The sequence below is a fragment of the Cetorhinus maximus genome, chromosome 21 (assembly GCF_964194155.1).
Source record: "Cetorhinus maximus chromosome 21, sCetMax3.hap1.1, whole genome shotgun sequence".
Taxonomy (NCBI): domain Eukaryota; kingdom Metazoa; phylum Chordata; class Chondrichthyes; order Lamniformes; family Cetorhinidae; genus Cetorhinus; species Cetorhinus maximus.
This window is the reverse complement of record NC_135899.1, coordinates 12,355,651-12,497,707: the sequence shown is the minus strand read 5'-3', so window position 1 is coordinate 12,497,707 and position 142,057 is coordinate 12,355,651. Positions and strand designations below refer to the sequence as shown.

General features: G+C 46.3%; 2 protein-coding genes across 2 annotated transcripts; both read right to left on the bottom strand.

Moving 5' to 3' along the window:
* Window positions 1-839: 839 nt before the first annotated feature.
* On the bottom strand, window positions 840-20,869 carry LOC144695517 (early estrogen-induced gene 1 protein-like). The gene is made up of 7 exons (XM_078566392.1): window positions 20,700-20,869; window positions 9,422-9,542; window positions 8,831-8,860; window positions 5,435-5,551; window positions 4,231-4,277; window positions 1,014-1,168; window positions 840-910 (listed from the first exon to the last, which is right to left on the bottom strand). Exons 1-7 carry the CDS (start codon window positions 20,843-20,845, stop codon window positions 840-842), a joined length of 687 nt encoding a protein of 228 aa, XP_078422518.1. The 5' UTR covers window positions 20,846-20,869.
* A 20,333-nt stretch (window positions 20,870-41,202) lies between these two features.
* LOC144695681 (large proline-rich protein BAG6-like) lies at window positions 41,203-133,578 on the bottom strand. The gene is made up of 27 exons (XM_078566618.1): window positions 133,430-133,578; window positions 121,923-122,011; window positions 116,650-116,767; window positions 114,337-114,548; window positions 112,811-112,882; window positions 89,211-89,264; window positions 85,767-85,841; window positions 81,313-81,584; window positions 78,990-79,119; window positions 77,136-77,330; window positions 75,407-75,659; window positions 75,001-75,063; window positions 67,713-67,817; window positions 62,706-62,818; window positions 61,980-62,106; window positions 58,275-58,591; window positions 57,218-57,518; window positions 56,593-56,762; window positions 54,641-54,694; window positions 54,058-54,160; window positions 53,369-53,493; window positions 50,532-50,696; window positions 48,064-48,132; window positions 46,804-46,944; window positions 45,593-45,700; window positions 42,702-42,848; window positions 41,203-41,597 (listed from the first exon to the last, which is right to left on the bottom strand). Exons 2-27 carry the CDS (start codon window positions 121,989-121,991, stop codon window positions 41,502-41,504), a joined length of 3,654 nt encoding a protein of 1,217 aa, XP_078422744.1. The 5' UTR covers window positions 121,992-122,011; window positions 133,430-133,578; the 3' UTR covers window positions 41,203-41,501.
* Between the last annotated feature and the right edge of the window lie 8,479 nt (window positions 133,579-142,057).

The window sequence follows — 142,057 nt, the reverse complement described above, 5'->3', positions numbered from 1 at the left end:
AGTCTGGAACACCTGGCTGTGTCTCGAACACCGGGGAGTCTAGAACCCAGCCAGAGCTGTGTAAGGGCCTGTATTGCGCGTGCACGAGATTTATAAATCCAGATTATGGGCCAATCCAGGACATTGGGCTCCATTGCGGGACAATCCTGTAAAATAAGGGCAGGTTGGTCACCCTGACACCCTCTCGGGATTGGGGGCGGATCATTTAAGGCTGAGAGGAGGAGGAATTTCTTCACTCAAGGAGTTGGGAGTGTATGGAATCCTCTACCCCAAAGAGCTGTGGATGCTCCATCACCGAGATGCAGATTTTTGATGTCTCAGGGAATAGAGGGATATTGGGAGCGGAGTTGAGGCAGAGGATAAGCCACGATCATGCCGAATGGGGAACAGCCTCGAGGGACCGTATGGTCTCCTCCTGCTCCGATTCCTCATCTTACGCGATGTGGGAAAGCCCAGCAGCTAAATTTACACACAGTAAACTCCCACATACGACAGTGTGAGCATGGCCAGATAATCTGACATTATAAAGTGATTTTTAATTGTGAAATGCCAGTTCACCGGGCTGAACCCTTACACCCACTGGAGAGGGCAGACAAGGCCTCCCTTGGGGTTAAGCTTCTCGACAGTGCAGCACTCCCTCAGCCTGCTCTCCACGTTCAAGCCAGCTGGAGCAGGACTCCAAACCACAGCCTTCCGAGTCGGAGGTGAGAGTGCTGCCCGCTGAGCCATAGCTGGTGCCCCGAGGCATCAGCTAACTTATCCCGAATCATAAGAACATGATAAATAGGGACAGGAGTAGACCATTCGGCCCCTCGAGCCTGCTCCCCCATTCGGCAAGGTCATGGCTGATCTGCTTGCGTTTCGATCTCCACGTTCCCATCTGACCCCGATAACTTGGATTCCCTTGCCTCTGTGGACGTTAAAAGGAGTTCCTCAGGTGTAGCAACTTTGAAGGGTTGGTGGGGAATAAAAATAAAAAGAGGTAACTAAGCGACTAGTCTTTAGAGTTTTACCTGTAGTCAGGAGGGACCTGCACCTCGATAGCTTGGAAAAGCTCGGCCTGCTGCACACGGAGGTGGGGCTTTCTTTCCCATCGTCCCCTTTGCAATCCGGCGCCAGGGAATTCTGCCGACTCAAGAACTCAATTGGCTTGGCTGTGGACGGTGGCCTGCAGCGAGCAAGAAGAACAGGTAGAAATGAGACCCCACCCCAGACTAGACAAAGGGAATCAAGCAGCCTCGCATCAACAGTAGGCCGAGACGACAAGATGGCCGCCACTCCAGGTCACACCAGCCTGTCCTGGAATCCCATTATAAACTTAAACGGTACAATTAAAAACAGAGAGAGCACAAGACCCAAGGGTTCACATTCAAGAATCTTTGGAGGTTGGCAGGACAAAGTGAGAACTGTTTGGGGAAAAAAAAAGCAGATGGAATCTCTATCAATAGGGCCGCACAGCAAGGAAGCGAACACTAAACCTACATAAAACACTGACCTGGCCTCAGTTGGAGTACAGACTTTAGGAAGGTTGTCAAGGCCTTGGAGAGGGTGCAGTGGAGATTTGCTGGCATGGGACCAGGGACTGGGGAAGCTGGGGTTGTTCTCCTGAAGAGCAGAGAAGCTAAAGAGGAGATTGAATCGAGGCGTTCAACATTATGAGGAGGTTTTGATCAGGAGACTGGAGCGGCGAATCTAGGCCCAGTGAGGACTGTGGGAGGGCTGCACTGCCGGAGGTGCCATCTTTCGGATGAGATACGGGAGGGCGAGCGGGCGGACGTGATGGGAAGGCAAACGGACCAGAGATAGTCGGGCTCTTGATTTCCAGTGGCATTTGATGGAAAGCGCGGCTCTATAGGGGACTCTTGTCTTATCTGTGATAGGCTAACAGACACGTACAAAAAGCTCAACTGGAACATTGGAACTGGGGGGTGGAGGAGGGGGAAGAGGCCATTCAGCCCATCAAACCTGGTATGTCCTTCCAGCAGATCGCGGCTGCTCGGAGGGGCCCCCTGGGGACGGGAGGAAGCTATATATACCAGCCGGAGGCCTCAGCTTCAGGGACAGAGAGAGAGGGGTGGTGTAACATTGCTGCTTTTAGGCAGTACCACCCACTGCCATGTTGTGCATCAGATTGTTCCTGAATGAGATCAGCGATATTAAAAAAAGGTGGAAAACATGCAAACACATGGCCGTCAGTTCATGACGGGGTCACTGCAGACGGGTTCGATCAAGGCCCAAGGCCAGTCCAGGACATTCTGAGGAGGAGCCTCGTATAGTGTGGCAGCCACACTGAACACTCCACTGGTCAGTAACTGGAGGGGCGGGCAGGATGGAGAAAAGACATTGCGCCCCCACCAAGGCTCAGTTGGTAAAAAAAGGTACCAGCCGCCGAGATACTGGGCCTCAAGGTGAGCAAGAATGGCACAGGATCGATCCAGGGCCTGTGTCAGAGGGAGGAGGGGGCGTTAGAAATGGGGTGAGCCTACAATTGGTCTCGGGACTCCTGGGTTTAAAAAAAGGGTGGGAAATCCCAGCCAGGGATCTGGCTCTGCAGCAGCGGCTATGGATCCCCATCCAGTGTCCGGTTCTGACTGCCTCATCTCCCAGCTCGAAGTCATTAATCATCACTGGGAGTTGGTGGAGGGGTGCGGAGGCAGGGTGGTGGTTGGGGTGGGGTCTCTGGGGGGTGCGGGGGCGGGGGCGGGGGTGGGGTCGATGTGGGGGTAGGGGGTGTGGAGGCAGGGTGGTGGTTGGGGTGAGGTCGGTGAGGGGGTGGGGGGTGCGGAGGCAGGGTGGTGGTTGGGGTGGGGGGTGGGGAGGCAGGGTGGTGGTTGGGGTGGGGTCGATGGGGGGGGGATGAGGAGGCAGGGTGGTGGTTGGGGTGGGGTCGATGGGGGGGGATGAGGAGGCAGGGTGGTGGTTGGGGTGGGGGGTGGGGAGGCAGGGTGGTGGTTGGGGTGGGGTCGATGGGGGGGGGATGAGGAGGCAGGGTGGTGGTTGGGGTGGGGGGTGGGGAGGCAGGGTGGTGGTTGGGGTGGGGGGTGGGGAGGCAGGGTGGTGGTTGGGGTGGGGTCGGTGAGGGGGTGGGGGGTGCGGAGGCAGGGTGGTGGTTGGGGTGGGGGGTGGGGAGGCAGGGTGGTGGTTGGGGTGAGGTCGGTGAGGGGGTGGGGGGTGCGGAGGCAGGGTGGTGGTTGGGGTGGGGGGTGGGGAGGCAGGGTGGTGGTTGGGGTGGGGGGTGGGGAGGCAGGGTGGTGGTTGGGGTGGGGGGTGGGGAGGCAGCGTGGTGGTTGGGGTGGGGGGTGGGGAGGCAGGGTGGTGGTTGGGGTGAGGTCGGTGAGGGGGTGGGGGGTGCGGAGGCAGGGTGGTGGTTGGGGTGGGGGGTGGGGAGGCAGGGTGGTGGTTGGGGTGAGGTCGGTGAGGGGGTGGGGGGTGCGGAGGCAGGGTGGTGGTTGGGGTGGGGGGTGGGGAGGCAGGGTGGTGGTTGGGGTGGGGTCGATGGGGGGGGATGAGGAGGCAGGGTGGTGGTTGGGGTGGGGGGTGGGGAGGCAGGGTGGTGGTTGGGGTGGGGGGTGGGGAGGCAGGGTGGTGGTTGGGGTGGGGGGTGGGGAGGCAGGGTGGTGGTTGGGGTGGGGTCTCTGGGGGTGCGGGGGCGGGGGTGGAGTCGATGTGGGAGTAGGGGGTGCGGAGGCAGGGTGGTGGTTGGGGTGGGGCCGATGGGGGGGTAGGGGTTGCAGAGGCAGGGTGGTGGTTGGTGTAGGGTCGATGGGGGGGGGGGGGGGGGGTGTGAGGAGGCAGGGTGGGGGTGGGGGTGTGGGGGGGGGGTGCGGAGGCACGGTGGTGGTTGGGGTGGGGGGGGCGGAGGCAGGGTGGTGGTGGTTGGGGTTGGGGGGTGGGGGGGTGCGGAGGCAGGGTGCTGGTTGGGGTGGGGGGGTGGAGGCAGGGTGGTGGTGGTTGGGGTGGGGGGGTGCGGAGGCAGGGTGGTGGTTGGGGTGGGGGGGTGGGGGGGCGGAGGCAGGGTGGTGGTGGTTGGGGTGGGGGGGGTAGGGGGGTGCGGAGGCAGAGTGCTGGTTGGGGTGGGGGGGTAGGGGGGTGCGGAGGCAGGGTGCTGGTTGGGGTGGGGTCGGTGGGGGGTGGGGTAGAAAAACAGCATCAGAACCCAACCAAATCCCAGAAACGCCTGTAAAGAGAGAAGAAGGAAAAATACCCGACATCCCCACAGCAACTACTCACCTCTTGAAGCAGGGGTCACCGGACAACAACTGCAGACTGATAGAGACCTGAGAGAGAGAGAGAGAGAGAATCGTCAGTGCCTAGGGCCAGGGAAGGTCAGGCTATCCCGAGGCAGCAAATCCCTGGCAGGAATCCCAGGGTTTCTACCCCTCAGGATTTTTGGGAAGGGGTCTCAGGAACATTAACGGAAGAGGATGCGCCTCCAGATGCATCTTGCCATCGTTCTGGACCTGCGGCCTCTGCCTTGGCCTCCCTCCTCCAGGCCCAGCCGGCTGGGATTCATTTGCTGTCTGGCGAGACACAAAAACCAGGGATTGCTCCAAGGAGCCAGAACCATTCCCGAGAGCCGGAGATTGAAATTACAGTTTTTTGGACAGAACCGCTGTGCTCAGACTGGTTTCCTCGTTGGGAGAGAGAGGGGGGGCCACACAGGCAGAGAGGCCGGGAGTTTCCTCTGGAGGGAATCCTGACCCAGAAGGGAAAAAACAAACAGTAAAAACTGGGAAAGATGAATTCTGGTCCGAACTGTTTTTCCTCCTGGGGAATAAGAGGAACATTACACCTCGGCCATTCAGGGTGATGTTGGGCAGCTCAGTGGGTTAATTTATATTTTTTTTCCCCCACAGCGAGTACCTGATCCCAGACACCGATTTTCCACTACCTATGCCTAAGAGCCAGGCTGTTTAAAGGAGGCCCAGGGCATGGATTCAATCCTGGGGCCTTTTATTTCACCAGACAACGGCAATAAGCACAAAGCGTATCAATAATACTGAAGTCCTCCGTGCCCCAGTGGGGTGTCACTCACGCCTCAGAGTCACTTGTTCCTGGGTGCAAGGCCCAGCCCAGGACTTCAGCACAGAGACTAGGCCAAGGCTCCTGGTTCCGAGCCGAGGGAGTGACATACGGGAAGAACTCCCTTGTACTTCTTCCTGAGAAGAATAGACGATGCAGAATGTCTAACATCTCATCTGAAAGACTGCCTTTCCAGAGCTGCAGCCCTCCCTCAGCCCTGCACTGGGGGCATCAGCTGAGACCACGTGCCTCTGGAGTGGGACTTGAACCCACTGACTGCGAGTTACTGGTCACCGAGCCATGGTTGATGTGGAATCAGCAATGGGGGAGGTGCAGCGAGATGTGGCAGCTCCCTTTCCTCGTCGCCTTCCCCCTCGCCACCCCACCCCCACCCCCACCCGGCCACACCTACCTTCAGGATGGAGTTATCCTGCCGTGTGTTCTTGGTGTCGTAACCCTCCAGGATGTAGCACCGAGCAGTGGAACCAGCCCCAGCAAACTCCGCCAGATTCAGGTCAACGAATCCCAACTGTGGGGAAAGATGACAGATCAGCAACCAGCAGTCGGAAAGGCGAGTGCAGGTGGTGGCGATGGGCTGAGCAGCCAGAGACACCCGGCATGTTACAGACTGGGACCGAACCAGAGAGTCTACGACCAGAGGGCATAATCTCAGAGTAAGGGGTCATCCGTTTAAAACCGAGATGAGGAGGAATTTCTTCTCTCAGAGGGTAGTGAATCTGAGGAATTCTTTACCGCAGGGGGCTGTAGAGGCTGGGTCGCTAAGTCTACTCAAGGCTGAGATAGACCGATTTTTAATCAGTAAGGGAATCAAGGGTTATGGGGAAAAGGCAGGAAAGCGGAGTTAAGGGTTATCAGGTCAGCCATGATCTACTGAATGGCGAAGCAGACTCGATGGGCTGAATGGCCTACTTCTGCTCCTACATCTTATGGTCTAACGGGGCACAAGGGCACTAGAAATTGGTCTACTCCTGTTCCTTTCACCCCCTCAAGCCTTGCTCTGCCATAAGTTTGTGGCTGACTGGCCATCTCAACTCCACCTCCTCACACTGTTCACATACCATCTAATTCCCTTATTGATCCCTGAACAAAACCCATCAAACTCAGTCTTGAATATACTCGAGCACTGAGCAGCCACACCTCCCTGGGTTAGAGATTTCGCAACCCTTTAAGTGAAGAAATATCTCCTCATCTCAGTCCAAAATGATCGTCCGCTTATCCTGAGACTGTGCCCCTTTGTTCTAGATTCCCCTGTAAAGTGAGTGGGGGGAGGAGGGGGAAACAACCTCCCTGTCCATCCTGTCAAGCCCCTTCAGAATCTCTTATGTTGCAATGAGATCGGCTCTTTCATCTAAACTCCAGAGAGTTTGGGCCCAATAGACTCAACCTCTCACAAGAGGGCAACCCCCTCATCTCAGGAACCAACCTTTGTTGCACTCCCGTGAGGTATGGCCTTCCTTAGGCCAGGAGGCCGCTACTGCACACACTGCTCCTCAAAGCGTTCACTCACCGATGCCCGGTATCATGGCTAGAACTTCCCAGCCCTTCGAAGCTGGGATTTTCCTCTCAGACAGTCAGAAACAAGTCCGGGGGGCGGGGAGATCAGATGGACTGTGACAGCCGCAAAAGTAGTGCAAGAGTTTGAACATGACTGCTGCACGTTGGCAAGAACAGAGCTGGTCAATTGACCAAAAATGGTACGGCGGTGCACTGGCCAAGACTGCTCTTATATATATTTTTTAAAAATCAAACCTCCAACATTCATCATCAATTGAATCAAATTTTAATCGAGTCCCTAGGTTAATCAAGAGCCCAAGATGTTGATTTAGGGATAAATACTAGTCAGGACACTGCGGGGTGGGGAGGGAACTCCCCCTGCTCTTAAAAATAGTGCCACAGGATATCTTACACCCACCCCAGAGGGCAGATTTAACACCTCAGCTGCACAGACAGTGAAGCTCTCCCTCAGTACCATACTCAACTGGCACATTTTTAAGGGTATTGCCAAGATTCTGGGCAGCACACAGCCCATTATTTTAATTTTTTTTTAATTCATTAGGCTAGGCCAGCATTTGTTGCCCATCCCTAATTACCCTTGTTCAGAGGGCATTTAAGAGCCAACCACATTGCTGAGGGTATGGAGTCACATGTAGACCAGGTAAGGATGGCAGATTTCCTTCCCTAAAGGGCATTAGTGAACCAGATGGGTTTTTACAACAATCGGCAATGGTTTCACCCTCATCGTTAGCCTTTTAATTCCAGATTTTTATTAATCTGCTGTGGTGGGATTCGAACCCGGGTCCCCAAAGCATTACCTGAGTTCTCTGGATTACTAGTCCAGCGACAATACCACTACACCATCGTCTCCCCATTAGCGGTCATGCCCACAGGACCCTGGCTTGGCACTCTAAGCTTGGCAGCTTAGAAATTTAAAGGGGATTTGGTAGGAGAGTGAGTGAGCGAGCGAGGGTGAGAGAACCTGTTCCCTCTGATGGAAGGAGTCCAGAACAAGGGGGCATAACCTTGAATTTAGAGCGATGATGTTCAGGGGCCTTGTCAAGGAACACTTCTGGAATCCTCAAAAAGCCTTCGAGGGCAGGGGGTTAAATTAAAAACTACCAAACTGAAGATTGATAGGCGGTGTGATAGGTTTGTGTTAGGCAAGGGTTATAAGGATTACAGAAACAAGGCGGGTCGAGATACAGATCAGCCAAAACCTCATTGAAAGATGCACTGATTGAATAAAAAGTGGCAGGGGTGTGTGCGTATGAATAAAAAAGGAGGAATCTGCTGGTGGACCAATGTTGCTATAGCAACAGGGACAACAACAACAACAAAAGAAGTTAGTCCACAGATAGTACACTGTACGGGTGCCTGCAGGGCTCAGTTTTCATGCACAGACTGATGCGCTTTGACCTGGAAAATTACTAATAGCTGCCACAGCCCCTCAAAAACACAGGAAGGCCATGATTAAATGTATAGGAATTAAGCTGGAGTCATCTTCAACAATCTTTTGCTTACATTAAAATTTTTTTAAAAAACACAAGTACATGAAAGGCTGAGGGGCAAATTCAAAGGATGAAAAAACGATTTGATGGCCTAATCCAAGGGGTAAGTGGAGGGCAATGCTGAATTTTTAATGAGTGATTTTACACATTAGGTTTTTAATCCTAAAATGCTATTTTGCTATCTTAATAGACTTGGACTATTTATTCTCCAAATATTGACCCAGTACTCACCATGGCACTTAAAGGAAATAACCTTGCAAGGCTATGGGAATAGAGTGGGGGGCTGGGATCAATTGGATTGCTGTACGGAGCTGGCATGGGCTCAATGGGCCAAATGGCCTCCTTCTGCTCTGTTATGACCATGCTGTCTCTGTTCACAGGGACATTGCATCCCAATCCAACACCCTGACCCTTCTGATAGAGACTCTCTACTCACATTGAAGCTCCTCTTCTAACCCATGCTCCCATTCAAACCAACACACCTGGCATCCTTCCGCTTGGCGTCCTTGTCCTGCTCCTCAGCACCTTTTCAGTTGCTGGTGTCCTCCAAACCCAATCAATCAATGTGGGAAATCACACTCCTCCCCACTGCCCCAAAAGCACCACCACCCTCTCTCTCTCTCCTCACTCGCACCAACCTCCTCTTCCCTCATTGCCAATCGTCCCCTCGTCCCTCAGTGCCACCGCTAGCTGTGCAAGGTCAGCAACTGGCCTCGATGCGACTGCCTGGAACCCCACACAAAACATCAGTAGACCTGACAACGAGGGAACGTCTCACTCACCTTGACAAATGTTTTCCCACCCTTCAGCTCCTGTGGAGAGAGCAGAAGATAACACATTAGTGAGGTTTTTGTTAAAATTTCATGGGACGTGGGCATCATTGGCAAGGCCAGCAGCATTCTTCGCCTCATCCCTAATTGCCCTTGAGGGAGTGGCCTTGAGCCATTACCGTCCAATCGGCTAGCTGGACCATTTCAGCTCAGGGACAACCGCTTTGCTGGGAGTCTAGAATCATATGTAGGCCAGACCAGGTAAGAATGGCAGAATTCCTTCCCTCACAAGGGGATCAGTGAACCAGATGGGTCTTTACGAACAATCTGATAGTTTCACGGTCAACCGTTAACCAAAACTAGCTTTCAATTCCAGATTAATTGATTGAATTAATTTAAGTGAATAAAAAATATTCTAATTCCACCAGCTGCCGGGGTGGAATTTGAACCCGTGCCCCCAGAACATTAACCTGGGAGGTAGGGCGGGGGTGAGGGGAAGAGAAGAGGGGCGGGGAAGGGTGTGCCGAGACACTGAATGAATCACCATTGCCCGGGGACTGAAGTCAAAAGAGAGAGAGAGAGAGAGAGAAAGAGCTCACAAACCTTGCGGACAGACACTCGGCAGATGCTGGGGTCGAGGATCCCCGTGACCGAGCTGGCGCTCATCTTGCACATGAAACGGGACTCCTTCTGCCATTGCACACAGTTTTCCTGCACCTCTTCCCTGGGAATGGCAAGGAGGAAAAAAATTTTATATATATATTTTTTCTTTTTTCAAATTAGCACCCACTTGGAGGAAGGCGCGGGGATGGAGGGACAGCGAGACCAGCCAGCCTCCCCTGCATTACCGCCGCGGCTACACTCCAAAGCTAACTCATCGCCCTCGAAAAGCTCTTTGGAACGTCAACGTTTGGAATGTTTCAATGGAAGAGAAAATAATTGATGAGCAAGGGCGGGTTCATCTCCCTGGAGGGCAGTTCAGAGAGAAAAAAGAAACACTAGCAAGTCAAATTCACCAGGCGGCTGATTGGCCCATTCTGCCTGGCCCAATGCCAACACATACACTTTCATCCCCAACACATCAACATGTGAAAATACACAGATACACCCCTCACCAGAGAGGTCGGAGCCATCGAATGAAAATTTCACACCGTTTGAAAAGAGGCCCTTGCAAAAATCATTTGGCTTTCCAAACGTACCATCCATGGGCTAAGTTTTGAATTCCAGTTAGTACATTGACCGCTCAGCTCGGGAGGGTGGGACTTAGGGCACGGATGACAGACCTGGCATGCTTGGTTGTGGGGGGCATTGCGGGGGGGGGTGGTTAATGAGGCAGATAATTGAAGAAGATGGTCAGCCGAAGAGTCAACTCTCGATCAGCTCTGAAGAAGAGTCATACGGACTCGAAACGTTAACTCTGTTTCTCTCTCCGCAGGTGCTGTCAGACCTGCTGAATTTTTCCAGCACTTTGTTTTTGTCTTGATCCCTGGTCCCAGTGAGTCCAGGATTCCCTACTTCCAGCCTGCTTCAGATGTAATACCTTCGTTCAAGCGAATGAGGGCTGCTCAACTCTCATTCACGGGAGAGCTTTCAACAGCCAAACAGAAATAAAAAGAAAAGCCTTTCACAGTCACCGGACTGGGCTGGATTTAGGGCTGATTGAAGTGGGCTCAGTTGGTAGCAGTCTTGCCCGAGTCACGAGGTCCCACTCCAGGACCCGAGCACGAAAACCCAGACCGACTCTCCAGTGCAGTGCTGAAGGAGCGCTGCACGGTCAGAGGTGCCGTCTTTCAGGCGAGGCATTAAAACGAGGCCCCATCTGCCTGGCTGGGTGGATGTAAAAGATTCCACGGCGCTGTTTCAATGAAGAGCAGGGGAGTTAAATCGCTGTCTCCTGGCCAATATTTATCCCTCAAATCAACATCATCACACAGACAAAAAAAAACAGATCATCTGGTCACTGTCACGTAGTTGTTTGTGAGAGTTTGCAGTGCACAAAATCGATTGCTGCATTTCCTGCCTTACAACAAAGGCTATGCTTCACTGGTTGTAAAGCACTTTGAGACTTCTGGTCACCAGGAGTGCAATACAAGTGCAAGTCTTTCTTTTTATCCCTCAAAAGGATGTTTTCCCTGGTCTCAGGTACCCTTGTCCTCATCTGCTACATAAACCATGTCTCGGGAGGGGGCAGGGGGAGGAGTTTGGCAATCTCCCACCAAAACATCAAGGCCTCCACGTTAGGCTCATGACAGGAGAGGGGGTGGGGGGTGGTGGACAGGAGTGAAAACACCCTCGGCCCCAGCTGGAGTAGTGCTCAATTCTGGGGTACCACACATCCCGAAAACTTTGAGGACGGTACCAAAAAGGGACTTATCAGAATAGCTTCGAGGATGAGGGGTTAGAGAGTTACATGGAGAGACTGGAGAATTTAGGGTTGCTCTCCCCAGAGCACAAAAGGCTAAAAAAAAGTGTTCAAGAGCATGAGAAGTAAATAAAGAGAAACAGTTTCCAGAGGCGTGGGTGGGGGGGGAAAACAGATTTGAGGCAACTGGCAAAACAAAAAACAGACAACACGAGGAAAAAACTTGTGTCATGACGTTTACATTCTGGAATGCACTGCCTCACGTGATATGATGCACACGCACCTTTAAAGGGATTGTATCTTAAACTGCTATCAGTAACTACCACCGAGACAGGATGCGATGTATCAGTCCCATGACTAGAACTCAGTCTACACACAGCAGTGGTCAAAGTCAGACATGTGCCTCACAGACTCCCAGTGAACATTATAGCCTTATCTTCTCAAAGAACCCATATTATTGTTTTACCAATCCTCGTCATACGATTGGTACATTTACGTCAAATGGAAGGACGTAACATCTCATAGCATGGCGGACAGATAGAATAATGGCCTGCAAAAGGGAACTGGGATAGATACTCGAGAGAGAAAATGATTTCAGGGATATGGGGAAAGAGAGCGGGGGTGGCGGTGGTGATGGGGTGGGGCTAGTGAAGATAATTGGATTGAGCCTTGAAAGAGTTGACACAGACACAATGACCTCCGGTTGTACTGAGCTCGTCATCGATTCTATGAGCCGAACTTCACCAGGGATGGCAGCAGGCCCCGAGTTGGATTTCAAACACCTACCGGTGCCCCATGACAGTGAATCACACATCAAACCACTAGCTTCACAGAACAAATATGCAACACCACCTAGAATCCCAAATGGCATCGGAATCCCGTTAATAGCTGCTTAAATTATATGCAATTAAAAGAGAATAGGAGACACCAGCACCAGGAATGCTTGGCTCGCAAGGAAGGGATTGACAAGGAAACAAGCCACAAACTCCCAGCACCATAAGCAGCGTGACAGCATTCATCCTTTCAGTTTGCAAGGAATTTGGTAACGAAGGGAATGTGAAATGGGAAGGGGGTGGAATTAAATCAATCACCCCCACCGGACCAGGCCTTCAGTCAGTCCATCAGAGACGGTCTGAGGGGGCAGGTTGGGAATACACTGGGTGACACAAAGAGGCTCATAGAGCCAGAAAATGCCATCTCCTCCCTCACGGGTCTCCAACGCGATTCCATGTCTTATTGGGAGGTTTCACCTGGGCGCTCCAGTCCGTCCAGGGAAGGGAAGAGGGGTGAAGGGGAGAGGTTGAAGGTCGAGTTGATTTTTTGGAGGTTCATGGACTGTGGGTGGCCAGTTCCAGTTCATCTGGTCACCTTGTAGTTCCATATCTTCAGTCACATTCCAGCCAGTTATGGTAGTGCTGTTGGGGGTGGTTGGTGTGGAGGGAAAAAGGAGGGTGCTCATGGAAGACAAAGAAAGATAATTCCCTGAAAACAAATTAAACCTAAAAACAGTCCCTCCAAGACTCCACACACCCTGAAGAGAAGCACAATGCTGGGGCAGTGACACAGCAGACAGCAACAGTTTTGGGATTACAATGCTACAGACAACGCTGAGGAACTATGCTCTTTCCATTTTGGACTTAGATATTTTTGTGGCAGGTACAGCACAGGGTTAGATACAGAGTAAACTTCCTCTACACTGTCCAATCAAACACTCCCTGGGCAGATATAGCACGGGTTAGATACAGAGTAAAGCTCCCTCTATGCTATACAATCAAACCAAAAAGCCCACTTCTTACTGCATCAGTTCCACCTGAATCTTCCTCATCCCAATCCTAACTTCCCAGTCACAATACTGGTGGTTTTAACCTTTACCCATTGGTAAGGAAACTTCAATACCATTACCCTGGATACATTACCACCCAGTTAGGACAGTGACCACGCCACCCAGTCATGGTGTAGGGGGGGGGGGGTGGTATAAAAGAAAAACTGGCCACCCCAGATAGTTCTGGCAGGAAAGGACAGTGTCTGCCCATTGCCCCACCCAGTCCCAGAGGGGGAAAGGACAGTATCTCACCCCCTGTCCCACCCAGTCCCAGAGGGGGAAAGGACAGTGTCTGACCCACTGTCCCACCCGGTCCCAGAGGGGGAAAGGACAGCGTCTGACCCACTGTCCCACCCGGTCCCAGAGGGGGAAAGGACAGTGTCTGACCCACTGTCCCACCCGGTCCCAGAGGGGGAAAGGACAGTGTCTGACCCACTGTCCCACCCGGTCCCAGAGGGGGAAAGGACAGTGTCTGACCCACTGACCCACCCGGTCCCAGAGGGGGAAAGGACAGTGTCTGACCCACTGACCCACCCGGTCCCAGAGGGGGAAAGGACAGTGTCTGACCCACTGACCCACACAGTCCCAGAGGGAGAAAGGACAGTGTCTGACCCACTGTCCCACCCAGTCCCAGAGGGGGAAATGACAGTGCCTGACCCACCCAGTCCCAGAGGGGGAAAGGACAGTATCTCACCCCCTGTCCCACCCAGTCCCAGAGGGGGAAAGGACAGTATCTCACCCCCTGTCCCACCCAGTCCCAGAGGGGGAAAGGACAGTGTCTGACCCACTGACCCACCCAGTCCCAGAGGGGGAAAGGACAGTGTCTGACCCCCTGTCCCACACATGCCTGTGCAGCATCAGGGGACCTTCCCTCACTGTTTAATTCTCTGATAATTAATGACCCTGGATCTGGAGTTCCTGTTTTAAACGGGCCGTTTGAGATCACAGATTGCCACGGTGACTTCCTACAGCAGCTTGTCTGTACCCGTCATAGGATGGGCCTGCTTCCTTCTCACCAGCACTCATTTGCGTGTGATGACTCTTACTTGTGGTGACATTGCCAAGGCAAACATTTGGAGATTATGGGCTGTAACCCAATGGGCTCTGGAGACTGCCCAACGGCAGCAAACCCATCATCAACAATCAGACCGAGAGGAGCCGGTGAGGGTGGTGGTGGGGGTAGGCAACTGGAGGTTTCATCACGTGACTTGCCCACACGCTCCAGCCATTAGGTCGGCCAATACGTCCATCCTTGTGACACGCTGCCTTCCCAAGCCAATTGGAAAGGGATAAGAATCGGATGATGATGCGCAACCATTAGCCAAACAGCCCTGGTTCCCGCCCCATTGCAAAGCAACAAAAAAAAAACTCAATGATTTTTCTCTGAGATTGCGCACAGCAGTGTCCTGGAGACTGAACCTCAATTCCTGGGAGGCTCCAGGATTGGCCTGGAGAGTTGGCAGCCCTAATGGGAGAGGGGGGGGGTGACGGATGAGGGAGAGTTTGTCTTGAACAGAGTAACTCGGCCTCATCAATTCCAGTCAGGACAAAAAACAAAAATCAGTTAGTCAATCAATCAAGGGCAGTCAACGTTACAATCCAACCACAGCCCACGGTAGAACAATAAGTGACACGCATGTTCAAAAGACAAAACACGGATACCAGGCCAATAAGCAGAGAAGGGATTAGTTGTCAACTCTCTAGGCCAATCCTGGAGCCTCCCAGGAATTGAAGTTCAGTCTCCAGGACACTGCTGTGCGCAATCCCAGAGAAAAATCATTGGGTTCTTTTTTTTTTGTTTTGCATCTTTGTCATTTTCTTTGAATTTGGTGAAGAGAAATGGGGGGGAACCAAGGCTGTTGGGCTGATGGTCACGCATCATCCGATTGGGCAATGGGTCACTTTTTCCGTTTCCGATTGGCTCAGGAAGGAAGCGTGTCGCAAGGATGGACGTGTTGGCCAACCTAATGGACAGAAACAAAATGAATTCCGATCTCATTGAGCTGTGGCCCCGGATGTTCATTCAACCTTCAGTCGCCAGGCCTGCTGTAAGCTCAGGAGACACCAAGAGATCGTCCAGAGACCAGAATGGGGAGTTGACAGAAATATCCATTGGGCTCGAACCCAGCAGCCAATCCTTTTGAGGGAAAGCATCCCCCAGCCCCAGAGCCGTACAGCAGAGGCGCAATCAGTTGGCCCGTCGTGCCTGGAGCCAGCTCAGAGCACCCTAATTCAGCCCCGCTCCCCAAAAAGGCACCCGAGCCTGAAAGTGGCTCTCACCGCACCCCCTGCACTGCCAATCCCCACATGGCCGCAAGGTCAGTCTGACACCTCCTGCCTTCCTCCTTGCGATGCTGCCTCTTCCAGGTCCGTCAAGGCCAATCCCAACACGTTCACTGCTAGCCCCCCCAGCTCAAACCAGCAACAGCCGGGGCACAGGAACCAGCGCAAGAGGCAGATCGGGACAAATCTGACAGGAGAAGTGCAGGGGTCTCGGAGGTTCTTAAATAATCATTCACAGAAATATAGAAATTACAACACAGACGAAGGTTCTTCAGCCCATCATGCCTGTGCTGGCACTTTGCATGAACGTTCGTGATTAGAGCCACATCACTGCTTTTTGTCTGTGACCCTGTAAGCTCCTCCTCAAGGACCTGTCCAACACCCTCCTACACTTATTAATGGAATCAGCTTCCACCACCCTTTCCAGGTTAGATCTGGAACACTCCAAATTGCAAAACCAATCCTTTGCGGCTCAGTGGTGGGTCAGAGTACCATGGCTACAAGAGCAGGTCAGAAACTGGGAATCCTGCGACAAGTAACTCACCTCCTGACTCCCCAAAGCCTGTCCACCATCTACAAGGCACAAGTCAGGAATATGATGGAATACTCCCCACTTGCCTGGATGAGTGCAGCTCCCACAACACTCAAGAAGCTTGACACCAACCAGGACAAAGCGGCCCGCTTGATTGACACCCCATCTACAAACATTCACTCCCTCCACCACCGATGCACAGTAGCAGCAGTGTGTACCATCTACAAGATGCACTGCAGGAATTCACCAAGGCTCCTTAAATAGCATCTTCCAAACCTGCGACCACTATCATCTAGAAGGACAAGGGCAGCAGATAGATGGGAACACCACCATCTGCAAGTTCTCCTATAAAGTCACTCACCATCCTGACTTGGAAACATATCGCTGTTCCTTCACTGTCGCTGGGTCAAAATCCTGGAACTCTCTTCCTAACAGCACTGTGGGTGTACCTACACCACATGGACTTCAGCAGGTTCAGGAAGACAGCTCACCACCACCTTCTAGGGCAATTTGGGCTGGGCAACAAATGCTGGCCTTGCCACTGACATTTACATCACAGGAATGAATAAAGGAAAACCCTAGATTTCCCTACCCAACACCATAGTGGGAGCACCAGCACATGGGCTGCAGTGGTTCAAAGCTCTGGGCCACTGCCTTCTCAGAGTTATAGTTTCATTACAGTGCAGAAGGTCTGCACTGGCTCAAAGAGCATTCCACCTAGTCCCACTCCCCTGCCTTATCCCCATAACCTCACACATTCTCTCTTTTCAGGTAGCAATCCAATTCCCTTTTGAATACCCCGATCGAACCTGTCTCCACCGCCCTTTCAGGAAGTTTGTTCCACACTCCAACCACCCTCTGGGTGAAAAATTTTCTTCACATCACATTTACTTCTTTGCCAACTACGTTGAATCTGTGCCCTCTAGTTCTTGATGTTCTCTTGAGTGAGAACAGTTTCTCACTAATTACCCTGTCCATACCCCTCAGGATCTTGAATATCTCCATCAAGTTTCCTCTCAGTCTTTTCTCCAAGGAAAAGAGTCCCAACCTCTCCAATCAGGAGAGGTTAGAGTTCTCATGGCTAGAGTTCTTTATCCCTGGAATCATTCTTGTGAATCTCCTCTGTACTCTCTCTAATGCCTTCACATCCTTCCTCAAGTATGGTGCCCAAAACTGGACGCAGTACTCCAGATGAGGCCTAACTAGTGTCTTATAAAAAAGGTCAACATGACCTCCTTATTCTTGTACTCAATGCCCCTATTAATAAAGCCTAAGATACTGTATGCTTTACTAACTGCTCACTCAACATGCCCTGCCATCTTCAATGACCCATATACGTATATACCGAGGTCCCTCTCTTCCTGCATCTCCTTTAGAGACTCTCCCTTTATTTTGTACAGTCTCACCATATCGTTCCTGCCAAAACGAATCACCTCACACTTCTCTGCATTGAATTTCATCTGCCACTTGTCTGCCCAATCCACCAACACATCTATGTCCTTTTGAAGTTCAAGACTATCCCCATCACAGTTGACAACAATCTTCGTATCATCTGCAAATTTTGAAATCATGCCCTGAACACCACAGTCTAGGTCATTAATATATAATCAGGAAGAGTAAGGGTCCCAACATTGACCCCTGAGGAAATCCACTACAAACCTCCCTCCAATCTGAAAAACAACCATTTATCACTACAAACAGCCACTGACTGGCAGTTTATCCCAGATGCATTGAACCAATTTTTAAATTAAACAAGAAACCAAAAAATATATATAACAGCAGCCACATGAACATCCATTGGGGGAAAGATAAATGGCACCTCTGCCCAGTAGTTGTCCAGTTGGGGGGGAGAACAGGAAGAGAGAGAGGGAGCGAGAGAGATGGATGGAGCAGTCAGGGTCAAGAGAGGAAAGCAGAGGGATGAACTGATTTGCATTGAAACACCACTGCTCACATCCTCAGCACATTTTAAAGTGCAATCATTGTGGGGGTAAAACACCGCAGCCAATTTACAACATAGCATAGGAGTTGCCAACTGTGACTAAATGTATTCCTGGGGGTTTCATCACGACTTGCCCCCACACTCCAGCCATTAGTCAGCCAACACATCCATCCTTGTGACGCGCTGCCTTTCTACACCAATGGGAAAGCAAAAAGACTCCGTATCCACTTGGATGATGCTTGACTGTGAACCAAACAGCCACCCACACCCCACCCATTGTCAATATTTTTATATCTGGTAGAGAGAAACGTTTGTAGTTTATTCGTGTCGGGATGATTTTTCTCCAGGGTTGCACACAGCAGTGTCCTGGGGATCGATCTTCAATTCCCGGAGACCCCAGGCCAATCCTGGAGGGCTGGCAAACCCTAAACACAGCAAGCTCCCACAAACAGCGCGACCAAGTAACGGCCGCTCTGGTGGCATCGATGGCCAATGATCTCACGCCCTCAAACTGATCGTTCATTCAGGGTCTCAATTTAAAACCCACCTCAGTGCTGCATTCAGTGCCAGCCCCAGGCCAGTCTCTCACACCCCAGGAGCGGTGGTGAGGGTGGGGGGGGGGGGATGTGAAACCTGCAGCCTTCTGTCCTCAGAGGCCAGTGTGCCATCCGCCTGGCAACTGTGAAAGGAGTGGAAAGGGTGGGAAGACCCCCCCCCCACCACAACTGCCAAAAAAGCACAAGGAGATCTGCAAAACCAATGTAGAGCACAGCACGGAATGGACTTTGGAGCGAGCACAGTATCAGAAGCAAACAGGAACCTTGGGGCTGGAATCACTCGTGGCTAAGTGTCCTGATATGACAGAAACTTATATTTACATACACCTTCAATGTACAGGAGCAATTCTAAAGCACAACGTGTTGCACAAGGAGCTAAGCAGAGTGGATGACTAGAGGTTTGGTGAACGAAGGAGGTTAAGAGGCAGGGAGGGAATTCTAGAGTGACAGGAGAAAGGCTGTGGCCACTTAACGCATGAGTGAGATTGACGACCCCCTCCCCCTCACAAGTGCCCAACCCGCGATTGTATCTTCCAGCTGTCGGCACTCTGAGTCACAAGGCTGAGGCTTTAGTTCCATTTCGGGACTGGAACACAGTAACCAAGGCTCACACTCCACCCAGTGCAGTACAGAGGGAGTGCTGCACTGTCGGGGGTGGAGACATTAAAACCAAGGCCCCCATCTCCCTGCTCAGGTGGATGTAAAAGAAATTGCCTGGCACTATTTAGGAGGACAGGGAGAGTTATTGCCGGTGTCCTGGCCAATATTTATCCCTCAATCAACATCACAAGCACTAATGATCTGGTCATTATCAGGTTGCTGTTTTAGTAAGTTAGCTGTGCATATTGCTGCTGTATTACCTACATTTTGAAGTATCGTCACTGTTGTAAAGTACTGCATTGGTTTTAAAGGATTTTGAGAAGTCCAGTGGTTGTGAAAAATGCTACATAAATGCCAGTCTCCATTTTTTTTTAAAAAAAAAGAAAATTAGCAACAAAGAAAAAGCAGATGTTGTGGAAGACGAGGAGAATTTTTTTTTATTCAGCAAGTTGCTCTCAGCACAGAAGGAGGCCATTCAGCCCATCAGGCTCTCTGTAGAGAAATCCAGTCAGACCCCACTCCCCCGCTCTAATCCCCGTAGCCCTGCAAGTTTATTTCCCTCAAGCGCCCACCCCAAGCTGCTTTTAAAAATCATTGATGGCCTCTGCTTCGGACACCCCCTCCGTGGGGAGCGAGTTCCGGGTCATTACTTTTAATTAAACACAACGAGTGGTAAAGATCTTCTACACAACCCAGCCCCCACACACTTCACCCCCCCCCCACCCCCACCAGCCCCCACACACTTCACCCCCCCCCACCCCCCACCAGCCCCCACACACTTCACCCCCCCCCACCCCCCACCAGCCCCCACACACTTCACCCCCCCCCACCCCCCACCAGCCCCCACACACTTCACCCCCCCCACCCCCCACCAGCCCCCACACACTTCACCCCCCCCCACCCCCCACCAGCCCCCACACACTTCACCCCCCCCACCCCCCACCAGCCCCCACACACTTCACCCCCCCCCCCCACCCCCCACCAGCCCCCACACACTTCACCCCCCCCCCCACCCCCCACCAGCCCCCACACACTTCACCCCCCCCCCCACCCCCCACCAGCCCCCACACACTTCACCCCCCCCCACCAGCCCCCACACACTTCACCTCCACACACTTCACTCCCGCCTGTGTCTCTTGCCCAAAAAGCTTACATCTGTTCCCAAGAAGGGCAGGGTTTAAAATTGAGGAGGGGGGTTCTCTCCCCTTCCCCTTTAAAGGGGGGTGGGGGGGGTAAGGAATGGGGGCTCCATTGCAAACTCAAATGCACTGCCTGAAAGGGTGGTGGAAGCAGATTCAACGGGAGCTTTCGAGAAGGAATTGGATAACTACCCGATAAAAAGGGGAGAAACAAGAGCTGCTGAGGGAATGAGAAGAATAAGAAGGATTTAGATGAGCACTTGAAACGCCATCGCACACAGGGCTAGGGGCCAAGTGCTGGAGGATGGGAGTAGAATAGATAGGTAGGTGCTTGATGGCCGGCACGGACACGATGGGCTGAGTGGCCAGTTTCTGTGCTGTGTGACTCTAATGGAGAAGAAGCAGGAGTAATTGATAGCTCTTCCCAGGAAAAAAAGAGGGGGAGTGGGCCAGCACAGACACGACGGGCGGAATGGCCTCCGTCTGCGCTGTAGCATTCTGTGAACTTGGCGAGTGGGGAGACGGGGAATAAAATGACCAGGAAAGGCACAAGGTGGGGTGGGAAGGAGGAGGAAAGAAGGGGAAAGACACGTTATTAAAGAGCAACATTAGGGTAGAAACCCCCTAGGGCTGGTGGAGCTCACCGGCTGGACAGGTCGGTGAAGGATCCCCCGTGGAGAAGGCGGATCTTGCAGAAGAGAATCCCGTTGACGAAGGGCACGGCTGAGAGGTCCACTACTTTCAGAGTGACCAGGAACTTAAACTTTTTCTTCTTCACTAAGAAAGCCATCGGGGAACCAGCACCTGAGGAGCCAAACCTGAGCAATATAATGACACATAAAACCCATTAGAAAAGAAACGTCAGAAAAGTTAGCAAGTGACCTTCCGCTTTTTAAAACAAAAAAAAATTTTACACGATATGAATTAAATGATTTATTTCCTCATTCCAGTCCCATTGAAATCTAACTTCTGTCGTTCTACAAATAAAAGGCACGTCCACATTACCTAGCGCAGGGGAGAACTCCTCTGTGAAACTATGAAATGAATAATGTTAAATCAGCTTTCCCGGAGATGTGGAGAGGAAAGTTATTCCACCCTCGAGTGAAAAGCCCCGGTTGGCCAACCTCTTGATATGGGGCGTGAAGAAGCCAACATTTCACAATCAGGAAAAGCCCAAATCAGCTCCCGAGCCGCTGACTTAGTCTACAGCGAGGGACCTGCCCTCCCTTCGCTCACTCAGCTGCCACCTCGCTTTTAAACAACCCTTTCTCCGGGAGAGATTGTTTCAAAAAAAAAACCCACCCTGACCTCTTCCTTGTGGGCTGACCCTGACTAGGTCACTGTTCAGACTCAGGCCTCACTTATCCAGGTGCCAGTCATGTGAGCTCTTTAATAGCCCAGCACAACACCATCAAGAAGGGGGCTCGGTCACTTGTGAGATTGTCCCCCTCTTTTAAAGGGGTCTTCGCCACCTAAATTTTTGGGGGCGGGGGGAGGGTCAGAGAGGGCATCTGCGGTATCTCTTTCCCCCTTTTTTTGGTCTTCCCGCCTTCACATGGCCATGGCCTCAAAGCACTTTACAGGGGATGAAGTACTTCCCCCAAGTGTTGTAGGGAACGCAACAGCCAATTTGCGCACAGCAAGCTCCCACAAACAACACTGAGGTGACGACCAGATAACCTGTTTTAGCAATGCTGATTGAGGGAGGAGAACACTCCCTTGCTCTTCTTTGAAACAGTGGATCTTTCACACATCCGCCCAAGATAGGGGGGGGGCCTCAGTTTAACATCTGATCCAGGAGACTCCTTCTGTACTGCACCAGGTTTGTCAAGCCTAGATTTTTTTATGCTCAAGTCCTGAGCGCAGGACTGGAACCCAGAACCTTGTGATTCAGGGGCGCGCGTGCTACCCACTGAGCTACGGCTAACGCCATCGTGAGCGTGGGGCAGCTTTCATGGTCCAGCTGGGCTTTTTCTACCTGGCTATTTCTTATGTGCGGTCATTCCTTTTCAACAATGGGTTAACCATTGGTGGTCCTAACCCTAAGTAGGAACGTGGCAAGGGGGAGAGGCTGGCATAGCGGTAAGGTCACTGGGCTGGTAATCTGGAGGCCCAGGCTATTTGCCCTGGGGAGGGGGGAGGTCATAGGTTCAAATCCCATCACAGCAGCTCGTGGAACTTAAATTCGATGAACAAATTAAAATGTGGATCTGAAAGTTCAGTGACTAGAAAATGACTACCAATTGTCATATGTCCCCTGTAAAAGGAAGCCTTCAGACCTACATGTGACTCCAAAAGCACTGCAAGCTGACTCTTAATTGCCCTCTTGCCTAGCAAGGCACACAATTCCAGGGGGATCAGCAACCAAATGCTGGGATTGCCAGTGACACCCACATACCCACGAAAGAATGGAGGAGAAGAAAATCAAGCTGAGGTGTTGCCTGACCTCCGAGGGCAGCGATTGGAAAGCCAAAGGGACCCTCAGCGATTTGTTCCGGGTTGTGGAAAGTATACGTGGGGACCGAGCCCGAGTCATTCTCTCCTCTTAGCAAATATCGGTGAGAGGTTGTGATATTATAAGGCACATGTTCAAACAGTTCCCCTTCCTATTTCAAAATTACAAAGTCATGCAACATACGGGCTTACGTCAACCTCAATCAACAATAACAGCTTGCGTTTGTCTAGCGCCTTCAACATGGTAAAAAATGCCCCAAGGGCATTCCAAGAATGTGCTGGCCAAACAAAGCTTGGCACTGAACCAATTTAAAGATATATTAGGGCAGCAGACCAAAATGCTCGGTCAAAGAGCTGGCTTTTAAGGAGCATCTTAAAGGAGGACAGGCAGGAGGAGAGGTTTAGGGGAAGGGATCCCAGAACATAGGGCCCGGGCCGCTGAAGGCACGGCCACCAACGGTGGGGCAAAAGAAAACCGGGATGTGCAGGAGCCCAGAACTTTGGCGGGGGGGGGGGTGCAGAAATAGCAAGGGTGAGGCCATTGAGGGATTTGAAAATAAGGTTGATCATTTTAAAACTAGACTTACACTATGGTGTAGTGCTTCAGATGAGATATTAAACACCGAACGGAGACAGAGTTGCAACGAGAGAACAAATAAATATGCATCAGAATGGATACTTCAGCACAGAAGTTAACAGATTATGGCTGAAAAAAGACATTTGGTCAAAGCTTTTCGTCTTTCACTCGTCAGGGCAATCGCAAGAAAACCAGTGTCAGGGGAAGCAACAACTTTATACTGATTGAGAAAAGAGTGCTGATTGGTGGGTGGACTCTGAATAGTAGAGGCGTTGCCATGGAGAATGCACCAGTTAATGGTAACTGACAGTTAACTGCCAAGTATTGTTTGAAATTTAAACCAGGCGGTTTGACTCTGATTGGTCAAGGCATTGCCCTGAGGAAAGAACCAGCGAATGGCTGTCACTTATTTTGTTTAGCTGAAATAGGCGCAATGTGTGTACATGTTCTTTCTGTCTGCAAAGAACAGGGCCCTGTGTATTAATATATGTAGCTTCCAGTGTATGCAAATGCATCACATTGGAAGCCCGACTGACAATCTTAAATTGGTTGTCAGTGTAATTCTGAGCACGTTGAGGATTATTTAGTAAATGTCGTCCAGTCACGGAATCACATCTAATGTTGGACACTATGTTTTGAGTTTTGCAAGCACGGGCTGGTCGGGAATGGCCTGTACCTTGCGCGTTGCGAACAGCAGCTGGGACAGGCTGTTTGAGATGATCCACCAGTCTTTGGGACATACAGCCGACATACCTAGCATCACACTGCCACTGAAATTCATATACCACATTAGTCACTTGTGTGATGGGCAGAACGTCTTTTTGGCTTGACGGCAGCATCCTGTAAGTGGCGAATACCACTCGTGTTGCTACTGTATAGTAGCAGCATGAAACATCTAGCTTCACCTGCTCAAATTTTTGAGATACCTTGCCCTTCCAGGGTAAGCTGAAGCAGACTGGGCCCTTTTCAGGGCCAAAAGTGACAGCCTTAGCCTGTTCATGGGTTTGGGCGATATACAGTGTGAAATGATCAGATCAGGGTAACCATTATCCCGCAGGATGTCTTTGATGTGCCCTATTCCAGCATCGCCCTTGTCAGTGTGTTTGAGGACGCTGTTAGGGTTGGACCTGAGAGAACGGAGTGCTGCCAGTTCAGAGGGAGACACATTAGAGTGAGAACAATTGAGGTGGCGATGTTATGCCAGCAGCTCTCAATAAAAAGACTCAGAGAGGGAAAGAGACCAGAAAGGGAGGGTCCAAGTGGCTCCTGGCCAAAGATGTGAGTACGGGAGTGGCGAGGACAGAAGAAGAGCTCGAAATTCATTGAGGTGGGGGCATAAGGGGATGAAGAGGAGGCAATGGTGTAGTGGTATTGTCACTGGACTAGTAATCCAGACACCCAAGGTAATGCTCTGGGGACCTGGGTTTGAATCTTGCCATGGCAGATGGTGGCATTTGAATTCAATAAAAATCTGGAATTAAAAGTTTAATGGTGACCACGAAACTATTGTTGATTTTTGTTAAAAAGCTATTTGGTTCACTAATGCCCTAAACGGAAGGAAATCTGCCGTCCTTACCTGGTCTGGCCTACATGTGACTCCAGACCCACAGCAATGTGGTTGACTTTTAAATGCCTTCTAAACAAGGGCAACTAGGGATGGGCAATAAACACTGGCCTAGCCAGCGATGCCCACACCCCATGAATAAATAAAAGAAACTGGGGCCTTTGCTGAGGGCAGAGCATTCAAAGTGAGAGAAGGAAAGCTCAGCCGAATGTGAAAACATAGGAAGGGGTGGATTTGGAAGGCAGGATGGGGTGAGATGGATTATCCAGCGAGGCATTGGTAATCCATGAGTTATTGAAGATAGCCACCCTTGGGCACACAAAAGGAAGACATAAAAGTTTCTTTGTTAAAGTGCTGGTCAATTTGAAGGATGAAATGGGACTGGGGACCAGGACAGCTTTGAGAAGAGGGGAGACAGTGCTGCTGAAGAGAGGTCAAAAGCGCATGCATGACTTTGAATGCTTTTTTGTTCATAAACTTGACTTGTATTCCATTGAGTATAGAAGATCAGGGGGAAATCTGATCAAGGATTCAAAATGATAAAACTATTCAACCAGGTAAGTAAACGGAAACGATTTCCTGTGCTGAGGGAGTCCAGGGCAGGGTGTTGGCGAGGGTAAAGAATCTTAAAATTAGAGCTGGGTCCTTCCGGGATGTACTTACGGAAGCACTTTTCCCTCAAAGAGGGTAGTGTAATGGTGGAATTCCCTCCTTCAGGAGACTGTGGATGTTTGGAATCAATTGAAATCATGGAGACTGAGGTCAACAGGCTGTCTTATTAGGTTACGGTGTAAAGGAATATGGATCTATGGATAAATGGATTTGACGTATAGAGTTGTGGAATGTGTTTAAATGGCCTCCTCCTGTCCCGGTAATACTATTGAATGCCTTCACCGTATCATGTATAACACCTCAATTCAATCACCTCTTAACCTTGCAAACTCAAGGGATTACAAATCATGTTTATGCAACATTTTCCCAAATAACTTAAACATTTTAAGTCAATAATAACTTCCAAAAAGGAATTGGATAAACACCGGAGAAGACAAATTTGTGGGGCAGTTGAGGGAATGGGGAAGGGAGTGGGGACATTTTTTTATTCATTCTTAGGATGTGGGCGTTGTTGGCTGGGCCAGTATTTATTGCCCATCCCTAATTGCCCTTGAGAAAGTGGCTGTGAGCTGCCTTCTTGAATCGCTACAGTCCATGTGGTGTAGGTACACCCACAGCGCTGTTAGGGAGGTTGCTCCAGGATTTTGACCCAGCGACAGTGAAGGAACAATATTCCAAGTCAGGATGGTGAGTGGCTTGATGGGGAACTTGCAGGTGGTGGTGTTCCCATCTCTCTGCTGCCCTTGTCCTTCTAGATGGTAGTGGTCGTGGGTGTGGAAGGTGCTGTCTAAGGAGCCTTGGTGTGTTTCTGCAATACACCTTGTAGATGGTGCACACTGCTGCTACTGTGTGTCGGTGGTGGAGGGAGTGGATGTTTATGGATGGGGTGTCAATAAAGTGGGATGCTTTGTCCTGGATGGTATTGAGCTTCTCGAGTGTTGTTGGAGCTGCACTCATCCAGGCAAGTACAGAGTCTTCCATCACACTCCTGACTTGTGCCTTGTAGATGGTGGACAGGCTTTGGGGAGTCAAGAGGTGAGTTACTAATTGGAAAACACTTCCAAAGAGCTGGCACAGGCACAATGGAGCGAATGGCCTCATTCTGTGCTGTATTTTTTATAGGATCGTAGGAAATAGGAGCAGGAGTAGGCCATTCGGCCCCTTGAGCCTGCTTTACTATTGTCCTATGAGGATAGATTGAGGAGACTGAGCGTGTATTCTCTATAGTTCAGCAGAATGAGGGGCAATGTCATTGGAGCATACAAAATTCTTACAGGGCTCGACAGGGTGGATGCAGGAAGCATGTTTCCCCTGGCTGGGGGATCTAGAACCAGGGTTACAGTCTCAGAATAAGAGGTAGACCGTTTAGGACTGAGACGAGAAGGAATTTCTTCACTCAGAGGGTGGTGAATCTTTAGAATTCTCTACCCCCGAGGGCTGTGGAGACTCAGGTCATTGAGTATGTTCAAGAGAGAGATCAATAGGTTCCTAGATATTAAAGATATCAAGGGATATGGGGATAGTGCGGAAATTGGAGTTGAGGTAGAAGTTCGGCCACGATGCAACTCCCTCTATCCTTCATTAGGTAAGGAGACCAAAACCCTACACAATACTCCAGGTACATCTCACCAAGACTCTATACAACCACAGCATGATTCACAATGTTGTACATTACAGGTCTCGCATGATTCTTCCCTCTCCCTCTGATCAGAGTGAGCCCTTCCCAGGAAGGGCAGGAACAGGAACATCACTGGCTGCCAGCTCTTTAGGCCCAGAAATACTCCAATAAACTGCAGTGCCCCTACACATCATGTGACTGAGGCCAGTGCAGAGGGGACTTGAGAGTTTTGGATCTGGCAATGAGTCGTTGCGTAGACATTCCGTGGTCAAGAGAAGGAATGAACCCTTCGTTAACTCTCTCCATTTATAGTTAACATTAGACTTCATCAAATAGTTTCCAAATTCCAGTCCCTTTTTATGGTATGTCTGTTTATTCAGAGGAGAGGCCTACACAAGTTATGGTCACCGTACGCACAAGATGTGCTCACTCGCTGAGACTGTGCTGGGAGATTCTCAAAGCTCAAGGCTCAGTGAAACATAAGCACTCTCCAGTACTGAGCCAACTCGGGCCTGGAAAAAAATTAAAGAAAGACTTGCATTTATATAGCGCCTTTCCACAACCTCAGGACGTCCCAAAGGGCTTCACAGACAATTAAATACTTCTGAAGAGCAGTCGCTGCTGTAATGTAGGAAACCTGGCAGCCAATGTGTGTGCACAGCAAGATCCCACAAAACAGCAACATGATAAATGACCAGATCATCTGGTTTAGTGTGGCTAAGGGGTAAATACTGGTCCAGGACAAGGGGGAGAATTGCCCCCCCCACACTCTTCTTTGAACCAGTGCCATGAGATCATTTACATTCATCTGAGGGTGGATGGGGCCTCCATTTAACACCTCATCTGAAAGACTTGACAGTGCGCCACCCCCCTCAGTGCTGCACTGAGAGTGTCAGCCTTAATTGTGGTGCTCGAGTCTTGGGAGTGGGACTTGGACCCTCGACCTTTTAGCTCAGACGAGAGCGCTTCCCGATGAGCCATGACTCACACACAGGCCAGGAGGTTCTTTTGCCACATCTCTACTCAGCCGGAGGCACGCACAGGGACATCAGGCAAGGACAGGATCAGAATTAGCTGTGCTTCCACAGTCGAATAGCTAGCCGTGCAGGGAAGCCCCGCATGATAAACGACTTCTTGATGAAGGTAATGGAGGGTAGCTAACGCCTGTGAGACCTGCAAGAGACAGCAAAAACACAAAAACAGGATTGACAGTACATGATTACAGCTCATGTTAGACAATTAGGTCAGTGTTTTGTTGGCTGCACTCTGTTTAATACTTGTCTCAGTGGTTCTGGCACATTATCTCTATCAGTTTTTATACAGACAAGGCGCCGTGGATATATCTTGTCCGCATCTAACTTTAATACTACATCTTCCATGTCACTGCCTCTGTTGAGCATTTGAACAGTGTTTAAGTTAACCCTCTCACCTACCTCTCCTCATTCACTGTGGCTTCAAGCAGTCTGTACACAGAGTGGGGATTAACCCCCTCACCCACCTCTCCCCATTCACTGTGATCCCAGGCAGTCTGTACACAGAGTGGGGATTAACCCCCTCACCCACCTCTCCCCATTCACTGTGATCCCAGGCAGTCTGTACACACTGTGGGGGATTAACCCCCTCACCCACCTCTCCCTCACCGTGACTCCAGGCAGTCTGTACACAGAGTGGGGATTAACCCCCTCACCCACCTCTCTTCATTCACCATGACTCCAGGCAGTCTGTACACAGAGTGGGGATTAACCCCCTCACCCACCCCTCCCCATTCACTGTGATCCCAGGCAGTCTGTGCACAGAGTGGGGATTAACCCCCTCACCCACCCCTCCCCATTCACTGTGATCCCAGGCAGTCTGTACACAGAGTGGGGATTAACCCCCTCAACCACCTCTCCTCATTCACCGGGACTCCAGGCAGTTTGTACACAGAGTGGGGATTAACCCCCTCAACCACCTCTCCTCATTCACCGGGACTCCAGGCAGTTTGTACACAGAGTGGGGATTAACCCCCTCAACCACCTCTCTTCATTCACCGGGACTTCAGGCAGTTTGTACACAGAGTGGGGATTAACCCCCTCACCCACCCCTCCCCATTCACTGTGATCCCAGGCAGTCTGTACACAGAGTGGGGATTAACCCCCTCACCCACCTCTCCCCATTCACTGTGATCCCAGGCAGTCTGTACACAGAGTGGGGATTAACCCCCTCACCCACCTCTCCCCATTCACTGTGACTTCAGGCAGTCTGTACACAGAGTGGGGATTAACCCCCTCACCCACCTCTCCCCATTCACTGTGACTTCAGGCAGTCTGTACACAGAGTGGGGATTAACCCCCTCACCCACCTCCTCATTCACAATGAGTTTGCTGTAAAATTCTTTGTAAAAATGGTTTACCGAGCTGTCACGGTGTCACCTCTTCATTGCCCCACTCTAGGTAAACCGCCTTCTTCACCCCCTCAACTCCTGTTGAAGTGGGCACACTGTTTCTCCCCGCACCCCCCCGTCAGATTCACCCCTATCCGATGACTAATTCTAACCCTGACCCTGACCCTGACCTTAACCCAGGGCTTGGAAACGCCACTGTGGGCGAGAAACTGTGATCGTGCAGAAACTAGAGTAAGAATTGCCAAACTCTAGCCACAAGCAGCACTGATGTTCTCCATCAAGCACAGCCAGACATGCATCTCAAAATGCCGTCACTTCAGATGTGGCCAGTGTAGATCAGAGCCCTCGGCTGGTCAAAACCTACACAGAAGTGGGGGAAAGTTGAAACATTCGGCAGGGGCAAGTCATAAAAAAATTTGAACTCAAACCCAAAATAAAAAAAACCCGAAGTTTGTTTTGAGCTGTTTTCTCACGGCCTCTTAACAGTGAGTCACGCACATTAATCGTAGCATTTGCCAAACTGAGCACATAACGGTCAGACAACATCAGCAACGCACATTTATACAGCGCCTGTAATGTAGAAAAACGCCCCGAGGCATGATCAGATTAAAATGGGCAGTGAGCCAGAGCAAGGAGATAGGAGCAGGAATGAATTCAGTCCTGGTCAGGTTTTAAGGAGAGGAGAAAAGGCGGAGGAGCAATGTTTAGCCAATTAGTTCCAGGGAGCGGGGTTAAAGCGTGTCTGCCAGTTTATGTGGGGTAGTCCTTCTCTGCCAAGCAGTGGATTTTCAGCATCCTGTCCAGGAGAGATCAGGGCTGAAGGAGGTTACAGAGTTAGGGAAGGGTAAACCATAGAACGTTTCTGGCGCAAAAGGAGACCATTCGGCCTGTCGTCTCCATTACCAGCTCTCTACAAGAACAATTCAGCCAGTCCCACACCCCTGGCCCTGTTCGCCGTCGCCCTGCAAATGTTTTCCCATCAGTTTCGTGCCCAATTTCTGCTTCCACCGCACTCTCAGGCAGCGCGTTCCAGGTCCTAACCACCCACTGCTCAAAACACATCTTTCCTCAGGTCGCCTTTGGTTCGTCAATCACCTTAAATCGGCATTCTCCTCCCTCCCTCCCCCCGGTTCTGGACCCTTCCATCAGTGGGAACAGTTTCTCCCTATTCACTCTGTCCAGACCCCTCGTGATTTTGAGCACGCTGAGGCCATGAAGGGATTTAAACATGAGGATGAGAATTTTAAATTGGAAGCATTGGGGAATGGGGAGCCAACATGGGGTCACCCAGGACAGGATTGATGGCGGAATGGCAGGATTTGAGCAGCAGAATTCGACTGAGGCGAAGTGTACAGAGTGGGAGGATGCACATTGGCACAGCGCGGTCCAGAGGCATGGATGAGATTTTCAGCAGCACATTGCATGTGGCAGGGGTGGAGGTGGATGACGTTATGACGAGAATAGCAGGTAGTGCCCGTGATGGAGATTATCTCGACAAGAATACAGGGGTCAGAAACTCAGCTCGGGATTCCAACCAGAGCCTAGGGTTGTTAATGGTCTGGTTCAACCCCTGTCAGGGACCATGGAGGGACTGCGACCAGTAGAGGTCTAAAACAATTTTGGTCTGCCCAGCAATTCACTGGGGGAAGTTAAAGGGCTCATCCAAGACTGAATGTTGGGCAAGCAATCTCACAGCAGAGACAGTGGAGGGACTGAATGCAGTGGCGGGTAGGTAGAGCTGGACTGTTGCTGTCGGACAGCGGAAAGGTGACCCCATGTCCTAGGATGAGGCCATCAAAGTTTAGCAGGTAGATGAGGAAGAGGAAGGGGCAAAGGATAGATTTCTGCTGGGGGTGGGAAGGAGGATTGGGGTGGGGGTGGGGGGGGCTCCAGAGGAAACAATGTTGGGTGGAGGGGGAAACACAGGATGCAGCAGATGCTCTGGCTATAGTTGTGTCAGTAAGAATGGAACGAAATAAGAGCGGTTCCACTGAGCTAGGCAGTGGGGGAAGAGGTGTTGGAGGATGACGGAATAGCCACCTGTGTCAAGTGTGGTAGGTATAGGTCGAGGGGCATAGCATTTTCTTTCCAACATTGACTATGCTTCATGAAAGTATTTCATTGGATGTAAAGTGCTTTTGAATGTCCTGAAGTGGCAAAAGATGCAACATCTTCTTCTTCCTTATTACACATATGGGATCTGCAGCTTCACTTTATACAGGCTTCATTTATGGCAGCCTCGTCGAATGATAGTTCATCAGCACATAGACCATTCACCATGAAATTCAGCAAGGAGCGTGTGGAGTTGTGCACAAGGCCCACGGACGATCCCCCAAAGCAGGGTTGATAGCACATGGAATCCTGCATTTAACAGCAGCACACTGGTAGATACCTGACTGCAGCAAAGTATGGTTCAATGTTGGAATTCTGATCTCAAAAAACTACTCTGCGAATTCCCACCCATCCGCCTTCAGGGAGCGTGGAAAGTAGAGTCAACATTATGGGAGCCAGGGGTGGTATTAATTCCACTAAATTGAGCAACCAGACAGTATGGAGTTGGTCAGAGCACAGTGTTTACAATAGGAAATGTTGCAATGAACCTGGATTTCAACACTGTAGAGATGCAGGACAGAGGAGAAGAAAGGAGGGTGTGCAACATGAACCAGTACATCTGGTTAGGTGACACGGAGCTGCACCTTTTAAAAGGTGGCAAAATTTCAGAGGAAAGGTGAGATGTCAGCAAGCTGCAGTCAGGCATGAATCTGACGTCCAGTGACAGGATAAGAGTTGAGCAATAGGATTTCTGTATTGTTAAAACAAATATGCAGCCGCTTTCCCATAGATTTTACAGCGCAGAAACCAGGCTATTCAGCTCAACTTGTCTTATTATTCCTCCCTCCCTCACATGTTTACCACACTTCCCCTGAAATGCATCAAGTATGCAGACTCTAAAATATACATTTGGTGGGGGTTGGATGGGAAATCTGATCTGGAAGATAAAACTAACCCACTCTCCCATCCCAACCTTGCTGCTGCATATTCTGCAGATATTCGTTGTGAAGAGTTACTAAGCCAGTCAGGGTAATTTTCGTGAGTAGAGCCAATATTAAACCCCAGGACTTTAATCCCCCACCCTTTGCAAGCCTAGTGAACAGGATGGTAACAGCTGCCACCCGCCATTCCAGCACCACTTTCCAAAAGTATTGGCTACTTATGAACTCCATTCCATTGATTTTATTGGTCCTGAGGTCAATCCGTGCTCATGGCTAAAGTGCTGAGGTCACAATCTGCATGGAAGAGCGGCTGAGACAAGGCAGATGAAGGAGAGAACAGCATGTTCTTTGGCTGCAGTGTGCTTCTGCCCGCTTGTCTTTCAATCTCATTTATCCATCAATGCTTCCATTTAATCAGCCAGTCACAGCATGTCAATAAGAAAAACAAAAAGCTAAAAGCTACTGCGGATGCCGGAAATCCAAAACAAAAACAGAATTACCTGGAAAAACTCAGCAGGTCTGGCAGCATCGGTGGAGAAGAAAACAGTTGACGTTTCGAGTCCCCATGACCCTTCGGCAGAACTGAAGTATAGTTAGGAGAGAGGTGAAATATAAGCTGGTCTAAGGTGGGGGGCGGGGGGAGAGAGAAGTTGAGGGTGGGGTGGTTGTAGGGATAAGCAAGCAGTGATAGGAGCAGATAATCAAAAGATGTCACAGACAAAAGGATCAAAGAGGTGTTGAAGGTGGTGATATTATCTAAGAAAAGTGCTAATTAAGAATGGAAGGCAGGACACTCAAGGTACAGCTCTAGTGGGGGTGGGGTGGAAAGACTAACAAAGTTTTAGTTTTAGATTTAAAAATAATGGAAATAGGTGGGAAAAGAAGAATCTATATAAATTATTGAAAAAAAAAGGGAGAGGGAAGAAACGGGGTGGGGATGGGGGGAGGGGGAGTTTAAGATCTAAAGTTGTTGAATTCAATATTCAGCCCAGAAGGCTGTAAAGTGCCTAGTCGGAAGATGAGGTGCTGTTCCTCCAGTTTGCGTTGGGCTTCACTGGAACAATGCAGCAAGCCAAGGACAGACATGTGGGCAAGAGAACAGGGTGGAGTGTTAAAATGGCAAGCGACAGGGATGTTTGGGTCTTTCTTGCGGACAGACCGCAGGTGTTCTGCAAAGCGGTCGCCCAGTTTGCGTTTGGTCTCTCCAATATAAAGGAGACCGCATTGGGAGCAACGAATGCAGTAGACTAAGTTAGGGGAAATGCAAGTGAAATGATGCTTCACTTGAAAGGAGTGTTTGGGCCCTTGGACGGTGAGGAGAGAGGAAGTGAAGGGGCAGGTGTTGCATCTTCTGCGTGGGCATGGGGAGGTGCCATAGGTGGGGGTTGAGGAGTAGGGGGTGATGGAGGAGTGGACCAGGGTGTCCCGGAGGGAACGATGCCGCCAGGGGGGGTGAAGGGAAGATGTGTTTGGTGGTGGCATCATGCTGGAGTTGGCGGAAATGGCGAAGGATGATCCTTTGAATGCGGAGGCTGGTGGGGTGATAAGTGAGGACAAGGGGGACCCTATCATGTTTCTGGGAGGGAGGAGAAGGCGTGAGGGCGGATGCGCGGGAGATGGGCCGGACATGGTTGAGGGCCCTATCAACGACCGTGGGTGGAAAACCTCGGTTAAGGAAGAAGGAGGATATGTCAGAGGAGCTGTTTTTGAAGGTAGCGTCATCAGAACAGATGCGACGGAGGCGAAGGAACTGAGAGAATGGGATGGAGTCCTTACAGGAAGCGGGGTGTGAGGAGCTGTAGTTGAGGTAGCTGTGGGAGTCGGTAGGCTTGTAATGGATATTGGTGGACAGTCTATCATCAGAAATTGAGACAGAGAGGTCAAGAAAGGGAAGAGAAGTGTCAGAGATGGACCATGTGAAAATGATGGAGGGGTGGAGATTGGAAACAAAATTAATAAATTTTTCCAGGTCCCGATGAGAGCATGAAGCAGCACCGAAGTAATCATCGATGTACCGGAGAAAGAGTTGTGGGAGGGGGCCGGAGTAGGACTGGAACAAGGAATGTTCCACATACCCCATAAAGAGACAGGCATAGCTGGGGCCCATGCGGGTACCCATAGCCACACCTTTTATTTGGAGGAAGTGAGAGGAGTTAAAGGAGAAATTGTTCAGTGTGAGAACAAGTTCAGCCAGATGGAGGAGAGTAGTGGTGGATGGGGATTGTTCAGGCCTCTGTTCAAGGGAGAAGCTAAGGGCCCTCAGACCATCCTGGTGGGGGATGGAGGTGTAGAGGGATTGGACATCCAAGGTGAAGAGGAAGCGGTTGGGGCCAGGGAACTGGAAATTGTTGATGTGACGAAAGGTGTCAGAGGAATCACGGATGTAGGTGGGAAGGGACTGGACAAGCGGAGAGAGAAGGGAGTCAAGATAACGAGAAATGAGTTCCATGGGGCAGGAACAGGCTGACACAATCGGTCTGCCGGGACAGTTCTGTTTGTGGATTTTGGGTAGGAGGTAGAAGCGGGCCGTCCCCACAGCATGTCAATCTGTGGGAGGAATTACTCTCCGCACCATGGGAAACAATTAACATCTCAGCTTCTAGCAGGGGCCCCTTAGTTTTATCCAGTACCAAATGCAGGCCCACTATTCCTTCTCCTTTCCTTCCTCTTGGACTGTCTTTGAGAGCACTGATTAAAGTTTCTCACCCCAGCCCTCAGTGACCCATCCCAGTGAACCTCTATGGATACCAATCAGCCTCCAGTACCTGAAATAAAAACAGGAATTGCTGGAAAAACTCAGCAGGTCTGACAGCATCTGTGGCGAGAGAAACAAGAGTTAACATTTTGAGTCCGTATGACCCTTCTTCAGAGCGACAGAGTAGAAATGCTTATTTTTTCTCTCCACAGATGCTGTTGGACCGGCTGAGTTTTTCCAGCATTTTCTGTTTTTATTTCAGATTTCCGCAGTATTTTGCTTTTAGCCTCCAGTACCTCATTTTTTGAGTCTGGACAGCAAAGGTCTACAGTTGGGTTTGGGGGGAGAGATTTTTTTCCAAAAAAAAATGCAGCAAGTTATGTTCTGGAATGTGTTGCTTGAAATGGCGGTGGAAGTAGAATCCTTCAAAAGGGAATTGGGTATATACTTGAAAAGGTTGGATTTTCAGGGAAAGGGGCAGGGGAGTGGGGTTTATTGGATAATTCTTTCAAAGCTGCATTAGGTCAAATGGCCTCCTGCTGTCCCATATCATTCTGTGCAATTACCTGGCCTAATTCCATCCTTTTGTTGCCTAACAAGGAGAATGTGCTTTTCAACAAGAGCACTGTCATAAGCAGGCTCAGTGGTCAATTAATGTCTCCATGATTTCTTCTCGAGTTCCCTGCCAGAAAACAGGTCCAGCCCCAGCACCCAGATCTCTGCTACAGGTAGGTCAAGGAGACAGTTCCTGAATCCACCTCAGCTGGAACATGAATCGAACCCCATGCTGTTAGCACCAATCTGACCCAGACAGGCCAACTTACCCCCCCCCCCCACAACAGAATCAGAATTGTTTTGGCAACACGCAGGGTGTAGCCTGGAGCTATGGCTAGTGATGGTTGAGGTTCCAATTTCTTTCCATCACATTGTTGACCAGGAATCTCTCCCGCCCATACTGTCTTCCATTGGCAAGTGTTGGAAGGATTTACAAGTTGATATTCAACCTGCTTGGCTACGTTATGAACGCGCCTTCCTTTGCCATCAAGTGCTAGAATGGCACTTGAACCCAGATGTTCTGGCTCAGAGATAGGGATGCTACCCACTACACCACAAGACCTCCTCATCTCCCTGATTTAGAAGCCCTGAATTCAATTTCTGCAGAAGCAATTTGATACCCATTACAGCCGTTCCCTTTTGTTCTTAGCTAAAACCAAGCCCTCCAAACCACTTCTCACCCTCTTCCAACGATTACCTGACTACACTTGTTGAAAAAAGATTAATCTCTAACATTTTTTAGTTCTGATAAACGGTCACTAGTCTGAAACATTAACTCTCGTTTCTGCCTGATCTGCTGAATGCCTTCCAGCATTTGTTTAGATTTCAGACCTTCCTGCATTAAAACACACACCTTATCAAGTAAGCTCACTTCTCATTTTTAAAACAAAACTATTTTAAAAAAAAAATAAATTAGATGTTTAATCTCAATTTCCTTACGTGTTTAATTTATTCTTTCGAGTCGATTCTGCCAGTCCCAAAAAATTCTCTCAGCCCCGTTGTCTCAGTTGCTAGGTCTCTCTCAGCTGTGGGATCAAGCCCCCACCCCAAAGCTTGAGCACATAATCACCCGGCATTTCAATGGAGCAAGGAGCAAGTGCTGTGTGGGCAGATGCTGTCGTGATAGGATATTAAACTGATACTCCTTTGACCAACTCAGCTGGATGTAAAGGAGCCAACATTACACCTAATATTCACCCCTTGGTCAAAATCACTAACAGATTCACTGCCGCTTATTACGCTTACTCTATAAGGGGACCTTGCTGTGTGCCAGAAATTGGCTGCTGTGTTTGCTTCTATAACCTGATAACATTTCAACCAATAAGTCTGATGTGAAAGGCACTGTATAAATACAAGTTCTCTATGTCATGCGAATGGAGGTGCTATTTACCCAAAAGGTTCACGCAGGATGGAAAGTGCCTCACAGACAACATGGGGGTAAAATTCTTCTTGAGCCTGTTGTGTAAAACAGGCGGTAGCACATCAGCAACCAGTTTTGCACTGTGAAACAGGCTGCAGATTCCCTTATCAGGCGCTCCACGCCACTGTCCCAGGTTTTGAGCTCACTGATCACATTGGATAAACAGCCTCTACTCACTTAAATATTCTCAGCACAGACTGGATTATGGGAATTATGACTGCAGCATTAAGTTCCTGTGCAGAAGCCCAGTGGTTGGAGCTTTTGCCAGAAAGCACATAGGAAGTTCACCGGTCTGGGGATTCAATCTGGAACAGGATCAAAGAAACACCAACTTGCATTTATAGAGTGTCTTCAGCGAAAATGCCCCCCAGGTACCTCACAGGACTGACTATCAAACATAATTTAACACTGAGCCACAAGAAGAGATATTAGGGCAGATGACCAAAAGCTTGGTCAAAGAGGTAGGTCTTAAGGAACGTCGTAAAGGAGGAGAGAATGGTAACAAGGCAGAGGAGACTAAAGCTTGGGCCACAGCAGCTGAAAGTCTGGACCTCCATGGTTGAGCGATTAAAATTGGGGATGCGCAAGAGGCCAAAATTGGAGGAGTGCAGATATCTTGGGTTAGGCAGAGGGATCTGAAAACAAAAAAATGAAAATTCTGAGGCTGCCTGCTAACCAGGAGCTAGACATCGGTCAGTGAGCAGAAGGGCTGTACCAGACTTGGTGGGTCCTCCAGAATTAAACTAGTTGCTGGCCCATTCACTGTAGAAGCTGGTGCAAGACTGGCAATTGTGTAAGATACCAGAATGGTTGATTACACAGTCTGCTACAAGAAGTAACACATATAGGAGAAAACTACAGTTGACTGGGAGAAGAGGGGGAGGTGGTTAGAGGGAAGAGAGAGTAAACCTATGCAAAAATCATTGTTTTAAAGACTGCACCGGGACTGAAATAGAGGGGTGTATCTAGAATTCACTGTTTGCATTATGAAAACTGAGAAACTGTATTCAGGATCAACAAAGCATCACATTCACAAGGTACAGTAGAACAGACATCATGGGCATTTTTTTTTAATATATTACATTGTGCTTTGTTGCAGCCATACTGTACAGTATCACAGACATTTTAAAACTTATCAGGAACATGCAGGGAACATTTCAATTGGGAGAGCAGCAGTATTTAATTGTGTTTGGGGGAGGTCTATGATACTGCCACCATACTAACCGCGCGCACACTTAAAAAAAAATCGATTTCAATGTGATCAAAACCTTAGCACTCATGAAGTTCAAAATCTTATTGTCAAGAAATGATCTCTCCTCTATGAACTGCAGCATGAGGGATGTACAGCTAAGATTAAGGATTTGGAAGTCAGCTAACTCCATTGGAAGTTCAGTAAAGGACCAACATCTTTACTGAGCAATGGAGGGCGGGAGAGAGAAAAAACAATCGGCATTAGATGTCGCACATGAGGCACAGCATTAAAGCCTAATTAGGTTAGGTGCGTGTGATCACAGTAACAACACTGCTGACGATAGATAAATAAACTCAGGTTATTCTGCCAGAAACAAGGGTGGCACACACAGTTGGTGGTTCAACCAAAGGTTAGGCTTTAAACTTTGGATTATAATTTTCAGAAGGGATCCTGTGTGTGTGTACATATATATATATATATAATATCTCTTCAAATTATGGAACCTCCACCCTGACTAAACTCGGGGGTAGAATAACTTTAAAAAGGAAAGTTGGACATGTCCCTTTGTAATAGCTCACCCCTCATTCTAGCATCACAATGTGGATTTTAAACGGGCAAAGTTCAAACACACAGGCAATTTTTAATTTTTTAATTCTTATGCTCACTAAAGGGGAGCTGACGATACTGAGGAACAGAAAAAATTTAGAATATCATCCACTCTCAGCATCCAGCCAAGTTCGCAGGGTAAATATCGCCCCCCCCCACCCCCAAACTGCATCAAACTGCCTTCACACTGGCCGCAGAAGACCACCTCCCCACTGTGCACCACATGTGATGTGTACCCACAGCCACCAAGTGCAGGGTGGATTTGAATCCAGAAGCTGAGGTGAAAGAAGAGTCTACTATCCACTGCATCATCTACTTCCGTAGGCGGAGGACCAGTGCCTGGCCCATTGCACACACCTTTATCACAAGGGATCTCTGATAGCTTCCTTGTGCCAGTCAAATTTTGTCTGGGTGCTAAACACAGCAGAATGTAAGAACATAAGGAAGAGGAGCTGTAGGCTATTTGGCCCCTCGAGCCTGCTCCGCCCTTCAATAAGATCATGGCTCATCTGATTGTGCCCTGAACTCCACTTCCCTGTGCCTTTGATTCCTTTATCAACCAAAAACCTAACTCAGCCCAGAAGGTGCAATCTTACATGGGAACTGTTTGTGACGAGGGATCTAACCATCAGTGGCAACTTCTCTCTCAGGTATATTTTCAGCTTCTATTTCGGATCTCCGGCACTCAGTTCTTCAAATTTACTGACTCACGGGAGTCATCATCACTTTGCCCACCAGTCTGCTGTGCGCCGCACTTGGGAATGAATTTAAAGTCACAGCCCCAACTGCTCAGTTTCTTCCCCCGTCATCTCGCAGGATGGACTGTCTCCACAACAGTAGTTTTCTAACCCTATTCTGCTCACCTATCAACACAGATCTTCCTTATACATAAATCAGAGGTATAAGTGGACATGTTTATAAGCAGTGGGGGGGGGAATCAAAGTAGGCCAAAAATCCAACAACTTTTATATTTGGCTTATTATCTATCAACACCTGTTAATACATTCTTACAAATAAATCTGCACGGATGAAGAAATGTGCACACACACGCGTAAACTTTCCTCTTAAATGAACTGCACTACCTCAAAATACTTTCAGGCTCCATGCTGTATTGTGTGCTCAGTACCAGCTTATTATTCAGGTTATAACGTTTGTGTGAAAACCTTTGATGGCTTTAAAACGAGGAAAATTTATTTATTCAATAGAATAAAAATTTCCAGGAAGGTCCGAGCAAGTTTGGGTTTGGAGAGGTTCTTCCCCATCTCCTGTTAAACCCGAGGGGCCACACAGTCACCCAGTTGTTTGTTCCTGTGGCTCTAACGATTTACAGTAAAGTCCACAATCTGGAGAACCTTTAGGTTCAAACTTCCCCTGTCCGACGCACCCCCACACCCCATTCAATCATGAAGAATTTATTTTTTTTATTATGCGTTAAACATTTTAAAAATAAATGAGTGCTTCCGGTTTGAAAAAAAGGTTTTGAGGCCTGAGTGGCTCGGAGACTGTATCCTTTTAGATACAGCCACCTTGGGATAACCTCATCGCAGAAGGCGACGACTAAAACACACCAGTTTCCGGAGCAACCAACAAAACTGCCACATCAAAAAAGAAAATTAAATCATGTTCTCGTCACTGTAAAAATGAAGGAGGATGGCCAAACGGAAATTTCCATCCCAAGTTTAGCTTTGTTAAGGAGGTGGTGAAAAACCTGATGAAGTTTACACACCTTGTGTACTCTTTTGTACAGCAGCGCTCATTTGACTAATAGGCTGAAATCACATAGTGTGAATGCAGCGCTGCTGCTTTTCATTTAAAAGCAAATTAAGTTTCAGGGCTACAGGGAAAGGGTGGGGGGAATAGGAGTGAGGGAAAGGGTGGGGGGAATAGGAGTGAATCGCTCGTGCAGAGCGCTGACATGGAGAGGAGGGGCCGAATGGCTTCCTTATGTGCTTTCCCGTTCTAAGATTCTGCAATGCGTCATTAGTCGTCCCTTTGTTCTTGTCTCCTGGAGGCACTGGGGTTTGCGCCAACTGCCTGCACGGAGCTGGGCAATGAGCATCGGCGGGTATAGGAGTGACGATCACAACCAAGACCAAACTGCATGCACAACTGCAGGTCCACATTGCACTGGGGGGGGGGGGGGGCATCAGAACTCCCACAGCTGAGGGGGAAGCGGGGAGGCACGCAGGGTGGGGATGACAAAGTAAAGGGGGGGTGGGGCAGAGAAATGAGGTAAAGCGGACAGAGAAATGGGGGGAGTGTAGGTCTCCTCCCGATGCCTGGACAGCTTCCCTATATTCGTTAACTAACTTGTGTTGTGCAGATGCTTCGGGAGATAGTTCTGTTGCTTTTCTTTCCAGCAGTTTGGAAGGTACATGCCAGAGAGTGAACGTGTGCGAGAGAGAGAGAGAAAGAAAGGGTTAAAAAAAAAAAGACCTCACCTTCCTTCAAGCAAAAAAAAAAGAGAAAAAGCTCGGCAAGTTTATCAGGCTTCACTGCTGCACTGAGCCGTGATACTTTATTTAACAGTGAGAACAAAACAACAAAAAAAATGTGCAACACCCGGAGCCCAGTGGCGAGAGGGGAATAATTAAACAGTGTGGACAATGACTGGATGCTTGACGGGACCTGCACAACATCTGAACCTTCTGCTCGCTCCCTGGTTAGAATTCGGACAAGTAGCTCAAAAGTCCCGGCGGAGGCGGGGGTTGGGTGACAGGAGGTGGTGGTGGGGGGGTTAGGGTAGGGGTGGGGGTGGAGGGTGCTGGGCCGAGGCACTAGGAGTGCTCCTCGAAGGCAGTGTGTGTATTTGGAAACCGCTGCGCGTTGTATTCCGGGTCTTCTCTTATCCTCTTCTGGATGTCGGATTGGATCTGAACGGGAGAGAGAAAAAAAGAAACTCTCAGAATGACTTCAAGGTCTCGCGTCCGCACCTCACCCAACGCTCCCAGGTTCCGAGAGTCAGGACAGGACAGTACAGCACAGGAGGTGGCCGTTTGGTCCATCAAGTCTGCACCGGCTTTCTCGAAAAGCAACTCACTTAGTCCCGCTTGCCCCCAGCTCTTTCCCCATCACACTGCCCCTTTTTAAAAATATATAAAACTTCCACCTCTACTTGTTGAAACATCTGCCTATTGGTACCTCTGTTAGGGGGTACAGCTTTTAGTCATGGTGAGGCTATTCCAAGGAGGGCATTACTGCTTAGTCCAAACATGTCTTCACCCACATTTGCCAGCATGGGTCACAAGTTACTTTATCAGCAGCAACCAGGTTGTCTAACTGTACCCCTTCTCTGGCCTGGGGCGGCTGTAGCCAATTATAAATGTACTGGGGCTTTTTACATTAAAAGGTCCACCAATGTCTCAGGTTTTAAAGCTTTCAGCCTTGTGTTCAAATTCTTCCAAAGCCACAGCCATCCTAAACTCCTCCCGCTCTCCCAGATATCAGAACAGATGATCAAAAGCTTGGACAAAGAGGCATTTTTTAAAAGGGACTTTTTTTTTTAAAAAGGGTGAGCGGTAGAGCGTTTTAAGGAGGGAATTCTAGAGCTTAGGGCTTGGACAGCTGGATAATGGCTGCCAATAATGAAGCAATTAAAATCAGAGTTGAGCAAGAGGTCAAACTGAAACACTGCCAATATCTGGGGAGATTGCCTCTATAGCAAGTCTCTCACACTGAAGAGAGGAGTAACTGGCTGACAGATGAAGCAACTCTTAAATCTTAAGCCTTCAACCCTTTACTCCCAACTTTCCTCCCCCATGGATACCAACCAACATGACGAACATAAAAAGATTGGTTGCAGTCTTCTTGTCTGACTCATTCCTTCGCTCAAAACTATACAACTCTTTCCTTTCCCCAATTCCCCTACAATCTATGGCTCACCCATCCTCTCTCCGTGCTAACCTGCTCTCCTCGTATTCTTTTCAGCCCCATCGCTGGAGCTTTCGGCCCAGCTGAACAATCGCGGCACATTTTACCTGTTGCCTGTAGGCTTCTTGTGCCTCTGCTTTCTCCAGGTCTCTAGTCAGGCTCTCTGCGCTGGTGACCGGCTTGACGCCTGCAGCCTTTGCGGCTTTCCCCACAGCGTCTGCTAGCGAGAGTTGTGGGCCTTCACCCTGCATCGTCTGCAACAGATGAAAGAAAATTTCAGTGCAGAGGGTGCCGTGCATTTTGGTTTGAGGCAGCGACTGCCAGGAGAGAGCTTGCTGCCGCTTGCACATAAACGTAACCTTCGGCTGAAGCTTTCTAAAGATCCTTTATACAATGATGGGACGGAATAGAGGTTGCGCCCGAGCAGAGGGTTTGTTCCAATTCAACAACTTAGGGAGGACCAGGGCACCAAGTTGAATGAAGTCCCGATTCTAGGTTAGATGTCAGGAGACGGTTCTTTTCCCAGAGAATGGTGAACCTGGCTGGCAGCTCATGCGGACGGTTGCTTAAGCTGCTTCAAGCGAGAGCTGGGCCTCCTCCTGGCTGAGGCAGAACTGGCCTCGTACAATGGCGAGCTACTGCATAACACTGATCGCAGGGGCCTCCTGGAGTAGTTTTGATTGTTTAATGGGGTCTGGGGTCTAGATTGCTTTCTTCCCAAATTGGCCTGGGTTTTTAAGACCGGCTTCTCTGCCTCGCTCAGGCAGATGGCTTTTCAGTGTGTAATGGGCAATGCCTACATTTGTTTTTTTTTATTTGCTCATGGGACGTGGGCATCACCGGCTTGGCCAGCGTTTATTGCCCATCACCAACCGCCCTTGTTCAGAGGGCATTTAAGAGTCAACCGCATTGCTGTGGGTCTGGTGTCAAATGTAGGCCAGACCAGGAAAGATTTCCTTCCCTAAAGGTCATTAGTGAACCAGCTGGTTTCACAGTCATCACTAGACTTTTAATTCCAGATTTTTATTAGATTCAAATTCCACCACGTGCTGTGGTTGGATTCGAACCCAGGTCCCCAGGGGTAACGCCCTGTTACCGGTCTAGTGACAATACCACTATGCCACCGCCTTCCCAGATAGTGCCTACACTGATGTACAAGGTGCCATAACGGTGGGGGACTGGCTGGATCGTCCAGAGGGTCTACTTCTGTCCGGCATTATTTATCTGACCACCATCGTGTTTTAACATGAATGATCTGCGAGCTGCTCTATCAGCACTCCGCCCCGCTGAAGGTTTCACTGGCTGTCTGACGGCGATGAGCGGCAAACTGCACTAGGGGTTCAGCCAGCGGCGTAACCTGATGCTGCGGGCAAACCAAAAGTCCCAAAAGCAAGTACCAGCATCGCATCAATAGTGGAGCGTAAAGGGAGCATGACGCAAAACTATTGTGAACCAACATCAGCACTGCCAAATCAGGGATTTAATCAGGTAGGCAGAGAGAAGCTATTTCCTCTGGAGTGGACAGTCCAGAACGAACGGATGTAACCTTTAAAATCAGAGCTAGACCATTTAGGGACAACGACAGGAAACATTTAACACAGAGTGGTGGAAATCTGGAACACTCTCCCATCAAGAACTGAGAGACTCGGGGGGTGGGGGGTGGTGGTGGGAACTTCAAATCTGAAGACTGAAATATCTTTGTTGGGAAAGGGTATTAAGGATTATGGAACCGAGGCAGGTTAGATGGAATTCAGATACAAATCACCTGGATCTAACTGAGTGCCTATTCCTGCTCCTGCGCCACTTTCATGTCAATCTGACTTATCTACTGTAGATTCCAACCAGCCGACACAAACATTTTTTTTTAAAGAAATGCTGGCGAACTGTTCAAGGTCAAGTGGAGAATTTTTTTTTAAGCATACAGATGACAGCAGAGTTGCTAAAGAGGCTTCAGAAACACATTTTTCACCACTGCCTAGCAGGCCCAGCCTTGCAGTAACATTGCAGGAAAATGGTTTACACACAGATTTCCAACTTAAGTGTTTACTTAGGCAGTTCCAATGGTAAATGTTGATGCAAAAGTGACAGGATGTTTGCATGTAGACAAGACTTTAAATGCCATTAAAAGAAGGCAGGCCAATGTGGGACATTGTGCTGCTTTAAGGACTACTGCTGCACGACTTCATGCACAATGTTCTCACAATGAGGTGCTACAGAATAGCAGAAACCTTTACTGCTTCTGAACACAATCCACCACTGTAGTCTGTTCATGTCATACAACACAGGGGGCCATTCTGCCCATCATGCCTGTGCCAGCTCTTTGAAAGAGTAACACAATTAGTCCTACTCCCCTGCTCTTGCCCCACATCCCTGCAAGTTTTCCTTTTGAAGCACATATACAATCCCCTCTTAAAATTACCACAGCTTCGAACAGTCTTTGAGGGAGTGCATTTCAGATCATAACTTGCTGCATATAAACATTCCTTCTCACCTTTCTTCTGGTTCTTGAGAAAATTCTCTTCAATCTGTGCCTTGTGGTTACCAACCCTCCTGCTAGTTGTAACAATTTCTCCCTATTGACTCTATCAAAACATGAACTCATGGCTTAACCTTTGCTCTGTTCTGACGAGAATAGTCCCAGCTTCTCCGGAATCTCTTGCAGCGTTTTTGTAAAATCTCTACTGCATCCTCCCCAAAGCCTCGCCATTTTACCTGAAGTGTAATGCCCAGATTTGGACACAATACTCAAGGTGAGGCCTAACCAGTGATACTTAAAAGACTCAGGACAATTTCCTTACTTTGGACTCTATCTCTGTAAAATCCAGAGGCTCATTTACTTTTTTTGACAGCGTTATCAACTTGACCCTGCTCGCCACCACCGTTTTCCTGTTACATTTATCAAATTAGTTCAGTAATCATGGGTTTTGCTCAATTTGCTCCTGAAAGTGTTGATTAAAGCCAGTGGCGAATGGATAAGCTGAGAGAAGAGGTGCAGTACCTTACGACGTTTAGCTGGCATGCCGCTGAGGTAGGCATCACTGAGCGGCGGCTGTGGTTTCATTTTCCTCTGGGTCTGGATGTCCTGTCGGATAACGGGCACCCACTCCTGAACAGAAAGCAATCAAGCATTTCACATACATGTACATATGTACTGTCCCACCCAGAGGAAGAAAGGACATGGTCCGATCCACTGTCCCACCCAGAGGGCGAAAGGACATAGTCTGTCCCACTGTCCCACCCAGAGGGGGAAAGGACATAGTCTGACCCACTGTCCCACCGAGGGGGAAAGGACATAGTCTGACCAACTGTCTGACCCAGTCCCAGAGCGGGAAAGGACAGTATCTGACCCACTGTCCCACCCAGTCCCACAGCGGAAAGGACAGTGTCTCACCCCCTGTCCCACCCAGTCCCGGATGGGGAAAGGACAGTGTCTGACCCACTGTCCCACTCAGTCCCAGAGGGGGAAAGGACAGCTTCTGACCCACTGTCCCACCCAGTCCCAGGGGGGGAAAGGACAGTGTCTGACCCACTGACCCACCCGGTCCCAGAGGGGAAAAGAACAATGCCTGACCCACTGTCCCACCCGGTCCCAGAGGGGGAAAAGAACAATGTCTGACCCACTGTCCCACCCAGTCCCAGAGGTGGGAAAAGGACAGTGTCTGATCTGCTGCACCACCCAGTCCCAGACAGGGCAGGGCAATAAATAACTGTTGAATTGCACAGCCTGCCAGTTAACACTTTTAGGAGAAAGATAATTTTTTTGTTAAACAGGCTGGGGCTCTTGTCTAGAAAACAGAAGGCTGAGGGATGACTTCACTGAGGTTTAAAATCATGAAGGGTTTGATAGAGGAGACAGAGAAATGTTTGGAGTGGAGTGGGGTGGGGGGTGGGGGGGATCAAATCTAGAGACCATAAACAGAAAATAGTCACTAATAAATGCAATGGGGAATTCAGGAGAAATTTTATTACCTAGAACATGGTGAGAATGTGGAACATGGACCTCGCTTCCACAAAAAGTGGTTAAGGTGAGCGGCATCGCTAGATGCATTTAAGGGGCAGCTTGGTAAACACATGAGGGAGAAAGACATAGGAAGATATGCGGATAAGAGTTGGATGAGGTCGGTTTGGAGGAGGCAAGCGTGGAGCCACAACAATGGACCGGTGAAGCCGAGTGGTTTGTTTCTGTGTTGTGCGTTCCACGTAACTTACCGGCGGCACGGCAGCCACCCAAGGCTCTGCCTCCGACCCTTCCCTCTGCGCAGCGTCTGCGCCGATAGATACCGTAGGCTCAGTCGACATCACCTCCTCCGCAGTGGTGGCGGGAGCAGGAGAAGCAGTCGAGTCTTTCCTCTATCAGCCAAAAGAGAATGCCGTAAGTGACGAGGTCACGTTTAAAAGATAAAGCAGCAACTATGTAAACCCCATAATTTTAAAAAAAAGAGGGCACAGACATGACAACAGAGGGAAGTAAGAAAATTATAGGCGCTCTCCGAGATCACAGGTTCTGGGCAAGTCTTTGAGCACGGGTTACCTGGTGAGGAATGTGGCTGCAACTCCAGCAGAATTTCGGGATGAATAATATCGAGTTCCAACTCAATGTACTGAAGGCAGGCTACAAAGTTAGCTAGCAGTCAGGGTCCTAATATTATGGCCTCACAGGTCATAGGGCCATTTAAGGCAAAGGCGGCGGCCATTTGAGCCATCAACTCCATGTTGGGCTCCCTGAGGAGCAATCCAGTCAGTCCCCCACCTGAGCCTGGTCCCCGTGGCCCTGCAAGTTTGTTTTCTTTCAAGTGCCCATCCAATTTCCTTTTGAAATCATTGATTATTTCTGCGACCACCACCCTCGTGGGCAGAGAGTTCCAAGTCATTATCACTCACTGTGCAAAAAGGTTCTGTAGCTATAAAAAAAAGTGGAGTGACCACTGTGGAATTTTGACCTTCCCCAGTTTCCACATTGTAACTACGCTGGGACCAGGTCTCAGTACACCAAAGCCATGAGTTAAGAAGTGTGAATGGTTTCCGTCGGTCCCACCGATTGCAGCTCGTTATCCCCCAAAGCATCTTGTACCTCAGCTACGTCCTGATCTTCCCAGTCTGAGTCAAAAGCCTCCTTCTGGCTTACGAGTGTGAGTATGAGCGTGTGTGCATCCGTGTGTGTGTGTGTGTGTGTGTGTGTGTGTCCCTATCTTTACCTGCCAGGAAGAGCTGTACCAGATAACCTCTGCTGAGTGGGCTGGAACAAGGGCTTCCAAATATGACGGGTGTGAGGTGCTCACCAATTACCAACAGGCTAACAAATTGGGTCTGCAATATTTATCAATAGTCTTGGGGGTGGGATTAATTTTCACTGCTTGGTCAGGCCAGAAGACCGACATCTAGATGATCTATGGTGAAAGTGAAAATTACACACCCTGACCAATGCATATAAAACAATGATGGGGGCTTCCCAACGAGATCACCCATTACCTGTGGTACTTCCTGTGTAGCTTCTGCAGATTCTACTGGATGTTCCTCCATGCGTTCCTCAGGCATGTCCTGTGATGATGAGAGCACTATCAGCACAGTACTTGAAGAATATCAATGACATGCATTCATACAGCAACTTTAATATCGTGAAAACATACCCAGGAGCTTCATGGGAGAGTTGTCAACCAAAATTTGACGTCAGGCCGCATAGGGAGATATTAGGACAGGTGACCCAAAAAGCTTGGTCAAAGAGGTTAAGTTTTATGAGTCTTCAAGGAGGAGAGAGATGGGGAGAGGTTCAGGGAGGGAACTCCAGTACGTAGGACCCAAGCTGCTGAAGGCACAGACAGCCATGGTGGAGCAATGGAAATCAGTGACATGTAAGAGGCCAGAATTGAGGGAGTGCAGATGTCTCAGGGGGTTGTGGGGCTGGTAGAGGTTACAGAGACAGGGAGGGGAGAGGACATGGGGAATTTGAAAAATGGACGAGAATCACTCTGCTTCACAAATACTAGCAAAAAGGGAATCAAAGACAGACCAGTGCTTGAAGGGTTAATTTGTAAGCTGCCTCCAAATCTGCAGTAATGAAAGGCGGTAATGGTTTACGGCAGAGTCAAAGTCTTAACATTTTCATCAGAAAGACTGCATCAGTTAATGCTTTCAATGCTGGAAGCAGGGCTGCAGCCAGTTACTAGCGGTCAATGCTGCAGGGTTGCATTCTAGTACATCGATTTTGTCCCCAATCAAGCTGCTGACGAATTTTCCCATGCAATAGAGGTGAGCCTCAAACGTGTCTCCTCTGCATTCAAGGCAACTGCCTCAAAGAAGCAGTGGGGATGGAGAGCTATCGGTGAAAGGAAAGGTGAACTTTCTTTTGATCACAGAATCTTTACGGTGTAGAAGGAGGCCATTCGGCCCATCGTGTCTGCACCGGCTCTCTGAGTATTTTAACTTAGTACCATTCTCCTGCCTTTTCCCCATAGCCCTGCACATTGTTTCTATTTAAACAATCATCCAATACCTTTCTGAATGCCTCTATCAAACCTGCCTCCACCACACTTCCAGGCAGTGCATTCCAAACCCTAACTACTCGCTGTGTGAAAAAGTTTTCTCTCACCTCACATTTGCTTCTTTCGCAAAACACTTTAAAACTGTGCCCTCTGGTTCTCAATCAGTTTACGAATGGGAACAGTTTCTCCCTATCTCCTCTGTCCAGACCCCTCATGATTTTGAAAACCTCTGTCAAGCCTCCTCTTAGCCTTCTCATCTCCAAGGAAAACAGTCCCAACTTCTCCAATCTTTCCTCACAACTGAAGTGTCTCATCCCTGGAACCATTCTCGTAAACCTCTTCTGCACTCTCTCCAATGCATTCACATCCTTCCTATAGTGTGGCCCTCAGAACTGTACACAATACTCCAGCTGAGGTCTAACCAGTGCCTTATATAAGTTCATCATAACCTCCCTGCCCTTGTAGTCTATGCCCCTATTAATGAAGCCTAGAATACTGAATGCTTTACAAACAGCTCTCTCTACCTGTCCTGCCACCTTTCATGACTTATGTACGTATACACCCAGGTCTCTCTGCTCCTGCACACCCTTTAGGATAGTACCCTTTATTTTATACTGTCTCTCCATGCTCTTTGTACCAAAGTACCTCACACTTCTCCGATCCAGGCATAACACTTCATTACCATGTGCAATTTCATATTTTGACTCCCATTTTGGACTGAACAGGTTGCAGCTACCACCAATGCTCAGTGTGTTGAAGCATCTTCCTGCGGAGAATGGCAGCATTCTCACTAGGAAGGGCCGAGGTCACTTGAGTGCCAATTATGGCTCAGTTGGTGGCACTCTCGCCCGTCAGTGAAAACATCTTCCCAGCATCCACCCTGTCAAGTCCCCTTCAGGGTCTCATATGTTTCTCATTCTTCTAAACTCAATGGGTATAGGCCCAACCCTGTTCAGCCTCATATCATAAGATAACCCCTCTATACCAGGAATCAGTTGAGTGAACCTTCTCTGAACTGCTTCTAATTCAATTTTACCCTCTTAAGTAAGCAGACCAAAACTGTACACAGTACACCAGTTGTGGCCCTGCACAACTTCCCTACTTTTATACTCCAAGCCTCTTGCAATAAATGCCAACATTCCAATTGCCTTCCTAATAACTTGCCATGCCTGCATACTAACTTTTTGTGATTCATGCACCAGGACACCCAGATCCCTCTGAACCACAGAGTTGTTGCTTGTGGGACCTAGGCTGCTGTGTTTCCTACTTTAAAACAATGGCTGCACTTCAAAAAATAATCTACTGGCTGTGAACGCACTTTGGGATGCCCCAGTGTGCTATATAAATGCAAGTTCATTTTGTAACACCTCAGGGAACAGCTGAATAAAATGCACTCCTGGGTACCAAATGCTGGGATGTATGGATGTCTTCCCTCTCACCTGACTGTTTACTGTTTACCTGCTGTGCCTCTGGCTCCTGGTGCTGAGGCTCCCTCCTCCTGACGTATTGCAGAATCTGCTCCTCTGTCACTGGCATGTGTTCCAGGATCACCTGTAGCCTCATCGCCATCATAGTGGTCAGCCAGTTCACCAGTGAAGGATTAACATCCACTGACATACGCCGCTGAGGTACAGGCCAGGCGGTTTAATGAAAGCAAAAAAGAATGAAATGTGATTAGAAAATACAGTGCTAACAGCGTAAACCTTTTGTCAGCATGGAGCAGCCTCTGGGTTATAAGCGAATTGTAATCAGGACCACCATTGATCTAATGCAGTGTTGCACACGGGGTGTCAAGATCAAATGTGGTCTTGGGGTCGAGCAGGGTGAGAGGGATAACTAGAAGCAAATGGAAGGAGAGAGGGCAGGAGGAGGAAAAGGAGAGAAGAGAAAGGGAAGGAGAAAGAAGAGGGGAAAAAGAATGAAGGGAAGGGTATGGAGGAGGATAGGCAGGGCAGGGATGGCAAGCTTTTATGACAATCGGCAGCTTTCAGTCATTTTGTGGTGTGACGCCAAAGCGTTGTAAGACTTTTACAGCTTCAGTACTAGAAGCAGCGCTACAGCAGTGCACGAACCATCAGTAGCTATCCACTCTACCGCCCTCAATTCACAAGCCTGGCAAGCGAACAGTTACTAAAATAAAAGATAAAAATGAAGCAAACGTGGAATGCATTTATTAGTCAATGTTTCAAGGATCACCTCAGGAGGCAGGTTTACTGGTTCATAATCACTTGCCTTGAGTCAATTAAACTTGGAATTAAAGTGCTTACAGCACAGAAACAGGTCCAAAAGCTCTACGCCAGTGCTTGTGCCTCACACAAGCCTCTTCCCATCCCTCTTCATCTCATCCCATCATTATACCCTTCCACTCCTTTCACCCTTATGTGATTATCTAGTTTCCCCGTCTATGCTATTCACCTCAACTACTTGTGGTAGTCAATTCTTTGTTCTAACCACACTCAGTAAAGAAGTTTTTCCTGAATTCCCTGCTGGGTTTGTTAGTGACTATCTTGTATTGATGGCCCCTGGTTTTGGACTCCCCTCAAAAGTAGAAACATCCTCCCTACTTGTATGAATTCTCTGCATACGTTTAAGTCCCACCAAGTGAACAAAAAAAATCAAACCAACGGGGAAGTTTTCCGAAAGGGGAACAGCTCCTACAGTGCTGCGAAGAAGCTCAAGGCAGAGCAGCTCATCTTTCCATCAGGTGCTTCAAAGCTTTCCAGACTCAACACTGAACTCAACAATTTCAGACCATAACCTCTGCTCCCATTTCTTGCAGGCAGCAGCAGCGGCTAATGCTTCTGCCCTTGCCATTTACAGCTCCTTTCTTTGTCCCATTATCACCTACTTCTTCCTTGCACCATCATCCCTTTTTAGTCATTTAATCTCTCTCGTCTTCCACCCCATCATAGGCCTCCCCTTTTGCTTTCGCCCTGCCTCCAACACCTTTTGCCTTCTCTGCCTCTGTACTTGTTTAGAATCTGTTAAATCTTGCGATGTTTCCCAGTCCTGGAGAAAGGCCATCACCCTGAAACGTTAACTCTGTTCCTCTCTCCACAGATGCTGTCTGATCCGCTAAGTATTTCCAGCATTTCCTGTTTTTAGTTCACTCTGATATTAATCAATTAAACTGGTCGGCACAGAATGGATTCATGAACGCTATGTGTAATCTCGGACACAAGATCAGGAAATAATGCCTGAATTAGCAGGAATACAGCCACTATTCCCTGCCCACCCACCCCGCCACAGCCCCCATCTTATCTCACGGGTGGTTTCAGGTCAATTTCTTTGCTAATCCTGGCCCCCAATACCAGGGTAGGTGCCAGTCAGACTGAAGAATTTGCTAACAGGGAATTATTCCATGACTGCTCGATCTGTTCCCTTGTATAGGCAATAACAGTATTGCACTAAAAGGAGTGGGCTTGTAATATAAAAGGAACAAGAGATTTCACAGGGGCTTTGAAGTAGAAATTGGTCCTGGGCAACAGTGCAAACCATATGATATTGCATTGGCTGCCTACTGTACACATTGATCAATAGTCAGATCCACTGAAATCAGATTGCTGTCAGATGCATAATGGGCCAAATGGTCACCTTCTGTGTTATAACATTCTATTTTTAAGGGTTTTTTTTGAGGCAGAGACGCAAGATAACTTCTACTGTCAGCTCAGCACCGTCTTGCCCAAATCTGGTGACTGCGGCTTCAGGACCCTCTCCAGAATCTATGGGCAGGAACTCACTGGATAAACTAGTTAGGTCATTAAGGGAGCTGCTGAATTCTCTTCCAGATTACATAAATTCAAACAGCCACCTTGAAACAAAGCAGTTTCTCGATAACCTCAAAAGGAAAATGATCAACTTAACAATTTTTTCTTTATTCGTTCATGGGATGTGGGCATAGCTGGCAAAGCATTTGTTGCCCATCCCTAATCTCCCTCGAACTGAATGGCTTGCTCGGCCACTTCAGAGTCAACCACATTGCTGTGGACCTGGAGTCACATATAGGCCAGATCAGTTAAGGACAGCAGATTTCCTTCCCTAAAGGACATTAGTGAAGCAGATGGGTTTTTACAATGATAGATGACAGTTGTCACAGTCACTATTACTGAGGTTAGATTTATATTTATATTTCAGATTTATTAATTGAATTCAAATTCCGCCAGCTCCCATGTCCCCAGAGCATTAGCCTGGGCCTCCAGTTTACTAGTCCGGTGACATTACCACTACGCCATCGTTTCCCCATGCTGCTGTTTGCTGTGATTTTGTGCTCTCCCCTAGATGAAAAGCCCACTTACAATCCGATCATTGATCACTGTGGTCAGCGCGCTTTGTTCTCCTCGTAGACTGTACAGGTTCAATGCCAAGCACTCAAACAGAGCCTGATTACACAACTCCAGTAGTCGATGACCAAAGCTGGCATCTGTAGGGAGAGAGAGAGAGTGAGAGAGAGAGTGTTCAGTGTGTGAGGGGCGAGGGCACGTGTGAAAAAGAGGGCAAGAGCAAACAAACGAATGAAGCAGTAAATGAAAGAGCAAGGCAGGCAAGGGCCTCCTCTGCCACATCCTGATGGCTCAGTGCATCAAATCCCTGGGCAGGTCCGGGATCCAATCCTTGGCACATGCTGTGTTAGCTGATCTCAGCCAAGGAATATGGCCTCACCGACTCTGCGGTTTGTGGGTGGGAGGGAAACCCGCCAGGACTGTCACTCCTGATAGTCATTCACAGGCTCCTGAGAAGCCTGCATGCGTCATTCTGGTGAGGACAGGATGAGATTTATTGATCACATGGAATAGCCTGGCCCCCACTCACTCTTCAAGAACAACCCAGAGGTACAAGGGGGCTTTAAGCGCTCGTTTGAACTGAAGGCCAGCAGGAAAATCAGCATGGGGAAGAGGAAGGGGGAAGGGGAGGAAGAAGAAAGATAACCAAAAGGAAGCAAATAAACAACGGTGGCTGTAAGGCAAAAAAGCAATGGGGAAGGTACCGGTGCATCGGAGAATGTGTGCAGCGATCTTGTTGAACTGCTCCCGTAAGAAGTCCAAATTTGTGCGTGTAATGTCTACTTCATCTTGCACCATAACAGATGCCTAGAGAGAAAACAAACAAAATAGCAGGCAGCATGGTTACATAGGCCTGTTTATCACAGACAAACTGAGTTCGGCACCAGACTCCAAGAAACGAATTCCTTCTTGGCAAATTTTAAAAAAAACTACAAGGGCAGATTTGACGTGGCACAGGCCAACGCATCTCTCCCTCACTTCTCCTTACACACACTCGGCACTGCTCCAATGCTAAATGCCGAGCATGCAACGTGCTGCCTTCACTCTGGCCTGATGTCTACTGGCCTCATGCCCATAACTCAAGAAAAGCTTTAAAAGCACTGCAAGTGCTGAAGGCCTGAGGCGTTGGCTCACCAGCATCAGTTTTAAATGGGCATCATTTCTTGCTGGCGTGCAAGGTGGTGATCTGGAATATGTCCTTCTTAAGTGGTGGCATAGCATCAAGCCTCACAGGGGAGAAAATTACCCGTCCCTCACCCCATGCAAAACAGTTTATTGCATACTTACGAAACTTTCCTGGATGTACTCCTCCAAACCATTTATCAAGACATCTGTTGATGCCTGGAATTAAAGAAACATGCATTCATGTAACTCCTCGTGTCAAATCACTTCCAGCATAAAACCAGAGGCACTGATCTGCACACATCACCCAGGGCAATCACCTCATCTTGCAGCTCTCCACTCCGATGCAATGTCCAAAGCAACAGAAAGCCAAAGCCCGCCATATGCATCAAATTAGCACGGCAACAGTTCAGCAGGTTTGGTCCTGGAAGCAACCCTAGTTAAATCAGTGTCAGATATTTGGCTCACAATGCAACTGGGACAAACCTCGATGAGATTCTAGCTCGGAACCCAACCGCAGGCGTCCCTTATTCTAATGGTAAACCATTTGAATCCCTCAATTAGATACCCACCCAGACTTATCCAACCAGCATCCCATGGGCTGCATCGGACCCCCGGAGACAATTTTCAAAATGCCGGTCAAACAGGTAAGCTGGAGCGGAAGACTCCGCAAAGCAGCTGCTCCTCCAATCACAGGCCTTTCCTCTCATACATTTGCTGGATAGGCTCATCCTATCAGCAACAAACGTGGGAGAGAAGCAGTGTGATTGGAGGAGCAGCAAACACGAGTGGAAGAGGTATTCTTGCGGGTGCCGGCACCCTGGCGGCGATAGAGCACGGGCACCCAGTGCCCCCCGGGGAGGGGAGGCTGGCTGAGAGGTCTGGGAGTGAGATGCTGCGGTGCTAGGTCAGGGAAAGGGGTGGAGTGGGAAAGAGGCTGGGGGTGGGGGGTGAGGGTGTGTGTGTGTGTGCGCGCGTGTGCGCGTGTCACACACCCACTCACAGTGGCTGTTGGTTAGTGAGCGAGCACCCTGAGACTGAGCCTGGTACACATACCCTGACCTCCCCCCCTCACACACTGGTCATCTTTCTTAATTATTCTTGCTTTTTAGCTCAATGTATTACTATGACATTGCTTTATTTTTGCTCAGCAATTGTTCCTCAACACCGCAACATTTACCTTTTTGAAATTCAGTTTAAAATGGTGCCAAACCTTATCTTTCAGAAATTTGCCCTTCGGCTCCTTGAGTGAGAAAATGGAAATGTGGGCTCCCCACCAAGCAAAAAGGTTGGACAAGCCTGTTGTAACCGATAACTCGCGCCTGGATGTCTGGCACTCCATTCAATAAATAGTTTTTTTTTTCTTTATTCTTTCATGGGATGTGGGCGTCGCTGGCAAGGCCAGCATTTGTTGCCTATCCCTTAATGCTCTTGAACTGAAATTGCCAAACTGCCACTCAGAGGGCAGTTAAGAGTCAACCGCGTTATCGCAGAGTTACATGTAGGCCAGACCAAGTAAGGATGGCAGATTTCCTTCCCTAAAGGACCTTAGTGAACCAGATGGGTTTTTAGAGCATCAACGATAGCGTCACAGTCACCATTATGGAGACTAGCTTTCAATTCTGGGATTTATTAATTGAATTTAAATTCCACCAGCTGCCGTGGCAGGATTTGAACCCGTACCCCCAGAGCATTGGCCCGGACCTCTGCAATACTAGTCCAGTGACTATCACTGTGTTACAGTCTCCTCATGCTGCAAATGTTACACATTGGAACATCACAATTTAAGGAAATTCATCAGTCTAAAACAATGCACCACGCTTCCAGTTTGTTTGTACATGGTGAAATTTTACTGTAGTATAAACCAGAAAGTGTGGAGGTGGGGAGGGGGTTAGCGGAAGGGAGGAAAAACACGTGAAAAAAAATAACTGGAGAAAACAAGGGAGCAGGAGAATGTGGGAGTGGGTGGCAGGGCTGAGAGAGTGAGAAAGTTGAGAGAAAAGGAGTGAATGAGAATGAAGGGTGGTGGTGGTGGTAAAGAGATGGAAGTGGGGTGGGGGAGAGAGAGAGAGAGCGCAAGAGAGACTGAGAAACTCCACACTAGTGTCCCTGCTTACCCGGATGTTTTGCTCTGTCGGCTCCTGGTTGTTGAGGTACTGCTCGCGGAAGAAGCTGTTGAGCTGTGGTTGGATGCGCTGCAGTGGCTGGAACTGGCCGTGCAGCAACATGATCATGTCCACCATAGAGAAATTCTGGCAGATGAGAGACAGGAGGTCGCCGAAGAATCCTGCCAAGGGGAAGAGTAGCCTAAGAAAATCTGAATGCCAGGTAAGCGAGGCAGAAACATTTACATCTGAAGGGTAATAGGGCAGCAGAGCAAGTCACCAGGAAAGGCCAGGTGAATAGTATAAAATGGGATTGAAACGCAAGATGCTTTTCCAGAGACAAACAGCGTGCAAACATGGATTGCTAAGATACAAGTGTATCTTTCCTCAGTCCGAGAAATTCTTCCACATTAATACATAAATAAGTAATAAAACATGCCTTCAAGTGAACACTAAAGTTTGTTTGTTTTCAGGCCCTTTTCCATTACATTATGCTTGTCATGGGGAGAAGTCTTAATCAGGTGCTTCAAAGCTCAAAAAGCTGTGTGTTCATAGCCGTCTGGATAATTGAGCGAAAATTCCCACACACTTATTGAACCTGAGAGCCGCTAGTCAGTACGGTAAACGGTATACCCACCTAGAGCTCCATCTGCTCCTGGCTCGAAGATGTTGCTGGTGCCACTCAGTCGCTGGATGAAATCAGCGATGCTCTCCGTGCTGCCCTGCTGTGCGTTCAGCGAGCCCATCATGGAGGACAGCACGCCCTGCACCACGCTGGTGAAGAACTCCGGCGTCAGGGTGTCTGCTCCCGCCTGCTGTCTGTTGCCTCTTTCCTGGCTCGGCTGCGACTGGGATGGAGGTGGGGGCGCAGCCTGAGTCGCCGGCTGGGGAGCAGCTTGAGGAGTTGGCTGTGGCACCGTTGCAGCTCCCTGAGCCGCCTTAGTGGGGGGAAGAATACAAGATAAGGAGAAATGAGTAGTTGGCATGAAAATAAACAGATAAGTCAAGCGTGCATAGGCAACCGGTCACATTTAAACACCTCTCCGCAGTCCTTCGATGTTGAAATTGTGCCCAGAAACACGTGGACACTGTAGGCAAGAGGTTGGACACGGGAGGCAAAATGGGCAAACCTGCTTTCATCCACATGCCCAGAGTCGGTTCTATTGGAGCCAACGCAAAACCTGATAGGGGGCCAGGTGTACAATAGGTGAGCGTTTCAACAACATCTGCTCTTGCAACACCCACCCGAGTCCAATTTCACAGCCAGGAGCTATATTCGCAAGCAGCAGCAGGTATCCCAGTACAGCCAACTCGCTGAAAAAAAAAAAGCATTTCAATGCTTGCAATTCACGCGGGAAGTTCAGATGCGGTTTAGGCTAATCAGGTTTCCCACTCGAACCACAGGCCTTAGGATAACTGGACTAATTCGCACCTGAGAGGCACTAAATGCAGGACGTGCATGCGGTGGACTCCACAGCTTGCCCCTTGCATGGGTAACAGCGCCGCAGCAACACCTGGAATTACACAGCGCAGGAAGCCATCCGGACTAGCATGCCTGTGATGTTCTTTGCAAGTGCTATCCAAACAGACCCACTTCCACACCGCCAGCCCTTTTCCCCCACAGCCCAGCCGACATTTGCTTTCCTCCTCGAGCGTCGATCCAGCTCCCTTTTTGAGAGCGGCCACTCACTCACCTGCAGAAACTCCGACATTCCCTGCACGAAGGCCGGCATCCCCGGCAAGGTCACGGTGATGGTTGGCGAGCCCATGCTGGCAACGCCGCCGGTGCCGGCTGCTCCCAGCAGGTTGCCTAGGAGCTGCGAGAACTGGGCGTCAGGCGGGGCGGGGGGCTGGCCGTTGCCGTCGGCCGTGGCCGAGGAGGTGGTCCCGGTGGAGTTGGTGGTGGAGGTGGGGGCTTGACCAGCCGTGGCAGAGGTAGTGGTGGCCGAGTGGGCTGTTGTACTGGTGCCGGTGGCTGCCGAGGAGCTGGTGTCGGATGTGGTGGGCTGGGCTGCAGGAAACGAGGGAGACAGAGAGAGAGAAATGTGAGAAATCGCCTGATAACCTTCGCGTTATAAAATCTTCAGAAATTTAATCGGATATCACAGAAACCTGATGAAGAACCTGATGATGTTTCCACAGCAGCTTGCTGTCTGACAGAGGCCTGTTACCCCTGCCAAGGGCATCTCTCTAGTACTGATGTTTCTGATGAGGTTGGATTTCAAAGCCCATAGGTAAACCAGTTGGCAAAGAAAAGGTTAATAACAAGCTCTTGAGAGCAAAAAAATAAAAAGAACCACTTCAGGCCAGAGAGAAGTTTTCGAAACAACCCATGCGGACTGCAGCCTTCGTCAGACAGAAGATCAGAGAGGAACTTCCAAATACTTCCCTTAAGAAACACAAGAGGCTGCTACCATCGGCCTCAGAGACCAACACATGTTCTGCATCACCCGTCTGTTCACCCTCCGGGACCAGTAAACCTCTCTCGCCTGTCACGGGGTCATATGTTTTATCTGTCTATTTAGTTCATCCACATATTTAAACTGTGGCTTCGCAATAAAACACTTCAAATCCGCTCATGACCTCGACCCTTTTTTTTCTGGGTAATCTGTGCCTCCCAAACTAAATCCTTAGAGAGAGAGAGAGAGAGACAGTAAGACTTAATAAAAGTTCATGGAATAAAGGCAAGAATTGGGCTAGGTTATAATAATACAGATTCTCCAATGGCTAAGGTAAGTGCACAAGACACTGATAATTAAATAGAATTTACAGTATGGAAACAGGCCATTCAACAGGTCTGTGCTGGCAATTGTGTTCCACATGAGCTTCCTCCCATCCCTTTTCATCTGGCCCCATCAACATATCCTTCTTATTGCATTCTCTTGCACATGTTCATAAGACCATTAGACCATAAGACATAGGAGCAGAAATTAGGCCATTTGGCCCATCGAGTCTGCTCCACCATTCAATCATGGCTGATAAGTTTCTCAACCCCAATCTCCCGCCATCTCCCTGTAACCTTTGATCCCCTTACCAATCAAGAACCTATCTATCTCCGTCTTAAATACACTCAATGACCTGGCCTCCACATCCCTCTGTGGCAATGAAATCCATAGATTCACCACTCTCTCTGGCTAAAGAAGTTTCTTTTCATCTCTGTTCTAAAAGGTCTTCCCTTTACTCTGAGGCTGTGCCCTCAGGTCCTAGTCTCTCCTACTAATGGAAACATCTTCCCCACGTCCACTCTATCCAGGCCTTTCAGTATTCTGTAAGTTTCAATCAGATCCCCCCTCATCCTTCTAAACTCCATCGAGTATAGACCCAGAGTCTTCAAGCGTTCCTCATATGTTAAGCCTTTCATTCCTGGGATCGTTCTCATGAACCTCCTCCGGACCCTCTCCAGGGCCAGAACATCCTTCCTGAGATACGGGTCTGACTTCCCCTTGAATGTATCCATACCAGGGTTTCCCAAACCGTTGGTCGCAATGGAGGGGGGATTCTGGGACCATGTGCTCTGAGGACAGCAATGGTTGTCGTGGAGCTCTGACTCTGAATGTTAACCAGCTGCAAGGCCCCTTTAAATCCTTTTTTAGACCCAAAAAAAATGGTGGGTGTGGTCTAACCGACTGATATTTGAGGGCTGATTCCTGCTCAAAAAAAACAGGTTTCTAAAAATCTCTGAAGGGATGGACACTGCTCCCCGGCCCTTCTCACAGACTAATTTTTAAGCCTCTCAATGAGGTCACGGCGGGAAGAGGTTTAGGAAGCACCGACCTGTGTATTTCACTCAACTACTCCTTGTGGAGCCAAGTTCCACATTCTAACCACTGTGTGCTGTAAAGATGTTTCTTCTGAATGCTCCTAAAGGCCGTCATTGCCTTTACATTTAGGTCACACTGCAAGCCAAGCTGCAAACCTCCTACCAGCCAGAAAAAGGCCCAAAAGCGCAAAGGGTCTAAGTGGCATATAACAACGAAGACCGGCCTCTGGACTCACTTCAGCCTATCAGTCACATACAGGATGCAAACTAGTGTAATTCATTCAGTGAGTGGACACCCACTTCTACCTCGCTGCAGCTGAAATGTGGAAGCACTATGTTTCCATAAGTTTACCTCACATCCTACACAATTAAAATCATCTTTGTATGGTCTAAGCAACTTACCTGGCTGCAACAAAGCAAAGGCAAGATGGCAGGTATTCAAGACTACCCCCTCGCCCCATGTGAACTAAAACCCTAATTTTTAAAAGTTGCATCCTTTTCCCCCCCACCACTCCCCAAATTCATCCTGGCCTTGATCCTCCCAATCTCTGCAACCTCCTCCAGTCTTACAGTCCTCAGATCTCTACGTTCCACTTGCGCATTCCCACTTTCACGGCTCTGCCATTAGTGGCTGAGCTGACAGTTGCCTGGGTCCTAGACTCCAGAATTCACCACCTCTCCCTCTTCCGTTAAGATGTACCTTTTCGACCAAGCTTTTGGTCACCTGCCCTAAAATAGCATGGCGCAGTGTCAAATCCTGTCCGCTAATGCTCCTGAGGAGCACCTTGGGTCATGTTACTGCATTGAAGCTGCTATGCAAATTGTACTGGATCCACAAAGAGCCTGGGCCTTCACTGATATATGAACAGTTAGAATGCCATTTTATGCAAAAACCATCAACTTAATGATATCAGAAGTAATCACACTGGATCCTAAAGTTGCATTCAAGGGTAAACTTGCCCACAGCATCCAGATGACTAGGCAGGTCCATTAAAAACAATGCACAAGGAAAAAATTTGAATCCTCTAGTTCCTCACTGGGTCAATGAGCACTGAAAGTCTTGCCCCAAGCAATTCCCTCGATTCGATTTGGCTAAATGCAAATCAATCCCAAACAGTGCTCATGACTCAGCACCAGCTTTCACAACAGCATTAACGGCCAAGCTTTTTGAATGAGAAATTTACTTTGTTAAATAAGATGAACCTTTGGCCTATTTGGCTCACTTTCCATTATACTAACCCTGTCTTTCTGCAATGGCCCACCACCACTCTTCTCCATAACTGTCTTCCCACAGCAGTTCCTCCCCCTCTCCCCCATTAGAACCTTTCCACAGCAGGGCCCCCAACTCTTGTTCTTCCATTACAACTGAACATTCCCCCACCTGAATACAAAGTGGTTACAGTGCTGTACAGAGCTGAAGACTTCCGCGGACGACAGTTTCTTCACCAACCCCTCTTTCCCCTCACCACCGCAGAGCGGCACCAGAATGCCAGGCTGGACCACCTTGGAACGGGGCTCAACCAGGCAACCTCTTGTGCTAGTGGTTTCACTAAGCTGACACTCAGATTCTAAATCAATAGAAAACACTGGAGATCACAGAGAAAGGGGCTGCGACAGTCTGTGACAATCGTATACTTACTGAAGACAACAGGCTGCATCAGAAGCTGCCCAACCAGTCCAGTGATCATCTGAGCCAGAGTGGCAGGGCCAGGGCTGGTGCTTGGATCAGGGGCAGGGCCAGGGCCAGAACCAGAACCAGGAGGAGCCTGGGGTAGAAGAGAAAATACATAAAGTGGGCTACACGTTTATAAAGAAGTCACTCAAGAATCAAAACAACCTTAATATGTCCAAGGCTTGAACCCTTAATTTATGCAGTGAGCCGTATGGGCTTTCTGGGCACAATTACAAGTTACATGCTGTCAGATTTCTGCTCACTGATGTTCTCTTACCACGTTCCTGCCAGCTATTTTCACACTTATTCCACCTGAGGATTGAAAGAGGTTACAGAACCATAGAAAAGTTACGGTGCAGAAAGAGGCCATTCAGCCCATCATGTCTGCGACGGCCAAAAAGGGAAAAAAGAAACTAGTCGCTCATTTTAAACCCACTTTCCTGGTCCATAGCCTTGCAGGTGGCAGCAAAGCGCAAGAGCGTGAGAGAAGGAGCACGAGAGTGTGAAGATGTTCTGTGATATTATCTGGAATTTGAGATCGGCCCGAAGGTGCTTTTTTTTTTTATGGTTCTGTACTTTCCTATGACCCCATGCAGATGGATGAGTCTGCTTGTAGTGCAGATACTTTCATACTGGAAATGGGTCCGTGACGTTACAGTAACCCTCGTGCTACGGTTTATCTATGTATGTTACCTGGGTGCCAGGTTGTGGTGCTGATGCTGGCTGGGTCTGTCGTGGGGGAGGTGGTGGTGGTCTGGTAATTACCACTCGGGCAGGTGAAGGTTGAAACCCGGGAACCTGTTGTCCTGTTGGAGAAGGGCAAAAAAAATGAACGAATGAGACACCATGGGAAAAACCAAGTGTACGGGCTCATGTGTAACACAAGCTTTCATAAAATCACCACAAACAGTAACCTCTCTTTATCCCACACCACCGGCTCTACTGATCACTGACCAGGTTAGTGCAGGAGCCATACTTCCACTTCCAAGAGCTCCAAATCACATAATACACCAAGATAACAATCAGGAAGTAATGAATTGGTCTTACATGGAACTATGAAAAACACTGTGATAATGATCAGGAAGTAATGAATTTGTTTTACATGCGATTATGACCAACACTCAACTTCCTCTCACTTTACAGAGTTGTCTTAGGTGTGTCAGTCCTCGCTGACCCTGAAATAAAAACAGAAAACGCTGGAAATACTCAGCAGGTCAGGCGGCTTCTGTGGAGAACAGAGTTAATGTCTCAGATCGGTGACCTTTCATCAGGTATTCATGGTTCTGATGAAACGTCACAGTAACAAGCTAGGCATCAATGGATATGGTTATTTTAATCGATTTGATGCGTCCACTTTCTTTTGAGGCAGCACTGCCGCAAAAAAGGTTAAATGTCAGCTTTGCCTAGCTGGCAGCGCCCACTTCAGGGTTAGAAGGTTGAGAGTTCATGCCCCATTGCAGGACTTCAGCCAATCTTCCAGTCGGCTCCAATGCACTGTTGCATTGCACCATTAAGCGGTGCCATTCTTTGAAGGAGACTGTCTGCCTGCTCTTATAGCTCAGGTAAACGCTTAATGTCTGAAAGTGCTTTTCACGGACATGTAGCGAGTTCTTCCAGTGCCATCTTTCTCCCAAATGCAAACAGATTAACTGTTCAATCACCCAAGTGTGGCCTCTTGCTGTGCTCTGAAGCATGTGAATCACGGAGTAATTGGCGAACACAGTGCTTTGTAAACAGGGTGCTAAAGTCAGGAATTTGGGTGCAAAGTGGGAATTTGCTGCAGAGGGAGGATGGTATTGCTTTTAATTCTTTTTGTTTTACCTTCAGTATCTGATGAGTGTTTGGCTTTTGTCTCCAAGCTAGGAGAATGTAACTTGCTATTATTTAATTAGTAACTAGTTAGTAAATCAAATAAATAAATAGGGTTAGACTGACACGCAGGGCTGGTGGTGTGCTGTGGCTGCAACGAGGGAATTTGCAGAATGCACTGTATTCCCGGACAATCATATCTGTGGTAAGCGTCTTCAGTTCCAGCAACTTTGGCTCAGAATTGTTGAGCTGGTCCTCAAACCGCAGACACTGAGGGATATTAGGAAGTGGAGAGATACCTGAACACTTTGTTCGGCAAGGCAGTCACACCCTTAGGTTAAAAAATTTTTGTTTTTTTTAAAGAGTTGGTCAATGGTCAGGGACAGGAAGGTGAGACTCTGAATCAGGGATCCAGGATGTAGTGATGGAGGAGCCTCGGCCCTCGGCTTTAACTAAAGTACAAGGTACTTGCTATCTGTGTAGATGAGGGACGAGGGTTGCAGATACATCTGCAAACTTGGCTACAGCAGCACAGTGCAGGAGGCTGTGCAAGTAGGCAAGCGAAAACGAGCGTGGCAGTGATAGGCGATAATACAGTTCTCTGCAACTGCAACCGGGAGCGCCAAAGATTGTGTTGCCTCCCCAGTGCAGGAGTTAAGAACAACTCCCTGTGGCTAGAGATGAACTTGTAGTGGGAGGAGGAGAACCCAGTTATCGTGATCCATGTAGGAACCAATGACATAGGCAGAACTAGGAATGATGTTCTGTTGAGAGAATTTGAGAAGTTAGGATCCAAATTAAAATGCAGAGCCTCGAAGGTAATAATCTTCAGATTGTTACCTGAACCACGTACCAATTGGCGTGGGGTCAAGCAGATTAGAGAATTAAACACATGGCTCAAAGAGTGGTGTGGGAGTAAGGGGTTTCAATTCATGTGGCACAAGCACCACTACTAGGGAAAGAGGGAGCTCTTCTGTTGGGGGGTGCGATCAACATCCTGGCGAATCAGAACTGTGGAAAAGGCTTTAAACTAAAGTGGGGGGGGCCATGTGGGGTCAGGTGAAGGGGGATTTAGAAATATAAAGGGAAAAATCTAGGCAATTGAGTAGTGCAGCAATTTGGCTAAAGTCAAGCAGAGCGAGACAGGATGGGTCAGAATTTGATAATAGTGCAACAGCAAATAAGGTCCATGCAAAGAATGGTAGTAAGAAATAAAATGAAAGGTTCTTTATCTGAATGGACAAAGCATTTGCAATAAGTTAGATGGGCTTGTGGCACAAATAGAAATAAATGGTTTAGATCTTGGTTACAAGGTGACCAAGGTTGGGAAATAAATGTTTCAGGGTATACAAATTTTGAAAACTCAGAACAAAAAAGGAGTAGCTCTGATAATAAAGAATGACATCAGGATAAGTAGTGAGATCTTGGTTCAGGAGATCAGGAAACAGAATTAGCATGGCTGGAGATTTGGAATTACAAGGAGCAGAAAACACTGGTGGGTTATTTTATGGGCCCCCTAACCATAATTATATTGTTGGACAGCGCATTAAGCAAGAAATAATTGGAGCTTGAACAAAAGCGGGGGATTTTAATCTCCATATACATTGGGCAAATCAAATTGGCAAAGGTGATCTGGTTTGTAGAATCCATTCGCAACAGTTCCCCGAAATAATACATTATGGAACCAACTAAGAATAAAGCGATCTTAGGTCTAATAATGTGCAATGAGGCAGGTTTAATTAGTAATCTCACAGTAAAAGATCATCTGGGAAAACCGAACTTAATATGGAGTTCAGTTGTAAGTGACGCACTCCAGTCCCAAGCAAGAATCTTCAAAAAAGCCAAGTACATAGGGAGAGGGGAGAACTGGCTAAGGTTGATGGGGTAAATAGACTGAAAGGTATGGCAGTAAATAAACATTAGGAAATATTCAAAGAAATGATTCAAAATGTTTAACAAGAATCCACTCCGTTAAAAAACAAAAATTCAGCCAAAAATGATCCATCCATGACTAACTGGGAAATTGTAGGATAGCATTAGATTACAGTATTAACAGGTTACAGTACAAATTAAAAGAAGCAGCTTAATGGTGCAAAGAATAGTAAGCCCGAGGATTTGGAGTGTTTTAGAAACCAGCAAAGGGCCACTAAAAAGTCGATAAAAAGGAAAACAGAGTGAGAATAAGACAGCCAGGAATATAAAAACAGACGTAAGAGCTTTTAGAAGTATATAAAAAGGAGAGTAGCTAAAGTAAATGCTGGTCTTTCAGATGACAGGAGAAACAATAATATGAAAACAAAATACTGCAGATGCTGGGAAACTGAAATAAAAACAGAAATGCTGGAAATATTCAGCAGGTTCACTAATTCCGATGAAAGATAATCAACCTGAATCGTTAAATTGGTTCATCTCTCCACAGATGCTGCCTAACATGGAGTATACTTCCAGCATTTTCTGTTTTTATTTCACCACATTGGTTCCTGGGATGAGAGGGTTGTCCAATGACGAGAGGCTAAATAAACTGGGCCTATACTATCTAGATTTTAGAAGAAAAAGAGGTGATTTCATTGAAGCATAAAAGATTATGAAGGGGCTTGTCAGGACAGGCAGAGGTTGTTCCCCTTCTGGGGACAGAGTCTGAGAATAGGTGATTGGTCATTTAGGACTGAGATGAGGAGAGATTCCTTCACCCAGAGGGCTGTAAATCATTGTAAGTGTCTACCCCAGTGTTGTGGATGCTCTATTGCTGAATATATTTAAAGCTGAAACAGAAAGCGTTTGGTCCCTTAGGTAATCAAGGGATATGGGAAGAGGGTGGGAAAGTGGAGTTGAGGCAGAAGGTCAGCCACGATCATACCGAATGGCAGAGCAGGCTCAAGGAGCTGTGTGGTCTACTCTTCCTCCTATTTCTTATGTTTTTACAAGTGAGTCCTACATTGGCCTACATGACAACCGAGTGTTGTGACATTCCGGAGACACTTGATTGGGTGCTAAAGATAATGCCAAACATTAGAGACAGGATTTTGCTCATTGTGATGTGAACTGCAATATTAACGTGTAAAATGCTCCTCATCCAATCTCTCAAAATGTCCTTTAGGGAAAAAAAAATTATGGTTTCACAATAATCACACCACATGTCCCACAATTACTTCCTTTCCCATTAGAGTGGATTGCATAACATACGCCGACTCAAAACTATTTTCCCATGTGCTCTCACTACACATCCCTACAGCTATCTATATTAACCATTCACAGTGCAGTTTAATACATCTGCTGTGCATTTGTAAGAATCTTACGATGACGAAGGCAGCCATTCGGCCGATTAGGGTCTTGCCGGCTCTTTAAAAGAGCTGTCCAATTTAGTCCCAGCTGTTTTCCCATAACCCAGCAAAATAGTCCCCTCCGAGTACATGTCCCATTGCCTTTTGGAAGTTACTATCGAATAATCCCACCACAATTGTGTTCCAGATTTTAACAACCCTCTGCGTGAAGAAATTTCTCCTCATTTCCCTTCCAATTCTTTTCCAATTATTTTAAATCTATGACCTCAGGTTACCGACTCACTTGTCAGGTTAAAAACTGCTGTGCCCAACTATATCAGAGTCCCTCATAGTTTTAAACACCGCTTCTAGGTCTGCCCTCAACTCTCTCTACTCTAAAGAGAACAATCCTAGCTTCTCCAATCTTTCCACGTAACTGAATTCTCTCATCCCAGGTATCATCCCAGTAAACCTCCTCAGTACCGAGCCTTGGCACCCTTCCCAGAATTGGACCCATTCGCTAGCTGAGGGCTCGCCAGAGATCTTCCTTGCTTTTGTAGTCAATTCCACCCCCCCCATTTACAAAGTCAAGTATCATGTTTCATTTCAGGCAACTGCTCCGCCGCTGTACCTGAGCTCGCGCCAGCTGCTGCCATTGCCTGCTGCGTAATCTGGTGCATGATGGTCTGCATGAATTCAGGTGTTATCCCTGGGATCTGAATGTGGGGCATAGCACCTGAACAAGAAAAGGTACTGAAGTTAGAGGTCATGCTCAGGGTGTAACATTAGCACAGTGGCAAATAATATATGCTTACAAGGTAAAGTTTTCATTGCAGATGTTTAACAAGTTGCATTTGTATAGCGCCTTTCAACTTGTAAAGTGATGCCAATCGTCACACAATATTTGACAGAGATATTAGGACACATGACCAAAACTCTGGTCAAAGAGGTAGGTCTTAAGCAGCATTCTACAGAGGAGGAGAGTAAAGTAACAAGATGGCAAGGGTTCAGAAGGGACTCCAGGGCTTAGACCCTAGGCAGCAGAAGGCAAAGCCACCACTAGTGGAGTGATTAAAACCTAGGATGTGCAAGGGGTCAGAATTGTAGGTGGGAGGGGTGGGGGAGCAGAGATCTTGGAAGGTTGTTTGGCTGGAGGATGCTACAGAAATAGGGCAGGGTGAGGCCATGAAGGTAGCTTTCAAAGACGAGAGGGAAATGATGGTGAGCGTGGGGGTGGGGGGGGATTTTGCAGGGAATAACCTCAAGCCAAATCTTAACACTAAGAGGAAAAAACCTCTTGGGTTATGGAAGTTAGTCATTCCAATTTTGAGCTGAAGGGTGGATGCGAATGCACTGACTTTACCAGGACTCAGTCCTTCCCTGTCACGGGGGGGTATCTTATTTTAATTCATTCTGGGTGACCGGGGAAGGGTTGGAATTAATATTATCATCTTGACATCAATACCTACCACACGAGCAAAAACCAGGTGACAGCCTTTCCTTGCATGTTCATTTCTAATATTAGTATAGAAATCTCTGAAATCTAAAGGCAAAGGGATGAGTGCTCTTGTCATTTGTATGTGATTGTTTGAAAATTTGTTTTTTTTCATGGGATGTGGGCGTCGCTGGCTAGACCAGCATTTATTAACCAATCCTAATTGCCCTTGAGGTGGTGGTGAGCTGCTTTCTTGAACTGCTTCAAGTCCATCTGGTGCAAATACACCCACCGAGCTGTTAGGAATGGAGTTCCAGGATTTTGACCCAGCAACAGTGAAGGAACGGCGATATATTTCCAAGTCAGGATGGTTTCTGGTTTGGAGGGAACTTGCAGGTGGCTGTATTCCCATGCACCCGCTTCCTTTGACGTGCTAACTGGAAGAGGTCGTGTGCTGTCGAAGGAGCCTTGACAAGTTGCTGTAGTACATCTTGTACATGGTGCACACTGCTGCCACTAGAGGGAGTGAATGTTTAAGGTGATGGATGGGATGCCAATCAAGTGGGCTGCCTTGTCCTGGATGGTGTCAAGCTTCTTTTGTTGTTGAAGCTGCACTCATCTAGACTAGTGGACAGTATTCCTTCACACTCTTGACTTAAGATGTGTAGATGGTGAAAAGACTTTGGGGAGTAAGGTGGTGGAGTTACTCGCCACAAAATTCCCAGCCTCTGACCTGCTCTTGCAGCCACAGTATTTATATAGCTGGTCGAGTTCAGTTTCTGGTTAATGGTAACCTTCAGGACGTTGATAGTGGGAGATTCAGTGATGGTAATGCCATTGAATGTCAAGGGGATTTGGTTAGATTCTCTCTTGTTGGAAACAGTCATTGCCTGGCACTTGTGCAACATGAATGTGTCGCGGAAAATGGAGTGAGCACTCTTAGGCCCTGTCTCATGTGCTGATAACAGACCTCCTAACTTTGTTTCAAGGACTCTTGGTAGTTTGTTTATGATACTTGTTTTTCTTCCTTCACAATAGCTGACAGCGCAGGTTTGTCTGCTACTGGTGCAAGGAGACTTCGTTGTAGTATTCCACTATGGTTTAACCACTTAACCCTTTGTTATCCTGTAGATGTATTTTATTCTCCCACAGAATGCTACTTGCCACTTATCAGCCCAAGCTTCATCACCGAACACCCTTCCTTCTCTTCTGTCCTTATGTTGGAGGAAAGGTCATCGATGAAGCAGCTGAAGATGGTTGGGCCTAAGACACTAACTGAAGAAGTCCTGCAGCAATGTCCAGGATGATTGGCCTCCAACAATCGCAACCATGTTTCTTTGCGCTGGATATGACTCCAACCAGTGTAGGTTGCCATTGCCTTCAGTTCTGCTAGGGCTCGTTGATGCCACACTCAGTCAAGGGCAGTTGATGCCAAGGGCAGTCACGCTGACCTCCCTTCTTGCATTCAGCTCTTTTTGTCCATGTTTGGACCAAAGCTATAATGAAGTCTGGAGCCAAACGCCCTTGGCGGAACCCAAATTGCGCATTGGTGAGCATGTTTTGCTGTACAAGTGTCACTTGATAGCACGGTCAGTGATTTCTTCCATCACTTTTCTGATGATCAAGAGTAGACTGATAAGGGCAGCAGTTGACTGGATTTGATTTGTTCTGCTTTTGGTGAACAGGACACACCCGGACAATTTCCCACATTGACACATAGATTCACTCTTGTCAGATAGATTGTATTTTGAATGTGTTTTTCGGTCCATTAAGAGGTTTTACTTGGAGCAGGTGTACTTAGTCACCGCCTTTGTCCCTTCCGACACGACGTGCTTGGCCAGTTCCCTGGGCAGCAGCAGGCGCACGACGGTCTGGATTTCCCGGGAGTTGATGGTGCTGCGCTTGTTGTAATGGGCCATGTAGGACACCTCGCCCGCAATGCGCTCGAAAATATCGTTCACAAACAAGTTCATGATGCTCATGTCCTTGGACGAGATACCGGTGTCAGGGTGAACCTGCTTCATCACTTTGTAGATGTAGATGGAGTAACTCTCCTTCCTCGACCTTCGCCACTTCTTGCCGCCAGTTTCTTTAAGGCTTTCTTGGCTCCCTTCTTGGGAGCTGATTTCTTCTCATCAACCAATCTCAGTGGAACAGGACAGTGATTATTAGAAAGAAAACAATAAAAAGAATTCTGATTAAGTAGATAGCCTTGAGTTTTGTTTTGCTTCATTTCAGTTACTGAATCCAATGTGGGAAAGAATTCACAAAGGTGCTGACAGGGAGGAATTAATAAACATCGCTGCATGACAAGCTGCGCTATCAGTACAGATAATAACAAACAGTGTTGACTGAGAGGAATTAGTGCCTGACAGCAGCACTGAGCTACATTTTCAGTGCAGCTGCAATCACTAACAACTGAGGATTGGCCAGCAGTACTTATTAACTCCGAAGAAGGGAACAAGGTCACAATACAGCCACTCGGCCCCAAACAGCATTTAGGATGGATTGTTTCAACTTTATACTAAAGGAAAACGTAACTCTAGAAGTCGGTCAACATATCACAAAGAAACGTTCTGCAAAATGCAATGTTCCAAAGACTTGATGTCACAAGATCTTAACACACAGCAGTAAAGAAGAAAAGGCGCCAGTGCAGGATTTCTTTTTCAAAAAAAAAAGGCAAGCATCTGCTCTCTCAAGTGGATGCTGAAGTTCCCAAGGCCACTATTTTGATGATGATCAAGGGAATTCTCCCCATTGCCCTGGTCAACATTTATCCCTCAACCAATAACGCTATAGAGAAAGATAATCCAGTCATTACCACATTACTGTTTGTGGGAGCTTGCTGTGTGCAAATTGGCTACTGCATTTCCTTCACTGTGTCTAACCTGCAAGAAGGATGTAAGGGAGCAGTTGCATCTGTACGAGTGGAAAGGAACTCACCAATCTTGCAACAATCATAGAGGAATCTCACTCCTCCACATTGCTGACAAAAATTTCACCAGAATCCTTCTGAACTGCTTAGCGCAACATCTCGACCAGGATTTGCTGGCAGAGAGTCAGTGCAGTTTCAGAAAAGATCAAGGAACCACTGCTATGGTGTTTTCAGTTAGACAGCCCGAGGAGGAATGGGCCTCTACACCACCTTTGTAATGTAATGGAAAAATCCTGCTGACCTGAGAAATCATCACACTGGTTCAACATTTCCATGAAGGCATGCTTGTGCATGTCCTAGACGATGGCAAGTCTTCTGACCCATTTCCTGTCACTAATGGAGTTAAACAGGGTTTGGCAGTAGCACCAATCCTCGCCAGCATGTTCCATCACTGCCACGCTCTCTGATGCCTTCCATTTGGCCCCTTGAGCCTGCTCCGCCATTCCTCATCTCAGTCCTAAATGGTCTACCTCTTATTCTTAGAGGGTGTCCCCTGGTTCTAGACACACCAGCCAGAGAAAACATCTTTCCTGCATTTACCCTGTTGAGCCCTGTAAGAATTTTGTATACTTCAACGAGATCACCTCTCATTCTTTTAAACACTGAAGAATATAGGCCCAGTCTCCTCAATCTGCCCTCGTAGGAAAATCCTGCCATCCCAGGAATCAGTCTGGTGAACACTTTGCACTCCCTCTATGTCAAGTATATCCTTCCTCAGGTTAGGAGACCAAAACAATACTCCAGGTGCGGTCTCACCAAGGCCCTATACAATTGCAGCAAGACTTCTTTACTCCTGCATTCAAATCCTCTTGTAATAAAGACCAACGTACCATTTGTCTTCCTAGACACAAAGTATTTGTTTCGTTTTCTTTGCTATTTCCCTATTCCTTATTATGGCCTATAACTTCTGGTGGAGTGACAATTGAGTTTACAAAATTATGAGTGGCATGGACAGAGTGGATAGTCAGAAGCTTTTTCCCAGGGTGGAAGAGTCAATTACTAGGGGACATAGATTTAAGGTGAGAGGAGAAAACTTTAGAGGAGATGTGCGGGGCAAGTTTTTTTACGCAGAAAGGTAGTGAGTGTCTGGAAATCGCTGCCAGAGGAGATGGTGGAAGCAGGTACGATAGTGGTGTTTAAGAGGCAGCTTGACAAATACATGAATAAGATGGGAATAGAGGATACGGACCCTGGAAGTGCAAAATGTTTTAGTTTGACGGGCAATATGATCAGCGCAAGCTTGGAGGGCCGAAGGGCCTGTTCCTGTGCTGTACTTTTCTTTGTTAAAATGGCCTACTCTCTAGCTGGTTTCTCAACATACTGTTCTAGAAAACCATCCCGTATACATTCCAGGAATTCATCCTCCACAGCATTACTTCTAATTAACTTCACCCAGTCTATATGGAGATTGAACGCCCCTTGGTATAACCCATATAACCCTTGTTATATGCACCTCTAATTTCCTGATTTATACCATGCCCTACATTACTACTACTGTTTGGTGGCCTATAAACAACACCTACCAATGTTTGCTGCCCCTTGCTATTTCTTAGCTCCACCCAAACTGATTCTATAACTTGATTTTCCAATCCAAGATTGTCTATCAGTAATGTATTGATCCCATCCTTTATTAACAGTGCTACTCCACTTCCTTTTCCTTTTGTCTATCCTTCCTAAATGTCAAATACTTTCGAACATTCAGTTCCCAGTCTTGGTCACCCTGTAGTCACGTTACTTTATTTGAGGAATCAATTCATCTACCTTGTTGCGAATGCTGTGCGCAGATAGGGTGCCTATAATTGTCTTTTCATTATTTTAGCAACCTCTAGCTTTACACAGATAATCATTTCCCTCATTGCTACCTTTCTCTCTTGCCCTGCCCCCTCTCTTTAATTTATCACATTTTCTTGCATCTGATCCCTCAGTCCCACTATTTAGTTTAAAGTCCTCTCTACCACCCTAGTTACATGACTCGCCAGAACAATGGACCCAGTGTGGTTCAGATGAAGACTGCCCCAACAGTACAGCTCTCACTCTCCCCACATCGTGGCAGTGAAGTCAGACATCATTTGGATGGGAAGCTGCTCAATCTGAGACAACGCCAAGCAAAGGCCAAGGTCTCCAAGATCATACTTTGCAATTTCTTATTTGCTGATGACTATGCACTAGCTGCTGGTTCAGAGCAGGACATGCAACGTAGCTTTGTCTTGTCCTCTAATGCATGCAACAACTTCGGCCTTGTATCGGCACAAAGGAAACTGAAGTAATGTAGCAGCCTGCTCCAGGAAAGCCTTATCCTGAGCCAAAAGTTTCAGTCCATGGCCAGAACTATAATGAGTGGATAAGGTCACGTATCTCGGAAGCACACTCTCTCAAACTGTTTATATTGATGACGAGACACATGCAAGAATTGCAAAGCAAATGCAGCCTTTGGCAGGCTTCGGATATCATTTTGAGAATGAAGAGGAAGATCTCTGCCTACCAAACCGAAAGTCTATAGAGCAATAGTCCTGTCACTCTGCTCTACGTTTGAGACTTGGATTGTGTACCAGCATCATGGCAACCACTTTCAGCTGAGCTGCCCTCAGAAGCTTCCGAAGATCAGATGGCAGGACAGAATACCAGACACTGCGGTGCTCACCCGAGATGGCATGCCAAGCATCCACACCATATTGAGACAGTCACAACCGAGTTGGACTGGACATGTAGCCAGAATGCCTGATACTCGCTTACCAAAGTGAATATTTTATGGAGTCCGGGTCATGCCTCTCAGTATAATCAATGAAAGCACTGCAAGGGCACTCTGAAGGCTTCACTTAGAAGTTTTGGTATCAACTTCGAGTTCTTGAAGCAGCTCACCTAGGATCACTGCACCTGGTGCAACTAAATAAAAAAGTGCGGTCTCCTTCAGAAGAAGTACATAGCAGAAGCAGAGGAAAAACACGAGAGGAAATCCCAAGCCAGCAACTCATCCAAAACTCAATTATCTGCAGTATCCTGTCCTATTTGCAGCAGAACCTTCCGGGTGTCATCTTCACCTCGAAGGATGAATATGAACTTGCGAGGAGTACTTAACTGGCTGTCATGTGATATGGGGTACCCCGAGGTCATGAAAGGCGCTTTATAAATGCAAGTTTTTTTTGTTTCACTCAAACTATGGAGAACACTGAACCAACTTTCTCCTCAAGATAAAAGCAAAAAACTGCGGACGCTGGAAATCGAAAACAAAAACAAAAATACCTGGAAAAACTCAGCAGGTCTGGCAGCATCTGTGGAAGGGAGCACAGTTAACGCTTCGAGTCCGCATGACTCTTCAACAGAACAGAGAGTTCTGTTGAAGAGTCATGCGGACTCGAAATGTTAACTGTGCTCCCTTCCACAGATGCTGCCAGACCCGCTGAGTTTTTCCAGGTATTTTTGTTTTTGTTTTCAACTTTCTCCTCAGCTGCTGACAGACATGTTTTGGCCCTCCAGTAATATCCAACTCTTTTGATGGGGAAGCAGGAGGAATTTTCTGCAGTCACGTTATTGCACGAGCTAGGCCATTACCTGGTCCAGCACTCCCGGCTGCAGATGAGGCAGCTGCAGAAGCGTTCCCAGTCGTCGCAGAATCTGTCCAGAGAACAAAAAAAAAGAACCAAGGGAATAAAACAACACCTTTTAGACACATTCAGTATTATACAGCTGATATGGGACAATGTCAAGCAAGGCAAAAACACCGTCAGCATGCCCCATGCGTAACAAGATGGGGGTCAGCCCTTCAATGTTCCGAATTTGGACATCAGAAGGACTACTCTGCACGCAATAGGGGCAAGTCTGAAACAATTTTTTTGCTTACATATATCCCCTTGCTCTCAAATCTGGGTTTAAATTCAGGTCCTAGAACAGTGCTGGATAAAGGCAACCAAAAATCCCTGATGGGCACCTCTGAGCCCTTGCAATACCTCGACCATACCTCCTTGCAGATTCATCTGCATCATGACAACGGGCTCCATGGTTTGGTGCGTGATGCGGATGACCCGGGGATGCGGAGTCTGGGTCTGAGCCTGCGAGCCTTGGGTCTCCGGCACTTCCCGCGACTCTGTGCCCTGCGGTTGGGCAGCAGGAGTTGCACTGGCGGTCGGTGAGGCTGCTGTCTGCCCCTCGGCATTGTGTTGTGCCCGGCTGCCATTGGTCGTCATGGTGACTGTTGTTCCAACATTGATCTGCTGAAAGGACGAAAAGTTGTAATTTTAGTATCGGGGAGCACGTGTGGCAGCTCAGCAAGGTTGCAGAATAACGCACTCCCTTTTTAAGTGGTCCACCAAGAACAGAAGCACTCCCCCTCCCCACCATCAATGCATAAGTACTCTGCCTTAACCCTTTCCCCCGAAAGGAGGGTCTCAAAATAACAGTCATAATCTCAAGATATGGGGTTGACCATTTAGGACTGAGATGAGGATTAATACCTTCAGTCAGAAGATTGTCAATCTTTGGAATTCTCTTGTTGAGAGATGGGAATGCTCAGTTGTTGAATATATTCAAATCAGAGATCAATAGATTTTTGGGCACTAAGTGAATTGAAGGATAGGGGAAAAGGTGGGAAAGCACAACTGATGCGAAAGATCAGCCATGGTATTGAACAGCGGAACAGACTGCTTGAGAGGTTGTATGACTTGGTCAATGTAGATGCACCCTTCAAAGTCTTCCAGGGCACATACCATCAATCCACTGTCCCAGTGTCCAATTTTCTCCCCTCCACTCCTGAAATGAAGCTTTATGCTGACGTGCAATAAAATGGATGCCAGGTGCCGACACATCTCTCCCCAGTCTCCATCCAAGAACTGAGACAATGTTAGGTTATCAACAGGGGGCCATTAAAGATCAAAGTTCGTTTTTGACACACAATTACACTTCCCACCAAAGGACACTACGTGATGGCTGGAAGCTGAGAGACTGGTTGATTTTTGCCCTCCTTAAACCAGAGCTCCCTCCACTGCTGCCATCTTGACTGCAATCAGTAAACCCGGTAGGTAGCTAGATTAATGCTGCAATCTCTTGAAAAGGAGAAAAATGTTGAGAAGTTAACCTATTTCAGTATCATAAGTTGCTGGAAAGAATGTTGCTCACTTCTGTTCAGAAGGTAAAGGCGGTTCAAAAGGGCTAGGAACCTAATGTGTCAAATTTACATACACTGGCTTCCTCAAACACTGTTTTGGTAATGGTCATGCCTTTGTGCTGATGGTTTATAAACAAACAAAGCTATTGTTTGTTCCTCAAAGTGAACAAGGCTCTTTAAAAAAAAAGGTGGGAATAAAAAGCTAGTGTCAGTAGAAATAGATGGAGCTGTCCAATTATCACAAAAACGAGGGGCTGGATGGCCTGTTCCTCTGGGCTGAGATGGGATATTATATCACAGTGAAAGATGATGTCATTTGTGACTTCGATTATGTCCTTTCAAGGCTGTGGCAGAGAAACAAACCTCACCGGGTAGGTTCGGACATGGGAGATCCAAGTACTGGGTGCAAGCTTCACGCCTTAAGACAGAAATTTTTCCTGGGACCATGTTGGTCAAAAACACTTAGTACCACATGAGATAGAGCATTCACAGACAAAGGCACTTCCAGGATGTCCCAAGCCCCGTTACTCTGACTGACTGGTCTGCACTCCTGCGCAGGTCTAACAGCCAGTGTGTAGTAACTCACCTGAATGGGCACAGCCTGCTGCAGCACCACAGGTGAAGCATAATGGGACATCGGCCTCACCACATGCAGGTGACGGGGAGTATTAGCCGCCAGGTTACACCGGAGGTCAGACAGAGCCACAAAGGTGTTGCCCAAGAAACGGAGGGCTTCTCCGACAAGGTTGATGATTCTCTGGTCTTCTTCTCTGCCTTCAATCTGTAGGAAGGAAGAGTGAAAAAGGCTACAATAAATAAACAATGCTACACAAACATCATTCATCTTATTTTTCCCGGCCCCCAGTTCTCTCGAAAGGTGCTGGCTATTCTCAGGAACGTACAGTTCCACATAGATGCAACTCTCATACAATACCCTGCCCCAAGTGACAATCCTTCGAATAGGAGACCAAAAGGCAATTCAGGCATGCACATCTCCAGGTAGGGGGCTAGCTAGCTGATTGAAATACAATCACAACACTCTTAATTACCAGCTCCAATGAGATCAGCTAACGCAGGCTAGGGGTCCAATGTAAGACCATCAAGGCCTGTGATGCTACATCAGGCTGTGCCTTTGTATGATAGGACATGGGATACCCTTATAAAAACTGACAGGAGCAATTCCTCACTGACCAGGCAGAGCTGGACAGCCTTGATACAAAGGGGACACTGAATTTAGCAACTAAACCATCAAAGTGCAGGGAGGACAGGGTGTGGGGGAGCATAATTTGTGTACAACTATTTTGCAAATGCTGCATTCCTTGAAATATAGGTCAAGGGGTGATTTGATTGTGCTTTTTAAGATTTTGAAAGAAAATGATAGGGTATTTAAGAAAGAAACATTTTCTGCTGGTGGGGGAACCTTGGACAAGGCTGCCTTATCTTCAGTGTTCAAAATCATGAGGGGTCTGGACAGAATTGACTGGGAGGAACTGTTCCCGTTGGCGCATGGACTGAGAACCAAAGGATACCGATTTGTGATTGGCAAAAGAAGCAATGGTGACATGAGGAAAATCTTTTTTATGCAGTGACTGTGTAGGGTCTGAATGCGCTGAGGGCAAGGTGGAGGCAGATTTAATTCAAAAGAGAATTGGCTAATGATCTGAAGAATTTTTTTTTTTCAGGATTATGAGGAAAAGGCACAGGAGTGAGGCCAGGTGAGGGTTGCTCTTACAGAGAGCCAGCATAAACATGATAGGCCAGATGGCTTCCTTCTGTGCTGTAACCATTCTACAATTCTAAATCAGAGCCTGGTTCAAGAGACATGTTAGGAAACATTTCTTCACATAAATGGGTAGATGAAACATGCAACTCTCTCCCACAAAAAGCAGTAGGTGATAATTCAATTAAGAATTTTTAACCTGAGGTCAAATATTTGCTAGCCAGGGGTATGAAGGGAAATGGAAGCAAGGCAGGTGTTTCGAGTTAGGTTACAGATCAGCCATGATCTTAGTAAATGGCAGAATAGGTCAAATGGCCTACTCCTGTTGATAAATATTCCAGTCCTGGTTGAATAGATAATTTCTAATGGGGAGTTGATAAACATACATCAGAAATTGGAGGAGTAGGCTATATGGACCCTCAAGCCTAATTCTCCATTCATTAAAGTCACGGGTGAACTCCTACATCAGCTCCACTGTCTCCATCCCCAACTCCTCATCACCCTTGGTTTCCTTAGTGCCCAAAGAATTTATCGATCTGTGTTTTGAATATGTCAATGACTGAGCATCCACAGCTCTGTGATGCACTACCCTCCGAGTGAAGAAATTACTCATCTCAGACCCTAAATGGCCAACCCCTTATCCTGGTGGAAAGCTTGAAAGCTGGAAGCAGGTAAAGCTGCAGAAAAGAGCAAAGGGATGTTACGATTCAGAGGCCGTACATTGTTGTTGTAGTCCGCAGTTGTGGCTGTGCTCAGGATCTCCTGGTATCGCTGCACAAATGGTTGCAGTCTTGCCTCAACCCTCTGGAGCTCGGTCAGAACCTCGAGGTACTCTGTCGGGGACGGGTGGCTGAAATAGAGCAAGCAGTCAAATGAGCGTGAAAATTGTGAACAGCAAGCCCACCCTTTAACCAGTTGACCCATCTTCTCGCCACATTTCCCAGTTTCCTTTCTCCAAGGCCCTTCCCCATTAAACGGTCTGCTTCAATGCCCTTTCCAGGCTATTTATTTCATAACTATTTCTTTCAGGTGAAAAGGTTCCCTTCTTAATCCTAAATTTCGTATCTTTAAACTTGTAGTCCCTAGGATTTGAACCAATTTCCTACAATAGCTTTATTAACTTCAATTAATTGTACAGGTTTATAGTCACGGTTATAATCAGCAGTGGCTCAGTGGGTAGTACTCTCGCCTCGGAGTCACCAGGGGTTCAAGTCCCTCTCCAGGACTTGAGCTTAAAAATCAGGGCATATGCTCCAGTACAGTACTGAGGGAGTGCTGCACCACTGGTGGTACCTTCTTTCCGAGGTCCCATCTGCCTGTTTGGAAAAAGATCCCTTGGCACTATTTCCAAACAGCTGGGGAGCTGACCAACACTCATGCCTCACTCAACATCACAAAAACGGACAATTTAGTCATGATCACAGTTGTGCTGTTCACAAATTATCTGCTGCGTTTCCTACATCACAACAGTGACTACAATTCAAAAAGTACATCATTGGCTGAAAAGTGCTTTATAAAGTGCTATATAAAGGCAAGCATCTTTTACATTCACCACTAAGTTTCCTACTTTGCAAAGGATTTTTAAAAGAAATTCAATTATTTTAAAAAAGTCACAAATACACTAACCATTTTTATAGTGTAAATTCCAAACACCCAGAATCAATGAAGGCATTTGAGTTATCTTGCTAATTTCCAGAAAAAAATTCCCCTCCCCCTTTCCCTTTTATGCCAGGCACCATTTCACAAATAAAAGTTACAAGGTACAAACGGCAGAGAGGAGTTAGTCGATAGGATCACTGGGAGATCCAGACTGCAAAGAATCAGGAATGATGTTACAAGAACACAACCTGGAAAAGAAACCATGCTTATACAGGCCAGAGAAAGATACCAGCGATGGGTTGGACACGGGTCAAGGACAGAGATAGCTATAGTAACTTTGAGAGTCCTGCATTCAGAGTTACATTGAACATGAAGCTTAGGAAGTCGAAGGAAGTGCTGGACAGAATATCAATGGTGACTTGTCATAGAAAGGGATACAGGTAACTGAAGCGACGAGGTTAGTTCAGGACCGAGAGCATTAGAATGAATTCACTGGTTGTCATTGTGACTACTGAGCTGACAGATGGTAATATATGAAGGAACAGTAGCATTGTGGTGATGTTATGGGCTAGTAGTCCAGAGACATGGATTAATGCTCTGGATAGATGAGGGCAGCTGGGGAAATCTGAATGTAACTAATTAATAAAGCTGGAATAAAAAGCTAATATCAGTGATGATAATCATGAAACCACGACAGGGAAAGGAATCTGCCAAAGAAAACTATCCCTAGGCTTTTGACTCTGATACCCTGCCCAGAGGGCAGCTTCATATGTAAGACTGTGAGAACAAGGATTTTCCTGATGCTTGCTCTAACTTTGGCACTTTCATTCAGTTTCAAGTGGTGTCCCTTGTCCCATTAGTACCGGGTTAACAATAATATTTCACTTTGTCATAAGATGTTGTTACCAAATTAATGGGCGGTAAAAAGTATCTCAACTCAATTTTCACAAAATTAAGTGTCAGAATTTTCAATAAGAGATGCAAAAAAACAAAACAGGGAGCACATTTAAAAAGGAGAGTTGCATTTCCCTAATATGGGATAACTGACCAGATAATCTGTTCAAGTGACGTTGGTTGAGGGATAAATATAGGCCAGGGCACTGACAGAACTGCCCTGTTCCCCTTTAAAAGAGTACTGCGGGATCTTTTTCGTCCACTCAAGAGGGCAGGCCCGTTTAACATCTCATCTGAAAGACGGCACGACCGACAATGCAGTGCTCCCTCAAATTACCCTCAGTCAACCTAGATCTTGTGCTCAAGTCCCTGGAGTGGGGCCTAACCCACAACCTTCTGATCTGAGAGATGAGAGTTCTATCAACTAAGCCATGCTGACATCTTATGGCAAGAGGCCCCGTGTCCTACACTATCATTTCCGTTTAACTTTTTACACACAAAACAAATAGAGGGAGAAATCCTGAACGAACCTCGTGAGAAGACTACTTACTTGGGCCCAGGCGGAGCTTCTTCGGTCTGTGTGGTAGCTGAGGATGAGCCCACATTGGGTTCGGTGGCTGTTGATGTGCTTGTACTCTCCTGGGAGCTACCCTCTGCCGCAGCTTCTGGAGGCGGGACAGTCGCAGCTGCTTGGGGCTCTGTGCTGGACGTCTCCATGGTCTCTCCTGCTACTGGTGCGGTTGGTGCTACAGGTTCTCCCGGCAAGCTTGTGGTACCCACAGGGCTCTGCGCTGCCTCCTGCGGAGTGCCATTTGTATGACCCTGGGAAAGGTTTTTAAAAACAGCGCTTTACTTACAGAAACCATAACCAGAATGGACAATACTTGACCGCTGGCTTGCTTGAAGTGACATGAACAAGAGGCAGCCATTTTTATTCCACCAATTTGTTATCCTTTGCAATGACCTTACCACTTCTCTGTATTGTTTAAATATTCTTACTTCCCAAATACATCTGATGAAAGCTCAAAGGCTTGATAGGTTAACTCAGTTTTTCTCTCTCTAACCACAGATGCTGCCTGACCTGCTAAGCGTTTCCAGCATTTTCTGCCTTTATTTATTAGAATGGTGCCAGGACGAGGGACCTCAGTTATGTGAAGAGACTGGAGAAGCTGGGATTGTTCTCCTTAGAGCAGAGAAAGTTAAGAGGAGATTTGATATAGGTGATCAAAATCATGGGTGGTTTTAATAGAATAAGTAAGGAAAAAAATTGTTTTGTGGCAGAAGGGTCAGAGAACACCGATTTAACGTGATCGGCAAAAGAACAGGGGTGGCGGGTGGGAAAAAAATCTATGTAGAGTTGTGATCTGGAATGCACCGACTGAAAGGCTGGTAGAAGCAGTTTCGATAGGAACTTTAAAAACAGAATTGGCTAAATACCTGAAGGGAAAAAATTTACAAGGTTCTGGGCAAAGAGCAGGGAAATGGAACTAATTAGATAGCTCTACTAAAGAGTAGGATGGAGTGAATGGCCTCCTTCTGTGCTGTATCATTCTATGATTCGATTTTGGATTTGCAGCATTTTGCTTTTGCTTTCGCTTCCAAGTGTCTCTCTCTGTCTTTAACATTTATATGGATGCTGCCGCTATGGCTTTCGCGTGCAGTGCAACTCACCACAAATAAAATCTTAAATTCACCTACAACTTTAAACACCATCACCTTTCCACCTGCTTAACTTTAAGGGCCTTTCATTTTCTACTCTGACTGCAAAGAAAACAAGCCCAAAGCAAATAATGATGGTTCCCAATGAGGTAGTGACAGGGATTAAATGTCAGGCCCTCCCTCCAATAACTCATGGGGTGAAGGCAACAGAGCTAAACAGTAGCAGTGAGTGTCTAGCAAGGGGACCATCGGAGCAGAACTCAGGCGCTCGATCCTGGAAGAACAATGATCTAAGAAATGGAATGAAACTTTTAGCTAACCAACTACAGAGACAAATGAAGTTTCTGCTTGATTTCCAAAATAATCAACCTCCCGAGGCCCCTTCTGAATATAATATTCAGATGGCTGTGACAGTAGCTAGACGTTTTATTCTATGCAAACACTTCAGAGTGAGCAAAGTCAGAGGGGGTGGACTTCATGCCCTTCTATTTTACATCAAGAAAAAGCTTGAGTGGAATTTATCAACTGCACCAAAACCTGCTATTTTACATAGGCAAGGATACTAGGCTGGCTCCACTGAACACAAATTTACTAGTTTATCTGTTCTGATGTTTTTCACAAAAATGCCATCCTTCACATTGTTGAATTGCTCCATATCCGTCTACTTTCCTAACAGGCTCCTACAATCTCATGGTCTCTCCCCTCCCTCTCTGCAATTTGTTCCAGCCCCACACCCCTCAGAGATATCAGCGCTCCTCTAATTCTGACCTCTTGTGTATCCCCGATTTTAATCGCTCCACCAGTGGTGACCGTGCATTCTGTTGCCTAGGCCCCAAGCTCTCAAATTCACTACCTAAACCCTCTGCCACTCTAACTCTGTCTTTCAGACACTCCTTAAAACCTACTTTTTTGACCAAGTTTTCTGTCACCTGACCTAATACCTCCATATGTGATTCAATGTCATACTTCATTTTATAATCCATGCGCTTGGGGAGACTTATTTTGTTAAAGGTGCTATATAAATTTAAGTCGTTGTTATTGCGAGGCTGAACAAACTTGGGCTTTATTCGCCAGTGCAAAGAAAGGTAAAGGAGGATCTGCTGGTGGGCGTGTCAGGGCTTCGGATTGAAGATTGAAAGGTTGGTTGTGCTGATTGGCGAATCTATAACAAACTATATTCAGGACTGAAAACGTGTAAAGAGGGAGGGTTTTTTGTGAAAAGGATCTTCGATTAGGGAATACGTTTACAATTAAGTGATCCTTGAAGCCAAGTAAATTGCAGCATTTGAGAGTAAATTAGGTAAGCACTTGAAGAGTACTAATGTTGTCAAACAAGGTGGGGAACAGAGAGGTGGGACTAGAGTAGACAGCTTGGGTCTGGAGCTCTTTGGCACGGGCACATTGGCTGCATTCTTGTGCTGACATTTCTGTGGTAGCTATACTGTTCTACCAAGCTTGGGTTATGCCTGGGAGATCACTAAGGATTTGGATTTGTACAAGAGATGAAAAACTGTGGTTAAGCTGAGAGAGCACAGCATTAGTTTTCACATGTATGTTGATGACACCAACTCTACCTTGCCACCGCCCCTCTCAACTCTTCCACTGTTGCTAAATTATCAGACATCTTATCCGACATCCAAATCATACAAATCCTGGATTACACTAGCGTGTGGTGGTTAGTAGTTAAAGGCCTGTCACTGACAGTTGGATAAATTTGAAGGAATTTAAGCCTTCATTCAAGATGTGTACACTTCTGTAGTGTACAGGTGACAATAAGCTTAGTAGCATGCTGTGAGTAATGGGTGAGGTGGTATAATGAAGAACCAATACCTAGAAGGCCAACATTTTGTTACAAATGCCCTCCAATTTCTTTTGGAAGGTGGTGGAGCATTGTTTTTTTTTAAAACACTGCTGACAAGGTACACACTTGAGTGGCTTCATTGAATGCTGTGGTGGCTGAGAATTGGGGACCTGCCCGAGAGTTAATTCGAAGCTGCCCACACTGGGAACGGACACTGCCACTGACTCCAGAGTAGGTCTTGTTGGGATTTGAAAACAAGAATGAAAATTTTAAAATTGAGACGTTTCTTGACCGGGAGCCAGTACAGCTCAGTGAACACAGGGATGGTAGGGGAACAGGATCTGGTGCAAGACATGGTCAGCAGGGTTTTGGATGCACTCAAGTTTACGATGGGCTGAATGTGGGAGACCAGCCAGGAGTGCGTTGGAATAGTCAAGTCTAGAGGTAATGAAGGCATGGATGAGCATTTCAGCAGCAAAGGAGCTGAAACAGGCGAATCCGAACAAAGTTATGGAGGTGGAAATAGGCGGTTTTAGTGATGGGGCAAATATGAGGAGAGAGGCTCATCTTGGGATCAAACGTGCCGCCAAGGTTGCAAACAGTCTGATTTAATCTCAGATTGTTGCCAGGGAGAGGGATGGAGTTGGTGGCTACAGGGAACAGAGTTTGGAGAGGGAACCAAAAGTACTGGCTTCAGTCTTCCCGATACTTAATTAGTGGAAATTTCTTTTCATCCAGTACTGGATGTCGGATAAGATGTCTGATAATTTAGCAACAGTTGAAGAGTTGAGAGGGGTGGTGGCAAGGTAGAGTTGGTGTCGTCAACGTACATGTGAAAACTAATGCTGTGCTCTCTTAACTTAACCAGTCTTTCATCCCGAGTACAAATCCTAATAAATCTGTTGGATCGTTTCCACAGTCAAATATACTGATTACAATGAAAGCCCAGAACTCCACAACTGACATTGTATGGCATTGCCTTGTACAGATTTATATCATACCCTTGTTTTCATGTTTAATGTTGCCCATTTAAGACTTCTGTTAGCTGTGCTTTTAAAAATCTGTGTGGATACACACTTTGGCTGTCTATTCAATTAACAATTTTACCAGTTTAGCACATATATCCGTTCTGGTGTTTTTCACGAAACGCCATTCTTCACATTGGTCTACCTTGAACTGCTCCATACCCGCCCACTTCCCTAACAGGCTCCTGCAATCTCATTCCTCCTTTGGTTTTGCTTCTAATTTCATCCTACTACTTGATGTGTTATAAAACAAAGAGAGCGCCCAATACAGATCCCTGGAGCTACATCTCGCCAATCCAAGAAAACTCCCATTTACTCCTACACTCCATCCTTTAGTCAATCCTCTAACTATGCCGCCATTTTACTTATAATACCACACGCGCTTCAATGCATTTCCCACGGCCGATAATTGCAGCAGCCACCATTACACTTTACTGAAATCCTGACTGCAACACGGTTTCATCTAGAAAGACGACCTTTTAAACAGGGGGGAAGTGCGGAACAGAATCTTGCTCTCACCTCGAGTCTGTTCAAGATCCCTTGAATGTCTCTCAGCATGTGCTGGGCCAACACCAGGCGAACTCTCGGCTCACTCTGTAAAAACAGAAAGACAAGTATCATCAGCAGAGAATACCTTACTGCTCCTTTCGCCCCATTTCCATGAGGCCTAGATTCTCTTCTACACATCTTTGCGTTGATGGCGAATAATACCATGCGTTACTGTACATGGAGCCTGGTGTATTTAAAAGTAAGTGCTCTATCTGCACAAGATCTAGTTGAATTCTGATCACCATGAAAGGCAGATTGATTTGTGTCTTCCCCTCACAGTGCTCAGAGAATGACCAGTTGGCCAGTTGGAAAGTAAGCCAGCCCTGATTTCAAGGAGCGAAATTCCCGCACTGTTGCATTAAAAGGATCAATCACTAATGGTTAAACATTTCGTCCTGTTCTAATGTCAAATCAATTTTGAACCTAACTATCACAGGCGAATGCTCCCACTCCGAGGCAATGAGGCAGATTCGGCAAAATAACCGTGAGGGACACAAGATGACATCTGTGAAACAGTCGCTTTTGGAACACTCTGGGTTCACCGACCACAACAGTCAGGTCTGTGTACCTCAAAAATGCAAAGGTGGCACTGATTGGTATGCAGTCAGAATCCACAGAGTGGGTCTGGCCGCTTTGCCTCTGCAGGCAAAGAGCTAAAACAGCCGTTAGCATCGAGCCGCTTACCCCCCAGGTTTGTCTCCCAAGGTGAAAGGGAAAAGGCCCCCATTTGTTGGTAAATGGCAGTTGCTGATTGGGGGTGGGGCGGGAGCGGGGGGGTCCGGCAGGCAGCAATTGGGGATGGAAACGCATCAAGTCTGCATAAATGTGTGGGAAAACCAATACAGTCAGTGTCACTATTTCCATTCAATTATCTATGAGTTTATAGCACAGAAACAGGCCGTTTGAACCAACTGGTATAAACCATTATTTATGCTTTACATGAAGCTCCCACCCTACTTCATTTCACCCTATCAGCATAATAACCTTGTTTCCCCCTCGCTCATGTATTTATCCAGCTTCCCCTTAAATGCATCTAAGCTATTGGCCTCATCCACTCCATGTGGCAGTAAGTTCTGCATTCTATCACTCTCAAGGTAAAGCTGTTTCTCTATCTTACATTTATGGCTTCCAGTTTTGAATTCCCCCACAAGTAGAAACTTCTTCTCTACCAAACCCTCGCTTAATTTTAAAGATCTCCATTAGGTCACACTTTAGCCTTTGCCTTCTGTTTAATCTTTCCTGATAGTCATAATCTCTCATGATACCATGGCTGGTATCATCTTGCAAATCGTCTCTGCACCTTGTCCAGTGCCTCTATCATTATTGAGCAAGTCGTCAAATAATGTTGCCGCTTCTCGTCAGGCCTCTTGGCCAAATGGAGAAAACAGGCAATCTCCTTCTATGCCACGGCCAATTTTGTTACATAACCATTTTCTGGGAGGTGTGCAGGATGCAAGACACAGAAGGTAGCAGCCCCTGGCTGATTCTACCTCATCCTTCGAGAATGGACCAGCTGTTTTTCCAACTGATCCCGGGTTTGCGCCTCCAGCAGACAGTTAATTCATCCTCCTGTTGACATACGAATGAGCAAAGTTACAGGGAAAACAAGGGCGCCATCTCTCTCTCGCCATAGCCCAGATGAGAATGGAATCAGATGCAAGATTGCAACCGCCCAATGTCTGGCATGACATAGTGGCACCATGCATCGTGCTACTGAAATGCCCAATTCCTGAACCAAGTAATTCAGTTCTCAAAAATCGCAACAATGTCCCATCGTATGGGACTACTTGAGAGTTTTAGCCTTCCCAAAATCATGTGCTGGTAGTCAGATACACACATATACACACTTTCCAATGAGATAGTCATTAAAAGCATAGCACAATTTAGATGCTGAATGGTCGGTTCCTTTCCTTCTCCTTAATTCAGGCGCAACAGGATAATTGTCGTATTCCACTGCAACAAGCAAGATTGGCTAACCCAGTACAAATATGGTGGCTGGGGGGGTTTCCCGCCAGCCTGCGTCAACCATCACCACATCATACACCAACTCAAAGATAGCATCTACACGTATTCAATCTCCTGTCTCTACGTTCCAAACCAGACCTTGGGTAAGTCCCCAAAGCGATCGGGTTTCTATTCTATCTTTGTTGGCTTCTGAGCATATCAATTATATTGCTGTATACCTCGAGCATGTTTCGGCAAAGATGACATTGTCTTCTTTTCAAGTACAGAGTAACGCTGTCCTTCAGAAGTTAGGACGGGGCATTTGTTCGACAGCATGTTTATTTGTTAGACTGAATTAAGATTTGCAGAAGAAATGTTTGAGAGCCACTCCTAAAGGCTGAATGTTTGCACCAAGTATTAAGCATACTAGCATTCCACTTCCACACTTTTTAAAAGCTTAATAAAGAACAAAAGATTTGCATTTATATAGCACCTTTCACAATGTAAGGACTTCCCAAAGCACTTTACAGTCAATTAAGTGTAGTCACTGTTGTAATGGAGGAAACACAGCAACTAATCTGTGCACAGCAAGTGCCCACAAACAGCCATATGATAGAGATCAGATCATTTTATTTTTAGCGATGTTGTTAGAGGGATAAATATTGACCACATACTAGGGAAAACTCCTGTTTCTTTGCAATTGTGCCATGGGATCATTTACATCCACCTAAGGGAGCAGATAGCACCTCAGTTTGATGTCTCATCCGAAAGACTCTTACAGTCCTGCACACTCAGTATTTATTGAGATTTTTAGACTGAAGACTCAATAAAATTTCCTTCCAGAACACAGAAGACCAGTAAATGGGAAAAATGGTTTCCAAGGCTGAGCCGGAGAGATTGAATCCCAAAAAGGTTCAGATTAACGCCGATAGGACTGACAGAAATTATGCCGAGGTGGTGTGCAATATGACAAGTGTGGGTTCATAACTACAAGGTGTTCAAATCAAACAAATTAGACACACAATGAAAGTACTTACAGTACACAAAACAAAATGTATAGCTCAGTGTCCATATCAAATTTCTGGAAATGCACAGGTAAGGTGCGGCCACAGAAGAAATTATTTCAATGGTTAAAATATTTGAGAGAGGGATTCCTGCTTCCAGACTCTCTCAGTAGATCATCATCCAAACCTATTCGCCACCCCCAACTTTACACCTCGGTCACCGGGACTGGGGAATGAGCTACATGCCAACTGAGCTCACTTACACTATGCTATATACAGTCTCTGCCCATTGCACATCCTCACCCTGCATGCCAACTACAAGCAGCATGGATGATTAAGACGGAAGAGGCGTGTTCAATGGTTGGAATGGATTAATGAGATGGACCAGGGAGGGGAAAAGAGAGAAAAAAAGAAGTTGGGGGGGGGCTGGTGGGAGAAACAAAAAAGGCAGAGTACGCAAAGTTACCTGGATGGGACTCTGTTCCACATTGATGTGCACATCCATCGACGATCCGTCATTCTTCAGGTGTGCAAGGGAAAGGAAGGAAAAAAGCACCAATCACAAAATTACCAGCCACTCCCAGCCTCGACGCACCTGTATGGATCAGCCCACCTGGGAATTTCAGCCTACTACACTACAAGATAGATTAGAAGGTGCCCTCAACACATAAGAACGTAAGAAATAAAAGTAGGCCAGTCAGCCCTTCAAGCCTGCTCCACCATTCAATAAGATCATGACTGATCTTCCACCTCAACTCTGCCGTCTCGCGCCATCCCCCTTAGTCTCCTATTGGAGACTAAGGAAATCAATCAATCTTTGACTTGAATATGCGCAACAACTGAGCATTTACAGCTCCCTGGGTTAGAGAATTCCAAAAATTCACTACCCTTTGCGTGAAGAAATTTCTCTTCACGTCTGTCCTAAATGGCCAACCTCTTATACGGAGAGTGTGACTCCCCCTCCCCAATTTAATTCTAGACTTTCCAGTCAGAGGAAGCTTTCTGCCAGCATCTACCCTGTCAAGTCCCTTGAGAATATTACATGTTTCAATGAGACCACCTCTCATCCTTCTAAACTCCAGAAAATATAGACCTAATCTACTTAATCTCTCCTCGCAGGTCAATCCTTTGATCCTAAGAATCAGTCTAGTAAACCTCCATTGCACTTCCTCTAAGGAAAGTATATCCTTCCTTAGGTAAAGAGACCAAAACTGTACACAGAACTCCAGACAAACTTTAATGTGGCTCACATTAAGGTTTCCTGCACACTTGGAAAGCAAACATCTTGAGCCAGCCATCCAGGACAGGTCATTGAGCCGCAGATACGTTGTGCTGTGAACAATCTCTCTCGGGCATTTGGTTTTGGTCAACACTCCTATGCAGCATTTGCAGACCCCAGCCAAAGCATCAACTCCAATTCAAATAGGGAATAAATATTAACTCTCAGAGTTTCAGTTAAGTGTGCGCAGCTGGTAAATGGAATTACGAAGGAGCTACAATATAATCTGAGGCCTCCATTGCACCACCTTGACAAAAACCCAACTCCCCATGCACGTGCATGGGCAACCGTCAATGGTCTTCAAAATTAATTGCATGTAACACACTTTCAGAGATATCTGGTAGAGGAGAAAAGGTCCTATACAAATGAGTGTTTACTTCACTTCATGATTACACCATCGTGGAAGGAGAGAGAAGTCTGTTGTCATCAGGGTTTCACTGAGGTGCCGTGGTGCTTGCTACTGCTGTTGCATGTGAAGGAGCAGCATTGGTATTAAGGTAGCTGAATCAAACCAGTTGTCCAACTGTACATTGGCTTCAAACATATTTTTCTACATCTTGCCTAGCTCTCTCCACATGATCTTGGACTGGTCGAGGTTTGTTAGATCCTTCAATTTCGTTTGGAAAGTTGATGACATTCTTTCGTATAAAAGGGCAGCAACATCAACGTTATGCCTTATAAACGCTGATGACAACCTGGTATAGGTTGCCTGGCTTATTCCATGTAGAAAGATTTATATCACACCTTTCACAGTCTCAGGACACCAGACTAAATGCTCTACGCCACTGAAGTACTTCTGAAGTGTAGTCACCGTTGTAATGTAGAAACACGCAGCAGCCAGTTTGTGCACAATAAGCTCCCGCAAACAGCATCTAGATATGACCAGGTTGGCTACTTTAGGAACTGTTTGAGGGATATGACCAGGAGAACTCCCCTGCCATGATATCTTTTACATCCACCTGATGGGGAAGCATGAGTCTCGTATGATCCAAAAGAAGACCAGCTCCCTAAGCACTACATTTGGAGCGTCAGCCTGGATTACGCATTCAAGTCTCGGGATTGGGGCTTGAACCATCAACTCAGATGTGTTACCCGATTTGTTTTTCCATGTGCAGGATAGAGAGTAGGAAATGAAGTAGAATTTACTCAACAAAGGATTAATAACTCGGCAACGGGGAAGATCAGGCAATCAATGGAGACTTCAGGTGGTATTCCCAGATCGCCAGTGAATGTTAAGTGCAGGTCACAACCACTAGTTTTAAAGTTCAGAATCAAACTTGGGACTGTGGCAATCTTAGATAGAGAAAATATTGCAGGAAATGGAAAACTGTCACACTGGTGCAGCAGAGGATGCTTGGAAATTGAGGCAGAGTGTTTGGACAGATCAAAAAGAAGTGTTAGGCTGTATCAAACCAAGCTTCAATTGTCCTGGGACAGTGTAGAGGGATCTTTACAGTAGGAACTCATTGTACAAAACCTGGGAGAGATTAATGGAGCAGTGCAGAGGAAGCTTTATTCTGAGCTGGAAATGTTCAATGAAATAGTGTAGAGGGAGATTTACATGCACTTGAATTGGTGTTGCACCTGAACAGCGAGTTTCCGATAAGTCAGTATGGAAGGAAGTTTCTGTTGTTGCTAACCAAAAGTGCAGGGGATAGCACAGTGGCAAATGTCACTACACTAATAACACAAGGTCCAGGCTAAGTCCTGGGGACACTGGCTCAGATCCCACCACAGCAGTAGGTGGAATTTAAGTTCAAGTAAATAATAACCTGGAACTGTAATCTCATGGTGACCATGAAATTGTCATTGATTGCGGTAAAAACCCATCTGGTTCACTATGTTCTTTAGAGAAGGAAATCAGCCTTCTTTACCTGATCTAGTCCATACGTGACTCCAGATCCACAGTAACGTGGTTGACAAACTGCACTTTGAAATGGCCTAGCAAGCCACTCAGTTCAAGGTGGCAGCTCACCACCACCTTCTCAAGGGATGGGGCAACAAATGTTTGCCTTGCAGGCAATACCCATACCACATGAAAGAATAAAGTAAACCTAACCTAGCAGTCCTTGATGGGACATTGCAGAATCAGCTTTCCATTAACCTGTGTTGCAACAGCCCTGGAAAATGTTGTTTTTGAGGGGGTAGGCAATGCAGCAGGAACCAAATGCTGCATTTAGACATCCTGCATGTAACCTAGAAAATTATAAGCTCAAGGGGCAAGGTGGCAGTCTTGCAATCTGACCTCTGACAACTCGCAGCAGTATAAAATTCCAAAATAGGCAAATAAGTCAGCTTGTAATCACTGCACAATGCTGAAGCGAGCCAAGTTCATGTTCACTAAAAAGTTCACAATTCCATTGGGGTGGAATGCAAGTGACAATCCCACAAAGAAATACTGCAAGCAGGCATCCAAAAACAAGGGTTCATCTCCAAATCTTCCCATTTCTCCAGCTGTTCCAAATGACGATTACAGTAACACTAGAGGTCACTCAATAGCAGACTGCAAACACCTCAACTGAAGCTCCAGTAACAGCCTGGCCTTCCAACCGGGCACCTTATACTGAGGTCCATAACTTCAGATCATAACCGCATTTTCTCAAACAGCAGAGCTGATAATTGTTCTATTGTAACCATTTACACCTCATCTGGGCCCATCTTTCGTTTCTTCATTAGTCCCATCATCAGCCCCTTTTGCCTTGAATCCCTTATCTCTTTTGTTCATGAGATAACTCTGCCCTCCACAGAGTCACAGATCTTGCAATTTTGTCCCCACCACCACCTCTTTCCCCTTGGCTCTGCACATACTTAAAAACTGTTAAATCTTGAACATCTTCCAACTCCAGTGGAAGGCCATCAACTATTAACTCTTTCTCTCCTGTCAGATGCTGTTGGGTCTGAGCGTTTCCAACATTTCTGATTTTTTAAAAACAGTGGTGCTGTGCAGGATTAGGTTCAGCCAGTTAAAATAACACACGAACTCAAAATAAAATGCTGACATGAAGAGCATGGAGAACAGTGGGCGATTTTCACTGGATATTCAGATTCACAGATGCTGCTTTCTGCTCTAGAGCATGGATTTATAGAGGAAACATGCAGAGGGCAGTGAGGAATAAAGCACACACAGCTGAATGAATGAGACAAAGAGCAAAACTAAGCCTGAGACATGAGCAAAAATACAGTTGAAAATTCTGGCAGAACACAGCCACAATCTCGACAGGTTAACGTTTTGGATGCTAGGCTTTATCAGAGTAAAGTTCTCTTCTGGAAAACAGCTGACCTTGCGTATTCTCAGAATATTTTTGCTTTAATCAGTTAGAAAAGGATTAATTCAGGCTTATTCACAAGGCCCAGCAACGACAGGCATTTTAAGCAGTTCAGCCTTTTAAAAAAAAATGTACAAAACTATTCGATAAACGTCTTAAGGTTTTTGAACAGTGTTTCAGGAACAGAAACAATATATTACGATCCAGCAAGCACTCCTCTCTTATCCGATACAAAAACAAAGTACTGCGGGTTCTGGAAATCCGAAAGAACAAAGTAACGCTGTAATAAAAGAAAACTCAGCAGGTCAGGAAGCTTCATTGAAGGGAAACAGAGTTATCCACAGATGCTGCCTGACTTGCTGAGTTTTTCCAGCATTTTTCATTCTTAACTTAAGCTCTCCTCTCTAGCGACCCCAACTTTTAATTATATCCCGAAGTTCTTCTTTTGAAAGAAATTCTTTCTTTTTATTCGTTCTTGGAATGCGAGATGCCTTCTTGAACTGCTGCAGTCCCTATGGTGTAGGCACACTCAGTGTTGTTAGGGGATCTCAGGAATTTGACCCTGCTCCTGACATAGCTCCAAGTCAGGGTGGTGTGTGGTTTGGAGGGGGAAACTTGCAGGTGATGGTGCTCCCGTGTGTCTCCTGCTAAATTAACCCACAATTTTGTTATCCTTTAGGTGAGAATGTTGCATTTCTGAGCTTCCTGATTTGGAGCTTGCACATCTTGATAAGTGACACACACACACATCACCCCCTCCCCCCACCGCAGTTTCCTCAGGGGGATTCTGTGAATAATCTTGGACTTTTCCATTCCACTGTCTTGCAGCATTGCTCCTTCCCAAAGGAGACAACATCGACTTGCCTTAACCTTTTCAGCCCGGGGCTTACTGAATTCCATTTGGCAAGCACCCAAGCTGCACAGAGAGGTCCCAAATTCAATCTCCAGGTTTGTGTTAATCTCAGCACAAAGTACTGGGTGCACTGCCTCAGCATTGCTGGATTGCACGGGGAGCTTGGAGAAAGAGGCAAGAGTCCCCAATCATCACTACACACTAGTGTATGTGACTCCTACTGGAATATGTGGTGGTGAGGATAACAATTAGAATTCCATGTACCTCCCAACATGGTAGAATAATATGCTGATGTTCACACTCCAAGTTCAGGCATGAATAACAACCCCCTTTAAGCAAGGTATTGGAGAGTACCCATGGAGCTGTACTCTAGCAAGGAGCTAATTTCAGAGGAGCGCAAAATGCTGGGGTTAAAAAAAAATACATCTTTCCTCCCAATTGCAGGAATTGCTTTGTGATTTGGATGATCAGAACCTCACTAAGTGCTCCAGATAGAGTCTGACCTATACCTTGCACAGTACTAACATACCTCTTCATTTTGTCTCCAGCCCATCCGTTATCTATAACACTTAATCCACTTGTCTTTGTTAAAGTCCAATGAAAACAGAACACAAAGCAGTTGGGGGTGGGCAGTGGCTGTTGGGAGCTTTGTGGTGGGGGGTAATGGTTGTTGTAGTACTAATTGTATAAGGCTCACTGAATTATTGGACTGCTGATGAGGATTTATTTTTAGAACTCTTTGCATTTTAAATAGTGCCCTCCAAAATATATTTGCATAGGCAATTTGCTATGATGAAATTGGGGGACTATAAAGTCTTTTTGGCTGGATCAGCAATAATGGGTTAAACAGACTTCAATAATTAATCATGTAATCTCAAGCAAAGAAATGGTTCAGATGCTACAAATTGGACTCAATGTCGCTGGACTAGAAAAGAGATAAATGAGGGGAGATGGAAATCCAGCTCAGGGGCATGTTCTTAATTTCTGTCTTGTGACCCCAGTCCTAATATGTATATAAGGAAATTGATATATACTTTAAAAAGGGAAATATAAAACTTGAAGAGGAATGTAGATAGAGCAGAGGAGTGGGACTGTTTAGTAGCACTTTCAGAGAGTTGACACAGGCACAATGGGCTGAATAGCCTCCTCCTGTGCTGCAAGATTCAGACGTCGAGTAGGAGCAGTATCAAATGGCGTATACCCCTGGGTTCAAAGGTTGCCGACGCTCATTGTCGAAGCTCATGCTAGATATGGGCAAAATGCCTGTAAACTGATTCTGCAACCAGCTGTATTATTTTATAGTGTACTGTATTGCATGCCTGCTTCCTACAACCTTTGCCATTATTACACTATTTGATTCAGGATGCATGTGCGAATGGGTTTGCAAATATATTCATATTTCAAAACTGTCAAAGCCAGCTGGACTCTAGTCAAGAGGATTCAGGTGCTTTACGTATGGAAAATCGATTCCTAGGAATGAATTATAGACTGGGTTTTAATTAAGCAATTTAGGTGGCTTATATATTGAATAATGAATACCTGGCAGCAATCATGGATGTGCAGTCATCACATAACACAAACAAGCAAGTTTATGACAAACCTTGTGTCATTTGATATCTGACTTTCAATGAGATTAAGATTGCTACCTTGATATTGCTCAAGGACATATCACTCCAGTAAGGGCAGACTGTGCAGGGTGGATTCCTTTACTTTTGGCTACTTCCTATGCTGGCATTTATTGTTGGCAATGCTCTATGCCGTTGATCGCTGATGTGTCACAGTGGCACCAAGAGGCTTGTGATTGTGGCATCATGCCAGTTTTATTGGGAATTAACTTACAGTTCATTGGAAATTGTGTGGCCCCTATAAGAAAGCTCAATGAGGTGTGCAGCACAGCATTAAAGGACTGAGGATAATACTAAGTGATATAAACACCTCTCTCCATGGGCTCTCTTTTTTCCTCCCTTTTCTTGAAGCTGTTAACTGTTGCAGGATTGAGGCTCTGTGGTGCCAATAGTTTTCTCATATGCAGTTTCCAGCACCAACTCCCACAGTGTGCTTCCAAGCTTCAGACCCCTCCTGGGCCTAAAAAATCTCCCGCACAGGCACCCTAGAACCAACCAATCACTTCTCCACCCAACGACAAGGAATGCTCCCACACATTGGTAGTATTCTTGCCTCTGGACCACAAGGTTGTGGGATTGAGTTCCGCTCGAGGGCGTGAACGCGCAAGGCTGATGCACCAGTGCCGCACTGAGGGAGTGCTGCACAATTGGAGGTGCTGTCTTTCAGGTGAGATGTTAAACTGAGGCTCTGTCTGCTTGGGTGAATGTATAAAGTCCCACGGCATTACTTTAAAGAGGGGCAAGACAGTTCTCCCCAGTGTCTTGGACAATACTCATCCTTCAATCAATATCTCAAAAAAAATTATCTAGCCGTTATCACATTGCTGTTTGTTGGAATTTGCTGTGTGCAAATTGGCCACTATGTTTCTTACATACAACAGTGACTACACTTCAAAAGTACTTTACTGGCTGTAAAACACTTTGAGCTGTCCAATGGTCATGAAAAGTGTTACATGAATGTAAGTCTTTTTTAAAAATCTGGTGCTGCAGAAGGAGACCAGCTTCCAAAAAAAACACTTCCCGATACATCCAGGACAGTAAAGGCAAGTGTCTTTTCTCATACAGCACAGAAGGTCCATCTTCCAGCTCCGAAATTATCCAATTACTCCCCACATACCCCGTTCTTTCGCCATAGCCCTGCAAAGATTTCCTATGTAAGTATATGTTTGCTGCCCCTCCCTAATTGCCCTTAAGGTTTCGATGGTGAGCTGCCTTCTTGAACCGCTGCAGTCTATGTGGTGCAGGTACAACCACACAATGCCGGTGCAAAGGGAGTTTTAGGTTTTTGACACAGGAACAGTAAAGAAACGGCCATAATGTCCTCTGGTATATTGACTCTCTTACCATTGGACTCCGTTTCTCCCATTTTATATGCTTAATGATTCCTATATTATCACAGTTCAAAGGTACTTAATTACCCGTGAAGCACTTTGGGATATCCTAAGATTCTGTGTAAATGCTAGCTTTTGTTCTAATTTACCCTTTATCAAAATTCTTCACAATTTTGAACACCTCTACTAAGTATCCCCATAACTTTTTAAACAGGAATTATTCTTTGGTTTCACCACACAACTGCTACCATGTACAGCATAACAAGGAGGGAGACCCCAGGGTGTGTTCTGCAGTTCAGCTTGGCAGCCAGTTCTGGTCAGTAGCACGAATGTTGGTGTTAGGGGCAATGGGTGCAATAGCCCACCATATACAAGGGGTTTTTTTTAAAAATTATTTCTGTTTTTGGGAACACATATTTAGAACCTCAGCTTCACTGTTCCTTCGATTCCCTCATCTCCTCTGCTTCTCTCAACTTTGGTGGCATTCTGCAGTGTCTGCCTCTAGCCTATGGGTAGGTCTCACAATGCAGGAAAAATAATTAAGTTGAAAAAAAAATGTTAATTACACCTCAGAGCTCCTTTTCAAAGCTGCAGACACCAGACATCAAACTGAATTGATTCAGTTTGATTGTGTGTATGTAGACTGCTTGCTTGTGCAAGATTTTGACCTTCAGGCCAACTCCACTTATTTGTGAATTTCATCACATTTGTGCTCAGATCCAAACAGCAGTAGTCGTATTTCTTACCAGATCAATCAAGACCAGTCTTTTACTGGCAATAAATTTTGCAACAATAGTGTGTGAAGCTCCCTCCAGCTTCATGAAATTTCAAGTTTTTTTTCCTGAAACAGCTTCCTGCTTCTTTCTTCCCTAGTCTCTCTTCCATTGATTCTCATCTTGTGGAGGCACTGGATCTGACCGAAATCAAATTCACAAATGATATCCTGTGACTGCGACCATGGTGTACTACACCACCTCATCCAACTCGATCTGTCTGCAGCCTCTTGACACGGTTGACCACAGACATCACTCCTCCGCTGTCTAGCCGAGTGGGACTGCCCTCACCTGCTTCATATTCATATCTATCAAGTCATATCCCAAGACTCTCCTGCAATGGCTTCTCATCCTCTCCCTGAATCGCTGCCTCTGAAGTTCCTCCAAGGATCTATCATTGACCCACTTGTATTTCCCCTCATATTTCTCACTGACCTGCCCCCCCCACCACCACCACTTCAGCGACATCATCGGAAAACAAGCCAGATTCAATGTGTACACCATCCCCCTCTGCAGCAAGATGTCAGTTATTTGATGACGCTCTACATAAATGCACAGTTGTACTCAAAGGTATATCATCCAAGTGGTCATTCTTCATTAGTAAGCCCAAGTTAGATGCTTTTTGAAAGTTATTCCACTGTAGACAACCCTGTCCTCACCTGGAGCCCAGACAAATTTTCAGCAGCTGTCACTAGGCAGTGTTCGAAATGAAAACCTTTGCTGTTTTCCTCATTCGTCCATCCCAACATGGTGGCACTGAGTTCAATGATTTTGTCTGTCTCGGCCGAGATCAGTTCTACGATTTTCCACTTTCGCACATCTGGCTCAAATAAGGAGGGCAGCCCAAATCATGCATGGCTGCATATTAAAGTTAGTGGTCTTAATTTGTTAATGATGAGTTATGGGGAGGCGATGGTGGTGGTGAAAGATTTCCTGATGCTCCTTTCTGCTCGAAAAAGGAAAATCCTAGTAACTCCATGTAGTTATGGCATCTTCCCAATCTCCGGTGTGCCGAAGCATGCCAGATGAAACCAGACTGGCGCTTTCAGCTTCTCTGCAATATACTTCCAAAGCACACCCCGCAAATCTGTAAAGCATCATCACTTCTTATAGACCCGGAAATGAAAGGAAAACAAGGCGATGTCAATGCACCAGTTACAGCACTAAAATGGCAGAAACCGGATAGTTTTCTGTGATGGTTCCCTTAGCATGTCAGACAACATTCAAAATCACTATCACAATCCTAATATAAACCATCATAATTAAATAATGATCAATCTGCTAGACAAGAGCACACGATGACGGTGATCAGAATTATTTGCACAGGTGGTGGTTAGAATACAGAATTCTCTGTTACAAAGCATCGTCGAAGTCAAGTCCAACAATACTTTAAAGAGGGAATAAAGCTGGCTGCTTGAAAAAGAGGAAAGCATATGTATGGGGAGTGAGCAGGGGAGAGATCAGGAGGTTGATGCAGAAAGAGATAAGGAAGCAGACTTGGTGGGAGATTAGTCCGTTTGTGCTATCATTGCAGGAATGTTGGGCATCATGCACAACGCTGCTAAGGTGAGGCCGTCAGCCTTTTCAAGGCCACAAAGTCAAACGATGTTAAATACGAACTAGGCGGCCATGTTTGTTGCAGGTTAGAACCATCTGTCTGTTTTCTTTTACGAAAGGTGTCTGACCGATAAGGTCAATTAACGTTCTTACTCCAGAATACAATGTTCCTGGATAGCTATCTGTACGTTCCAAATGACTGCTCGTCTGTGCTTTCAAATGTTGTGGTGACATGAACGCAACACTTGAAGTAGTGGCAGCAAAAATACACGAACGAAAGACAGACAGATACGGACGCTGATACATAGCTTACATTAAACAATTATGAGCAATAACTCGCTAGAGGGTCATTCCAAAGAATGATCCAGCACATTGCAGAGAATGATCAGATATGGCTTTGTGCCCAAGTACCCGGTATGTTAAAACTCTTTATTTCAAATGCAGCCACACTATCGACATGCAAAGCGAAAGACAGAGACTGCGGAAAAATAATTCCCAAATTTAATGGATCACTACTGCCCTTGCAATGACTTGTGCTGAAGATTCCAAGATTTCCCAATGCGGGCATTTTACTTTACCTCATTGGATAGCAAGAGGAAAGGGAAGTAGCATTGCATCTCAGCTCTGGTGACAGCACCATAGGCAGGCAAGTCACAAGTTGAGGTCCAGAGACGCAGAAATTGCATCAAGATTTGCTAATTAGCCCAGACAATACTTCAGTACAACCTGGCAATTTGGATTTTGCTTATGTTGCCTGAGCTTAATTATTTAGTATTCTATAATAATTCTATTACTCTCGGATTAGCATGCAAGCAATTTATGTTAACCAAGTTTCTTTAGGAGGGACGGAGAAAGAGAGATGGTAGAAAGACGGGTTCATACTTGGCCAGAGAACGTGTGTTGACAGAAACATTACCTACTTATGGAAATTACTGTATGCTTGAAAGATCTCAAAGGGTCAGAGAAATGGCCATGTCAGAGAGAGAATTTTTTGGGCCATCGATGAAGATGTCTTCCTTCATCTTCAGTCAATGTTGCTGAAATGTTTATCGTAAGGTAAACAGATCGTAAAATGCACATTATCGACATATCGGCTTAAGGCAAAAGACAGAATCTCTCTCTCCCCCAGATACAGAATGGCCTGTAAGGTTAGAAAGCAGCAGCAGCAGATTAAAAAGCCTGAAGCAGCTTAGTTTGAAATATGGGAGAACTGAACCTATATTTAAATAATTAAAAGTTCAACTTTATTATTCTTCATGACACAGCATCATAGGGAAATAGTTCCTCATTGTGAAAGCCACATACTGTTCCTGTATTTAATGCAAAATAAGCTAGCTGTTGGTTTGAAGCTTTGCCTATATCTACAGAGTACCTTAGCCTGATTTCCATTTTAAAAAAGAGAATGCATGCGTCAGCACACACTAGCGTTCCTAGATACGATACCCTAGTCAGTCTAGTGCTTAATTGGATATTAGGCAGTAAAAGGTGTGCTCAGAAAAGAAACAAAATCTGTTTACAGAAGTAACTGGTGAAGTTAAACATGTACAAAAACCAGAAGATTCTGATAACTGATGCAAGAGGTCAGGGTACATTGGACGAAAAAAGTCATTGCACAACTGCTCAGAAAAATCTCATGATGTAAATCCAAACTGGCTCTCAAGCCTCTGAATCACTTCACTTTGAATTACTTTGAAGGACAATAACTGATGCAGACAATTACAATCCCCATGGGGGAACCATAAACCAAAATAACCAAACTTACTGAATGACCGGCCCCGTCCCACCTCCCACGCCCAACCAAATGAAGAAAGTGCTCACAAGATGCCATTTTTTGTAACTTACTTTAACACAAATCAGAACCAATGCAAATTAAACCAATTCAGTGTATGTCAAATGAAAAGGTAAATTTCACTTAAATAGTTCATGCAAAGATATGACTTATGTAACCACAAGCAGCCCCAGCACAAATATGGCACCATGCGCAATGCCACAATCTTTCCAACTTGGCGTCTGGTACATAGGATCTTTCACTTTCCCATTCAACCAATTCGGCCCTCGAGTCGCGTTCACCAGCAGCCGTATTCCATCTGAGGTCACTGGATATAGTTAACATTACCAAGACACACTTCTACAAACCCTCTATCACTCGGGTCACATCAGTCCTGATGGTATAGCTTTCCAGAGTTCCTTTTCAACCAACCAACCAAAAATACTTGGTTCACGATCTGGTGCTCTGATACCAACTCTCAGCTCTTTCACGTGCCTGAGTTATTCACACCGCTTTTAGGATTCAGTCCTTTTAGCTCGGTCATATATTGCTTCCCGAAGGAATTCTATTTTCCTTCTTCCAAACAGAAAACTGACCATTTTGTAGAGAGCTTGGCTTGTTCCTAAAAACACCAGGAGTTTGATAACTGTGTCCTACTACAACACTTCTTTGTGTCTGCATCTGTGTGCTGATCACCTTCTGCCTCCAGATCTCCTTTGTGTCTGCCAGCCACCTAGCTTCTAGTCTTAACTTCCTATTGGTACGGCTTCCAGGTCAGGTCAAGGGTCGCCAGGTCACATGGACCAGTATTTTTTATCCAAAAAATTACAATTGATCCCTATACAATTGATGCAATCTCAAAAGTCCTTTTCAAACATTCTTTAGATCCCATAGACATACTAAAGAAATTACAAATTTTCCTTACAGGTACTGCTTCCGGGTCAAAGGTTGTGACATAGACGAATACCACAGCAATGGTCTGTTCAATTTTCTGGTTGAGGCCAGAATACTGGCCAAGACACCAAACTCTCAGTTCTTCTTCAAATTGTTCTTAGGGATTTCAACATCTGCTCAAACCACTGGAGCAGGCAGATGGGGCCTCAATTCAATGCATTATTCAAAAGGCAATAATCTTTGACTCCCTCAGTATTGCCCTGACATGTTAGTCTGGGTTACACTCTCGAGCCCTGGAGTGGGGCTTGAATGCACAATCTTTTGGCTTAGAGTGAAGCTGACAATTACATAGATCACAAGGTGCATTTGGATGGTGAAGGACCCATCGAGAATTTTAATTTCAGCCTCCCAGAACATCAACCTAGCCATCTTTCCATTACAACATCTAGTGGTTTCTAAAATGAGCCCAATGTTGCGGCAATAAAGAAAAGCGCAAAGAAATAATGGGTTGAATTTTACATGCCCCCGGCAGGCATGTTTCCTGTGGGGGGAAGCATGTAAAATAGGGCAGGCAAGCGTCCACCCACCCACCACCTTCCCAAGCTCACTCCCATAATACATATTTAAATTAATAATCCAGCATTTATTAGGAACCCCTCTCCCTAACCTACACAAATCCTCCCAACCCGAGACCCCAGCCTTGCCTGTTCCGGAGATCCACAGGCCTTGGTCGTCTTCTCCTGCAGTCCCAGCAGCTGCCACTGATGCCTTCCTGGCACGGCTAGAAGTGATGGAGTTGCCAGCAATCTCAGTTATCGGCAGCTCCAGCAGGCGGGACTTGCTCCCCAATGAGGAGAGGGTACTCCCAAGTTGCCCTTCGCTCAGTACTAAAAAAAAGAAACCAGGCTGGAGAGATATAGCCTCTGGTTATTAAGTGAGGCCTCCCCCAGCTGGACCCACAGAGCCAGGAGAACAGCTTCCTGTATTGCTGGAGTGGAGTGAAGGGTCCCCCCCAACCCAAACTCCAAAAAGCTAATCCCAGGGTCAATCCAGCCTCCATTCCTCTCCCAGCCAGCCCCACACTCAAGCCTCACATCACACCAGACCCCAGCTCCCAAGAAAAGCCCAACTGAAAAATGGCCCTCTCTCCCACTCACTGTCCCTCATCTGCTTGCCGCTTCCAACCTTGGCCTTTCTAATCACCTCCGCCAATTAATGTCAGGCATAGCAGCACGTTGTTAGAGCAGGCCGTCCACCATTTTGACAGGAAGGAGTCTACTTGCACACTAGCTCAAACGGCAAGCTCTACAATCTACCAAGACTGAAAGCAAACACAAAAACACATCGCGCCCAGGTCAGAGAAATCCTCTACACTGATGATGCTGTGCTAGTCGTCCACATGGAAACTCAGCTACAAAGACTCATGGACTTTCTACCCCATGCCTGTAACTTATTCTCCCTGACTGCTGTGGTCAAGAAGCGATGGTTACGGGACAGGGTGTTGCTTCTCCGCCCTTGATCACACTAAATAACATCCCACTGGAAGTGGTTCGCAAACTCTGTTGCTCTGGGTCCATGGCGACCAATAATCTGTCCCTTGACACACACAAGGAAAGCAGCTACCACCTTTGGCTGATTCATGAAATGTGTAAGCTGAGCCTTAGGAACAAGCTGAAGGCCTGTGTTCTCAGTACCTTGCTGGATGGCTGTGAAAAGCTATCAAGAAACTCAACAGTTTCCATCTTTGCTGTTTGTGGTGTAATATGGGTAGATCCTAACAGGGCAAAATCACAAATGCGGCAGTCCTCTCAAAGGCAGAACTCCCAAGTCTGTTAGCACTCAAACAGGGACAGCTTCACTAGCTCAGGCACGTCTGCAGGGTGGAAAATGATTACATACCCAAGGACCTTCGTATGTCAAGGTAGCTGGTCCCGGACAACCAGTAGGACACCCAAACTTCCATTTCGAGGATACTTGTAAGCATAACATGAAGGTCTTAAACATTGATTATCACCCCCGGGAATCACTAGCTGATGAGGCAGGAAAATGGCAGCACCTCCTGTGGACTGGCGTGCACCCGCCACAATGACCAGTAACTACAATGGTAACACCTCCTGTGGACTGGCATGCACCCGCCACAATGACCAGTGACTACAGGCCCCAACGCTGAATTCAACCTACAACAACACTTGGAAGCTTCACGTGCAGCATTTGTGACAGAACCTGCCTCTCGAGGATTGGCCTGTTCATTGATCAGCAAAGATGGGCCAGATGAAGGCAGCCCATCTGAAATGGATTGCTTGCTGCACGTCCATCACCTTTTACAGGTGAAGGGTGCCGATAACAATTTCACTTTAGTATAATACTCCTACACCTTGACACACAGAGCAGGCAATGTTTTTTTTTGCCATTATAAAGTAAGTGATCCTGCAGTACTGGATTTTAAGCCACTGGGTGTCTGCTGTAAATTAGCAAACTACATCACCTAGTGGCAGAAAACTCAATGCTGCAACCGACTGGCTAAAAGGGCCATAAAAATGCTTAGCATTGATAGTCAGTGACACAAAACAAATTTAAGTTCTGGCAGACTGAAAATCCACCAGCATGAAAGCTCTGATTAGTGCATGCAAAACAAACTTAATGAAAAGCATCAACTCAGTTGGACAACAGCAGAACACAAAGAAAAAACTGTCGTCGCAAAAGCAAGGATTTCACAGCTGCTGTTGTCCAAAAAGATTGAAAGACCGAATTAAAGTAAACGCCTTCCCACTCTGGTGCTTTTCTCAAATTACGCCTGCTGAAATTTGCAGTTATATCGATGCCAGGGAACTATAGCACTCATGGTCTTAAACTCTCAGGTGGCAAATAAATACCAAGGTCAAACATACAGCTTAAAAACAGGCCATTCAGCCCAACCAGTCTGTGCTGGTATTTCACCTCTACACGAGTTTCTTCCCATTCCATCTCAGCCTTTCCCTTTTCTCTCACGTACTTATGTAATTTCCCTTTTACAGAATCTTTACAGTGCAGAAGGAGGCCATTCGGCCCATCGAGTCTTCACTGGCTCTTTGAATGCATCCAAGCTATTGGCCCTCAACCACCTCCTGTGGTAGCAAGTTCCACATTCTAACCATTTTCTGAGTGAAGAAATTTCTCTTTACACGCGTTGGATTTATTAGTAAGCATCTTGTATTTATGGACCCCAGTTTTAGATTCTTCCACCATCCTGTATTTATGGCCCCAGTTTTAGATTCTTCCACCATCTTGTCTTTATGGCCCCCAGTTTTAGATTCTTCCACCATCCTGTATTTATGGCCCCAGTTTTAGATTCTTCCACCATCTTGTCTTTATGGCCCCCAGTTTTAGATTCTTCCACCATCCTCTATTTATGGCCCCTAGTTTTAGATTTTCCATCATCTTGTATTTATGGCCCCAGTTTCAGATTCTTCCACCATCCTCTATTTATGGCCCCTAGTTTTAGATTTTCCATCATCTTGTATTTATGGCCCTTAGTTTTAGATTCTTCCAACATCCTGTATTTACAGCTCTGAGTTTTAGATGTTTCCACTAGCTTGTATTTATGGCCCCTGCTTTTAGATTCTTCCACAAGTGGAAATATTCCCTCCACGTCTACCCTGCCCAATCCATTCAAATTTAAAGACCTCTATCAGATCTAAGTCTTCACATTTGTAAAGAATGAGGTCCCAACCCGTTTGGTCTTTCTAGGGTGTGTGAAATGAAAAGTTGTCTTCCAGTGTAAACATTCACATAAAACCGGAAAACGTACATGGGCAATTTAATTTTCAGAAGCAACTCAGAAGGTTTGAGGGAAGAACTTCAGTTATGTGAAGAGACTGGAGCAGCAGGGATTGGTGTCCTTGGAGCAAAGAAGGTTATGGGGAGTATTCTTTTTATCCTTTCATGGGATGTGAGCATTGCTAAGTCTATGGATCATCATCACTTATAGACCCAGAAATTAAATGAGAACATGATATCATCAATACACCAGTTACAAATAGCAGAAATTGGGCAGTCTTCTGTGGTGGTTCTCTCAGCATGTCAGACAATATTCAAAATCACAATCCTATTATCAGCCTTCATAATTAAATAATGATCAACAATCTGTCAGACAAGAGCACACATTGACGGTGATCAGAATTATTTGCACAGAGGGTGGTTAGATTACAGAATTCTCTGCCACAAAGCAGTGTCGAAGTCAAGTCCATCAATACTTTTAAGAGGGATTAAAGATGGCTGCTTGAAAAAGAGGAAAGCATATGGGGAGTGAGCAGGGAAGAGATTAGGAGGTTCATGCGGAAAGAGACAAGGAAGCAAATTTGGTGGGAGATTAGCCCGTTTGTGCTGTCAATAATTGCAGGAATGTTGGGCATCATGCACAATGCTGCTGAGGTGAGGCTGTCAGCCTTTTCAAGGCCACAAAGTCAAACGAAGTTAAATATGAACTGGATGACCATGTTCGTTACAAGTTAGAACCATCAGTCTGTTTTCTTTTAGAAAAGATGTTTGATAAGTTCAATTAACGTTCTGACTCCAGAACATAATGTTTCTGGATTTTCGGAGTGGCAGGCGGTGACTAGTGGGGTACCACAGGGATCGGTGCTTGGGCCCCAGCTATTCACAATATATATCAATGATTTGGATGAGGGAACTAAATGTAATATTTCCAGGTTTGCTGACATTATGAAACTTGGTGGAAATGAGAATGGTGAGGAGGATGTTAAAAGGCTTCAAGGCGATTTAGATAAGTTGTGAGTGGGCAAATACATGACAGATGCAGTATAACATGGATAAGTGCGAAGTTATCCACTTTGATAGAAAAAACAGAATGGCAGAGTATTGTTTAAATGGTGATAGATTGGGAAATGTTGATGTACAAAGGGACCTGGGTGTCCTTGTACACCGATCACTGAAAGCAAGCATGCAGGTGCAGCAAGCAGTTAAGAAGGCAAATGGTATGTTGGCCTTCATTGCGAGAGGACTTAAGTGCAGGAGCAAGGATGTCTTACTGCAGCTGTACAGGGCCTTGGTGAGACCATACCTGGAGTATTGTGTGCAGTTTTGGTTTCCTTACCTCAGAAAGGATATACATGCCATAGATAGGGCAGTGAAGGTTCGCCAGACTGATTCTTGGGGTGGCAGGATTGTCGTATGGAGAGAGATTGGGTAGACTAGGCTTGTGTTCATTGCAGCTGAGAAGAACGAGAGAGAATCTCATTGAAAAGTAGAAAATTCTGGGGGGGCAGTCTAGAACAAGGGGTCACAGTCTCAGGATATGGGATAGACCATTTAGGACTGAGATGAGGAGAAACTTCTTCACTCAGAGGGTGGTGAACCTGCGAAATTCTCTACCGCAGAAGGCTGTGGAGGCCAAGACACTGAATATATTTCAGAAGGAAATAGATAGATTTCTAGATACTAAAGGCGTCAAGGAATATAGGGAGAGAGCTGGATTATTGCATTGAGCTAGAGGATCAGCCATGATATTGAATGGTGGAGTAGGTTCAAAGGATCGAATGACCTATTTCTGCTCTTATTTTGTATGTTTCTATGATAGCTATCTGTACATTCCAAATGACTGCTCGCCTGTTCTTTTAAATGTCGTAGTGATATGAACGCAACACTTGAAGTTGCTGCAGCAGAAATGCACGAATGAAAGACAGACAGATACGGACGCTGATACATAGCTTACATTAAACAATTATGAGCAATAACTCGCTCGAGGGTCATTCCAAAGAACGATCCAGCACATTGCAGAGAATGATCAGATATGGCTTTGTGCCCAAGTACCCGGTATGTTAAAACTCTTTATTTCAAATGCAGCCACACTATCGACATGCAAAGCGAAAGACAGAGACTGCGGAAAAATAATTCCCAAATTTAATGGATTACTAGTGCCCTTGCAGTGACTTATGCTGAGGATTCCAGGATTTCCCTCTGTGGATATTTTGCTTTACCTCGTTGGATAGTAAGTGGAAAGGGAAGTAGCATTGCATCTCAGCTCTGGTGACAGCACCATAGGCAGGCAAGTCACAAGTTGAGGTCCAGAGATGCAGAAATTCCATCAAGATTTGTTAATTAGCCCAGACAACACTTCAGTACAACCTGGCAATTTGGATTTTGCTTATGTTGCCTGAGCTTAATTATTTAGTATTCTATAATAATTCTATTACTCTCGGATTAGCATGCAAGCAATTACATTTATGTTAACCAAGTTTCTTTAGGGGGGACGGAGAAAGAGAGATGGTAGAAAGACGGGTTCATACTTTGCCAGATCACGTGTGTTGACAGAAACATTACCTGCTTATGGAAATTACTGTATGCTTGAAACCAGGGAAAGATCTCAAGGAGCCAGAGAGCAGAAATGGTCACATCAGAGACAGAATTTTTTGGGACATCGATAAATATGTCTTCCTTCATCTTCAATCATTGCTTCTGAAATATTCAGCACGAGGTAATCAGATCGTAAAATGTACATGTCACTGGTGACATTAAGCTTGCTGACAACTGATGCAAGAGGTCAGGATACATTGGGTGAAAAAGATCAACTGCACAGGGAAATCTCATAAATCCACACTGTTCTCAAATCTCTAAATCACTTCACCCAGTGAATTATTTTGCAGGGTTTGAACATTTAAGTTGGTGAATGAGTTGTCGATCAACCGGGCTGCTTTGTCCTAGATGCTATCAAGCTTCAAGTGTTGTTGGAGCTGTACTCATCCAGTGAAATGGTGAATATTCAATAACGTTGCTTGAATGTTATATAATAGAGGTGTTCAAAATTGTGAAGGCTTTCCATAGAGAAAATAAAGACAAAACTGTTTTTATTGGCAGGAGGGCTAGAAGCGAGAGGACACAGTTTTAAGGTAGTTGGCAAAGGGTGGGGTGGGGAAGAAAAGATGAGGATTTTGGGTTTTTTTTTTAAACGTAGCAAGTTATGATGATCTGGAATGCACTGCCCAAAAAGACAGTGAAAGTAAATTTAATAGTAGAAGGGAGTCAGTATATACCTAAAAAGAAAAATTTTACAGGGTTATGGGAAAACAGCAGGGGAGGGAGCAGGTATGGGACTAATTGAACAGCTCTTTCAAAGAACCAGCAAAGGCATGATGGAGAAAATGCCTCTTTCTGTGCTGGATGTTCCTACGTTTGCATTTGGTCATTCAAGGCTTTGTACACTCAAAGTCATCTACCTGAAACATTAACCCGGTTTCTCTCTCAACAGATGCTGCCAGACCTGCTGAGTACTTTGTCTTTATTTCAGATTTCCAGCATCTGCAGTATTTTGCTCTGGTATGAGTACACCAGGGGTGGCTCCAGCACAAAGGAATTTGTTGTACCAGGCTACACTTCGAGTAGAAGAGCAAAACGATCTAGGGATCCTGGTAAACAAATCATTGAAAGTAGCATCGTAGGTCATGGCGACTGTAGAGCCAGCTGCCATGGAAGTGGTTGAGGTGAATAGCTTAGGTGCTTTCAAAAAATAAACCCGAGAGTACATGAGTGAAAAGGGAGATGGAAACGTATACTGAAAGGCTGAGATAAGCCAGATGGAATACAAGGAGGCCCTTAAGAGTATTAACACCAGCATAGAATATTTGGGTTAAAAAGCCTGTTTCTGTGTGGTATATTCTATGTAACACGTCCATGATGTTAATTAAATTGCATCCTTTCCCCATCGTTATATCATGTACTTCATTCCGCAATAATTAGGGACAGGTCCTATTGCTCAGTGCGCGTAGAACATCACAGTGATCGGTTAGATTTTAACCATTCCTAGAGATTGAGATCTAGGTCTCATCAGCATACGTTTGCACATGAATCAACATGAGTTATCCTGCTAAACAGTCACCAGAACATGAGTCACATCGTGAAAACAACCTTGAAGAGCAACACACACAAGTTCATGGCACAAGTACATCTTCGAAGTTTTCCTGATTGCGTGATGAGACAGATCTGATTGCTACAGGTGTCAGACGGGATCCAACAGGGTTAGATCTGACCTGCAACTCAACAGGTAATCCGTAACTTTCTCCTAGCTTAGTTTCTCGCCTGAGGCACCGGCGACGCCCCGAGGCACCCCGCCGCACCGGCGACGCCCCGAGACACCCCGCCAACGCCCCCGAGCCGCACCGGCAACGCCCCGAGGCACCCCGCCGCACCGGCAACGCCCCCGAGGCACCCCGCCGCACCGGCAACGCCCCCGAGGCACCCCGCCGCACCGGCAACGCCCCCGAGGCACCCCGCCGCACCGGCAACGCCCCGAGGCACCCCGCCGCACCGGCAACGCCCCGAGGCACCCCGCCGCACCGGCAACGCCCCGAGGCACCCCGCCGCACCGGCAACGCCTCGAGGCACCCCGCCGCACCGGCAACGCCCCGAGGCACCCCGCCGCACCGGCAACGCCCCGAGGCACCCCGCCGCACCGGCAACGCCCCGAGGCACTAGTTAACATTTAGTACGGTTACATGGAGCACTAGCAGTTCTCCAATAATTCATCCTAATTACCATGTTTCGCACACAACGGGTGTTCTACCATGGGGGTGTACTTGTTGAGGTCAGTTATATAACTCCTAGCAAGAGCTACTGCATAGTAATCTTGCTGCTTGCAGCTCTCTACAGTCACTGCACCCATCCTCAATATGGTGCCACCCTGACTGTGGACAGATCAATCCACAACCAGGACTAGTAGCTGGGATCTTCCAGGGCTGCCTGGCTTAGTAAAACAATAAGCTGTGCGTTTACCCAGTATTCAACGGGGGTGGAAGGAAACAGAGAGAACTGCTTTTGCACAACCTTACGACCTAGGTTGCACTATGGTGATTACTCCTTCAGAAACATGAACAATGTTATTAAACAGCACATTCAACGAAATGCATAATATAAAAGAATGGCTTCCGTTGTAGGGTAGAAAATATTAAAGCTCACATCACTTCTTCTAGTTATAAAATGTTTTGAAACAGAGAAACATTCAACCATTCAATTTTGTGCTCATTTCTTCCTTCCCATGAGCCTTCGAACCTAATCCCACTTTCTTGATTACCACCCATACCCCTGTAATATTCCTTTATTCCCAAATAGCAACCTAAATGCCTTTTAAAGGCTTTCAACAATGGTTTGTGACAAAAGCTTCCACACTTTAACAACTATGCGGATGAAAGAATTTTATTCATTTCCCCAAGCCTCTTGTGCTTATCTGATTTGCACCCTCCTGTTTCTCGCTTGTCAAGGGGTGAAAGCAAATTGATAAATCTCTAATTTTGAAAACCTCTACCAAGTCATCCCTCCGTTTTCTCAGCTCTCGTGAAAATGGTCCACACTTCTGCCAATTTTCATAAAACTCCTTATCTCTGACAACATTCCAGTTAATCTACCCCATACCTCATCCACTGCTTCTCTCATGCGTTTCCCAAATCTGTAGGCAACACTCCGACATGGAGTGAGATAGGGAGATGGTGGCATAGTGGTAATATCACTGGAAGAGTAATCCACAGGCCCAGGCTAATACTCTGGGGGGCATGGGTTCAAATCGCACCATGGGAGCTAGTGGAATTTAAATTCCGGCAATAAACCTGGAGTTATAAAGCTAGTCTAAGTAATGGTGACCATGAAACTATCATCGATTGTCGTAAAAACCCTTCTGGTTCACAAATGCCCTTTAGGGAAGGAAATCTGGCATCCTTACCTGATCTGGCCCACAGCAATGTGGTTGACTCTTAACTGCCCTTTGAAATGGTCTAGCAAGCCACTCCGCTGAAGAAAAATTAGGGATGGGCAACGCTTGCCAGCGACACCCACATCCCAAGAATTGAAAGAAAAATAGCCCTACAGTCTTGTACAAGATCAGTCTTGACCCCCTCACTTGTTTTTGTACTCTATACTTCTAGATCCAACCCTACTTGCACTGCCATCTTTGACGACCTCTATTCTGTCAACTGAGATCTCCCTCTGCTCCTTTTTAAATACATTACACCCAAAATGTAACACTTTTCACTTTTACACTTAACCCGGACTGTCAATCCTGCTAGCCTGTATCCCCCTGCAGTCTTTCGCAACCTTTCTCACAATTTATTACAATCCTCATCAACTCAGTCAATGAAATTTCAATTTGACTCTGTCAATGCCTAAACCCAGACCACTGTGATATATAGTAAATACAAGTGGTACCAAGACGGACACCATACCTCATTATTCAGAATAACTTCCTTTTACCACTACGCTTTCTGCCATGCAACAACCTTTCCATCCATATGGGTATATTCCCCTTAACTGCATGTTCTACTGCCTCATTATGTCCGTTGCTAGTCTTTAAGGTGGGAAAATATAAAATGCTAGCCTAATACAGCCAATAATTCTAATATCCCACCGAAACGAGGAGCTTAAATAGTATGCAGTGTGCAGCTTTCTGAGTGTCATAACGTGCAATACTCATGGTGTAAACATGGCAAAATATTCAGCTTAGACCAAACAACCAATGAAATAAGCTTTGGAAGCTGGAACTGAACTGGCAAATATACTCGGTTGAAAGGTTTGCAGGGTTGGGAGTCCTGAGAGAATCAACTCAATTTTCGATGCTGAAAGGAAAAATTTTAAAAGGTCGTATCTGCGCCAGTCAGCCTGTGCACCTGATAACCCTTTCCCACCACCCCCCACCACCCCACTCCCAGCCCAAGTACAGTCAAAGACACACACTTACACTTACCCCGGTGGAAGTTGTGACTCGTGTATTCCGACCAGCCTCACCCAAACCTGCCATCACCTGCTGTACTGATTGCTGTAACAATACGGAAAGGAAACATCATCGGGACGACACTGCAGCACCCGTGTGGATGTACCCCACACTATAAATCAGTGTCACTTTATCGGGGAACACACACATATAACAAAAAAAAAGACACGCCCTTGCGACGTGCATGCATCCGCAGTTACCTGGGAGCCTTCCTAAAAGCAAGCGCAGCTATAAGATCTATGCGGGATATCTGCCACCATACTGGTTTGCATAAGAAGGTAACAGACTTAATATGCAGCCTTGGCTATTTGCTATGCAAAATATAGTGTAACACTTTACTGAAAACCTGCTGTTAACGCTGGGCATGTTAAGGTTTCATACCACCAGACATCTTCTGTGGTGTTACTCACTGCTTCAGGGTAATAGCAGTGTTATTGAAGTGTGACAGTGAACACGTGGCCCTGTGTTGTACTCAAGACTTCTAATATATTCATTGCTGAACTGTGGAAAAATGCCATGCTACAAGTATAGATTCTGTCCCTTCAAACTTGGGTTTGAATATGTGAAGAGAAGCATTGCTAGGATGAAGTGCTGCTAGTTACAGGCCTATTGGAGAGTTTGGATAAACTTACACAAGTTATCTCAAAGCATGTTAAAACTGTTTGGCTCATAAACTGCCACTAACACTCTCAACTAGTTTTCTAACAACACAACCAAGTCTGAACTCTGGGAATGAGAATGAAAACCGCCATTAAAACAGCACAGGTTGGCAGCTACTGCAATTAGCATACGAGGGCCACAGTCAGGACAGTGCAGATTCATTTTGATGGAAAAGCTGGGATCTGGAGCGTGGGAAACTTCAGAAAGGATAGGTCTGTTACTGTTGACGCATTGTGCTCACATCCCCCACGTTCCATCCCAAGCAAACCGCTCCCCAAACCCGACAACTCAAAAGGAACTTGGGATTCCTCCCCTCTGGCGCTTTCATCCAACTATTGTTACAACAACGATCAGCCATCTCCATCCTACTTTCTGGACTTGTCTCTGTAACGCTTTGCCTCCCCCTCCTTTTAAACAAAATGCTTGTCAAAATCTCTGACCAAGCTTTTGGCCAGCCCAGTTAACTTCTCTCTTCCTGGCTGGGCATCCATTCTGCTACACCTGTTTATAAAGTCCCTTTGAATATTTTCTTTATCTTAACGGCACTAGATTGAATGCAAATACTTGCTGCTGCTAAGGATCATAGGTGGAGAAATAGGCCACGAATTTTCGCAGGCCATTCTCAGTGTCATGGAGGCACTCTGTGTTATTTTGGAAGAACGCATGCAGAGAGCTTGCAATAGTTAGGAAGCAGAAAGCCTGACATGCCACCTGAGGTTAAAATACAGTTTTTTTTGGAGGGGGGAGGGGCGGGGGGCAGCGTTGGGGAGGGGGTTCACTCTGCCTCTAACCAGGTGGCTCCACTTGCTGCCCCTTACCCTCGGTTCTCCACCACTGACCTGTATCTGCTGAGGGTCTAGAAGGTTGACTGGCAAATTGAAGGTGCCCACCATCACATAACTGTTGGCATTTCTGTCATGGGGCCCAGCTGGAGTCCCTCGCGTGCCTCCGGGGTGTGGCATGGAAGCACCCGCCGAGGAAGACCCTCCAGTGGCTGGCTGCGCCTGTGGCGGAGCGCGCTCGACCAAATGGATGACTTTGTGATGGACATCTGAGTAGAAGGAACACAAAAAAAAAAGTTAAAACTCTGCAGCAAGCGACACACAAAGTCTGCTTTAGTCATTTAGCTGCTTATTTCGCAGGCATAAGATAACATTATAAGCAAATACGATCAAAGCACTTCCAGTAAAATGGATAATATTGGTGCCTTTGTTACATTGGGAATGCTTCCCAACTCCCAAAAAGTGTCACCCCTGAAGGTGAATGGTCTCAAGGGTGATAATCAACCTTGATTGCCTAAACCAAATGACCATTAGTCAAGTGCAAGCGCAGACAGAGTGCTGAGTGTTCTATTCAACCTATCTTGCAACTTATTTAGTACCTTTAACATCGTGAATCATCACAAGGCACTTCATGGCAGTGATTATCAAATAAAATTTGATCTTGAACCAGGTGAGGAGATATCAGGACAGGTGACCAAAAGCTGGGTCAAACAGGTCGGTTTAAAGAAGCGTCTTAAAGGAGGAGCGAGATAGAGAAGTGGAGTTTGGGGAGGAAATTCCAGAAAGCAGGGCCTAGACAGCTGAAGGCACAGTCACCAATAGTGGAGTGATGAAAATCAAGGATGCACATGCAGAATTAGAGTCATGAGGCTGGCAACGCCACAAGAGTAAAGCTTACGCCCTATAATACCATTCTTGAAAGTAAACCGTGTGTACTCAAAGGCAAGTGCAACACAGGAGTCTGACATCCCTGCTGACTTAGTGAATGTACTATGGTGCCAACCGGTGGGTATTAGGCACTCCCCAGCCTGCAACCGCTCCACAATCTGTGAATTTAGTAAAGACGATGGAACCCGGGGCCTTTCCTGAGCTGAGTGCACTTCCTCAAACGTAAAGCTGAGACAGTCAGTAACTGGAGGTAACAGACATCACTTATCAATGGAAATGTAGTCTTCACAAGACCCAGTCTTGGAAAAATTGAAATCAAGCTTTAGGATAAATGAGATGCCTGGTATTGTCATGGTTCTTAGAAACCACCACCATTTCAGCGTTAACACAATAGGGTGAGATGAAGTAAGGCAGGAGGCGGCTTGTGTGGAGCATTGTCTCCAGCATCGGCCTGTTGACTGTATTGTGAATACAGTGTCATCCTGTGTGATTAATATTGCTGAAGGGACAAAAAACAGTTGTTAGCCATCTCACAGTGCCTCAGAACAGATTAGTCTCTAATCCTGCTCGTCAATTAGTAGGCAGTCTGAGACTGCAAATGCCAGTAGCACCTTGTTGATGCCTTGCAGTCTTTATTCTTCAGGCAGAGATTCCAATTCTAATCACTTCCTCTTCTCCCCCAGGCAAACGGTTTTTACCTTCATATAATCATGGAATGATACAGCACAAGAGGTCACACGATCTGTCGTGTCTGTGTTGAAAGAGCTATCCAGCCAGTTCAACCCCACCCCTCATCACCCTTTCAAGCACATTCCTAAATCACAACAATTCACTGCGTGGAATATTTTTGCCTCGTGCCGCCTCTGGTTCTCTGCTAACTACCTTAATCTGTGTCCTCTTGTTACCAGCCCTTCTGCTACTGGAAACAGCTCCACTTTATTTAGCCCGAGTAAGTTAAAGGTGATGTTAATCTTCGAACAGGTAAACACCTGCAAGATTCTTAGAATCATTGGAGGGGTTATGATACAAAGAGGCCACTTGGCCCATCGTGTCTGTACTGGCTGAAATACCAGCCATCCAGCCTAATCCCACTTTCCAGGGCTTGGTCTGTAGCCCTGCAAGTTACAGCACTTGAGGTGCGTATTTATATTTTCTTCTACTTATAAAGTGAAAATCATTTAAAGATTTTGCTGAAAAATATTCATTCAGGTAAGTGTGTTATCTGCCAGTAGATTTCTCGTCACTACATCTGGCTTCAGCAGGTTTGTAAATTCCTTGCTTTCTATTCCGCACCCCCTTACACTCCCCCCCAAAGCCAAAACTTTGTCCATATTGTTGTCAATAAGATCAACTGGGCCAAATGGCTCATTTTTGAAGTATGTTCTATGTAATAAAGTTTGTAAAAAGAGCACTTGTACCATGGGATAGAGGAAAAGCCGAGCACCTTAAAGGAAGAAGAAAAAGGAAAGGGCTAATACTTGCCATAATCTTTCAGCTTCTTGTCATCTTGCAGGACCCGACCCTGGTAAATGAGCCTCTGCTTGTCCGCTGGGATGTTCACAGAGCTAGAGATGTGTTCTTTGAACTCTTTGACTGTAAGCTGATGGAGAAGGAGAACAAACACCAGCTCAGTCAAAATAGACTGCAATAAATGACAACTCAGCAAAACATCCTCGAAAGTTCAGCACAAACCAAGACACAAAACAACACATGCAATACAGTGGCATGTTAACAGCCAAGATTTTGGAAGGGTTCTGAACCTCATAAGTGTTGTTACAGGAATCTTTTGAACAAAGGCCCGGTACTTCCCACAGGAAAATCATAGGGAGAGTATTTCTGGATCCTCATAGAACGATACAGCATAGTTCAGGATACAGTTCAAAATAGATAGGGAAGAAAAAAAAGTGAGGTGGAGTAGCAGTACTCATTAGGGAAGACATTGTAGTGTTGGAAAGAGAGGACATCCTTCAGCAGGCCAGGACAGAATGCATTTAGTTAGAGTTGAGGAGCAAAAAGGGCTAATCATGCTGCTGGGGGGTATTTTATAGGCCTCCAAATAGTGAGAGAGCAATAGACAAGCAAATCTGCAGGGAAATCACAGGTGTGCAACAACTATAAAGTGGTGATACTGGGGGACTTTAATTATCAATTGGGATAGTCAGAGTTAAAGGGTAAGGGAGAGGAGGAATTTCTGAAATGTGTTCAGGAAAACTTCCTTTACCAGTATGTTCTTGGTCCAACTAGGAAGGAGAAATTGCTAGGTTTGGTGCTGGAGAATGAGGTGGGCTAAATGGATCAAGCGTCTGTGGGGGAACACTTGGGTATGAGTGATCATTGTATCATAAGGTTTAGATTAGTAACGGAGAAAAGCAAGGAACAATCTAAAGTTTAACTCCTAAATTGGAAGAGGGCTACTTTCAATGGGAGGGTCAAATGGAACCAAAGACTGACAGGAAATACTGTAATAGAACAATTGGTAATCTTTAAGGAGGAAATATTTCAGGTACAGGTTAGGTACATTCCAACAAGGGTGAAAGGCAGGGGAACCAAAACCAGAACTTCCTGGTTGACAAGACAGAGAATATGAAACAACAAAGAAACAGAGGGCGTATGATGCATATCAGGTGAATTCTTCAAGCAAGAACCAGGTTGAGGTGAAAATATGACTGACAAAGAGATGATATGAGAATAGAATGGCAGCCAACATAAAAGGGGACCCAAGAATCTTCTTCTGTAAATAGCAAGCAGTCAAAAGGTGCAGTGGGGCCTATAAGGGACAAAGAGGGTGATAAATGCTTAGGATGAGGCTAGAATACATAATGAGTACTTTATATTGATGTTTACTAAGGAAAAGGCTGCTGATAAAATAGTGGTAGGTAATGGACAGGGTGACAACTGATAGGAAGGATGTACTGTAAAGGCTGACGATCCTTAAAGGTGAATAAGTTGCCTGGTTAAGGTGGCTTGCATCCCAGGTTACTAAAGTAAGTGGGGTGGAGATAGAGGAAGGGCTTGCCATAATCTTCAAATCTTCACTAAATAGGGAGGGAGGTGCTAGAGGATTGGAAAGTGGCAAATGTGACACCCTTATTCAAGAAAGGATGCAAACACATTCCTGTAAACTATAGACCAGTTAACTTAGCACAGAGGTAGTTAAAGTTTTAGAAACAATAAGAGACCAACAGAGTATTGGAGAGGTTTGAGTTAATTAAAGCAGAGCCAGCATAGATATGGAAAGTTAGTTCTGTTGAAGGGTCGTGAGGACTCGAAACGTCGACTCTTTTCTTCTCCACCGATGCTGCCAGACCTGCTGAGTTTTTCCAGGTAATTCTGTTTTTGTTTTAGATATGTAAAGGTAGATCCTGCTTGACTAATCTAATTGAAATTTTTGATGAAGTAGCAAAGAAAGTTGACAGGAAAACAATGGGTGCTGTCTATATAGATTATAAGAAAGTTTTTGACAAGTACCACAGAAAAGGCTGGTTAACCAAATTGAGACTCATGGGATAGGAGGGTCAGTGTCAGCTTGCATAGAAAAAAAATTGGCTCAAAGCCATAGGACCGTGACATGCTAAATGGTGGTTTTTCAAATGTTCCCCAAGATTAAATGCTCGGGCCACTTATACACATGAAAATAGCTTGAGTTTTGGAAGAGTGTAAAATTTCAAAATTTGCAACGATACGAAACTTGGAAGACGTAGCAGTGTGGATACCACCAATCAACTGCAACAGGACATAGGTAGGCTAGCAGAATGGGCAGAATTGGGAGAGATGGTGGTATTGTGGCATAGTGGCAATGTCACAGGACTAGTAATGCAAGGACCCAGGCTAATGCTCTGGGGACATAGGTTCAAATCTCACCACGGCAGCTGGTGTAATTTGAATTCAGTTAATAAATCTGGAATATAAAGCTACATCGATTGTCACAAAAACCCATCTGGTTCACTGATGTCCTTTAGGGAAGGAAATCTGCTGTCCTTCCCTGGTCAGGCCTACATGTGACTCCAGGCCCACATGAATGTGGTTGACTGCCCTCTGAAATGGCCTAGCAAGTTACTCAGTTCAAGGGCAATTATGGGTGGGCAAGAAATGCTGGCCAGCAATGCCCACATCCCATGAAAGAATTAAAAAAAGACAAGTGGAATGATGGAATTTAATACACAGCAAGTGTGGGGTGAGCGCTTTGGCAGAAGGGACAGGGAGAGACAATATAGGCTATATGACTCAGTTTTAAAGAGTGTACAGGGACAGATAGACTTGGTGATTCACATGGACAGATTTTTGAATAGGACATATTGAGTGTGGTCAGCAAAGCATATAGGCTCTTGGGCTTCATAAATAGAAATATTGAGTACATACAAATATACGAATTTGGAGGGAGGGGCCTTTCGACTTCTTGAGCCTGCTTCGCCATTCGACAAGATCATAGCTAATCTGACTGTGGCCACTTTCTTGCCTACCCCGAAACATTTTGATTCCCTTGGTAATCAAGTAACTGTCGACCTCTGCCTTAAAAATATTCAATGGTCTTGCCTTCACCATTCTCTGGGGAAGAGAATTCCACAGACTCACGACCTATTGCTCTAATTTTTGGGGCACCTTGCCCTTCCAGGGTATTGAGGTAGATTGGGCACTTTTCAGGGCTGATATGTGGATGATGTGCTTGCTATATTTAAATCCGTGGCACATGTAATAATTTACTTGCATGTATTATTTGGCTCCATCTTGCACTCAAATTCACCTTAGAAATGGAGCAGTCAAATGAACTCCCCTTCCTTGACATACGAGTTGAGAAATCTGCCAGGGAGTTCCCTACCACAGTCTACCGCAAGCCTCCCTACACTGATCAATACACGCTTTAGGATTCTTACAGTTCCACACGCTATAAGATTGCCCTTATCGACAACTTATAAATAGGGCCTGAACCATTTGCTCACCAGGCAAGATGGATGCTGAAATAGGGCACATCAAAGGCATCTTACAGGATAATTGTTACCCTGATCAGATCATTTTGTGCTGTATAGCGCGCAGACTCATGAATGGGCCTAACGCAGTCACTTTTGGCCCTGAGAAGTGCACAGCCTACCTCAGGTTACCCTGGAAGGGTAAGGCATCTCAAAAATTTGAGCAACAAGTGAAGCTAGCTGTTTCATGCTGCTACAATGCAGTAGCAACACATGAGGTATTCGCCACTAACAGGATGCTGCCATCAAACCAAAAAGACATTCTGCCTATCACACAATTAATAATGTGGTATATGAATTTCAGTGCCAGTGGATGCTATGTATGTAGGCCATACATCCCAAAGGCCAGCAGATCATATCAAACAGTATGTCCACTTTTCACAACGGGCAAGGTACAGACCACATCCAAACAGCCCGTGCTGGTAAAACTCAAAACAGTGTCCAACATTAGATGTGATTCCGCAATTGGACATTTGCTAAATAATCCTCAGTGTGCTAAAAATTACGCTGACAGCCATTTAAGATTTTCAGTCAAGCTCAGAGTGTGGCGCTGCAAAGCTACATATATATATATATGCACACAGGGCCCTGTTCTTTGCAGGCAGAAAGAACATGTACACACATTGCGCCTATTTCAGCTAAACAAAATAAGTGATAGCCATTCACTGATTCATTGCTCGGGGCAATGCCTTGACCAGAGTCAAGCTGCCTGATTTAAAATTTCAAACAACGCTTGGCAGCTGTCAGTCAGCATTAACTTGTGCATTCTCCATGGTAGCACCTCTGCCAATCAGAGTCCACTTGCCAACCAATCAGTACTCTCTTCTTATACAATATAAAGTTGTTGCTTTCCCTGACATTGGCATTCTTGTTGTTATCCTGATGAGTACAAGATGAAAAGCTCCAACAAAATATATTTTTCAGCAATACTCATTGAAATGGGCTGTGAGTAATTGAGGCCCCAGCACTGACTTTTGTGGCACTCCACTTGTTACATCTTGCCAAGTACAAAAGCAGGAAAGTTATGCTGAACCTCTATAAAGTTCTGGTTAGGCCACAACTAGAGAATTCTGTCCAGTTCTGGTCACCACACTTCAAGAAGGGTGTGAGGGTCCTTGAGAGGGTGCAGAGGAGATTTAACACAATGGTTTTGGGATGGGGGATTTTAACCACAAAGGTAAGTTGGAAAAGCTAAGGTAGTTCCCCTCAGTGCAAAGGAGATTGAGGAAAGATTTGATAGAGGTGTACAAGATTATGACAGGTTTAGATAACGTATACAAAGAGAAAATTGATCCCATTAGCTAATGGTACAAGGGTTGGGGGGCACAGGTTTAGGTTTCGGGCAAGAGATGCAGGGGGATGCGAGAAAGAACTTTATACAGTGAGTGGTTACAGTCTGGAACTTGCTGCCTATGAGGGTGGTGGAAGCAGAGATGATGAATGATTTTCAAAGGAAATTAAATGAGCACTGGAGGGAAATAAACTTACAGGGATAGAATGGGGGAATATGATTAACTGGACTGCTATACCAAGAGTCTACATGGACTAGATGGGGCGAATGGCCTCTTTCTGTGCCATGATGTCTCTATGACTCAGAGACAATTGAGCCCCTCATGCCTCTATGGGTCATTGAAAAAGATACAGGTAAGCCATGAAGCAGGACCAGAACCATCTTTGGATAGACGAGTCAGTTCTTTGAAAATAGCTCCCCCAACCAGTGGTGGAGAGGTTAAGGAAGTAGGTAAGAAAGGAGTGTTGTTGGCCTGCTCCCCAGATACAGCCAGTATTTACCTCTTCTTCAACTGTGTAGGTCCTGCTCTGGGAGTCCAGAGTCTTCACTGTAACCTCTGTTGTGGCCATGCCTGGCTTTTAGTTCTCCTCTGCAATAGAACAGATCATTCATAATTGATATGGTCTCTATAATACAATAGCCAATTTTTAAAAACTGATCACAGTTGATGGAAGCCAATGATCTGAAAACACAATGGCCAAGTGGACTGCTTCTGCGCTGAACTATTTTATGACTTCAGTTCAGATACAGTCCTATCATCTCTGGAACCTGGGTTCAAATCCAGCCCAGTTTGATGAGCTGCCAGCACCCTATGAGATGTTTAGCTGCGGTTCAATAGGTAGCACTTTACTCTCTGAATCAGTAAATCAGGGCCCACTCCAGACACGTAAGGGATAAACATGAGTCCAGGATACAGGGGAACAAAATATTGATTGGCACTTCGGAACAATACTGAGGGTGCACTGGCAGAGGTACAGTTAAACTGTCTGCCCTCGCAGGTGGACGTAGAAGGACCCATGAAACTATTTCGAAGGAGAACAGGGGAGTTCTCCCCATTGTCCTGGGCCAACATTTTTTCCTCAATCAACGTTTTATGTTGTCGTTGCTGTATGTGGGAACTTGCTCTGCATAAATTGACAGCCAATTGGTTTCCTACATTAGAATAGTGACTTTGCTTCCAAAAGGAATTTGTTGGCTTTTAAAGTGCTCTGAGGCTTCCCGAAAGCGTGAAAGGCGTAACATAAATGCAAGTCTTTTGTTCTTTAAAATGCACAATGAGCTGAAGCATTTTCATGCCATTTTCCAAGTTGACAGGGAGGTAAACAGTTCATAGTCTCATGAGATGCTCCACAGGAGTTTGGGGCAGGAAGGTGGAGAAATTGAATCATTGGCAGTGTCTCACTGGCTGCACAAAACAGAAAGTGTTCCATTCTCCACCATCACCGGCTCTCACCTCGATGAGCATAAAATACAAAAATAGCTAGTATTGTCACTGGAGCTATTCAGAACAAAGCAAAATCTGTACTTCCGCCACATGCATCTTGTTTTGGACCCTTAATGCATCATCTTAAATTGATCCCACCACCAGTATGCAAGTACATGGCAGGATTCCCAATACTTATGTAATTACAGACACATCAACACACAGTTCACAAAACCTGTGGGCCCAAGCAGCAGGGTTATCAGTGAGGGAAAATTTAACTCAACTGATGAGGAGGGAACACAATCAGTCAGATAATTCAGCCTCAAAATAGATGCAGCATCAAAAACCCATCTGGGACATGGGTGAAATATATATGGATTTTCACCGCGCAGCATATAAGCACATTTATTTTGCAGTACCTTAATTAAGTAATAGTCACCAGTTTGGGTACTTAAATATTTGTCATATTGGCATTTTTTTAAAAATTGCACCATGAATCATCCACGTAGAAATAATTTGTACTTTAAGATTTTGCAGGACATTGGAATGTAGGAACTCGAGTGGGCCATTTGGCCCCTCAAGGCTGGGCCACCAGTTCAAAACCCTTAATATCCTTGCCTTTACTGGAGCAGTCTTTGGGATATTCTCTTATGGCCCACTTAGGAGCGTAGTGTGAAGACTGGTAGATCCTGCATCAAGTTTAAACCAATGCTCCCATTCAATCGAATAGACTCTACTGCTCTGGTTTAATCATCAACGAGGCGTCACACTAAGCCTAGCCCCTTCCAAACCTTCAGATCCAGTAATTGGTACAAGCAATGACAAGGATTAGAGGGGAAATAATGAGAAATGTCTTCACACAGACAGCTGTTTCAGATCCAGGACACAGGTTCTATTGGAAATTTTCAAAGGCAAGTGGACATATAGAACCAGAGAAAAGTTACAGCACGGAAAGAGGCAATTCAGCCCATCATGTCTGCACTGGCCAAAAAAGAATGAAAAACTAGCCACCCATTCTAATCCCACCTTCCAGCACCCTGTCCATAGCCTTTCAGGTTACGGCACTTCAGATGCAGTAGTCTAGGTACCTTTCGAACAAGTTGAGGGTTTCAGCCTCAACCATCAATTCAGGCAGCGAATTCCAGACATCCAGCACCTTCTGGGTGAAGAAATGCTTCCTCATGTCCCCTCTAATCCTGCTACCAATCACCTTAAATCTATGTCCCCTGATAATTTATATAGATTTTCCCACCTACTTCCATTATTTTTAAATGTATTTCCATCCATTGTTTTCTCTCTACCTTTTAGCCTTTTTCGATTCCTTCACCCCAACCCACCCCCACTAGGGCTATCTGTACCTTGCTTGTCTTGCTTTCTACCCTTAATTAGCACATTCCTTAGATAATATCACCACCTTCAACACCTCTTTGTCATTTTGACTCTGACATCTTTTGATTATCTCCACCTATCACTGGCCCTCTATCCAGCTCTACTTGTCCCACCCCCCTTAAACTAGCTTATATTTCACATCTATTCTATTTTTACTTAGTTCTGTTGAAGGGTCATTCGGACTCGAAACGTTAACTGTGCTCCTCTCCACAAATGCTGCCAGACCTGCTGAGTTTTTCCAGGTATTTTTGTTTTTGTTTTGGATTTCCAGCATTCGCAGTTTTTTTGCTTTTATCCCCTGATAATTGGCCCCTCAGGTAAGGGAAATAGGTCTTTCCTGTCTACCGTATCTAGGCCCCTCGTAATTTTCTACACCTCAATTAGATCACCCTTCAGTCTCCTCTGTTCTAAGGAAAACAACCCTAGCCTTTTCAATCTTTCCTCATTGCTGCAATTTTCAAGTCCTGGCAACATTCTTGTAAATTTTCTCTGTACCTTCTCCAGAGCAATGTCCTTCCTGTAATGTGGCGACCAGAACTGGCCTAACCAGCAGTTCCAGTATTACATCCCTGCTTTTGTATTCTATACCTTGTCCAATAAAGGAAAGCATTCCATATGCTTTCTTTACCACCTTATCCTGCCACATTCAGGGACCTGTGGACTATGCTGACTATCCCTGATCAACCCGTGCCTTTCTAAGTGACAGTTTATTCTGTGAATCAGAATTGTTTCCAATAATTTGCCCACCACTGAAGTCAGACTGACTGGCCTATGATTTTTCTGGTCTATCCTTCGCACCCTTTTTAAATAATGGTACACCAATTGCAGGCCTCCAATCCTCTGGGACCTCGCCTGTATCTAGTGAGGATTGAAAAATGATCCTCAGAGCATCCTCTACTTCCTTCCTTTAACAGCCTGGGATATAATCCATCCGGCCCTGGTGATTTATCCACCTTCATGAATTACAGTCCCTCCAGTACTTCCTCTCTCACTATGCTTATTGTATCTAATGTTTCACACTCATTAACTAGAATGTCTGCAGCACCCCTCTCCTTAGTGAAGGCAGAGACAAAGTTCATTAAGAACCCTGCCCACATCTTCTGCATCCACGCACAATTTACCTTGTACATCTGTGAAAGGCCCTACCCTTACCCTGGTTATCCTCTTGCTCTTAATGTACTAATAAAACATATTTAGGTTTTCTTTGATTTTACCTGTCAATATTTTTTCCACATTCTCTCTTTGCTTTCCAAATTTCCTTTTTTACTTCACCTCTGCACTTTCTATACTCCTGTAGGCTTCCTAAAGTGTTACGTTTTTTTGTGACTGTCATAAGCTTTCGTTTTCTGCTTTATCCTACCCTGTATGCTTCTGGATAACCAGGGGGCTCTAGGTTTAGCAGTACCGCCCTTTTTCTTTTTGGGGACATGTCTACACTATGCTTGTAGAATCTCGCTTTTAAATGCCTCCCACTGATTTGTCACTGATTTTCCATCAAGTAGCTGTAAACAGTCCACTTTCGCAACATCACTTCTCAGCTTTGTAAAATTTGTCTTCTCCTAATTTAGAACTTGTACTCCTATTCCATCTTTGTCCTTTTCCATAATGATACTAAATCTAACAGTATTATTGTCACTATCTCCAAAATGGTCACCTACTACTCCTTCATCTACTTGCCCTGCTTCATTTCATGAGACTAAATCTAGAACTGCACCCCCTCTCATTGGGCTTATGTACTGGCTAAAAAAGTTCTCTTGAATGCAGTTCAAGAATTTTGTGCCCTCTGTGCCTTTCAAACTGTTCATATCCCAGGTAATATTAGTGAAGTCCCCATCTATTATTGCCCTATTGTTTCTGCACTCAGAAATTTGCCTACATATTTGCTCTTGTATCTCGCTCTCACTATTGGGGGGTCTATAGTTTTTTTTATTCATTCAAGGTATGTGGGTGTTGCTGGCTAGGCCAGCATTTATTGCCCATCCCTAATTGCCCTTGAGAAGGTGGTGGTGAGCTGCCTTCTTGAACCGCTGCAGTCCATGTGGTGTAGATACACCCACAGTGCTGTTTGGGAGGGAGTTGCAGGATTTTGACCCTGCGACAGGAACGGCCGATATATTTCCAAGTTAGGATGGTGAGTGGCTTGGAGGGGAACTTCCAAGTGGTGGTGTTCCCATGTATCTGCTGCCCTTGTCCTTCTAGGTGGTAGTGGTCATCGGTGTGGGGGTTGGCGATGGCGTGGTGGTATTGTCACTGAACGAGTAATCCAGAGACCCAGGGTAATGCTCTGGGTACCCGGGCTCGAATCCCATCACAGCAGATGGTGGAATGTGAATTGAATAAAAATCTGGAATTAAAAGTCTAATGATGACCATGAAACCATTGTCGATTGTTGTAAAAAACCAATCCTGTTCGCTAATGTCCTTTAGGGAAGGAAATCTGCCATCCTTACCTGGTCCGGCTCCAGGCCCACAGCAATGCCCCTGAAATGGCCTAGCAAGCCATTCAGTTCTCAAGGGCAATTAGGGATGGGCAATAAATGCTGGCCTAGCCAGTGACACCTACATCCCATGAACGAATACAAAGAAAAGGTGCTGTCTAAAGAGCCTTGGTGAGTTTCTGCAGCACATTTTGTAGGTGGTACACATGGCTGCCACTGTGCGTCGGTGGTGGAGGGAGTGCCAATCAAGCGGGCTGCTTTGTCTTGGACGGTGTTAAGCTTCGAGTGTTGTGGGAGCTGCCATCATCCAGGCAAGTGGAGAGTTTTCATCTCACTCCTGACTTGTGCCTTGTAGGTGGTGGACAGGCTTTGGGGAGTCAGGTGGTGAGTTACTTAGCCTGCTCTTGTAGCCACAGTATTTATATGGTTAGTCCAGTTCCGTTTCTGGTCAATGGTAACCCCCCCCCCACCCAGGATGTTGATAGCAGGGGATAGTACACACCTAGCAGTATGGCTGCTCCTTTTTTATTTCTGAGCTCAACCCACCATGGTCTTGTTTGACAATTCATTTTGTGTATCATCCCTCCTCACAGCTGTAACTGTTTCCTTAACCAATAATGCTACCATCCACCATTTTTTTTTTAAAATCCCCTCTCTATCCTGCCTGAAAACTAGATCCAGGGATGTTGAATGCCATTTTTGCCCCTCTTTAAGCCAAGTTTCCATTATAGTTTGATACCACGCTGCATGTGATATCTTCTGTGCCCTCAGCTCATCAGCTTTACTTGCTATACTCTTTCCATTTACATAAAAACCTTTTTAACACTGCCAAATTCCTGTGCTGTACACTTTTCAATCTTTGCTTCTTCTGTCTTTGAGACACTAATTTTCTGTCTCCCATCCCCTGCTTGGAATTTGTCCTATCTGAAGCTGCCCTCAGGTTTCCATCCCCTGCCAATCAAGTTTAAACCCTCCCAAACGCACTAGTAAACCTCCCAGTGAGGATATTCAGATGTAAACTGATGTAAACCGTCCGGCTTGTACAGACCCCACGCCTCAGAAATCTGATGCTCTCCCTCCTACTTCAGCTTTCTAGCCGCGTATTCAATCACTGAATTCTCCTATTTCTATGCTCACTTGCACGTGGGACTGGCAGTAATCCTGAGATCATTGCTTTTGAGGTCCTGCTTTTCAAACTCCTTCCAAGCTCCCTACAATCTGCTTTCAGGACTTCATTCCCTTTCCTACCCAAGTCATTGGTACCAATGTGGACCACGACCTCTGGCTGCTCACTCTCCCGCAGAAGAATGTCCTGCAGCCGCTCCATGGCGCCCTTGACCCTGGCACCAGGGAGGCAACATACCATCCTGGAGTCACGCCTACGGCCACAGAAATGCCTGTCGGTTCCCCTAACTAACAAATCCTCTATCGCTCCTGCTCTTCCTTTCTTCTTCCTCCCCTCACTTACGGTGCAATATACTTGAAGAGGACTAATTTGCAGGGTTAATGGAAAAAGTGCTGCAGGCTCAATTGGAGAGCTTTTTCAAAGAACCGGCATGGTTGTAATGGGCCAAATGGCTTCCTTCTGTGCTGTAAGATCCTTAAAGAATTACAGATGTAAAACTGAACTAAGCTGGCTGGGTTTCATGGGCTGAATGATCAAGGCTTGCAGCCCACGTATTGTTCCTCAGTCATCTGTTCCATTCTGATCAAGCTTCCTCTGAATTGCGTCCCCTCCCACCACCTCATTCTTCGATGTCCAAATATCCCTCAATGCACACTTTTTCCTGCAGCTCTACTCAGTATGATGCTGGAATCTGGAAGCCAAGTTGAACCCATTTTTCTCCAGGATCCTAATGATGGAATTCCGTACATGTTTAGTACTTTATTTCCTGAAGTCTGTTGAAAAGAGAGATAACTTGTCGAAGCTTTTCATCTTGCACTCAACAGGGCAAAAGCAAGAATGCCAAATTTCAAAGGATCATCAGCAGCAAGCAGAGTACAGACATAATCAACTAGCCCGTGCTTGCAAAACCAACAAAACAAAACCTCTGTTACATGTAATTCCATGATTGGACAACACTTGCTTAACAATCCTGAGTCCAATAATGGTTACACAAACAACCAATTAGATAATCAATCAAACTCGTAACATGTCTCAGTAACATTTGTTCAAAGGGACATACGTTCACGCCATTCTCTGCAAACAAAAGGAATATGTTCAAGCCTTGTGCCTTTTTTTTGAATTACCAGGGGGCCTGGGGAGCCAGTAGCTCCCCATTGCTTTCTCCATGGCAACACCTCAGCCAATTAGAGTCCACCTGCCAACCAATCAGCACCCTTTTCTCTTTAAGTATAAATTGTTGTGATCATTCGAAATTTGGTAATCCTGCATTTTTCCTTCCTGATGAGTGTGAGATGAAAAGCTTCAGCAACATGCCTCTCTTTTCAGCAACATTCAAGTTCGGTACTTCGTTTCCTCTTACTTTTAAGCACAAGCTCATTGCCACCTTATCAATACTTCATAATTTTCTGTGATATCTCTTCTTTTTAAACCTTGATGGTATCCTGCACTGTGGGACTTCCACTTGACCTAGGAAACTAAGCCCGAATAAAAAAAATTGTCATTTTTTTTCCCCCAACGCACCAAACACCCAAACCTCCCTAAGTGCCACCAAAATCAGAGCTGGGTTTCTCTTATTTGGCGCACCTACAACAAGGGATAGCCAATGAACTCCATTCATTTATGGCTAAACTCACTGGAGCCACATAGGTGACACAACAGCCAGCGACTCAAGGAAATTAGTTGCTACCACAAAAGCAGAGATTAAAATAAACATACAGGCAAAGGGCGAAGACAAAAATAAAATAAATTTCTCCTTAAACTCCTCTCACTTCCTCCAAACAAAAGGTGCGGCTATGGGTACCCGACTGCGCCCCAGCTATGCCTGTCTCTTTATGGAGTATGTGGAACATTCCTTGTTCCAGTCCTCCTCCAGCCCCCTCCCACAACTCTTTCTCCGATGATTACTTCGGTGCTGCTTCATGCTCTCATCTGGACCTGGAAAAATTTATTAATTTTGTTTCCAATTTCCAACCCTCCATCATTTTCACATGGTCCATCTCTGACACTTCCCTTCCTTGACCTCTGTGTCTCAATTTCTGGTGATAGACTGTCCACCAATATCCATTACAAGCCTACCGACTCCCACAGCTACCTCGACTACAGCTCCTCACACCCTGCTTCCTGTAAGGACTCCATCCCATTCTCTCAGTTCCTTCGCCTCCGTCGCATCTGTTCTGATGATGCCACTTTCAAAAACAGTTCCTCTGACATGTCTTCCTTCTTCCTTAACCGAGGTTTTCCACCCACAGTGGTTGACAGGGCCCTCAACCGTGTCCGGCCCATCTCCCGTGCATCCGCCCTCACACCTTCCTCTTCCTCCCAGAAACATGATAGGGTCCCCCTTGCCCTCACTTATCACCCCACCAGCCTCCGCATTCAAAGGATCATCCTCCGCCATTTCCGCCAACTCCAGCATGATGCCACCACCAAACACATCTTCCCTTCACCCCACCCGGAGGCATTCCGCAGGGATCGTTCCCTCCGAGACATCCTGGTCCACTCCTCCATCACCCCCTACACCTCAACCCCCTCCCAAGGCACCTTCCCATGCAACCGCACAAGGTGCAACACCTGCCCCTTTACTTCCCCTCTCCTCACCGTCCAAGGGCACAAATACTCCTTTCAAGTGAAGCAGCATTTCACTTGCGCTTCCCTCAATTTAGTCTACTGCATTCGTTGCTCCCAATGCGGTTTCCTCTACACTGGAGAGACCAAACGCAGACTGGGTGACCGCTTTGCAGAACACCTTCGGTCTGTCCGCAGGCATGGCCCAGACCTCCCTGTCGCTTGCCATTTCAACACTCCACCCTGCTCTCATGCCCACATGTCCGTCCTTGGCCTGCTGCATTGTTCCAGTGAAGCTCATCGCAAACTGGAGGAACAGCACCTCATCTTCCGACTAGGCACTTTACAGCCTTCCGGACTGAATATTGAGTTCAACAATTTTAGATCATGAACTCTCTCCTCCTTCCCCACCCCTTTCCGATCCCCCCCCTTTTTTCCCCAATAATTTATATAGATTTTTCTTTTCCTACCTATTTCCATTATTTTTAAATGTATTTCCATCCATTGTTTTATCTCTACCTTTTTCGATTCCTTCACCCCACTAGGGCTATCTGTACCTTGCTTGTCCTGCTTTCTACCCTTAATTAGCACATTCCTTAGATAATATCACCACCTTCAACACCTTTGTCCTTTTTCTGTGACATCTTTTGGTTATCTCCACCCATCACTGGCCCTCTATCCAGCTCTACTTGTCCCACCCACCCCCCTTAAACCAGCTTATACTTCACCTCTCTTCTATTTTTACTTAGTTCTGTTGAAGGGTCATTCGGACTCGAAACGTTAACTGTGTTCCTCTCTGCAGATGCTGCCAGACCCGCTGAGTTTTTCCAGGTATTTTTGTTTTTGTTTTGGATTTCCAGCATCCGCAGTTTTTTGCTTTTATATTAAAATCAATAGATGTTCGGACACATGATTAATAACCCCTCCTTCTTAAATATATAAAGCAGAAAATCTCCCATTGGCTTAACATTAGGTTGGACACGCAATGCAACTTGCTTGGATCCAGAGATTTGGGCTATGCATGGCAGCAACAGGGCTGCATTTATTGCCCATCCTCATTTGATAGCTGACACCAGGAGGCATTTCAAATCATGCCAAACCTGCACGGAAGTCAGGCCGAGTGCGGGCAACAAGTTCCTTTCTCTGAAGGGCACTGGAGAACCAGATGGCTTTTTACTGACAATCCAGCAACTTTAAATTGTTAATTTTCACTAATGCTAGCCCACAAAGCTCAATTCTCTTTTTTTGGCTCCAGGAATTTAGAAGAAACTTACATCAAAACTAGGCCTTCTGCGAAAATGGAACTATCTAACAGAATAATTGGGGATCATTCTCATTTCCATTCCTGTAGGGAGGATATCAGCTAACTGGGTGTGATAACAGGACACTTAGAAAATATCAACAGGGTTAGATAAAGTCAACATGAATTTATGAAAGCGAAATCATGTTTGACAAACCTACTGGAGTTTTTTGAGGAAATAACTAGGAGGGTAAATAAGGGAGAACCAGAAGATGTGATGTATTTGGATTTTCAAAAAGTTTTTGATAAAGTCCCACATAAAAGTTAGTGTGCAAAATTAAAGCACATGGGATTGGGGGTAATATATTGGCATGGATTGAGAATTGGTTGACAGATGGAGGCAGAGTCAGAATAAACGGGTCTGTTTCAGAGCGGCAGGCAGTGACTAAGGGGTACCACAGAGATCGACGCTTGGGCCCCAGCCATTCACAATATATATCAATAATTTGGATGAGGGAACCAAAAGTAATATTTCCAAGTTTGCTGACGACACGAAACTTGGTAGGAATGAGGGGTGAGGAGGATGTTAATGGACTTCAAGGCGATTTAGACAAGTTGAATGATTGGGCAAATACATGGCAGATTCAGTATAACATGGATAAGTGTGAAGTTATCCACTTCGGTAGGAATAACAGGATGGCAGAATATTATTTAAATGATGATAGATTGGAAAATGTTGATGTACAAAGGGACCTGGGTGTTCTTGTCCACCAGTGAGCATGCAGGTGCAGCAAGCAGATAGGAAGGCAAATGGTATGTTGGCCTTCATTGCAAGAGGACTTGAGTAGAGGAGCAAGGATATCTTACTGCAGCTGTACAGGCCCTTGGAGACCACGCCTGGAGTATTGTGTGCAGTTTTGGTCTCCTCACCTCAGAAAGGATGTATTCGCCCGAGAGGGAGTGCAGCAAAAGTGATTCCTGGGATAGCAGAATTGCTGTATGAGGAGAGATTGGGCCAGCTAGGCCTATATTCACTGAAGTTCAGAAGAATGAGAGGGGATCTCATTGAAACATATAAATTTCTGACAGGGTTGGGCAGACAGATGCAGGGGTGATGTTTCCTCTTGCAGGGGGATCTAGAACAAGGGATCAGTCACAGGATATGGGGTAGGCCATTTAGGACTGAGATTAGGAGAAACTTCTTCACTCAGAGGGTGGTGAACGTGTAGAATTCTCTACCACAGAAGGCTGCGGAGGCCAAGTCATTGAATATATTTAAGGAGGAAATAGATTTCTAGACTCTTAAGGCACCAAGAGGTATGGGTAGAGAGAGGGCATGGCATTAAATAAGAGGATCAGCCACCATCATATTGAATGGCAGAGCTCTGGCAGGGTCGGCAGCGCCAATAGTGCCCTCTTTGATTTATTCCCTGGGAGTTCAGGTCACCCTGCCTTCCCGTAAAGTGGTGACCAGGGCTGTGGGTGTCCAGTTGTGGCCCAACTAGTGTTTTATACATTTTTTTTGAGAGAGAGAGAGAGAAGGTGCTGGAAATGCTCAGCAGGTCTGGCAGATTCTGTGGAGAGAAAGAAACAAAGTGAACATGTCAAGTGTGTGACCTTACATGAGGATTGGCTTAATCCTGCTCCACTCCTCACTCTCTAACTGATATTTTATACAGTCCCAACACGAGCTCTCTGCTCTTCTACTCCAGACAAAGGTTAATCAGGGGAATTATCCCTTTGGCCTCGAAACCTCCTCCTCCTCCTCATCTCTCCCTCTGCCTGCGGCCTAGAGCTCGGGCCTCGGGCCTGCAGCGTCGCACTCACCCTGGATCCCCGCGCTCCTGCTCCGAGCTCACGGTGTTCACCAAACCCCACACCCGGGGAGGAAGGGGCTGCTCCCTGAGGACGGAGGACAGCGACAGGGAGGAGCACTGATCCCGGCGGTGCCCCCTTCTTCTCCGACTCCGATCTGTGTCCCGGTAACTCCACCGCGCCTGCGCAACCCCGCCAGGACCCCCCCCTTAACCCCTCCCCCTCCCCCACCGGCTGCCATGGAAACCGGAGCTGCCCCGCTCGCTGCCTGTTCATACTCACAGTCTGTCCACAGTCATTGTGTACACACAGTTTGTTCACACTGATTGTTTGTTCACACTCACTGTCTGTCCACACACATTATCCACACTCACTCTGTTCACACTGATTGTTCACACTCACAGTCTGTCCACAGTCATTGTGTACACACAGTCTGTTCACACTGATTGTCTGTTCACACTCTGTCTGTCCACACACATTGTCCACACTCACTCTGTTCACACTGATTGTTCACACTCACTGCCTGTCCGCACTCATTGTCCAAACTCACAGTCTGTTCACTCTCATTGTCTGTTCACACTCATTATCCACACTCACTCTGTCCACACTGATTGTCTGTCCACACTCAGTCTGTTCACGCTCATTGTCTGTTCACACTCACTGTCTGTCCACACTCATTATCCACACTCACTCTGTTCACACTGATTGTCTGTCCACACTCATTGTCCATACTCAGTCTGTTCACTCTCATTGTGCACTCAGTCTGTCCACACTCATTATCCACACTCACTCTGTCCACACTCATTGTCTGTCCACACTCATTATGTCCACACTCACAGTCTGTACACTTTCAGTGTGCACACTCAGTCTGTTCACTCTCATTGTGCACACTCACTCTCTGTCCACACTCATTGTCTGTCCACACTTATTGTCCACACTCACACTCATTATCCACACTCATTGTGTCCACACTCACAGTCTGTACACTTTCAGTGTGCACACTCAGTCTGTCCACACACACTGTCTGTCCACACTTATTGTCCACACTCACACTCATTATCCACACTCAGTCTGTCCACACTAATTGTCTGTCCACACTCACAGTCTGTCCACATTCATTGTGCACATTCAAAGTCTGTTCACATTTATTGTGCACACTCACAGTCTGTTCACCTCTCATTGTGCACGCTCTATCTGTCCACACTTAGAGTCTGTTCACACTTATTGTCCACACTGTCTGTTCACGTGTATTGTGCACACTCACTGTCTGTTCACACTCATTGTTCAGGCATAGTGAGCATGAACAGTTTGTGAACAAAAAGATAGTGAGTGAGTGTGAACAGACAATGAATGAGTGAGTTTGAACAGTGTGAGTGGGGATAGTGTGAGTGTGCACAGACAATGAGTGAGTGGATAGTGAGCGTGAACAGAGTATTCTCAGTCTGTTCACACCCACTCATTGTCTGTATGTTCACACTCACTTTCCACACTCACTCTGTTCAAGCTCACTCGCTATCCACCCTCACTCTGTTCAAACTCACACTCACTGTTCATGCTCACTGCCTGTGTGTTCAAACACACTGTTCACATTCGCTGTCTGTTCAGACTCAATGTCTGTCTGTGCACACTCACTGTCTGTTCCCACTCACTCATTGTCCACGCTCACTGTGTTCAAACTCACTCTGTTCACACTCAGTCTGTTCACACTCACTCACTGTCCACACTCACTCATTGTCCGTTCACACTCACTGTCTGTCTGTTCAAACTCAATGTTCAGACTCACTGTCTTATCTGTTCACGCTCACTCACTGTCTGTTCACACTCACTTCTGTTCAAACTCACTGATCACACTCACTGCACGGAATTTTCCCATCCTGCCAGCAGTGGGTTTTGTGGTGGGCAGGAGTGGAGAATCTAGTGGGAGCCAAAAATCCGAAGTCGCACTGGCATGAAAACAGTTTGAAATTCTCCGTGTGGCAGGTTAATGATGGGTTGGGTATCCTGCTTACTCGTGGCATGAACGCCGTTTGCATTCATTATCATCTCATGAATGCTCGTTAAAGATGCTGCTCGCTGGAGCTGTTCCGGTGGGACGGGCTTCACTTGAACCGTGCTGTGATCAGCGTCCTAGCAAACCAAATAACTAGGGCTGTAGAGAGGACTTTAAACTAAATAGATGGTGGGAGGGTTCTGGAGAGGGGGTACACAAGCTTACAAAGCAAAAGGATATGGCAGCATTGCAGTGCAGCTATTTAGGTAATAATACCTGAAGTGTGACAAGAAGGGACAGTGTACAAACATAAAAAACAGCAGCAAATAGGGTCAAAGGGGGGAAAAGTGGTAAAAAGGCAAAATTAATGGCTCTTTACTTAAATGCATGTAGTATTCGAAACAAAATAAGTGAATTAATGGTATAAATAGAGGTTAATGGGTATAATCTTATAGCCATTATGGAGACATGGTTACAAGGAGATCAAAGCCGGGAACTAAATATTCAGGGGTATGTGACTTTTCAAAAGGGCAGCAGGAAGGAAAGGAAGGTGGGGTAGCTTTGTTAGTACGAGATGGAATAAGTACGATAGCAAGAAATGATCTTTGTTCGGAAGATGTAGAATCCATATGGGTGGAGGTAAGAAATAACAAGGGGCGAAGACACTGGTGCAGTATTCTACAGGCCCCCTAACGGTAGCTATACTGCAGGACAGAGAATAAATCAAGAGACAATGAGGACATGTAACAAATGCAGTACATTAATCATGGGTGACTTTAATCTTCTTGTAGATTGGGGAAATCACATTGGCAGAGATAGCCACAAGCAACAATTCATAGAGTGTATTTGGGACAGTTTCCTAGAACAATATGTTGTGGATCTAATCAGGAATCAGGCTATTTTGGATCGGGTAATGCGTATTGAGGCAGGTTTAATAAATGATTTCAGAGTAAAAGATACCCTAGGAAACAGTGACCATAACATGGTAGAATTTAGCATTCAGTTTGAGAGTGAGAAACTTGGGTTGGAAACAACTGTGCTAAACTTAAATAAGGGTAATTACAAAGGAATGAGGGCAGAGTTGGCTTGAGTGGACTGTGAAAGGAGTTAGCAGAAAAAACGGTTAATTAACAATGGCAGATGTTTAAGAAAATAGTTCATGACTCGCAACAAAGATATATCCAGTGTGGAAGAAGGATTATAGGAAGGGGATAAACCAACCATGGTTAACCAAGGAAGTTAAGGGTAGTATCAAATTAAAAGAAAAAACATACATGTGGCAAAGATTAGTGCTAAACCAGAGCATTGGGGAAGTTTTAAAAACCAACAAAAGATGACCATTAAGTTTCAAGGGAGTAAGGCAAGGCTGGATAGCCTCTACTTTAATGACAGGAGTATTACAGGTAAAACGGATGAGTTATGGGTGAGGATTGACACGTGAAATTGTGATATAGTAGCTATCACTGAGACATGGTTGAGGGAGGGGCAGGATTGGCAGCTCAACATTCCGGGATATAGAATCTTCAGGCGAGACAGGGGAGGGGTAAAAGAGGAGGAGGGATTGCATTATTAGTTAAGGAGTCAGTTACTGCAGTAAGGAGAGATGATATCTTGGAGGGGGCATCGAAATAAGATTTGTGGGTAGAGCTTAGGAATAAAAAAGGGGCAGCCACATTGTTAGGTGTTTATTATAGACCCTCAGATAGTCAGCGGGAAATGGAGAAGCAAAAATGTGCACAATTTGTAGAGGTGTGTAAAAACAATAACAATAGGGTAATTATATTAGGTGATTTCAACTTTCCCAACAGTAACTGGGATAGACATAGTGTTAAGGGCTTGGATGGAGTGGATTTCTTGAAATGTGTACAGGAGAACTTTTTAGGTCAATATGTAGAGGGTCCGACAAGGGACGGCGCAGTGCTGGACCTAATTCTGAGGAATGAAGCCGGACAGGTGTCTGAGGTGGTGGTGGAGGAGCATTTTAGCGATAGCGACCACAACATGGTACAGTTTAAGCTTGTTATGGACAAAGAAATAGACAAGTTGCAAAAAAATGTTTTCGATTGGGGGAGAGTGGATTTTCGTAAAATAAGGCAGGATCTGGCCAAAGTAGACCGGGAACAGCAACTTTTGAGGAAATCTACAGAGGAGCAGTGGGGGGGGCATTCAAAAAGGAAATGGGGAGGGTACAGGCTCAACATGTTCCCGCTAGGGTGATAGGAAGGAGTAACAAGCCCAGAGAACCATGGATGACCAGAGACATTCAGGTTACGATGAGAAGGAAAAAAGAGGCTTTTAGCAGGTACAAGGGAAGCAAATCAGCAGAGGCATTAGTGGAGTACAGAAAGTGCAGGGTGGAGCTTAAGAAAGCAATTAGGAGAGCAAAGAGGGGATGTGAGAAAGCTCTGGCTGGTAAAAGTAGGGAAAATCCCAAGATATTCTATAAGTATTTCAATTCGAAGAGGATAACCAGGGAAAGAGTAGGGCCCAAAAGGGACCAAGGGGGGCAATCTATGGGTGGAGCCAGAGGACATCGCTAAAGTGTTGAATGAATACTTCACATCCGTCTTCACCCAAGAGAATGAGGATGAAGGTATCAGACTCGGGGAGAGAGACTGTGAGGTTCTTCAGCAAATTGATATAGGGAGTGACAAGGTATTGGAGGCGTTGGCAGGCTTAACAGTGGACAAATCTCCAGGTCCGGGAGATTTGTGTCCCAGACTGCTGAGGGAGGCAAGGGAGGAGATCGCAGGGGCTCTGACCCAAATTTTTAATTGCTCTCTGGCCATGGGAGAGGTGCCAGAGGACTGGAGAACAGCTGATGTGTTTCCGCTATTTAAGAAGGGTTGTAGAGATAAGCCAGGGAACTACAGGCCAGTGAGTCTCACGTCAGTGGTAGGGAAACTATTGGAGAAAATTCTGAAGGAGAGAATCTATCTCCACTTGGAGAGGCAAGGTTTGATCAGGGATAGTCAGCATGGCATTGTCAGAGGGAGGTCATGCCTAACAAATTTGATTGAATTTTTTGAGGAGGTGACCAGGTGTGTAGATGAGGGTAGTGTAGTTGATGTAGTTTATATGGATTTCACCAAGACCTTGACAAGGTCCCACATGGGAGACTTATAAAGAAGGCAAATACACTTGGGCTACAGGGTAATTTGATAAGGTGGATTCAAAATTGGCTTAGTTGTAGGAGACAGAGGGTGATGACAGAAGGATACTTTAGTGACTGGAAGCCAGTGTCCAGTGGCATTCCACAGGGATCTGTGCTGGGTCCCCTATTATTTGTCATTTATATTAACGACATAGATGACTGTGTGGGGAGGTAGGATTAGTAAGTTTGCGGATGACACAAAGATTGGCCGGGTGGTTAACAGTGAGGTTGAGTGTCTTGGGCTACAGGAAGATATAGACAGGATGTTCAAATGGGCAGATAAGTGGCAGATGGAATTTAACCCTGAAAAGTGTGAGCTGATACACTTTGGAAGGAGTAATTTGACAAGGAAGTATTCAATGAACGGCATGACACTAGGAAGTTCTGAGGAACAAAGGGACCTTGGCTTGTGTGTCCATAGATCTCTGAAGGCAGAGGGGCATGTTAGTGGGGTGGTGAAAAAGGCATATGGGACACTTGCCTTTATCAATCGAGGCATAGATTACAAAAGTAGGGAGGTCATGTTGGAGTTGTACAGAACTTTGGTGAGGCCACAGCTGGAGTATTGTGTGCAGTTCTGGTCGCCACATTAGAGGAAGGATGTGATTGCACTGGATGGGGTGCACAGGAGATTCACCAGGATGTTGCCTGGGATGAAACGTTTAAGTTATGAATAGAGGTTGGATAGACTTGGGTTGTTTTTGTTGGAGCAGAGAAGACTGAGGGGTGACCTGATCAAGATGTACAAGGTTATGAGGGGCATGGACAGGTTGGATAGGGAACAGCCATTCCCCTTAGTTGAAGGGTCAGTCAGAAGGGGACATAAGTGAAAGGTGAGGGGCAGGAGGTTTAGGGGGGATGTGAAGAAAAACTTTTTTACCCAGAGGGTGGTGACGGTCTGGAATGTGCTGCCTGGGAGGGTGGTGGAGGTGGGTTACCTCACATCCTTCAAAAAGTACCTGGATGCGCACTTGGCACATCATAACATTCAAGGTTATGGGCCAAGTGCTGGTAAATGGGATTAGGTAGGTAAGTCAGGTGTCTCTCACATGTCGGTGCAGACTCGATGGGCCGAAGGGCCTCTTCTGCACTGTGTGATTCTGTGACCAAAAAATAATAAAGATGTTGAAAATAAACTTTGGGGGTAAACTCACAAGTAATATTAAAACAGATAGTAAGAGCTTCTTTAAATATATAAAAAGGAAAAGAGAGGCCAAAGTGAACATAGGCCCCTTAGATAATGCGGCTGGGGAAGTAATAATGGGGAAACAGGAAGTGGCAGAAGTGTTGAATGAATACTTTGCATTAGTCTTCACTAATAGCATCCCAAAAATACTAAATAATCAAGGGGCAAAAGCCGGGGTCGGGGGGAGGGAAATAAATACAATAACTATCACTAGGGAAAAAGTACCAGGGAAACTAATGGGGCTAAAGGCTGATAAGTCCCCTGGACCTGATGGATTGCATCCTAGGATATTAGAGAAAGTAGCTGCAGAGATAGTGGATGCACTGGTAGTAATCTTCCAAGAATCCTTATATTCTGGAAAAGTCCCAAAGGATTGGAAAACTGCCAATGTAACACCCTTATTCAAAAAGGGAGGGAGACAAAAAACAGGTAACTATAGGCCAGCTTAACATCCGTCATTGGAAAAATGTTAGCGTCTATTATAAAGCATGTAATTGCAGAGCATTTAGAAATACATAATATAATCAAGCAGAGTCAGCATGGTTTCATGAAGGGGAAGTCGTGCCTGACAAATTTATTAGAATTCTTTGAGGAGGTAACAAGCAGAATAGACAAAGGGGAACCAGTAGATGTAATATATTTGGATTTCCAAAAGAAGTTTGATAAGGTACCGCACATAAAGCTACTTAATAAGACAAGAGCCCATGGTCTTGGGGTAGCATATTAGCATGGATAGAGGATTGGCTAACTAATAGAAAACAGAGAGTTGGGATAGGGGCAGCATTTTCAGGATGACAACCTGTAACTAGTGGAGTGCCACAGGGATCAGTGCTGGGGCCAGAATTATTTACAATATATATTAATGACTTGGATGAGGGAAGTGAATTTACTATCGCCAAGTTTGCAGATGACACAAAAATAGATGGGATGGCAAGTGGTGGGGATGACACAAAGAGTCTACAGAGGGATATAGACAGGTTAAGTGAGTGGACAAAAACTTGGCAGACAGAATATAATGTGGGAAAATGTGAGGTTATGCACTTTAGCAGGAGGAATAGAGGAGCTGAATATTATATAAATAGAGAAAGACTGGAGAAAGTTGCAGCACAGAGGGATTTGGGGGTCCTCATGGATGAATCACAAAAAGCTAGCATACAAGTTCAGCAGGTAATAGGGAAGGCAAATGGAATGCTGGCCTTTATTTCAAAGGGAATGGAGTATAAAAATAGGGAAGTCTTTCTAAAACTATACAAGGTACTAGTCAGATCACACCTCGAATATTGTGCACAGTTTTGGTCCCCTTAACTAAGGAAAGATATACTGGCATTGGAGGCAGTCCAGAGAAGGTTCATTAGGTTGATCCCGGGTATGGAGGGATTTTCTTATGAAGAGAGGTTGAGTAGGTTGGGCCTGTACTCATTGGAGCTTAGAAGAATGAGAGGCAACCTGAACAAAAGTTCTTAGGGGGCTTGATAGGGTAGATGCTGAGAGGTTGTTTCCCCTTGTGGGACAGTCTAGGACCAGAGGGCATGATCTCAGAGTAAGGGGGTGCCCATTTAAGACAGAGATGAGGAGGAATTTCTTCTCTCAGAGGGTAGTGAATCTGTGGAATTCTTTACCGCAGAGGGCTGTAGAGGCTGGGTCGTTAAGTATATTCAAGGCTGAGGTAGACAGATTTTTAATCAGTAAAGGAATCAAGGGTTATGGGGAAAAGACAGGAAAGTGGAGTTGAGGATCATCAGATCAGCCACGATCTCATTGAATAGCGGAGCAGACTCGATGGACCGAGTAGTCTACTTCTGCTTCCTACGTCTTATGGTCTTATGGAATCATGTGCTGCCTTCCAATCTTGTATCATGCCACCGGAAAATGACACCGGTCTAAATCATATTTGAAAAAGAGCGGTGTGCAGCGGTTGGACCTCATTGCACTCGTAATTTCAAGGTGAGTTTCAACATTCATAGCCTACCTGCCACAGAGCTGCACCGGTCTCATTGCAATGCCAGTGGAATGCCACACTGCTGAGGTGTTAGCGTTGTGCTGCTCCCGCTGGCTGCCTCCGTAGTCCAGAAGGGCACCACTGAGCAGCGGTACGCAGGCAGGGCTGAACATGAGGCCTGCCTTTTGACCGGGGTGGGAGGGGGAAGGGACAGGAAGGCATCGCAAGGGGTTGATGGGGGAAGGGGGAACACACGATGGGGGGAGGAGGGGGCGGCAAAGCGGAAGAAGGCATTGCAAGGGGTTGGGGGTGAACACATGGGGGGGCAAAGGGGCAACAAAACATTTCAAAGGGTTGGGGGGGAAACGCAC

Bases quoted from the DNA above. Each gene is read 5' to 3' on its own strand.
- LOC144695681 (XM_078566618.1), bottom strand. From the start codon at position 121,991: ATGGCCACAACAGAGGTTACAGTGAAGACTCTGGACTCCCAGAGCAGG. The intron at 57,519-58,274 runs GTGAGTGAGTGG...CCCCCCACTAAG, and splicing joins GAATGTCGGAGTTTCTGCAG to GCGGCTCAGGGAGCTGCAAC. The intron at 54,161-54,640 runs GTAAGTATGCAA...TTTTCTCTCTAG, and splicing joins AGTACATCCAGGAAAGTTTC to GCATCTGTTATGGTGCAAGA.
- LOC144695517 (XM_078566392.1), bottom strand. From the start codon at position 20,845: ATGGCTTTCTTAGTGAAGAAGAAAAAGTTTAAGTTCCTGGTCACTCTG. The intron at 4,278-5,434 runs GTAGGTGTGGCC...TCTCTCTCTCAG, and splicing joins AGGATAACTCCATCCTGAAG to GTCTCTATCAGTCTGCAGTT. The intron at 911-1,013 runs GTAAAACTCTAA...TAACGTCCACAG, and splicing joins CAGGTCCCTCCTGACTACAG to AGGCAAGGGAATCCAAGTTA.